The sequence below is a fragment of the Neomonachus schauinslandi genome, chromosome 14 (assembly GCF_002201575.2).
Source record: "Neomonachus schauinslandi chromosome 14, ASM220157v2, whole genome shotgun sequence".
Classification (NCBI taxonomy): domain Eukaryota; kingdom Metazoa; phylum Chordata; class Mammalia; order Carnivora; family Phocidae; genus Neomonachus; species Neomonachus schauinslandi.
Genome location: NC_058416.1, coordinates 85984557 through 86119941, shown reverse-complemented (window position 1 = coordinate 86119941; position 135385 = coordinate 85984557). Strand labels below are relative to the sequence as shown.

The 135385-nt window shown below is 55.5% G+C and overlaps 3 protein-coding genes across 7 annotated transcripts; 1 reads left to right on the top strand and 2 right to left on the bottom strand.

Moving 5' to 3' along the window:
- Positions 1–15448: 15448 nt before the first annotated feature.
- PITPNM2 (phosphatidylinositol transfer protein membrane associated 2) lies at positions 15449–118718 on the top strand. 3 transcript variants are annotated; one of them, XM_044921298.1, is made up of 26 exons: positions 15449–15555; positions 84544–84716; positions 92492–92706; positions 93778–93899; positions 96365–96592; positions 98758–99066; positions 100016–100111; positions 102895–102999; positions 103220–103290; positions 106059–106306; positions 106721–106910; positions 107034–107153; positions 107689–107906; positions 108391–108569; positions 109716–109886; positions 110339–110488; positions 111549–111713; positions 112389–112550; positions 113395–113543; positions 113884–114000; positions 114299–114415; positions 114532–114680; positions 114782–114931; positions 115319–115502; positions 115586–115714; positions 115796–118718. In XM_044921298.1, exons 2-26 carry the CDS (start codon positions 84639–84641, stop codon positions 116117–116119), a joined length of 4146 nt encoding a protein of 1381 aa, XP_044777233.1. In that variant the 5' UTR covers positions 15449–15555; positions 84544–84638; the 3' UTR covers positions 116120–118718. The 3 variants fall into 3 exon arrangements, with proteins under 3 accessions (XP_044777233.1, XP_021554157.1, XP_021554159.1); XM_021698482.2 differs by lacking the exon at positions 110339–110488 and having other exon boundaries at positions 15490–15555; XM_021698484.2 differs by lacking the exons at positions 110339–110488; positions 112389–112550 and having other exon boundaries at positions 15490–15555.
- A 644-nt stretch (positions 118719–119362) lies between these two features.
- Positions 119363–121754, bottom strand: ARL6IP4 (ADP ribosylation factor like GTPase 6 interacting protein 4). 3 transcript variants are annotated; one of them, XM_044921071.1, is made up of 6 exons: positions 121601–121754; positions 121083–121256; positions 120341–120631; positions 120140–120257; positions 119719–119788; positions 119363–119639 (listed from the first exon to the last, which is right to left on the bottom strand). In XM_044921071.1, exons 2-6 carry the CDS (start codon positions 121243–121245, stop codon positions 119583–119585), a joined length of 699 nt encoding a protein of 232 aa, XP_044777006.1. In that variant the 5' UTR covers positions 121246–121256; positions 121601–121754; the 3' UTR covers positions 119363–119582. The 3 variants fall into 3 exon arrangements, with proteins under 3 accessions (XP_044777006.1, XP_044777007.1, XP_021554285.1); XM_044921072.1 differs by having other exon boundaries at positions 121705–121729; XM_021698610.2 differs by having other exon boundaries at positions 121083–121263; positions 121601–121728.
- Positions 121755–122361: 607 nt separating this feature from the next.
- On the bottom strand, positions 122362–127710 carry OGFOD2 (2-oxoglutarate and iron dependent oxygenase domain containing 2). Its single transcript, XM_021698536.2, has 7 exons — positions 126984–127710; positions 126573–126629; positions 125731–125844; positions 125543–125642; positions 123950–124077; positions 123462–123719; positions 122362–123387 (listed from the first exon to the last, which is right to left on the bottom strand). Exons 1-7 carry the CDS (start codon positions 127113–127115, stop codon positions 123124–123126), a joined length of 1053 nt encoding a protein of 350 aa, XP_021554211.1. The 5' UTR covers positions 127116–127710; the 3' UTR covers positions 122362–123123.
- Between the last annotated feature and the right edge of the window lie 7675 nt (positions 127711–135385).

Here is a 135385-nt window from a genome sequence, read left to right as displayed (position 1 = left end):
ACCGAGCTCCTGTTGGCTCACCTGCCTTTGGCTGGTCGTGAGATTTCAAGGGGAGTGTGTGTGCCTCGCATGGTGCCTGGTGCCTCTCAGCGCTTGGCAAGCCTTTGATTCACCCTTGCTGTGGCCTGCAGAGGTGCCGGGATCCCGGGTCTCTACCAGGGAGAGGTCACAGGCTTCCAAGAGTTCTGGAGGTGCAGCAGAGGTGTGGCTGCCTGGGAGGGTGAGGCCTGTGCAGACTGGGGCAGGGAGGAAGGTGTGACGTGATTGGAGGGGTTCCAGGCCGCACCAAACCGCCCCCCTGGGTGCCTCATGGAGCCTCCTGCTCTGTAGGCAAACCCCGGGGGCTGCTTCTCTGTCTTTGTATTCGATTCCTGGGGCTGTGTAGCCAAGCACCGCACACTGCGGGCCTTAAAACACAGAAACGTATTCTCTCATGGTCCTGGAGGTCAGAAGTACGCACGCAGGATGTGGGCAGTGTTGGTTCCTTCGGGGGGCTCTGAGGGAGAATCTGGTCCAGGCCTCGCTCCTCGCTGCTCGTGGTGGCCGGCCGTCCTTGGTGTAGCTTGACTCGCAGACACACGCCTCCTGTCTCCACCTCTGTGTCTGTGTGGTTGTCCTCCCTCTGTGTGTGTGTGTGTGTGTGTGTGTGTCTGGGTCTCTTCTTGTGAGGACACCAGTCATACTGGATCAGGGCCCCCCTAGTCCAGTGTGACCTCACCTTAACTAAGGTATCTGTAAAGATCCTATTTCTAAATAAGGTCACATTTTGAGGTTCCAAGAAGGGCATGAGTTTTGGGGGGCACACCCTTCAGCCCAGTGTAGTCTCCATACTGGTCGAATGAATGAGTGAGTGAATGACTGTGAAAAGCCATTCCTGTGTGTCTGCTCACGTGTGTTGGTACACAAGGTACGGACATCCCTATTGACCTGGGTGTGTGAGAGGGAGGCTCCAGGGTCACCCCCTTCTCCCCGGCAGGCCCTCCGACCGCTGCCCTCTACACCCTGAGTCGAGCACGCTGGCCGCCTCCTGACTCAGGCCCCTTCTCAGGTAGCGACAAGAACGTTTATTACAGGGAAAGTCATACACACCCTCTGCCCTTCCTTTCTGCCCAAGATCTCAAAGCTCTCTTTGTTTCTCTCCCCTCCCCTTGGAGCCAAGAAAGACTGTAGGGGTGGCCTGTGGCCTTGGGCAAGTCAGCTCTCCTCTTTGAACCTGTCTCCATCTGCAGTTGTAGGAGGCTGAGCTGGGTGCCTCTGAAGGGCTCTTTTGCTCTATGATTACTTCTGTTTTACTGTGGAGAAAATTGTGGGCTAGGAAAGCATGCCTTTAGGCTCCACATGAGGCAGGACTCAAATCCAGATATTCCTCGGTCTTCTCTGCCACCTCCTGTAGGAAGCCCTCTATGATTCACCCGATTTGTATATGATTCCTCTAGTCCTCACTGTGCCCTGTGTGTGACCCATGAAATCACAAATATCAGCCTGCTGTTCAGATGGTGTGCAGTTGTGTGTGTGTGTGTGTGTATGCATATTATACTGGGTTGTGGACCAGTCTCAAAAACATAAGCAGATGATTATTTATGAACAGATGTACGAGAAGCAAAAAGAGGGGAAAACCCACTTAGATACTCTCAGTAGATTCCAGAAAAGCATTTGATAAAGTTTAAATCCATTACTCTTAATAACCTCGAGATTGAAGGATGGACACAAGATTGCAGTTGACAAAGAACGTCTCCAATCGGTAGCGACTTTCCCCTTAATAACGAAACACTGTGGCAGCATCTTGCAAAGGATGTTTGAGGGGCCCAGAGTGCTTTTGCAGATTGTGTCAAAACAGTGTCTAGAAACTCCTGCTGGGAGAGGCATCCCTTTGAGACACGCTTACCCCCTGCCATCAATATGAAACATCTTTGTAGATTGAAGCCAGGCCAGCGGGCTGGGAAAAGGAAGTGCAGAACTCCTGGAAAGGAGCTTGCAGAATTAATGTTTTGAAATGGATACAGTGTTCCTCTTAGGTTTTCGAAGTAGACACACTGAAAAGTAATTAGAAGTAGTGAGACAGTGTGGTGGCCAAGCCCCAAAATAGGTATGCAGCCACCATCACTCTCCTAGGTGTCAGAGGTCACAGGCAGGTAGATTGATGGGAAGAAGCATGTTCGGCATCGGGCTTGGGTGTCCACAAGCCGGTGGCCTTCTTTCCTGGTTAGAAATAAGAGTAACAGCCAGGAGGTCTTGGGCAGCTCCTGCACCTGCTTTGCCTCCCTGAAGCCCAGAATCCCGGGAAATGTAGGGACAGTGATGCAATGCAGAGCATTCCAGATCCCTCCTGGGGTCAGGTGGAGGCTGTTTCGTGGGGCTGAGCTTCCCGTCCACTGTTGGGATTATGGAGGTGTGGCCAGGGAGTCAGGAGCCCGGCACCCTGAATCTGGTGGTCCCATTTTGTGTCTGTGGGGTTTAGGCTGAGCTCCCTGAAGCAGAATTTCCTCTGTGATAAGAGGGCCCACAACGCCATCCTCACACACTTCTGGGGAATCTCTGAGAATGTCTTAAGCTCAGCACCAATCCCAGACTGGGGACACAACGTGTGGAAAGAGGACCTCAGTATGTTCTCCAAGATGGACCCTCAGGGTCGCCTGGTCACCCTGTCGCGTGTCCTGCCTGGGCATCCCCAGGGTGGCTGGTGAGGAGAGTCCGGGTATCGGAAGCCCTGGTAGAAGCCAGAGCACAGATGGGGCCACATGTGGTCATTTGGCTGAGGTCACCTCAGGAGCTTCGGGGCCGAGGAGGTCTTCCCATGGCCCCGGTAATGCTCCTGCTCTTTCTCGAAGGCACTTCTTGCCTCTCTTTGGTAAACGGTGGACATTAGGTATAATTCAGTCTCTTAGGGATTTCTGAATCACTCAGCAGGCCAGCCCCACGAGGATGCAGATGGAGCTTGGCCGTGGGAGCAGGGCTGTGCTCAGAGGGATGGGATGGGGCGTGGCTGCCAGACGGCCGTCGGGCTGAGCCCATGGGCTCCCACTAATTCCTTGTCAGGTAGCCTTCCCTTTTTCTCTCTCTTTTCCTTTTCTCTCCTCGGTGCGGTTTTGCTGCTGTTAATTTTTTGCCTTGGTTTAGCCACGGTCGTGGTACGACCCTCCCCCCCGACCCCCGGGGGGGGCCAGTGTAACTGAAGTTCTTGGGCTTTGTGACAGCTTTTTCCGGGCAGCCTGGTGACCTTGCTCTGCTAGTCAGCCCACTTCTAAAGGGTCAGGGTTGCTGGCCGCTGTCAGACGGGTTGTGGATGTTCATAGGGCAAGAGTTTCCAAGCTGGGTTCGCACCAATCCCTGGGGAGTTTTTTAAAAAGTATTATTGCCTCACTGGAAAAGTGATGGCTTTTTGATCTACTTTCTGATTCTTTAGGAATGTATGGTTATGCAATTAAAAGGTGACCTGGAATAGGGTCTTTAAAAATATTTTAAAATCATTTGGACCACTCGTTATTTTCTTTGCATTCTTCTGTATCAAAAGAAACATTAAATGTTGGCTTTTTAAAAAATACAGTTAACTGAAATTTAAATTTTAAAAACTCTCATTCAATAAACTTGCTTTTAAAAAAAATTAATTTATTTAAGTCACCTCTACACCCAGTGTCGGCTTGAACTCACAACCCTGGGGTCAAGAGTCATACACTCTTCCGACTGAGCCAGCCGGGGTGCCTTCTTGTCCAGTAAACTTCGAACAGCAACTTACCCATACTGTCCATGGTGTGTATCGTCCTTTAATGAGTCTGCTTTTTCTACCGAGATAATCAATTATCAACCAGTGCCTGTTTCCACTCTACTCTTCCTTCCCTAACAACTCAAGACTCACAGCTTTCTAGTCTTCAAAGAACATTTATAATTTTTCAAATGCTTTTCTCACTATCCATTCACTTAATCATCCACTTATTCTTTCATTTATTAAAAAAAATTACAAAACACACACATAAAATTGTACATGATGTTATGCCAGGCATTAGCCGGGTTTTAAAAATAAATTAGATATGTTCTTTGATTTATGGAGCTTGAAACTCATCGGTTATGATAAAATAATAAAATAGAGGATGGGGTGCCTGGTGGGCTCCGTTGGTGGAGCAGGTGACTCAGTCTCAAGGTTGTGAGTTCGAGCCCCACGTTGGGTGTAACGATTAGTTAAAATAAAATAAAATAGAGGATAAAGGCCATACTTGATATGAAAACCATTGTTTGGCTACGTAAAGACCTTACACTTGGTGCCAAGATGACTTGTTTGTACTCTTGTCCGTGGTTTCCCTATTTTTCTCCCCAGAGGCGACTACCATCGCTAAGTTTTGTGCATGTGTGTACTCTCTCAGGAAGATTCTCTGCATATATGAATATGTATTACTTAGGGAAAAAACACCTCACAAATGGCTGCCTACCGTTGTGCTCCTGCTATTTTGACTTAACAATTGGTAAATCCTGGCGGTGGCCCTATGTTGGTTCACTTAGATTGCCCAGGCTTTTTTGATGCTGGGCTTCGTGTTCGGTTGATGGATGTATCATCATTAGTTAAATCTGTTTCACAGCATTTTGTATTGTAATGGCAGAAGCCTGAAAGCAAAAAGTGCCACAGCGAGTCTCCATCCTGGTCTGGAGGTTTTCATGCACATTTCCTCTCCTATCTGTGGACTAAATTCCCAGAAGTAGAACTGCTAGGTTGAGGGGTGTTTTCCTTTTATTTTCCGTAGCTGTTGCTAAAGTGCTCTCCATAAAGGTAGTGCCAATTTACACTCCCACTTACAATGTGTGAGTGCGAGGCAGTGGTTTTTAACCTCAAAACCCCAGGCAAGGAAGAGCTTTTAAGTAAAATGAAAATCTGGAGAAAACCGTGTGAGAGCCTTTTCCCCCGCAAAGGGCAGCTCTAGCAGAGTTCCTGGCACAGCTGGTTAAGGACGCCGGCTCCCATTAGGGGCCCACTTGCACACGGCACGGGAGGGGGCCCTTAATTCCTCCTGGCGGGTGGTGCCTGGGATGGTGTCTTCCTGGTGGGGGCTGCCCCTCCTCTGTCAACTTGTCCATCACCAAGAATCCGAGAAGCACCAGATGCTTTAAAATTACAACGGGACCTGTACAATTACAAAATAATTTTGCTAAGGTAAGAATATTATTATTATTGTTTTTTTAAAGATTTTATTTATTAGAGAGAGACAGACAGAGCACAAGCAGGGGAAGCAGCAGAGGGAGAGAGAGAAGCAGGCTCCCACTGAGCAGGAAGCCCGATGTGGGGCTTGATTCCAGGACCCTGGGATCATGACCTGAGCCAAAGGCAGATGCTTCACCGACTGAGCCACCCAGGTGCCCCAGGACATTATCTTTAAAGAGCTATATGACTCACAGACGTTACCAGGGGCTGGAGGAGGGACAGTGGGAAGTATGTTTTAAGGGGTACAGAATTTCTGTTTGGGAGGATGGAACATACTGGAGAGGGATGGTGGTGATGGTTGTACAAATGCTTAAGATGGTAAATTTTGTGTCCTGTGTAATTAACCGAATACACAGAACAGCAGCCATTCCCTGTAGCCATCCTCTTGTGAGCAGAGGACACTAAAAAGTAGGAAAGATCTAATCTAAGAATGCCAAGAGAATGTATATGGAGCTTTTTGAACAGCTTGCTCCGTTAAGCATGTTCTCATGTCACTTTGAACTGGCAAGAGTTTGGTGGTGCCTGGTGCTGACCACCCACCTGGGTGTGAGAGCCACTCCGGAGACGTTGAGGGCAGGAGACAGAGACCTCCCTGGGGAAGGAGCTCGTCTGGGCCTGTAGGGGCTCTGTGGTCCCCGAAAAGATCCCGCTTCTGACATGAGGGCCTGAGGCTGGCCTCCCCCGTCCTGAGGTGCTGTCTCGGAAATGAGACAAGAAGCTTGTCCCTGGCTCGCTGCTGGGTGTTTTCTGAGCCTCCTATGAGTGAGCCTCCACAAGCAGTGACTGGGTGTGATCTTTGTCACCAGATTCCTGTGTCCCCAGTGGCTCAGATAACGTTTGCAAAAAAGAGCATTTGCCTTGTCCCACCTAGAAGCTGGGGAGTAGAGCGGACGTCTGTCTGAGACTGCTCGGAGGCTCAGAGTAGATGCTGGGGCTCCAGGGATCTGACCAGCACGGAAGAGTGTCCCAGAGTTGTCGCCTGGCCTTTTGCTCTGTCACCAGCCTCCTTGAGGTGCTGGGCATGTGACCAGTGGAGCCTCGGCTTTTAGAGGGCGTGTGCACGAGCTGTCTCTCACTCAGGCAACGCTGCTTCGGTGGAGAAAGGGCCTTGTGCCGTGTCTGGCCGTGGGTTATGACTTTTTTCAGGGTCCTCTGTCCATGCATGGGTCTCTGGTCCTCCCCCTACTTGCAGAGAGTGAAGCATGTGTCCCAGGAAAGAGCAGGACCCCGGGTTGGTTCCAAGGCCACGGAGAGCCCCCTGATGTGGACCAGTGTGTCCTGGCCACCCTGGGACTGGGCGACCCGCTTGTGATCACTCCGAGCCACACTGTCTCACCCTGTGCTGCATGGCTCAAACTCCGATTCCAGGAGGCGAGGTGGCCGCATGGCACCAGAGCCCAAACCGTGTGCTACCCGGTCCCTGAACACCCTGGCTGGGGCGTTTTATGTTTTAGAGTGTTTTGGTTGTGAAAGAGCCCCGAACGCTGTGGGTTCATGGTTGACGGAAACATAGCCCTACCTTCCCTATGGTGCGCCCATCTGAAAGCCTTTGTCAGAGCCTGAAGCCACCACGGGAGGCCACCCAGGCACCTGTGACGAGTTTCCATTTGACTCACGTTTGTCAAGAAGGTGACACGACCTACCGAATTCAGAGGCCACTGTGATTGCTGAGCTGACATAGCTCCTCATGTGGGTGGTGAGCGCATTCTTCCCATTAAGAAAATCGCTACTTTTGAACAGGCTCCGAATGGAACTTTTTTGCTTTTACTAATGAAACAGCCCACCCAACACCTCGAATTCCTTAAAAAAGGAAAACATTTAATGTCAACCCAGAAATTCAGCTTGGTATCACAATTCAGCAGAGCCACATGGGACAGAAGGAAGAAGTTCTCACACGGGCAAGGTGAAGGCTGCCATTCTCCGTCCTCCTGGAGCCGCGATACCGGATCCTTGTCCCTGCCCCCACCCCCGAGCATGACAAAACTTCAGTAGAAGCAGCTTCAAACACAAGCGAACGGCGCCGGATTTGCCTGAGAATCCACAGCAGCCCCACGGGATCGCTGGAGAAATCCCCCAGGTGGCTGCAGATTCGAGCTGTCTTGCCGAGTGAAGTCTTGTTTGGAGCACTCGAGGCCCGAGGGGGTCCTTGATAAATGGAAGTGAGACTGTTATTATCGGTGCTCAGCCCAGACAGAGCAAAAGGTGGGAGTTTGAGGGCTCTGCTCTCGGCCCGCAGGGGCGGAGGCCAATGGGGCACAGGCCGGCCGAGACTCGGGCTGCAGACCCCTCTCTCAGGTCCCCGTGTTTGGGAGCAAGCCAGGGCCGGGCCTCCATCAGCCTAGCCTCCATCAGTCCAAGGCGTAGCCTTTGTGGATTCGCGTGTGTCTGACCATAGATTCTGCATCGAGTAGCCAGATGGTCTAAACATCCCCTCAGTGGTACGGTATGTAACCCTTTTCCGTCATCGTCACGTGCTGCCGTGTTGACATTAACAAGGAGGAGGAATTACTCAGGAGCTCGCCACAGTCAAGAGCAGTTGGGCCACCAGCTGAGGGGACAGCTTTCAGGGCAAGCTCGGCCGCCTCTTGCTGCCTCCTGCCCGAACACCAAGTCCTTCACATGGAGACCCCAGGGAGCATTCCCTTAGAGCTCTTAGCAGGGAAAAGTTTGTTTCTCAGCATGAACCAGGATGTTTTTCACTGTTGGCAAGAGCTCTGTGGCCCAGCAGATTTCCCTCTTTGCTTTGCCTACCAGGAAGCACACAGCTAAAATTTTTACTCATTTGCTTATAGATTGTCCTCAGGAGTCTTAGGTTTTCTCCTTGTTTGGTTTCTTTCTTTCTTTATTCATCTAGTGTTTGGGGGATGCGAACCTAGGTTGTAAGGTTTTGGGAAGCAGGTAGTATGAGTGGGGCTTGGATCCGTTAAGAAGCTCTCATCGTGGGCTTAGCGTGTGCTTGCTTGGTGCAGAACCGGTCGATATCTGATCTCCCTGAACTGCTAATTAGGTTGGTGATTATTATAGTCTCAGTGGCTTATCCCAATAAAGAGGCTTGTTCTCACTTTTGCAGTTGACTTGGATGCTCTGGGGGTGGCCTCCATGCAGTGACTCGGGGATCCAGCATCCTTTCCTGTGGTGTTTCTGCCACCCCCTGGGGTTCCCTTGGGGTCCTTCCCTGGACCTGGGCAGTCAGCTGGCTGGTGAGTGAAGACAGAGGGCATTGAGGATCACGTGGGCATTTTAGGGGCCAGGCTTGGAAGGGGTGTACATTCCCCTACTCACAGAACTACTCTCCAGTCCCACCTTGAGTCTGGGGGCTACAGATGTCACTTAGGAAGAGGAAACTGGACCGTGCCAGACCGGCACAGGAAGCACTGTGGAAGGAACGGTCTGTTATGGGCACAGAGACGAGAGTGGGGTTCTCAGGAAGCAGAGCTGGAGGAGTGTGGGTGCCCGCCTGGTAAATCCTGGCACCGGTCATCTGGCCTGTGTTCAGTGTTCCGGATTACATTCCCGCACTCTCTTCTGCCGAAACTAGAAGGTTGCAGAATGTTGGGGCTGAATGGAGAGGCCCCGTAGAGGTCAGCCTCCTTACTGGACACCTGGAGAAATGGATCCCAGAGGAGGGAACTGACCCACCCAGAGCCAGCCCAGCGAGAACTCTGGTCTCAGCCCCATCCCTGGGGTCATCCCCTGCCCCCCCCCCCCCACACACACACAGGGAGCATCTGCGTGCTTAGCGTACACATCTCTGCCCTGGACAGGACGGTCGAGTCAGTGAGCAGAAGGCCTGGCTGCTGCGACGGATAGTTGGAGAGACCCCCGGCCTGCACAGCAGCTGTTGGATTTCAGCGCGTGTTCTGTTGGGATTCGGGAGTAGAAAAGGGGTCTCCTCCTGGGACTTACTCAGGCCTTGTCTTTGTGACTCACCTGTGAGCACGTGAAAGACCTGCATCGGTCTCACATTAGGAACAGACATTTCCCCCAAAGCCATTGGAGATCCTGACTGCTGTGTCAGTCATCCATCGCTGCAACAGAGTGCTCTCCAACTTAGTGGCTTAAAACATCAACCATTTTATTTGCTCACACCATGGCAATTTGGGCAGGGCTTGGTGGGGACAGCTCATCTCTGCTCCGCTGGTGTCAGCTGGGACAGCTTGCCTGGGGGCGGAAGATCCATTTCCAAGATGGCCCCACTCCCATGGCTTGTAAGTCGGGGTTGGCACTGGGCTCTATCAGCTGGAGCTCTTGGCTGGGACGGTGGTTCCCCTCTTCATCCCCTGTTCCCGGGGTTGGCTTGGGCTTCTCACAGCTCGGGGATCTCCCGAGAGTTGGGCTTCCTCCATGGTGGCTGCTTCCCCCCAGCACACAAACACAGAAGCATGCAGGCCTCCTCCTCCGCCTTCTTTTTTTAATCTAATTTTTTATTGTAGTAAAATACACACAGCATAAAACTTACCATGTTAGCCATTTCCAAGTGTCCAGTTCAGTGGCATAAGGTGTATTCACTCTGTTGTGCGGCCTTCACCACCCTCCCACCTCCAGAACTCTGTCATCTTGCAAGGCTGAGGCTCTGTCCCTGTTGCACAACAACTCTCCCTCCCTCCCCAGCCCCTGGCGCCTACCCTTCTACTTTCTGTCCCTGTGAACGAGACTCCTCGGGGTACCTCAGGTGGGTGGAACCACGCGGTATTTGTTCACTTGTGACTGGCTTGTGTCCTCCGGGCTCATCCACAATGGTCTTCCTTTTTAAGACTGAGCAATACTCCACTGTGTGGACGGACCACGTTTTGTTTATCCATTCATCCATGGATGGACACTTGAGTGCTGTCCACCTTTTCCTTTCGTGAACAGTTGCTGCTCTGAACAGAGGTGTGCAAATATCTGTTTGAGTCTCTCTGCCTTCAGTTCTTGGCCAGGCCTTCCTCAAGGCTGGGGCCCGAACCTGGCCCAGGGCTACTTCCAGCCCGTTCTGTCAGTTAGAACGGGGCTTGGGGCCAGACTAGATTCAGAGGGCCGGGACTGCGCGAGGCCGCGGCTCATTGGGTCCGCCACGGTAACCACCTGCCACAACCACTCTGGGAAAAGATCTCTGCAGAGAGGCCGGTGGGCCCGCTCGCACACACCCTCCAAGGCCTGGCTCCCCTCTCGGATGCCCCTGGATGCCCAGATGCCTGCGGCCCGGGCTTCCGGAGGCGAGGTTCTGCTGGAGAAGCTCAAGCCAGAGCAGGGCTGTCCCCTCCCTCCCAGAGGCTGCAGCGCTCACGGTCTATTTTGTATCGGTAGTGGCTGTGCCCCCTATTATATAATCTGTTATTCTGTGCCGCACCAGGCCCTGGTTACTTGTCAAAAGTTTCTAGAAGCCAGCTGTATCAGCTCCAGGCAACTGGGGGTGCTGCCTGTCCCTCATAGTATTAGTCACTCTGTACTTAGCTAAATTTAACTTTTTATCATCCAAATGATATTTTTGTGGGCTTGGAATTTTACATAATGCTACCAACTGCTGCGGGCTAAGAATTTCTCCTTTTTGTTGTGTGTGTGCGTGTGAGTGTGTGCATGTGTGTGCGTGTGCGCGCACGCGCTGGTTTTCTCCCCCGTGAACTTTTGCACACCCAAGGAAGTATTGTTCAGTTTCTCTTCCCTGGTCTGCCTTCCCAGGTCCGGGTTTCTTCCTCGGCCTCTGCTTTGCCTTTTGCCCCTGGGAGGAAAATTGCTCCTAACAGCTTTCTGATGGCGCTGTTAATGCTTCCTTCCTCACTTGAGGGCTCTCAACTTTGAAGGTCCTTGAGGGTTTCCCTGCTGCCTCCACAGTCTGGGATTCAGAGAAGGAAGCTCAGCTCCAGAGTACAGTGTCTGTCAAGAAAGCAGAGAGAAGGATCTGGAAGGAGGGTGTTGGGGGTGGGGCGGCAAGAAATAAGAAATCCAGAGACCCGTCCAAGGTGTGGGGTCCAAGATGCAGGCTCCTCCTTTGTGCATGTGGGAGGGCGCGTGTGGGGAGCTCAGCTGGGAGAAGTCAGAGCTGCAGGCGGGAGCAGGGAGATCTGGCATCTCCTTGGGGAGGGGCCTGGAGCGTGGAGCCTGACGCCGGGTGCGGGGACGCAGTGTAGCCGGTCTGACTTTCCTGAGCGCCGGCCACTCAGAAATGGTAGCACGCTGGGCCCAGGGGTCTTGTGTGTTCCACGCTGTAACTGTGCGTGGGAGGTGCCCGCCTCCATCTTCCAGATGGGGAAGCCGAGGACCGGGTCAGAGGGATGAGCAGCAGCCGAACCACAGCGCAGCAGACACTGAGCACTTACCGTGGGCCGGGCACGGTGCCTAGCGCTTGCTCTCCGGAGCTCCTCGGCTCTTGACAGCAGTTCTGTAATGTGGGTACCCATGTCAGCACTCTTTTATGGAGAAGGAAGCTGAGTCCCAGGGAGGTTAAGCACACAGGTTAAGTTGCTCGAGGCCACAGAGCTGAGAGATGGCAGAGCCCGCCACCCCCAGGCCTCCCCTCAGCCACCCAGCCGCCTCACCTCTTCTGTGCTCAGGTGCTTCAGATGGGACGTGCACTGGACCCTGGGCTGCTCTTTCTAAAGCATCTGAGGCTGACTCCAGCCTCCCTGGTTGCCGGGTTTCTCGTGTGTGCGTGCGTGTGTGTGCGTGTGTGTGTAGGCTGCCTCTGGGAGAATCAACCCAGAATTGGTATTGGCCTCTTGGCCTCTTGAGGCGAGGAGCTGGGACAAGACTGAAACTCATGCTCATCTTGCACCTTTTTTATCTTTTCAGAAATACAGATATATTGCTTGTTTTAAGTTATTTTATTAATACGTTAGGAACCCCTAGGTATAGATCCCAAAGAATTAAACACACCTGCACACAAAAGCTTGTCTGTGGGTGCTCATAGCAGCTCTGTTCACAATAGCCCCACAGTGGAAGCAACTCCAGTGGATGGATAAACAGAACATGGGATGTTCTTCCAGTAGACTATGACTTGGCCATAAGAAGGAAGGAAGCGCTGACCCCTGCTACAGCACAGATGACCCTGGAAAACACGATGCTCAGACACACAGAAGGCAACGTGTTGCACGCCCATTTGTATGGAACGCCCAGAACAGGCAAATCTATAGAGACAGAAACAGGTTGGCGTTGTCCAGGGTCTGGCGAGCGGGGACCTAGAGTGCGTGGTAAAAGGTATGGGTCTCTCTTCGGGGTTGAAAGAAGTGTTCTGGAACTAGAGAGCGCGGCTGGCCGTGCAGCTTTGTGAATGCGCTAAATGCGCCGAATTGTACACTTTAAAAGGGTGAACGTATGGCCTGCAGACTGTATCTCAATAACGAGGAGCCGTGCGTCAGGAAGGAAGGAAAGGCTGTGGCGGCCCGGCCTGGGCCAGCAGCCCGCGTGGTGGGCCGTGGTACCCCCCACCCTCCGCATCTGTCCGTCTGTGCATGCTCCTCTGCCTCCCGGTCTCCATGTCAACGGGGGATGGAAACCACGGTGTTTAACTTCAGTTACACCACCCACTCGTTTGGAACTTATGCCCGAGACATACAGACGTCTGGGCAAGCTAGTAGCTTGGCACCCCATCAAACCAGTATTCTTTAAGTGTTTGTTTGACATTTATTTAGTGGGGATGAGAAGAGACCGATATCCTATTAATAGAAGTTGTATAGAGAAACAGATTCACTTACTAATTCGTGTCCACTAACTGAAATCAGTGAGGGATCCGAGAAATTTTCAGGGAAGCCCTTCTGACTCCTCCAAAAGGTGGGTTTTATTCATTTATTTTTTCCCACACACACCCCCTCCCCCGGCCATTTTCCAAATCATTCAGGAGGCGTAATGAAGATTTAGCTTTTGAAACGTCAAGGAGAGGACCTAACGTGTAACAGGATGAGTATGGTTGATGATACTGTATTGTATAATTGAAATTCACTAAGAGGATAGAACTTAAGTGTTCTCCCCCTCCCCCCTCCCAAAAAAACGTAGCTCTATGAGGTGATGGATGTGCTAATTAACTCTATGGTGGGAACCCTCCCTGGTGTGTCAAATATCCTGTCTCATTCACTTTAAATACATCACTGGTTTGTCAATTATATCTCAATAAAACTGGGGAGAAAAACTTAAAGGCATAACATGTTTTCTTTCTGTTCCTGGTCATCAGCAACAAATACACCACCACATCTTATTTGGTTTCCGTACCCCGCCCCCCCCCAGACCACAACAACGACAGGTGTGCATGGAAGGTGCATGCAACAGCTCTCAGCAACGGCTTGTGTTTTATTGTGATTTCTCATCTTCCCTAAGGGATGGGCTGGTGGACTTTTTGCCTTTCGTGTGAGGGGTCATGGAGGAAACCTGGCAATATCTTCCGATTTCATTCCAGTGATGATTTGTGCCCCCCTCCCCTCCCACCTCCCCTAGAGGTTCCCCGAGGAGCCGACTCACTCCTTAAGCAGATCCTGCATTCACTTTTTGGACTTTAAATGCTTTTTTTGTCAGAAAAATGATTTCCCCACGGTGCACCTCTCTGTAAGGAGTGCGCGTTTTTCTCTCGCAGCCCCCGCAGATCTCATTCTGCCGGTTTGAGTCACAGTTGACCTTCTCACCCACCAGAGGTGTCCTGGTGGAGTGGAGGGGGGCCGACCTTCAGAATCCGGCTTGCCACTGACTGGTGTGTTACCATGGCAAAGGCCCTTCTCTCCCCGCAGGTTTCCTTACCTCTGAAAAGCGGGGGGGGGGGGGGTGGAGATGGGGGCGGTGGAGACTTACACTGACCTCACACTGAGTTTAGAGGTTTTGTGGTGGAAGCGAAGAAACAGAACGGAGAAACCACAGGGAGCCAGGGCGTGTGTGCATGCAGTGAGCTGTGGAATTCGGTGGAACGTAGAGGAGAGAAGCTGGAGCTCCCCCCTTCTCCCCCTCCCCTGCATGCCCAGCTGGGGGCGGGGGACCTGGGACCCCTGAGACATTTTGTGCGTTGCGGGTCCAAGCGTGTATATGGGGGTGTGGCTGTGGACAGGAGGGGCAGGTGCACGACCAAGACGGAGCCTCAACTCCTGCAGGCCCGGCCCGAAGAGGACTTTGCAGAATTGGCCGTGGCTCCTCTGGGAGTGTGGGCCTGCACTGCAGAGGGTGGGCGTGTGAAAAGCTGGTCTCCCCTGCTCGCAGCCACACCTCCCACTGCTGTGCCATCCCCAGTTAGATTCTCTCCCTCCTCTGAACTCTTACTGCCTGTGCCCTCATTTGGCACTTGATCACTTCTGCTGTCCCGAGCCTCCACGGAATGCCCCTCACTTTGCCTGTGCCTCTGTCCAGACCCTGCAGGCCTAGGTTGGTGTCCCTGGAGCCGCTGGGGCCTGGCCTCAGCTCTTGGCGGGGGTCTCTCTGGAGCTGAGGATTGGTTCCTAAAGAACCATGACTTCTACAGCCTGCAGTTGCAGCGGGTTGGTGGGGGGGCTGCCTTCTGGTCACGGTCAGGGGAAAGCCTCCCTGGCCGCTGCCCGCTACCTGGGCCCCGTATGAGGTCTGGCAAGTGCGTCAGACAAACAAGCATGTGTTGAGTTGCAAGTGTGGGCCATGGTGGGAGCCCCGGGTTGGGTGGCGGCTTTAGTGGTGCTTGTGAATTTTCTGATGTCTTGGAGGCTGATTGCACCCGGGACTCCCCAGAAATCCATTTCTCCACCTTTTCCATCATGTTGTGCGTGTTCATCTCTGGCCTCCGGATATCTGGCGGAGGTGGGTCTCCAGTTACACACCGCCCAACTGCCCGGACTTGATGGGAAGGAGAGAGTTGTCTGCATCACCCCGTGACGCTGCTCCTGACCCCGCCCCAGGCACCAGGATGCTCCCAGCTGGTGGCCAAGAGCTCTAGGCTGCCGTTCCCTACTTCTCTTCTGTTTGCCTTCCCTCTGCAGCCTGGGGTCCTGCAGTCCCATAGGTTGATAGGTGAAAAATCTCAGGGTTGAGGCCGAGCTGGGCTTCAGTGCTGAGAAAGCTCCTGTGTGCTGGGGGTGTGGGTCCTGGTTCTCTTCTGAAGCACAGGGAGCCCTGGGCAGTGTCGAGTGCATCAGCCTCTGGGACCGCATCCTGGACGGGTCCGTTTGTCGAGTGCAGACTCCTTCAGCCCAGCACCCCCTGTCCTCTCCCCTCGGCATAGCTAGGTTTCCTGTCTCTGGCGTTGCTCAGGATGAGGCCGGGCCCTGTCGATTTCCCAGCTGGGTGGCCCTGAGTGACCAGAGCAGCTGGTGTCTCACCTTCTTCCCCACTGGCTTCTCCCTGCAGGATGCTGACACGTGTGACCTGGTCCCCAACACCCTTCCGTGTGCCTAGCGAGTCGTCCCTCCTCCTGTGGCAGGACATCGAGGGAGCCTTCTCACACGGACCCACTGGTAAGGACCGCCCACTAGCTTTGGAGTTTGGGAGTGCAGGGGCTCTCTTGCTGTTTCCTCTTCCTTAAACATCTGACCTTATCTGATTAATGGGGTAGATTGTATTAATCGATCCTCCTTCTTGCAAATATTGATTGCTCTTCACTAAGTAGGTAGGACTGATGTTCTTTCCGTGGTTCTTTAAGATCCCAGATACGATACAACCCGTTTGGATGGCCCTTGTGAGTCTGTGCTGTACAGTATGCCCTGAGGGACCTCTCTTCTCTTCTCTTGGAGCCCTTGGCCCAGCCTGGGATCCCCACTCTCAGTAAACAGGGCAGGACAGGAGTTTCAGAGTTCCTAAGCCTTGGCAGTGGGCAGGGGCTTGGGTGCTGCCTCGCCACATTTCCCACAAGCCGTAGTCAGTGACACGGACCAAAACGTGCGTGTGTTTTCATGTAAGCATTTCCCTGGATGAGAAACTGAGTGGCTGGGCGGGGGGGGGGGGGGCATGGCATGTCTGAGGTCCTCCGGAGAGTTAGCGGTGGCCTAGGCGGGATCCCAGTGCTTAGCCTTTCTCTCCTGCCCTGGGTCCCCCTGGGCTTCTTGTCCATCTCATCCCATTTCCTGTCCCCAAGTCTCTGACACAGGCCTCGCCCTGTCCCCTTCTTGTCATGCCGAGGCCTTTGGTGGGTAGAGCAGGGAAAGTGGTGTTGCCTTCTCTTGTTCTAAACTCCAACACACCCCTCTCCCTGGACGCTCATCAGCCAGTCTGAACTTTGGGGACAAGGAGGATGGATGTTTGGGGTGAAGAGGCCGGGGGGTGACACTGGTGCTCCTCCCTGGACACAGTGTGAACACACTGGCTCTGTAAGCACACGGATCCATTAGGATCCCATTTTACACAAGGAAGCTGAGGCTCAGAGGTGGCAAGTGTCTGGCCCAAGGTCACACAGCTAGTCAGGGGTGGGCTTGGGATTGGACCCCAAGTCTAGACCCTGGAGCACATGGTATGGTTTTCCAAATATGGCCCTGGCTTCCCCAAAGGATGAGGCCCAGGCTCCGCCCTTCCTTGCTTGGGGCTCCAGGTAAGCCCCTTTCCGCCCCTGGGCCTCCCGTCCTTTCTGGGGAACAGGGCACAGCAGACGAGGCCTCCGCCGAGCGCCCCCCTCACTCCTGTGTTTCCATGTTGGCACCATGGGCTGTTTTCTCTGTAATTGCTCATTCTTTTCAGTTGCTGTAAAAAGGCCTCCAAGTGCTAAGAAGAGAGAGTGCTCTGTTGTATTTTTGTTTTGTTGTCTTGTTTTAATTCACTCTCCGGGAGTCTCAGAGCCTCAGTGCTGGGGTGGGTGTGGCGGAGGGCTGGCTGGGGACCGCAGGGCGCAGGAGGTCACCCTGGCCTTGGGGCCCTGGTGAGCACTCCTCTGTCCTGGAGGCCTGAGTTCTGACAACAGCAACTTTGCTTCCTGTTTCCTTTTCCACTGGAAGGCAGTTCTTTTCCTTCCGAACAACTGCATCCCCCAGTTACGGGGTTTTAGAGATGGTGGCCTTGTGTCCATCTTATCTGGGGGCCCCCACTTAGCCCCAAGTGTGCTCAGGAATTCCTCTGCTTTACTCATTTATCCCACGAACATTTACTGTGTCCCCAGGATAGACCAGGTGCCATGTTGGGGTTCCAGGCACGAAGCTGGGAACAGAAGAGGCAGGAGTCCCGCCCACGTGACGTTATACCCTGGTGTTGCCAGAAACTCACCCACGGTCTCACCTCTGCGTTGGCAGAGGGGAAGATCATGGTTGCCCCTACACGCCTCTGAGCTCCCCGTGGGAGTTTGTGGCCGTGACAGGCCTCCGGACCACTGGGCCCCGGCTGGCATGCGTTGGGAGGGTTGGGGAGAGGCAGGCCTTCCCCGCGGCTGAGAATGTGAAGTCTCTTCCTCATCTCCGAAAGGGCTTAAGGAGCAGGATCTATTTTTAGAGGAGCTCCTTGCTCCAAAGGAACAGGAGCCCTTCCTTCCAGGAGGTGGGGGTGGGGTGGGCGCAGGGCAGGGGTCAACTGGAGTGCCTCAGCTCAGTCTGGCTGTGTTCTGCATCTGCTCGGCCTGGACGCAGGGCCGTCCGCAGAGAGGGTCTGCCTGAAAGAGGGGGTCCCCGCCGGGGAGAGCATCTGCCCTCAGGCACCCACCCAACCCGGGTGGAAGGTGAAGATGTTTGCCGTTCTGAGCCGGGGCTCAGAGCTTCTAGCATTTGACGGCCCCCTCTGTGGGGAGGGTCTGCAGGCCCCGGCTCTGGGTCATCACTTCCTCCCTGACTCCCCCAGCTCTCGCAGGGAGGGGTGCTTCCTGCCATTGTCTCTGTGAGGTCTCAGCAAGGTCACTATCTCCTCCTGCGGAGGAAGAGAGCCGATGCCTCCGACAGGACCTCAGCCCACAGCAGCACTGACACACTTCCGTCCCCACCGCGCAGGCTGGCCTCCCAGCCTCCCCTCGGCCCAGGCTGGAGGCCCATGGCAGGGCGGGGGCTTCTCTCCTTCACCTGCAGAAGCTTAACCCTGCCTGCAGGCACCCCAGCTGCAGATGGGAGAGTTAGCGGCTCGGGGTTCCGGCCTGCGATGATTGGCATTTTGGATGGCTTAGCCAGAGTGGGAGGCTGCACCCATGAGCACGGAGGGGCAGGAGCTCACGGTCAGGAGGCAGGACTCCCAGACACTGAGTCATGTCCTACAGCAAAGATGCTGCCCGCTTCCTGCCTTCCTTTGCTGTTCCCCTGCCGTGTCTGGGAGAGAGCTGGGCGGGATCTGAGTCCCCCACCTGTCTCCCCACGACTTCCCGCAGCCATGTTTCTTTTTCTCGTGCGGCGCCTTGACACACAGCCCACGCTGCCCAGGACCTGGGCCAGCCACCCCCCCACCCCCCCGCCTGCGTGCAGAATGCCCTGCCGGCCTCTGGCTGTCCCGCCTCTCTGTTCTGCCGCATCTCAGGGGCCTCTCGGTGCCCAGTCCCTGGCTTTGCCTGTTGACTTAGGTGCTGCACTTCCTGAGAGTGTACTTTATTCTCAGCCAGGTGGAACAGTGCATTCCTCCAGCTTTGTTTCTGGTCCCTGCTCCCTGTCACCTGTTGAGGTTCGCACAGGATACCAGGGCTCTCAGAGAGCCGGGCTTGAGTGCGCTCCACTCACGCACTCCGGGATCGGCAGGGCCAGGGCGAGAAGCCGCCTCCGCCTCCTTGAGGCCGCGTGAGGCCAATGGCTCCGTCTTACCCACCCTGTCCCGGCTGGGGCTCCCCTGGAGCTCTGCCCACAGGCCCTCGGCACTGGCAGCCCCCCTTCCGGCTGCATCCTGCTCCCCGTTTCCCCATCTCGGCCTTCCCTCTGTTCTGAGGACGAGCCCACTGCTGGAGTCTCTTGTACTTCCCCATGGACGGTGTCCAGTGCCCTCACCGAGGCCATGTTTGTAACCTCATCTTGCCCTACAAGGAGGCACCTGGAAGCATTTGCTTATGAGCTGACCCTCAGACTTCCTGGGACCAGGTCCGGTCAGTGTTCTCTGGGTCATTTCCTTGCTTTGTTCCTCCACACATGTCCTGAGCTGCAAACCTGCCTAGAGAAATCACTTTGATTCCTGGAGACAGTGTCCAGAGCTTGGGATTCTCAGAAGGACTCCTGAGATGATGCCATTCAATCAAGCTGGAGGTTGTATGGCCCCAGACTGTTCGCTTTAGCAGCATGGTCCAACCTGCAGATGATCAAAATGTATCCATTCAATATATTGTAGTCAATGTATTCATTCAGTATTTAGCCAGTACCCACTATTCTGGGAGCTGGGTATAAAGGAATGATACAACATATAAAATCCGGGCCCTCCTGGGCATACACTCTAGTGCGGGAAGACACACAATAAACAAAGACTGTCAGATGGGGATTAATGCTACATAAATAAATAAGAAGGCCTCTCAAGTTGGGACAGTTAAGCAAAGGCCTGAAGGATGCAAAGGAGAGAGCCAGGAGCTTATCTCGAGGAGGAGCATCCAGGCGGGAGACAGCCTGTGCAAAGGCCCTGTGGCAGGAGCTTGTCCAGGATGTCCTAGAAACTGGAGGGAAGGAGGGAGGGGACAGGTAGCACAAGAAAGGGGTTGGAGAAGTAATGAAAGCCCACATCCCGCAGGGCCGTGCAAGTCTTATTGAGACTTTGACTCTGACCCCGAGCAGGATGCGGTGGTACCGAGGAGTTCGAGCATAGGAGAGCCAGGATCCCACTGAGCTTTAGAAGGAGGATTTCTGGCTAGGGTGCTGAGAATGGACTGGGTGGGGTGGAGGGAGGAAGCGGAGAGACCAACGGGGAGACCGTTGTCAGGGCCTGAGGTGGTGGACGCTGGGCCAGCCTGGCGGCGGTGGACGTGGTAAGGGAGGTGGTTTCCAGGCATGTCTTAAAGGTAGAGCCTAAAGGGATCGCTGAGGAATCAGGCGATCCCTGTTGTGTGGGCTTGTAGAGAACAGGCTCTCACTGACTTGGAAGGACTCAGGAGGTCAGCCTTTTCACTTAACCTGTGAGGAAACTGAGCCCCAGTAAAGGGAGTTATTGCCCAAAGTCACACAGCAATCTGGTTAGCGGCAGAGCCAAGACTCGGGCTTCCAGCCCCACGACCAGTGGTTTTGTAGCTGATCTGCCGGACGGCTCTGGGCGGGGGATGTGCAGGGATTTGAGGGCTCAGGGAAGAAGGACTGGCCCCAGACACTGCAGCTGAGCATGGGGTCATGGCAGACTCCACTGGCGAGCAGAAATTCGGGACTTTGTAAGCGGACAGTTCTGGGCACACTGGGCCTTCCACTGCGTTCTCTGGGCTGGTGTTTTGACCTCAGTCGGGCAGGGGTCTTGATGGGCACATCTGAGCTCTGGGGTAGATCAGCCAACGCTCCCATGCATTTTATTGAAGCCTTTTTTGAGCTTCTACCAAGTGCCAGGCCAGAGCTGAGATGTGCTTGCTCTCGAGGAGCTCACAGTTCAGGGGAGACAGACAAGTGAACCCAGATGCCCCTGTGACAGTGGGGAGCTGTCCACATGCAGGAGATCCAAGGTCAGGCACTGAGCAGCCTCTGCACCCTCCAAGATACCCCAGTGAACCCAAGCCAGACTCCATCCGCACACCGCGGGGGTCTGGTTAAGTCCCTGATCCATCTTATAAGAAAGGGGATCAGGAGGGTGGGCGGGGGCTGGGATCCCACTGCCCTACAGCTGTCACCTAAAGCAGGTTTCGCTTAAACAGTGAGGACCCAGCCGCACCCTGACCTTGATTATACTCACTGAGGGGCAACCTTGCACTTCACCGCTGGGACTGCTGTGTGCTTCTTTGTGAGCAGCTAACAGGCTGCTGACATTTTTTTTAGTTTGCAAGCCTCCTCTAATGGCCAGCTCTAAGTCACTTGCGGCCTTCGCGATACAGAGCAAGGCCTGTCAAGTTCCCAGCTCTGCATGGGATGATCTGGGTATCGTCTTTTTTTTTTTTTTTTTTAAGATTTTATTTATTTATTTGACAGAGGGTGAGCACAAGCAGGGGGAGCAGCAGAGGGAGAGAGAAAAGCTGGCTCTCCGCTGAGCAAGGAGCCCGATGCAGGGCTCGATCCCAGGACCCTGGGATCATGACCTGAGCTTATGGCAGACACGTAACCTAATTGAGCCACCCAAGCGCCCCGGGTGTCGTCTTTAGACTCCTTAGCGCGAAGGTTGCCTGGGGAAGGTAAAGAGATTTTGCTTTGGCTCCCTTTGGAGAAGCTGAATCTATTAAGGCCAAAGGGGGGAGATTCAGTTTGAATTTTCCTCCCGCCTTTTCACTTGCCCTGTCCCCATCACAACGAATGTACCAGTGAGGAATGACAACTTGGAAATTGCTTCCCCTGATTGATTTACGGGCCGTCTGCAGAAACAGTTCTCATTGCCCCGGGCTCTGGTCAGTGCCCTGGGACCCCAGGTGACCGTGGGGCAGGGCTAACAAGAACGTGGTGCCCGGAGGTGGGAGATCCGGCTGGACGCTGAAGAGAGGCGCGAGGCCCTGTGGGCTGGGTGTCTGGCCAGCTTCTGTCCTTTGGTTGGCGTCTTCCTCGGAGGCCAGAGGAGGGGGGAGGACGGCAATGAAACCCAGGCACATGCTCCCGAGTTCCGTCCTTCCCTACTGTGCGCTGCAGCCTGACATGGTATGCCAGGGATCTCCCCGCAGTCCTGCCGTGCTTCTCACGGTCAGACCCTCCTCTAGCGCAAGTGGGGTTCGGTGCAGTTCCCACACATAGCTGGTGAGGCTCAGGATTCACGCCTCCCCTCTGGGCTCCGTCTTCCCGAAGAAAGGGGGTTTGTTGGTCTGTTCTCAGCCAGCAGCTTTCTAGGAGGTGGGTTCCCAGACGGGAGGCACGGCCTGAGGTTGGGCCATCATTTAACCAACATGTATTAAGCACCTTCTGTATGCCTGAGCTGTGCTGTGTGTCAGAGGTAAACATAAATCCAAGTTGTGCTTTGAGGGGCTTGGAAGGAGAGCCTTGCCTCCCCTCTTCCCTCTAGCGGAGCTGAGCCTCCTTCACGTTCCAAATACTCTTGGGAAACACCGCGCACTCACTCCCCAGTGCTTTACCGTGAATAAGCTTATGAAAATGGAACCGAGCAGGTGAGGATGAGAGGAGAGGGCATCTCAGCAGGAGGGACAGCTCTTACATGACGGGTTGCCCCAGAGCCAGCCCGTCCCATGCTCCACTCCTGCCTCAAGGGGACATCTGAGGTCAGGGCCAGGTTTTCTTCAACCACTAAAGCATCTCGCAGAGATGGCCTAGATTTGGAGACTGACCAGAGGAAAGAGAGCAAATGAGAAAACCAGAGTAGAGCACCTCACACGGCACCTGGCACTTAGTAGGTGCTCATTAAATGAACATCCCTTGCCTGACACAAGCAATCAGAGTTGGCCACGGATCCCAGGGGTTGTGGCTGCCTGGGGACCGTGGCTGAGCCCCTCGTTGGCAGAGCCCTCTGATCCACATCTGTGTGGGGCTTGGGGCTTGCAAGTGAATGGTTCCTTCTGTCTCTGAGGCCAGGAAAGGCTTCTGGAACTGGGGACTCTGGAGCTACGGAGGCAGAGTTTGAAGGGGGTGTTTGAGGACACACTTGCCCCAGGTGAGGCAGCCCGAGTCCTCTCTCCTACCAAAGAATGGCCCATGCTGTGCTGGCCCCTAAGTCCTGTGTCTGACACAGGAAGCTGGGGACAGGCCTGGCTTGGAGAAGTGGCAAGCTGGCAGAATGCCACCGGGTGGTGACCAGGGCTGCCCAGCCTGCCCCTCCCACAGGCAGATGGGACTCCCCCTACTCTGTCTCCCCAAGTGCCCTGGGCTTATACTCCTCTGCTTTTGCCTAGCGTGGTGATTTTTTAGCAACTTGCCTGGGATATAATTTATATGGCATACAGCTCACCCATTTAAAATGTACAATTCAATGATATTTCATATCTTCCCAGACATATGCAACCGTAAGAAAATTTTAGAACATTTTTGTCACTCTGAAAAGAAACCCGTACCCCTTTGCTGTCACTCCCTTCCCACACCCCTGGCAGCCATTGGTGTGGTTTCTGTCCCTATGGATTTGCCTGCTCTGGACATTTCGTGTCATGAGATCAGACACTGTGTGGCCTTTAGTGACCGGATTCTCTCACGCTGTATCATGACTGCAGGGCTCATGCAGGTTGGGGCAGGTGTCCATGCCTCACTGTTCTTTTGGCCGAGTAATAGCCATTGTATGGATAGGTTTTGTTTATCCACTCATCCGTTGATGGACATTTACCTTTTTTCCCACCACAATCATTTTTTTTTTTTGCAATCACGAATAATCCCACTGTGAACATTCATGTACAGGTTTTTGTGTGGACTTCTGTTTCATTCCTCCTGAGTATGTACCTAGGAGTGGAGTCACTGGGTCCTAGGGTAACTCTGTCTTTCTCTAACATTTTGAGGAACTGCTAGACTTTTCCAAAGTGGCTGTCCCATTTTACAGAGCATTTTTTAAAAAAAAATAATGATAGACATAGAGAGTCGGGTAGTGTGGTGGTTAATGCAGACTCCAGAGCTAAAGTGCTGGGTTCAGATCCCGGCTGGGAGATGGGGCAGGTCCCTTCACCTCTCTGAGACTCAGTTTCCCCATCTATAAGATGGGGACGGTATTAGGACCTACTGCATGTTGCCATGGGAAGTAGACCAGTGACTTCTGTACAGTGCTCAGGAAGGGCTGTGTCTGTGTTAGCTGTTATCATTATTTTTCCCTAGACTGTGGGTGCTGGGCACATAGTAGGTGCTGGGCACACAGTAGGTGCTCTGTCAGGGATGTTTTGAAGGATATGGAATTTGCATTCAGGGTGCCCCCTTTTGTCTTCTTTTTTTTTTTTTTTTTTAAGATTTTATTTATTTGACAGAGAGAGACACAGCGAGAGAGGGAACACAAGCAGGGGGAGTGGGAGAGGGAGAAGCAGGCTTCCCGCGGAGCAGGGATCCTGATGCAGGGCTCGATCCCAGGACCCTGGGATCATGACCTGAGCCGAAGGCAGACGCTTAACGACTGAGCCACCCAGGTGCCCCCCCTTTTGTCTTCTGATCACCCCTGGGGAAAGCTCCCGTCAGCTCTCAGTGCCTTGTACCCTGCTAATCTCTTTCTTCACCCGGAGGGGCTGGCATAGGGCAGGGTGGGCCCTGAAGCAGCTCCAGCTCCAAGAGGCATGAAGCCCAGGCACACAGGGAGTCCTTGGAGTCAGGACTCGAGAGTCAGGAGTGGTTTGAGCAATTCAGAAGCTGCCGCGCTTGGGAGGCAAGACCCAACCCCATGGTGGTGCACCCTGCTCCTCTCTGCACCCTGGCTCCTGCCCTGCGACCAGCCATGAGGAAGGAGCCCAGATCCCCACCAGAAGCCCCACAGAGGACCAGCCCTGTGCTTGGAGGCATCCTCGGAAGCTTCCCCAGGCCCACCCGCACCGGGCCCCAGGCAGAGAGACAGGCCTGCTCCCTCCCCTGGCTGGAGCCCCTGCAGAGTGGAAGCTCCCCAGCCTGGCAGCACCAGCCCAGCACCTGCCCAGACAGAGAGGCAGAGTTAGAGAGCACCCAGGCCTGTCGTTTGCCCTGATTGCTGAAGGGAGTCCACAGGGTATGGGGTTCCATTCTTTAAAAGGTTTTTTTGGGTGGGCAAAAGGGAGTTAGGCCGTATAAAAGTCCACCAACACAGAGTTGAGACAAACCTTGGATTTCAAGTCCGACTCCATCACCAACTGCGGTGTTGTCTTGAGCAGGGGGTTCAGCTGCCTGGAGCCTTCATGTCTTCATCTGTGGAAGGGACAGGTTGTGACGTCTATCTTGTCTGCTGACTGCAGTTAAACAGTCCTGTGTAGGGTGCTCCGAGGGGAGCACCTGGCTCTCTGGTCACTCCACAAATGGGGATTCTTTCCCTTCTTGTGGGGAGGTGCTCCTGGGGAAACAGGGCCCTGGGCTCCCCTGGGGAGGCCCAGAATGGGCCAGGGCTCCTGGGAAGGAGGGAAGGGTAGTCAGACAAAAGTCAGGCCAGGAGCAAATAAATAAAATCTTTAAAAAAAAAAGGGGAGGGGGCGCCTGGGTGGCTCAGTTGGTTAAGTGACTGCTTTCGGCTCAGGTCATGATCCTGGAGTCCCTGGATCGAGTCCCGCATCAGGCTCCCTGCTCGGCAGGGTGCCTGCTTCTCCCTCTGACCCTCCCCCCTCTCATGTGCTCTCTCTCTCTCATTCTCTCTGTCTCAAATAAATAAATAAAATCTTTAAAAAAAAAAGAGTCAGGCCAGGGGCTAAAGATCTAGGCAGGGAGGAGGTGTCAGGGACCAGCCCGGAGTCCCTGTCAGAGGACACCCCGCTCAGGCCACAGATACAGCCGGTGAGTCTCCTCAATCTCATGTGCTCAAAGGCCCTGCTCCTGAGATCTGTGATAGGGCCCAGTGCCTTCTTAGCCTGACTCGATCTCACCACCCCTGACCCTGCACTCCTGCCCCTGGGACTTCTTGCCATTCCCCAGACATACCATGCACTGTGAGTACTAAAGCCACTGGCTCATGCTGGTCCATGTGCCCTTCCCCCTTCTCTCCTGGTAAATTCCTATGCATCCTTCAAAGCTCAACCAAAATGCCCCCTCTCCTATGAAATCAGGCAGTCAGCTGGTGCCTTTGCCTTCTCTCTGCTCCAGCCTCACTCTGTGCCCTTCCTCTGTTAATACACCAGGTGCTCCAATGAGTGCCTGTCCTTCATCCCAGAGGGCGAGTCCTTCTTCCAGGACACTGAAGCTGAGGAGCACCAGCAGCCCACCGGTTCCCCTAAGGTGCCTGCTTCTTCTTCCCCAATCAGCCAGGTTGTCTCTGAGTCGTCCTCCCTTCCAGGAGGGGGGAAGTGGCCAGGGAAGTGGGAGACCGTGTACGCGCTTCCACTATGAGCCGTGCTCTCGTGTCCAGGTGCGGGGTGGGGTGGGGAGGACGGGAGGGCGTGTCCCTGCGACCTTGGTGTGTGGGTGACCTGCTTTTTGTGAGCGTGTGTCCGGGAACCACAGAGCCCGCGTGCCCGCTCCCTTTGAGTCTCCCTTCTGTCTCTGAGCTGATTAACGTGCTGACGTCCGTCAGGAGCTCGCGTCACTTTTGGTCTCCCTGCAGCCCGGCAGCTGCGATGCGTTGCTTTGGACTTGTCCCCTGCATCGCAACGGAGGGCTGAGGCCTGCCGGGAGTGAGGGATTATGTGGTTCCCTTCTGGCTTCAGCTGCCTCGCCGGCCCGACCAGCTGTTCCTTGTTGCCCACTGCCAAGCGGCAGATGTGGGGGGCGAGGTCAGCCCGGGAGCTGGGGACCTGCCCATCATCTTCACGTGAATGTCTCCAAGGCTATTTCTGGCCTCGCCATTATCCCAACGGCTTTGGGGGATAAATATAGCCACGGATTGAAAAGCCCCAGTGGCAGGCAGGCAGGCGGTACATACTGGAGAGTGTGCGGACGGGGTGCTTGGCTATAAATAAGGCTGCTAGAACACCTCCACCAGCCGTGCGTGGAAAGACAGATTTCCTTGCCGACTCCCTCCCAAAGCCCACGTGTGCCTGGGGGCCCAGGCGGTGGAGGAGGGAGGAAGGGGGGCGCAGGTCTGTCGGGATGTTGCACAGAAGGGCTGGCTGCTGGAAGTAGCTAGCTCCCCTGTACCGCTCCCTAGAGTAGCTTATAAAGGGGGATGGCCAGTAGCCCCAGAGGGAATCCCAGGGATAACCGCATGGTGGGAGGGACGGTGTGTTGTGCTGAGAACCGTGGCCCAGTTCAGCATCCTCAGCCTGCTCCATCTCCCTCCCTGAGGCCCGGCTCCTGTTGCAGAGAGGCCCGCGGACAAGGGCTGGGCCCAGGTGGTCCTGGGGCGCAGGTGGCAACGTGGCTTTCTCGAGCTTCATGCCTGTCTTCCCCTCTGCTTCCTCCCTGCCTGGATCCAGCCTCCTGTCAAGGGCACAGCTTTGTTTATCTTCTGCTCCCCTGGTCCTCACCGCTCAGCCAAGAGAGTGACCCTCATCCAGGCTGGAGTTGCGGGGGAAGGGGTCCAGCTGCTCCCTGTCCCTTTTCCCTCCTCACTCCTGCCTTCCTGCGCAGGAGCAGGTACCTGGGGCTGGCGTTGAGCGAGGAACAGGACGCGTGCCCAAGAGATACTTCTCATGGACAAGGATAGAAGTCGGGAAACTGGCAAGAATCCTGTGAGCGCGCCGTGAATACAATATTGTTCCTGTGCCATCGCCAAGCCCGGGAAGTGGCTTCCTGTGAGCCCACTCCCGTCTGCGGCCTCGGTGAACAAAGGCCGAGAGCTGGGGCAGGCAGAGCCAGCGCAGGGAGAAGTCACACGTAGTGATACCGTCATCCAGCGTGCTTGCTGGCTGCAGATGGGGAGGGGGCAGCTGTCGCGAGGGTGCCCTGCCAGTCCTGCAGAGGAGGGGTCTGGGCCTCTGCCCCACAGCTATTCTGGAGCGGGCACTTGTGTGCAGATCCATCCTGAACCCCGAGTGTGGGCTGGGAGCTGAGACGAATCGGGTCTGGCCCCCACTCTCAGGAGCTCATCGGCCACTGGAGGGGACAGAGTCTGTACGTGCCTGTGGTGCCTGTGATACCCGCCTGTGGGGACAGGGCGGGGAGCCCAGGGAGGAAGCTCTCAGGGGCGCCAGCCAGTACTTGAGTTCACCCTGCACAATGCCCAGTTCACCCGCCAGCCGGGGTAGGGTTGGCGTAAGCGGGGAGGGCCTTCCCTGCAGAGGGAACAGCCTGCCCAAAGGCGTGGAGGCAGGAGGCACCGTGGGTCCCACTGTGAGTGTGGTGAGCAGGGCGTGCCGGGAGGCCAGGCTGAGCGGAGGGAAGGAGCAGGGTTCCAGGGGGGCGGGGGTTCGGGGGTCATGCGCTGGCTGACGAGTGTGGATGTCCTCTTGAGAGCCGAGGGGGAGCGTGGAGCGGAGCGGCTTTCATCCCAGGAATGTCACGCTCTGATGTGGGGATTAGAAAAGGCTTCCTCTGGCTTCGTGTGGATGACAGGTCGGAGGCGGGGGGAGGAGGGGGCAGGCTGATGGCAACATCACGACGTCTTGCTTTGTTGAGTGCATACCTGAAAGATGTGTGTGTGTGTGTGTTTTTAACCGAGCCTGGAAAACCAGGACGTACGTGTGGGTGCATGCCCGAGAAAGTAGGATTTCTCAAGATGGCAGTGCTGAGCTGCTGTCAGCAGGTGCGGACACCATGCCACCATCAGCTCCCCTTGTCACCAGAGGGGTGACTTTGTCCAGCAAGCTTGGCCGCTGCCAGTAGCCTGGGTCTGGAGCCAAGATAATTGACTCCCACAGGGGTCAGCCCCTGACCTGGGAGTTCTCTCTGACCCCGAGGTTGGTGTGTGGCTCTCAGCATCTCCCTGGGCAACCCCCTGCCCGCTACTTTTCCCTCCTCACCCGAGTGCCGAGTGAGTCCCAGCACCCCAAAAAAGAGATTACTCTAAGAGTGTTGTTTGACAGAAAGATAAACATGTTTGCTTGAGCCAACCGCAGGACCCAGGAGTTAATCTGGTCATGTAAATATTTTCATGTATTTATGATTCTGCGGGTGTATATTGATAGAAGAAAGGAGAGATGGCGTGGCCCTGATCTCGCCTTTAGGGAGAGGGTGTGATGTTTGCTACCATGTGCGTGAGTCAGAGGCCCCACGCTGCTCTGGAGCCCCAGTGTCTGCAGGGCCTGAGATCAGAGCCAGGAGCCTCCTGAAGGCCACGCAAGGCCCGTCCTTCAGTTTTCCAACAAGGCACGGAAGGAAACTGTTTCTCTACTCAGCGACCGTTTCTTTCTTTTTTTTTTTTAAGATTTATTTATTTGAGAGAGAGAAAGAACGAGTGGGGGGAGGGGCAGAAGGAGAGAGAGGATCTCAAGCAGACTCTGAGCTGAGCGCAGAGCCCGACGTAGGGCTCGATCCCACGACCTCAAGATCACGACCTGAGCCGAAACCAAGAGTCGGATGCCCAACCGACTGAGCCGCCAGGCGCCCCCTCAGTGACACTTCTGATACCACATGTGTGGGTTTTCCACACCAAGCCATTCTCCGGTTATCTGTGGACACTAGCTGGGTGTCCTGTATGTCGTTCAGTTCTGACGCTAGCTGCCTGGAGCTGGCCCAGACCCTACAGGGGAAGGGCTCAGCCCCGCAACCGCCTTCCATTTCAGATGCCAATCGCGAGGGGTGGGTCTGGGTTACCCAGCCTTCTGTCCAACATAGCTGCAACGTTGGGGTTCCCACACACCCCTCCCTCTGCCTCAGGTTGGATTAATTTGCTAGAATGGTTCGCAGAACTCAGGAAGCATTTGCTGATGTTTGTTGGTTTATTATAAAGGGTGTGATAAAGAATACAAATGAACAGCCAGATGCAGAGGTGTGGGAGGTGAGGTCAGGAAGGACCCCAAGTCCTGCCCTTTTGTCCCTGTGGATTTTGGAGAGTTCCACCCTCCCAGATACGTATGTCAACCTGGAGGCTCTCTGAACCCTGCTGTTTAGGGTTTTTATGCACAAATGATTAAATCATCGCCACTGTGATTAGTTCAGCCTCCAGCCCCTTCTCCCCTCCTGGGGCTGGGGAGCTTAGCCTCTAGCTCGTTAGCACAAAAACACTCTTATCACTCAGGAAATCACAAGAGTTTTAGGAGCTCTGTGCCTGGAAAAGGAAGCAAAGACCAAATATGTATTTTTTAGTATATCACAAGATCATAGGGAAACTGATCCCCAAGGAGGCTGGGTGAGGGGACATGTGTTCAGAGGCACACAGGGGACTCAGGGGCAGAGCCTGGTCTTTCCAAGGGCCACACCCAGATCCACTGGGCCCCCACTGGGGTCTGTCCTGGCACCTGTGGAAGGTGCTTCTGGAAAGTTGAGGGCAGTCGCTTGGCCCTCGGGGACACCCAGGGGTGTTCTTGTACCCTCTCTGTCCTGCCTTGTCCCCTGCCCTGCGGATGTCCAACCCTTGCTGGTGGACCTGGCTCAGCCTCTGCTCCTTCACCTACCTGCTTCCCCTTGGGCCTCTTGAGCCCAGCAGGACAGGCGGTCTGTGCCCAGCTCGTGTGGTCTGCAAAGCAGGTCGGTGCCGGCTGGAGGTCCCGAGCCCTAGAGGCAATGGACTTGGGTTCTGCCCAGTGCTGTCGTCATCTGAGCCTTGTCAGACTCTGCAAAATGGGAATCGTAAAATGTCACCTCCCAGGGTCGAGGGAGGATGAAATAAAACGAGTTGAGGCAGGCCAGCTTACGCACGTTGGTGGCCTCACTTGCCCATTTCACTGCCCATTGAAGGAGATGCTAGGGATCCCTCTGTGCTGATGCAGCAGCCAGGCTCAGGGGGGCCGTCGGAGAGGCCTGACCAGCTCCTCTGTGCTCCTGGCCCCCACGAGCCCCTTCAGCTCCATTCCCCCGGCTGGTCACCTGAGCTGAGGTTGCCCCCTTGAAATGTATGGTCAGCCTGGGGTGGCGAGGCTGACATAAGACAAGGACTTCTAAAATACCTGGCTGGGTAGAAAGCCTGTGACCCTGTAACATGGGCAGAGGCAGCTGCTGGTGAAATCTGGCCTGTTTGACAGTTTCTGCGGTCCACTTGCCCCCGATCCGGCCTTCACATTGTCCCCCTGTCCGCACTGGCCCCACTGCAGCCTCAGACCCCAGCCTGCAGTGGCCTCCCGCTCAGGTCCCAGGCTTTGTCCTTGACATGACCGGGGGTGCTGCTGGGGTCCGGCTCACCAACTGGAGGTTGATGCGTTGTTGCCTTTGGCCTCAGGGTTGGGGGGATTGAAGATGTGGAGTAGCGGTTTCTGCCCAGGGCCACCACCTGTCCTCTGGGTCCTGCGGGGCTAGGGAGAGCCGTGTCCCCTTGTTTTCCCTCCCAGCGCTGGTCCGGGTGGTACGACACCCTTGAGTGATGGTTGCCCATCAAGGGGGCTGCGGAGTAGTGGGCGGGGGACAGGGCTCGGGGGGTAGAGGGAGCCTCCCTTTCAGAGCCTCTTCCAGCAGCCTTACTCGGTTGTTTACAAATAGTCTTATTTTGGGGGTGTCAGGGTGGCTCAGTCTGTTGAGCGTCTGACTCTTGATTTCAGCTCAGGTCATGATCTTGGGGTGTGGGATCGAGCCCCAGGTCGGGCTCCGTGCTCAGCAGGGAGTCTGCTTGAGATTTTCTCTCTCCCTTTGCCCCTCCTCCCACTTGCATTCTCTCTCTCTCAAATAAATAAATCTTTTTAAAAACCCAACAAATAGTTGTATTTTTGCATGACAGCTTTATTGGGATTTAATTCACATCCCATACAATTCATCCAATTAAAGTGTACAATTCAGTGATTTTCAGTGCAGTTGACCCTTGAACAACAGAGGTTTGAACTGTCCACTTATATGTGGATTTTTTTCTTCAATAAATACAGGACAAGACAGACTGTCAATGTATTTTTTCTCTTCCTTCTGATTTCTTAATAATTTGTCTTTTCTCTGGCTTCCTTTATTGTAGGAATGCAGTATTTAATACACTGAACATACCAAATACCTGTTAATTGACTGTTTATGGTATCGGTCAGGCTTCTGGTCAACAGTAGGCTGTTAGTAGTTAAATTTCTAGAGAGTCAAAAGTTATGTATGGATTTTCCACTACTCGGTGGGGGCGGCCCCCCTACCCCGTGTTGGTCAAGGGTCAACTGTATATTCACAGCTGTCTGTGACCATTTCCCCCATGAGTTTAAGAACATTTTCATCACTCCTAGACGTCACTCCGCGTTGCTCCCTGAACCCCAGCCCCCGGCAATCACTAATCTGTTTTCTGCCTCTGTGGGTTTGCCTGTTCTGGGTAACTCATTGAGATGAAATCATACACTGTGTGGCCTTTTGTGACCAGCTTCTTTCACTTAGCGTCATGTTTCCAAGTTTATTCATGTGGTGGCGCGTGTTAGAACTTCATTCATTTTTACGGCTGAATAATACCCATTGTGTGGATGGACCTCATTTTGTTTTTCCGTGTATCCGTTGATGACGAGTGCATATTTGTTTACGTTGGCTCCACACCCAGCACGGAGTCCATCGCGGGGCTTGAACTCACGACCCTGAGATCAAGACCTGCGCTGAGATCAAGAGTTGGACGCTCAACCGACTGAGCCACACAGGCGCCCCTGATGAGTGCATTTTTTTTAAAAAAAGTGATTTTCCATCTCAAGCACAGTTCTGGGCCGCTGAGGGGGTCAGGGGACAAGTGAGTAGAGAATGTGAACAGCATAAACCGTGGCTTCCGAGAGGGGCTTTGGAGGGTGGAGGGTGTTCTTTCTCTGAGCAGCCGCTTCGGAAGGAGAAGAGTTAGGAGACCAGGACAGGGAGGGTCCGTTTCAGGTGTCCTGGCAATTTTTCTTTCCTCTTTCCGTGAGACAGGGAGGTTCTAAGCCCGCCGTTGAGGAAGGCGCCAAGCCTTAGCCACGGAAGTGGTCTCTCTGAAGGAGGCCTGGGTCCCAGGTGGGAACTCTGGAGCGTGTATGTCCTGAGGCCCTGCTTTGAGGTGACATCTAAGGACTCAAGAAGCCTTACGGGCAGATCCAGAAGGAGCCCAGATTAGAGGCTGCCGGATTGATCACAACCCAGGGATTAGGGGAGGGCTGTTAAGCATTTGTTTAATCTTGCTCTGATTGTCTCCCCTTTTCAAACAGAGTGAGGAGTAATCCCGTTGAAGGCTGAGGTGTGGCAGTGCTTTCTGGAGAATAGAGTATTTCAATTGTATTCAATTGTATTGAAAGGCACCACACCTCTCAGCCCTCTGCAGGCCACACCTGAGCCATGGCTGGTCCTCAGGTCCAGAGCTTGCAACGGGGGGTCACGGGGAAGATGCTGTAGCAGGTGGGGCCCGCCTCACCCACCCCAAAGTGTGCGTGCAGAACACCAGCTGGGGGATTTCTCCACTGAATCACTTCCCTGCAGGGACCCCTCAGGTTCCAAAATTAAGCAAGAGGGCAAGAAGGCAAGGAGAAACAGCTCCATCCTGTCTCCTAGAGGCAGGCGCCCCGCTGGAGGCTTGCACACTTTATTGAATTTCACTCCCGCGTCAGCCCTGCCCGACAGGGATGATGGATGAGGTGCAGGCAGGTCTCAGAGCTTGTGGGTGGGATGGGCGCAGGAGCCTTCCGCACACAATGGGGCAGCGCCGGAGAGGAGGACTGATCCTCGTGGCAAGTTCAGGCTGGTGGAGATGGGGTCTCCAGGGCGGTGTGGGGCGAGGCTATCTGGGTTTGACAGCCAGGCTCCCATAGGCTCTGGGTGATGGCCTGGCAGTGTAATGTCACTGTCTTCGAAAATACGTCAGCAGAGCTGACCCTTGTCTGGTTTCGCAGTGGGTCTTGGACAGACGGTGGCCCTGGCTTCTGTGTCCCCCCCGCCCCCAGCTCACCCCCAGCCAGGCCTGTGCAGGGGAAGGGGGACCCAGCATTGAGAACCATCAACCCGACATGGAGAAGTTCAACTTACGGACTTAATAACGTTCCCCCCTGTCGGTGGTGGTGAGAACGGAATGGGCAGAACTGAGAATCCTCCATCGGGTTTTATGGACAGACAGAAGGCGGCTCTCGCGCCATGTTTTTCACCTGTGTCCTCCCACCTCTGAGCGGCTGCTCCTGGGGTCACACATCACTAGGGTGCTTCTGGAAGCCTGCCTCCTCATGAAGCGGCTGCAGCAGGCGATCCTGCCGTGAAGTCAGGCTCCTCCGAGCAGGCGAGGCGGCAGGACCAAGTGAGGAAATGCTCCTTGCTGTTTCTGCAAGGCAACTGGTGGCTGGTGGCCTGGCCCCGTCAGCGGGGGGGCGACCATGGGAGCAGCCCGGCCCTGTGTTGCTTCTCACGAGCCGCCTCCGTCCTGGGTGAGCACAGCCACGTCCTTACCAGCTAGCTGCCAACCTGTCCTCCCGGCTCCAAGGAAGCAGGGCGCGTGTGCCTGCGGGAACGTCGGGTCTGACTTGAGTTTCGTGACATGTTAGAGCAACTCATATAGACTGAGTGTGGTGGCCCTGCCCTGGGGCCTACGCTAGATGCTTCTCTCACATTATCTTATTTCATCTTTGCCACCCTCCCATGAAGTCCACGCCGTTACTGACCTTATTTCATAGATGCGAAAACACTGGGAAGTTAGGTCACGTGGCCAGGCATCACCACCCCAGCTTTGGACTCCTTTTGTAGGCCATGCTGCCCAGGGAGGGCAGAGGGCCACTGGGGTCCCCCGGCAGGACAGAAGGCCTGCCCGAGCTTCAGTTTCTACATCTTGGAATGAAGAGGGACGTGCTGGCCTCCCAGGTCTGTCAATGAGGATAGAAGGAGGTGGGCTGGGACTAGGGTTAGGAGATTCCGAGGTGGCCCCCGTGCCCCTACCTCCTGCAGTCATGGCCCCATGCCGCTCCCCCAACACACACACGTCCTGGCAGGGCTGACCTGTGCGGCCCGTGGATGTTGGAGAAAGGACGGGGTGTGACGGCCAAGGCGCCACGTGGTTTATGCCGCCCTGTCTTGTGGGTCCCTCACTCTGGGAAGCCAGCGCTATGTCATGAGGAGCGAGTTCCCTCAGTTGACCTGGAGCCAGAGCCCCCCAGCTGAGCCACTCTTAGATTCTCGATGCACAGACGCAGGACGATACTAGACATGTTTATTGTTTTAAACCGCGAAGTTTGGGGTAATTTGTTACACAGCCGTAGACAACTAATAGCGAGTGCCATAAATGCTATTTCCCTTCTGTTGTTCCTCTGAGTCATCTTTGTTCATGGGGCAGATCTTGTCTTTCCACCAGCTGCAGAGATACCTGTTTGTCGGCTCTCTGTCATAATTGCCGGTCTCGATGGCTGGCAGCAAGGTGTTTACCCAGAGCATGGTGGGTTGTCACATCCAGGACCCAAAGGTCACGTCTGCTTTGCCGGTACGTGGAACCTGCTGTCTTTGGTCCTGAGCTTGAGGACGGGGAGGGAGGCGATGGGGGATGGGGAGGCAGAGGAAGACGCAGCCTGTCCCATGGAGCAGTAGCTGATCCAGGGGTTTCTCTGGTTTTGTTTGCATCATTATTTTCAATGAGGGTGAGGCAGGGATGTTCCAGAACTTCTCTGTCTGAGGACGGGAAGAAAATTTGTGTTCTCTCTTTCTCCTCAATGTTCTTTGTCTTTCTCTTCCTTTGGCTCAGCTTTACAGACCACCTGAGCCTAGAGTGATTCCCTTTTTCCTAGGTTGGTCTGCAGAGAGCAAGTGCTGGGCCCATCGGAGAAATGAGGGCAGCCGCTGGTCTTCACAGGACAGGGCTTTGGACTGGCAGCAAGGGTGGCGAGGGCTCCCTTTGGAAGCAGGAGGATGAAGGCAGGGAAGGTGTAGGCCAGGCCCAGGTGCAGTTGGTCCTTCATGAGAGCCAGACTGGCTGGCTGGTCAGAAGAACTGCCCTCACTTGGTGGCAGCGTGCACTTACAGCCTCTGTCCGTGATGCCCCTGCTGTGGGCACAGAACACACAAACACACCGACCTTGCTGGCCAGTTTCAACACAGTACATTTCAGACCCATGACCTAGGGGGGTGGTGGTGGAGACAGTTTTACAACCTCGAGCCTGTCCAAGTTTGCACAGAGGGGCCCTAGCTGTTCCCGGTAAGATGGCTCACTGAAGTCCCGGTGGTTGCCACGTCCTGAAGGACCTGTCCCTTACCTTCTCAGTCTCCAGACTTTAGGTGGGACGAGGAGACAGACTGCTGTGTTCAGCTTGGTTTGGACGAGGAGAGAGACTGCTGTGTTCAGCTTGGTTTGGTCTGCTCTGTCCTGTTGAGTCCGTATATGCCTTTACAAAGCTTTGTTGTTCATCTTCCATTGTCTAGTTGTCCCTGATCCATTCATTCAACAGAGCTTATTTAAAAAAATGTAAAACTTTTTATTGAGGTACAACGAACATGCAGGAAATGTAAAAATACGAAGTATTCTGCTGATGACTGTACAGACTGACTCCAGATCAACTAACAGGACAGCCTCAGTCCCCAGAAGCTTCCCACCACCCGTCCACCAACCACCTTCCCTTCTAAAGTCATCAGCAGGGGCGCCTGGGTGGCTCAGTCGTTAAGCGTCTGCCTTCAGCTCAGGTCATGATCCCGGGGTCCTGGGATCGAGCCCCGCATTGGGCTCCCTGCTCAGCAGGAAGCCTGCTTCTCCCTCTCCCACTCCCCCTGCTTGTGTCCCCTCTCTCACTGTGTCTCTCTCTGTCAAATAAATAAATAAAATCTTAAAAAAAAAAATAATAAAGTCAACAACAGTGTTTGAACACTGCTCACATGCCAGGCATTGTTCTAAATACTGGTGATTCAGCGGTGAACCCAATGAAATCCCTTCTTAAGATACACTGTTACATAGTGCTCAATGCCAGGAAGGGAAATAAGGGAATAGAATAGAGAGAGAGGCTGGGATGGTAGGGGGTTTTAGACAGCATGGTCAGAGAGGACCTCTAAACTTAGGAAACAAATCATATAATATCTGGGGAAGAGGGAATGACAGGTACAAAGGCCCTGAGGTAGAAGTGTGCCTGGCAAGTATGAGGAACACTGAGGAAGCCAGGGGGGCTGGAACTGAAGGAAAGAGGGGAGGTGCTAGGGCTTGAAAGGTCAGGGGCCCGGTCTTGGGGGACTTGGAGGTCATGGCAGAGACTCTGGTCTTGGTTCTAAGTGTGAAAGGAGTTGCTGGAGGGCTTGAGGTGAAGAGTGACATATTCTATTTACATTTTTCAGTGTTCACTTTGGCTGCCCTGTGGAGCCTGGAGCGGCAGCAGGGAGACAAGATAGAAATTCAGTACTGCAGTAGCCTGGCCCAGTGGTTACTTAAGAGGTTTGCAGATATCCTTTAGAAAGTGGTGTAGGGAAGGGGGGCGCACATGGGTGGCTCAGTCGGTTAAGTATCTGACTCTTGATCTCAGCTTAGGTCTTGATCTTAGGGTCGTGAGTTCAAGCCCCACATTGGGTTCCAGGCTGGGCGTGGAGCCTCCTTAAAAAAAAAAAGAAAGAAAGTGGTGTAGACAGGAGTGAATCTCCTTTGAGAAGGAGTTGAAAACACTTCACCCTTTAACTGTGCGCAGGGAATCCGCCACCAGGGTGCAGGCCCCCCCCCAAAGGGTGAGGGCCTTCAGATGTCCCCTGGGTCTCTGAGCTGCCGGCAAGGCGTGGAGATATTCCTTCCCTCCTGCACTCCAGCCTGGGTTCTGAGGGAGTTAATTGCATCCTCGGTGCCGACCAACACAGCTGGCTGAGCAGAACTAAGTATGCAGATCTCGGGCTTGACATTGAAGACCTTCCAGAGAAACCAGGCCGGTACAACCCTGCTGTGGGCTTCCCCAAGGGACCTGCCCTGAGAACTTTACCACCAGCTTCCAGGGACTCATGTAGTCCAATCCGGATGTCAGAGCTGCAGAAGCTTGTGGGGGGGCGGGTGTCTACCACTGTTAGCTTGAGGCTCCTCTCTGTGCCTCCTCTTCCCTCCTTCCCTCCTCCCTCCCTCCCCCATCCCTCCCCTGTCCCTCCCTCCTCCCTTCCCCTCCATCTCCAGAAATCTTTTCTTTCCCCAAACAGAAATTCTGTCCTTATTAAGCACTAACTCCCCATTCCCCCTCCTCCATCCCCACCATTCCACTTTCTGTCTCCACGAATCTGCCAGTTCTAGGCGTCTCCTATAAGCGGAATCATAAAGAGTTTGTCTTTTTGTGTCTGCCTACTTTCACTTAGCATAATGCTTTCAAGGTTCGCCCATGCTGTTGGGGTGGACTTTTTAGAAACAAGTGGGGTGTTAGCTCTGCATGCCTGCCCCTGTCCCAGGAGCCACAGAGGAACAAAAGGGGGAAGAGCATTGCGGGTCCCAGATACAGTAACTCACGTTGTCCCTGTGCCCGAAGGCTGGGGCTCCTCAACTTATGGCTTCACCTGTCTGCACCTTCCAGGTGGGCGCCCCTTGAAGCCAAGGCCTCATCCCACCTCTGGTCCTCCGTGGCGCATGTGACAACTTGAGGTTCATCTTGGGTCCTGGGCTGTGTGCTCAGGTGCATCCCATCTCAGGCTCGTTTTTCTCCCGCAGGTGGTGGGTCTTGTGCCTTGACTCTCAGGTCACCTTTGGCCTGATTCAGCTGGCTTCCCACAGCCCAGCCTGGACCTGACCCTGGCGGGCTGGGCCGCCTGGGGGCAGAAGCAGGAGGAGTGCTTCTTAGACTATGGCTTTTTTATTTATTAAAAATTAATTAAGGGACTTTGATGTATCAGGACTTAAGAGGGGTTGACAGGTCACATGGTCTCTGAAAGCACAGGGCTGGTAATCCATTTAAAAAAACATTTTCTTCTTCTTCTTTTTAATTTAATGGAGGAAATCATTAGCTGGGAAATTGGTAGAACTGATTTATTCCTGTTTTGGGGAGGGGGAGTGGAAGAGAAAATCTGCTCTAATTGCCGCTTGTTCTAGAAATATGTCAGCAAAATATTCCCATTAGCTGGGCCTGGCATGGGTGAAGGCAGAGCCCTGAGCTTTCTTCCCTTCCTTCAGATCCTACTCTGAGCAGGGGGCAGCGGGCTGCGTGGACCCAGGTGGGTGGCCGTGATGTCCGCAGTGACACATCTTAAAAGTCCCAGCAGACCTGCCTTGGCCCCTGGGGCACATCCTGCTGGGGGCCCTGTTGCCTGTGAGCCCCAGGGATCTCATCCTCAAGCCCTCATTCCCAGGGACACAGGACCAGGACCCCCGTCTGGGAAAAAGGACTACGTGCCTCTTGGGCTCCATCCGGTTCCAAGGGGAGGCAACTGGGTTCACCCTAAAAATAACCAAACATGCACACAGCTTCAACATGCAAATGTTTTTCATATCTGTGGGCCAAATAATTTAAAGGTACAGCTGTTTTTCCACTGTCCCAATCTGTTTGTTTTCCCTGAGCCGGGAGGAGCTCTGACGTGGTCTGGGGCTCTTCTGGGGTCACTGTCTTCCAGCACAGTGACCTGGCTCGACCTGGCTGAGGTCTAGCGGGTGCTGAGCTGGCTGTGGGCTCTTGGCAGCTGCCCTCTCCCAGCCACCTCCTGCCCCGGGGCAGCCCGAGCCTGGCAAGGGAGAGCACCCCCCGGCGCCGTCCGTCCCCCTTTCAGGCTTGTTGCGTGTGTGCAGGACATGGGTAAATGAGTTCTCAGAGGCTAGGAGGCCATAAATAGCCAGGCAGGAGGTGGAGAAGGTGAAAGGCAAGGGACCGCCAAGGTGGTGAGCCCCAGATGGACCCCAGGTCTTCCAGATCCCCACCAGAGAGAGCTGCCCTGCTGGGTGCCGGCCTCCCTAGTCCAGGAGCAGAACGGGACGCTCCAGGCCCTTGCTCACCTCTTTCTCCCCATCTCTGGGCACCGCGCTAGCTGCTGTGAGGTTTCAGAGCAAATTGTCACGCCCATGGCAGGGCACTCATTCTGTCCCTGTAATAATCCTCCCATAGACCAGCCGGGTCTGCGGAGAAAGCCCATGGGGCGGGGGAGTCTTGTGGTGCTGGGTGTGGTCACCCCTAGGAATGGCAGGCATGAGACTGCAGAGCAGGAGTGGGGAGCAGCATGGGGAGCGGCCGCCATCCTTGGGAGTTGGTCCACAGTGGTGGGAGGGGCAGGCCCAGACCTGTGAGTGACTGACCTCTGCCAAGTTTCCATGCATGCATGCATTCGTTCGTTCATTCATTCAAAAGATTCATTCAGTGCCTGCTCAGTGCCAGGTGCTCTTGGAGAGCTGGGAGTGCAGCAGTGAGGACAGCCAACCCCAGTACCTGTCCTCATGCAGCCTCCACGGCAGTGGGAGAGATGGTTGTTGTCTTCGTAAAAGCATGTGCTGTACCATGCATGGGCCCGGAGGACATGCTGAGTGAACGAAGCCAGACACGGGAGGACAAATACCGTGTGCATCCATGTATCTGAGATGCCCAGAGGAGTCAGATTGGGGCGGGGGGGAGGCGGGGGGTGGGTGCCTGGGGCTGGGGAGGGGGAGTGCGGAGTTAGTGTTAAAAGGGGACAGAGCCTCGGTCTTGCCAGACGAAAGAGTTCTGGAAGTGGACGGTGGTGAAGGCTGCGCGAGAGTGTGAGTGTGCTTCATGCCACGGAACCGGACACTTAAACATGGTTAAGATGGTAAATTTGATGTGATGTATTTCACGACAATTTAAAAAATAAAAATAAAAGAAGAAGAAAGAAAAGTAGGTAGTGTCTTCCATAAGGATCAAAGCTGTGAAGTAAGTAGAAAGGTTGGGGGGGTGGCGGTGCCCGGTTGGGGTGAAGGCGGAGGATGGCCTTAGTGAGGATGGGAGGCGGCTGTGGGCAGAGGGAAGGCCGCTACTGATGCTGGACAGCATGGGGCATCGGTTTGAAGGGGATCCCTCTGGCCATTCTGTTGGGGGAGGCAGGGGCTCTTGGGAAGTAAGAGGCTTTGCTGGGGTGGGGGGCGGGGAGTGGGGACAGGCTGGGGCTCCCTGTCCTCAGTAGTATCTCCCAGCTCTGGGTGACCACACCTGTTCATGTGTTCACACCAGGAGCTGTGGTTCTTTGCGGCAGATTTTTCTGGAGTCCTCCCTTTCAGTCCCCAGATGTCACTTCTCCCTCCCCATCGTGGGCGGGTTGGGGTAGGTCAGGGACAGGAGTGGGCTGGCTTGGCTAGGTTTCAGTTCCTGCTGTTCAGGCTTTGAAGCTGCATAGCTCCTTGGAAGCACGCAGCCATCTCTGGGCCCTGGACCTGCCCTGACGTGGGGCCCCTCCTACTCAGGAGGTTCCAGAGTGGCTTCTAAGGAGGCCCATGCAGACTGGGCAGAGCTGGGGGCTTGGCTTGAGCCCCCAACTCTTCCTGCCTTGCCTGTGCTTCTCCAGCTGAGTCTGGGTTTCTGCTTCTGCAAAGTGAGCAGGTCGGATGGGATTCTGGTCTGGATTCTGGCAGATGGAATCTTCGAAAGCTTCTGTACGCATTTGGGATGGTCTCCCTGGGGGCCCAGCCCAGCAGCCCAGCCTGGGACCAAGGACCTGCTGCACATTCCCACAGGGGTCCCGGCTGCCACTTTAGGAATGGGGGAGGGTCTGTTCCAATCCTATAGCTCTGGCCCAGACATTCCAGGGATGACCTCAGGAGTTGCTGGGGGAAACGGCAGGAGATGGGGTTCTAGAATAGGGGTCTGGGGCCAGTAGGGACAGGAGGAGAGGTCAGTGGTTCAAGGATCCACGTCATTATGGAGTCCTCCGAGCCCACTCCCCAGCTGGGGCCTGCTTTGTTCCCTGAGAGCCCGACCACCTGCCCTCTGTCCTTTTAGAGGGGGCCTCGGGGGCCAGGCTGCAGACAGAAGCCTGCTCTACCACCCAGACAGTGTGGGGTAAGTAGGGAGAGGGAGGAATGAAGGAGCAGGGCTGCGAGCTGGGTGCTGAGCCTGGGCATGTGTCCCACCGTCCCATCTCAACAAGTCCTTGGGGCTGTCCGGGGCGATCACCACAAGCTCCCTGCGACTACTCGATTTTCATTTTAAATTGAAGTGAGATAAAATTTAAAATTTCATTTCCCAGCCACAAGAGCCCCACTACAGGTGCTCAGGAGCTGTGTGGGGCTGGTGGTGGCCATACAGGATGGTACCGACATGGAACACGTCCATCATCAAGGAAAGTTCTATGGGGCGGTGCCTGTCCATTTCTAGCACAACCCCACGATGGAGACTGTTGCCCCCATTTCACAGATGTAAAAGCTGAGGCTCAGAGCAGGGACTGACTTGCTGGTTGTGTAGCCCGTGGACACCGGAGAGTACTAGAGCCCGGGTCTGTTGGGTCTCGGAGCACGGATGTGGGGTTGGCATGCTCCTGTGTCCTGCTGCCCAGCGAGCTGGGGACTGAGGAGGTCAAGGCTCATCTGCTGGCCACACACGGGCTCTGGGACCCCTGCCTCCTGTGCTCTGTTACCGGTGGGGAGCAATCTTTAATGAGAAGGCAAATCAGGGCTTAATATTCAGTTTGGAGCCTCTTCAGCCTGTCCCCTCGAGACCAAATCCCTGAGGAGGGATTTCAGGATGTGTCGCCAAGAAACTCGTTTTAAAAGTGAGAGAGCACTAGCCAAAACCCACCTGTCCCTCCAAGGATGAATGCATCTGGCACATCCATCCAGTGGGACTATGGTGCAGCCGCCAGGAGGAAGGAAGCGCGGACACCTGCTACAACCCGGGTGAGCCTTGCAAACATGATGCCAAGCGAAAGAAGCCAGACACAAAAGGCCACATAGTGCATGGTTCCACTGATAGAAGATGTCCAGAAGAGGTCAATCCGTAGAGATGGAGAGTAGACTGGTGGTTGCCAGGGGCTGGGGAGAGGAGGAAGGGAAAGTGAGAGGCTATCTGGTTTTGGGGGCGATGAGAATGTTCTGGAACTGAAGAAGATGGTTGCACAGCACTGTGAATGTACCACAGGCCCCTGAATCGAATACTTTAAAATGGTGAAAATGGTCAGTTTGGGGTTATATCCGTTTTGCCACCCTAAAGAAGTGAGACAGAATGGCACGATTCTGGTGGCGCGTGGAGGGATGTGCTTTATAAAATGTTTTCGACTTGGCCGTATGTTTGAGCATCTTCATAATAAAGGGTCGAGGGGAAAAGGTGACAACAAGACTGTGAAGGGAGGGGCGCCTGGCTGGCTAGGGTCATGAGTTCAAGCCCCGCGTTGGGCCTAGAGCTCACTCACTTACTTACTTACATACGTACATAAAAACTTATAAAAATAAACGAATGAAAAGACCATGAAGGGAGAATGTTTGTAAGGCTGCGGCCTTCAGGCTGGACTCCCGCGTGGGCCACCCTTTGGTCTGTCTGCGTCAGAGCAGCGAGCCAAGGCCTCTGTGCTGGCTTCAAGCTGTGTAGAGCCTTCATCCAGTCCATCTCGGGGAGCGAGGAGAGGTGGGGTGTGGGGTGGGTTCCCTGAGGTGGTGTGTTTCCCGGTGCCCGGCCATTCGGGTGTCCCAGGGCCTGGGGGTGCAGGCTGGGAGAGGGGGGTGGTGGGCTTATCCTCCCTTGTCATGAGGAACTGAGGCCCAGAGACATGGCTGGACTTGCCCCCTTGCGTGATCTCCATGAGGAGATACGGAGACCCCCAAGCCAGGCCTCCTGGCTCTCTCCCCAGCCCCATTTCTGCTGCTCGGAGTGCGACCGAGCCAGTGGTAAAGGCCGGCCCTGGAGTTGGGTTCTGTATGGAAGCAGCCAGGCTGCCCCGCTGGCAGGTGGGAGCAGGTGTCCTGGAGAGTCCACCCCCCATCCCCTGCCCACTCCCCCATCCTGCCCCTCCGCATAGGCAGCTCTGGGCAAAGGAGCCCTCTGCGGGGGGGACACACTTATTCCTGAGGGTGGGAGACGTGGCTGACGCTCATGGGGCCTGTGACTCAGGGTCCGGCCCCTCTGATTTTTAGACATGGGGAGGCGGGTGGAGGTCTGCAGTGCCTCCCCGGACGCCAGGGCCCCAGGCGTTGCCCAGGCGGTCGGAGGGGCTCTGGTCCCAGCCCCCGTGGTCCGCCGGCAGCGCGACGTGAGATGGGGGCACGGCTCTCCGCCGGGCAGGGCGTGACGGAGCGAGGAGCCGGGTGAGGAAGCCCGAGGCTCCCGCCGCGCCGAGCGGCTCCTTGCGCCCCTGGGCCGCCATGGGCCCGAGGCTTGGGTTGGGGGAGGCTGCGCGGCCGGGAGAAGGTGCGGATTGGCTCTCGGCTGACGCCTTCCCTCCGGCATATGGCTCCTCCGCCCGCCTCAGGCTCTGCCAGCGGCCCCCCCTTCTCCATGGCAACTTAGCTCAGTGGTCCCAGCGGAGGAGAGAGAAGCAGTTCTCCCTCTTCCCTCCCTCCCTCCCCTCTCCCCACCTCTTCCTCCCGACCTCCCTGCCTCCTGCGTCCCCGCCAGCCCGGGGCTCCTGCGTGCCGGCCGGCTGGCCGGCCGTCTGTCCGTCCGGGAACCTCCGCGCTCCGGGCGAGGGTTGCCTGCGGAGCTGCGAGCCGGGGGCGGCTCCCTGAGGCCGGCAGCATGCGGAGCCGGGCGGACCTCCGCAGACATGGGGGGCTGCCGCGCGCCGCTCCGGCTCTCCCACTCAGTCCCCCCTCTGCCCCTTCCTTACATTTTCTTCCTGAAAGGTAATTTTCCGCGAAAACTGTCACAGCCTCAGGACGGGTTTATTAGCAAGGAAGGCTCGGTCTGGTCACGTGGGCTGCTTGTTTTCTCTGAGTAGCGGGGCTGGAGGGAGCTGCGGAGGGAGAGGCATGGCCTGCCTCGCAGGCTGGGAGGGGGCTCAGCACTGCTGGGGAGCGTGGGGTCTCCGGACGGCTGTGAGCAGACTGGCTCCTGGCCCCAGGCGCTTGGGCCCGCTGCTGTCTGTTGCACTCCTGTTTTCCCATATACTTGCTACATAGCACGGCAGCCTGCTTTCCCGGACCTGATCTGGGGGGGAGGGGATATGGCGAGGCCCGCACCTGCAGCCCAGATGGGGCAGAGCTCCCCAGCGGTCCCCTCCCCCCCCCCCCGCGCCACGCGCTGCGCATCTCTGCCTAGTTCACGCTCACCTGGAAATGGAGTTCAGTGGGGGAATGTGTTGTCCCCGTGACAAAGAATCTCCGAGAGGATAGTGGAAGCGAGAAGCATCTGCTGGCTAGTTCCTGGCAGCTCGGCCATCTGTTTGGGACAGTCCCTCGGCAGACTTTGGTGCAGACGGGATTAAAGACCGCTGCCCAGTGGGTCGGCATTCTGTCTCGTCTTCCCCATTTCCAGCCATGGTGCTTAGGATGGGTTTCCTGGAGGGAGTGGCTGAGGTGTTGGGGCGGTCCCCCGCTCGGCCCCCCGCGGGGGGGGGGGGGGGGGTTGGGGGCAGGGAGCCCCCTCCCTGTTACCTCTGCCTCCTGCACAGCAGCGGAGGCGCGAATCTCCCATGGTCAACTAGAACATCTAGGTTAATGGAAAGTGAGGCCCAAAGGGAACAGATTTAGTACCCAGTCCTTAGAAGCCACGGGCTGAATGGTGTCTGAGAAGCCCTCTGTGATCTTTAAATAGAAGGCGAGCGCCAAGTGGCCCGTCTGACTCACAGGGAAGCTTCAAAGTTTGGTGCAGGTATGAGGGGAAACAGCTCGAGACTCTGAAGGTGGCGCCCTACGCGGGGGGGGGGGGGGGGGGGGGGCTGAAATGGCAGCTATGTGTCTCAGAGTCAGGCTCCCAGGCATCTGGTGGGATTATATATTCTGTTTCAGTGTCTTCTCTGACAGATTGCTTTAATAACAAATCCGCCTCGAGGGCGGCCCGAGACAGGGCTCCCTGTCTGGTTCTGCGGTCGGGCCTCTTCCAACTACATTTGCACATCCCACAAAGCCCTGTTTCTCCCAAGCTGCCCTCCACCCTGCATTCTGGTTGCTTCCCCTTCATAATCAGGCTGGTTCCTGTTGGGCTGGTTGAGGAGAATGCTTCTGTGTCTGCAGATGTCTGCGCTGTCTTGCTTTCCCTTCGCTTTGAGCCTGGAGTCTGTCACGGAGACCCTCCTGGCATCTGGGCGCTGTGCAGGCTTCTTAATGACATTACCCGCGTCTGGACTCTCGTTGGTTTGCTGTAAATTCCGATAAGTTTACGAGTTGAGTGGTGCGTGAGGGGGCAGTGTGCTGGTTTTGTTTGGTTTGCTTTTGGTTTGCTGGCGCAAGGAATTATCCAATGTGACACAAAAGAGGTCTGCCCCACATGGGGCGGCGATCAGCTCCCGTCTTTGCTCTCAGCCACCGCGGGGGCGTGCTGCAGCTGGGGGGACTCTGTCCCCCGGGGGCCTCTCATGTGCATCCAGGGTTAGGGGGGTTGCTTGGGTGACATATGTGTGTGTTCAGTGATCCCAGCAAGCCCGAAAGTCAGAAGGACAGCAGAGCGGGGCTGCCCCACCAACCCGCCTGCTTTCATCTGAAGTGAATTCTGAGTGCTCCGTGGCAGCCCCCCTCCTCGGGACCCCCAGCACAAGGAGCCGGCCTCCTCTCTTAGTGTCATTTCACGTAGCAGTGACTTACTTGAAAGCTTTTGTAAAGAGCTGCAGAGGGTGTGAGAGCAGGTCGGAGAGGTGGGAGCCCTGGCTGCCGATGGCTCCAGCCAGAGAAAGTGTGGAAAGCTCATTCCAGGAAAAGTGGAATAATCACCCGTTGGCTGGCTTTCAGGCGGTGAGTGACTCTCTCTTCTTTAATTCCACGGGAGCCCTGGGATCCAGGGAAGGGCTCGGTGGGAAGCCCGGTGGTTCAACAGATCTCACGAGAGGAAAATCTGTTTTATTTTTCCCCTGAACGCTGGCGTCCACCACCCAGGCTGTGCCAGGCAGGACGGCGGCGCTGGTTCGGCATCCGGGATTCTAGGACTCAGGACCGCGTCCGCCTGGAAAGCTGAGCTGGTGCCCCGGCCCAGCCCCATGCCCAGCCTGGAGAAGGTCCATTGGTGGTGGCTGCTGATCTTCATGACACACATGGTTTCAGGAAGTGAGCAGGAGAAAAGCAGCTCATGAACATCAACAATCCCAACCTGTGTTGTGATGTCCCTGACACACACACGTTCACACACATGCATGCGTGTGACTGCATGCAGTCACACGTGTGCACTCACAACCACACTCACATATACACCCCTACCATCTGCACACACAGGCAGTCACACATACGCACACACACACCCGTACACACAGGCACACTCACACCCTCATGCACACACGCAAACAGTCGCACGTGTGCAAACTCACACAGACAGATCCGTCTTCCCCTTCTGCCACCAGGGCTCCTTATGGCTTATTGGCATTCTGCTTATGGCAACGTGATCTCCTATAAACGGCCCCTGGTGCTGATAGGATTGTACAACTTCCCTCTTCTGCATTGCTTTTCGGCTGTGTCTTACCTGCGTGAGGCAGACAGCTCCTACCCACTTCTCCCGGCGCCCCTCTTTCCCATGCCCCCGGGGCTGTGTTGTCAGACCTACCACAGAGACCAGCGCATTTGTGTTTGCAGGGAAAGCCCCTGGCTGCCAGCTTTGCATCCTGGGCCTCTGAGCGTCTCAAGCCAAAAGGAAGGGGAGTTGTCAGAGAGACTGCAAAGCGGTAGATATGCTGAGCAAGGCCGGGTGTGCGCACGCGTATCCACGCTCTGGAGTGTTCATATTTAGGCTTCCTTGGCTTTGCTTCCCATTTTCTCCCCATTTCTGGTTCGTTTCTCAGAGCACAGTCTCAGCAGACTCACCCCCCCACTGCCTTGTGGCACAAATCTCATCTAAATTAACGGTCTGCAGCTGCATTCGAAGTGCTTGGTGTGGTCCCATTTTACCTACGAGCACACTGAGTCTCAGAGGGGTTGAGAAGCCCGCCCGGGGAAGTCAGCATGAACTCAGATCTCAGATTCAAATTCATTCATTCATTCATTCATTCATTCATTCATTCATTCATTCATTCATTCGGCCCTGTGCCACAGGGCTCTGGGATGAAGAGGAGTGCATCCATCCCAGTTGTCTGAGGAAAGAAAAGGAAAAAGAAAGAAGCAGAGAGCAGGCTCTGGAGGCCGCAGCCCAGGGCCTGAGTGGGGAGCCCCTCACTACCCGCCCCCAGCCCCGCTCCTGCCTGGAACTTGGGAGTCAACACTGCACCGTAGAGAATCTCCATCACCGGGTCTGGACCCGCTCTTTATTCTGGTTTCTTTTAAAAATGTTTCCGGCATCATCATGTCGGGAAGACAGTCCACAGAGAGGGGTCTGTCTGCTCTATGCTGAGAATTAGGTGTGCGTGGCTCCGTGTAGTAGGAAGGGCACCGTACATCAGCAGACTGGGCCTCAGTTTCCTCCTGCTTCACACGCCTCAGCACAAAGGAGGGGGGTGTGAGGGTGTCTGGCAGTGAACCCCATGAATTGGCCTGAGGGGACAGGACTGGGATTGTGATCATGCCTGTGAACTTTGTAGCACCTTACGCTCTGACGGTTCTGAGCAGATTGTATGTGTGCAGATCGAATGCAGAGAGACGTGCAGAGAGAGAGCACTCACATGGTAAAGCAAGTGATTTAAACAGTTGTGCTGGGGAGAGGGTATATGAAAATTCTCACGTTATATTTGCAACTTTTCTGTAAGTTAGAAATTATGTGAAAGAAAAAAAAAAGACTTAAGCAATGTGAGGGCTTTTCCCCAAAGGTGGACAGAATAGTGACATAACAGATGAGGGTTTGTACCTCAGAGACCCCCACAAGAAGCCACGTGGAAAAGGCTGATGGCTAGGGGGAGAGGGAGCCACGGGGGTGAGACTTTCAGGCCACGGCAGTCTCTCGAGAGGCAGTGGTCCTGGGCACAAGGGCCTCTGAGGTCAGGCTCCTCCCCAGCTCCCTCCCTGGGCTCTCTGATGGGGCACCAGGCTGGGATGTCTTCCCCAGGGCCCCTGCCTGGTGGCCTGAGTCTCTTCTTCCATCAGACACAGCCTACCGCCTGTCCCAGGCCCAGAGAAAATTGATTGTGACTCTTGATGGTTTCTGGATGGGGTGCTGGTTTATCCTGTGGTTGCAAATGCACCCATTATGTCAGCTTGTGGCCTCTGCCGCCTGGGCTCCTGCAAGCCCCTTGCAGTAAATGGCCACCCTCCCATCCTTGAGGCAGTTGAGGGGAGGGAGCCCTAGACCTCCAGTCCCATCCCTGTTCCTTGCAAACTCCCATGCCTCCATTATCTCCCCGACAAAGCCCAGCTTGGTGGGAGTGAATGAACCAGACACCTGACGTGCTTTGTTCAGTCTAGCCTAGCAGCAGCTGCCCAGCGTGTGCCTCAGTTTCCCCACCTTGTTGCCATAGCGAGAGGCACTTTCCTCCCCAGGTCCCATCACCTCTGTGAAGGCAGCTCAGAGGGTAGCAGGGCGGACAGGAGTTAGCACCCCAGAGCAGCTCGGGGGTGTCTCCCACCCTTAGGTGCCCAGCTGGCGCTGGGGAAGAACAGAGGGTGGGAGTAAGTCAGAAGACCTTGTCCTGATCCCCACGCTGCCATCAGCCTGGGTGCGAGACCTTGGACAATTCCCTTGGCCTCTCTGAGCTTCAGTCTCCCGTGCAGCAGGGTTAATGGCAGGTGCCCTCTGGAGACCGGGAAGGACAAAAGGGACAGCCTGAGCGGAGCACTCTCTTCCACGCCGGCGCCCTCCCTTGGCCTGTCACCCCGTGCCCTTGTGAAGCACTTCACAGCTTTCTAGGCATGGGCACACATTATCGCGGCCTGTGGCTGTGATGGGGCTCAGACAGGGCTGTGGACGGTTCACTTTAAAGCGCTCTAGCTGCCTGGCTTCATCCGCCCGCTGGGCCCCTGCTCACCTGCATGGCTGAAGGCCTTCCCAAGACTCTGGGCTCCCGGGATGGGGAGACTGGGAGGTAGGGGCAAACCTGGGGTGGCAGGAAGAGCAGGACTTGTTAGCCACAGGCTGGAAGGTGAGTCCCGGCTCTGTGACCTCCAGAAGTTGCTAATCCTGGGAACCTTAGCTTCCCTCCATGCAGAACAGGGCTGTTGGGAAAGAACGTGAGACTGTGCTTGCCCAGCTCGCAGGAGTAAGGTGACAGGGTGACCGTTTTATAGGGCTCTCTTCCAGCGCAGGACTTAAAAATGGATTGCTTTCAAACGGCCGCTCTGTATCAAAGCCCGTCCTCCTAGGATCAGGGCCAGGCCAGCTGCAGCTTTTCGTGCTCCCAAATGTTTGGAAGGCTGGGGCCGTTCGCAGCCAGGGGGACCTTCTGTCAGGAGGCGTGGTCACTGAGCTGCCCGGGGCCTGGAAGATGAAGCCTGGGCTCTGCCAACCCCCTGAGCGCACATGGCCCAGCAGGGTAACTGAGGCACGGGGGTGTGTCCAGGCTGGAGCTGCTTGCGGCCATAGTGCCAAGGAGGGGCCTCCCCTGGACCCACAAAGAGAGCCAGGGCCAGAATCGTTGCTTGGATCACCACCTAGCCCTCTGCCTTCCCAGGCAGGAGTTGGCTCACTGGGGTTCCGGGTCAGGCCTGGCCAATGGGGAGACCGACAGAGACCCAGAGGAGCTTTCCTGAGTGACCCAGAGCCATGCTGGGCTGGGCAGCTCTTGGAAGCAGGATGGAGCCCACCTCCCCCCCACACACTGGCCCCTACCCCACTGCTCCCCGTTTACAGCTGTGGGGGGCTTGTGCTGGGGATTTGGTGATGTCCCTTCTGAGCAGTGCTGGCCTGAGTCCTGGCCTTCTCGGGCCCAGCTCTCACCCCACAGTCGACCCGAGTTGGGCTGACGCATGAAGCGGCATGTGGGTGCTGGGCCCTTAGGAGGGCCCCCCCACCGCAACTAGCCCAGGCCAGGCTGAAGAACTGGTCGGTCCATGTGAGGTCATTTAGAAGGCAGGGCTCCAAGCGGCAGCCTTGCATAGAGCTTGAGGTGCCTTGGAGGAGAGCCTTCCATCTGCCGGGCAGCCCTGCTCTCTGACCGCTTGGGAGTCGGGCGAGCCGAGCATGGCAGCCAGTGGGAGGGGCTCCTGCCTCAGCCTGGCAAGGGTCACGTTCCTCTGGGCACTCCGGGAACCTGTCTGTGAAGAGAGGGCTCTAGGGGAACACCAGCGAGCACCTGCCTGTGCGGGGGTCCCTGAGGGCATAGAGCCACTGTCACCATGGTCCTCAGGCCCTTGGAAATTGTCTAGCTCAAACCTTTGCTGCCCCTGGGAAACAGGCCCGCAAAGGGTCAGGGTCCTGCCACAGCCACACAGGGTATGAGACCAGGGTAGGGCTTATGCCCCCAAGAGCAGTGGACTGTGCTGGGTGGGCAGGAGGCTGGCCAAGCCTCTGGAATCTGCCTGCCTGTCTCACTATGGGAGCCGGCCTGCCCCTGGGCCCTCTCCCGCCGCCCTGTCCACCTGTAGCATCTCCTGGCTGACCTTGCTGCCCTGGGCTTCCCGCTCATCTCCAGTCAATGAGAACTTGATGGCTGCATTACAGCTGGTGTGCAGAGCTCATGCTTGGACGTGGCTTTGCAGTTTCCAAAGCATGTTGCGTCCAGGTTTATTGGTTGAATCTCACCGTGGCCTTGTGAAATGGTCAAGGCAGAGGACCAGAATCTTTTCTACAGAGAGGCAGAGAGGTGGAGGGAACTGCCCAAGGTCAGACAGCTGCTCTGGGGCAGAATTTGGACTGCACATCATTTACCTAACCAATATTTGCCGGGCACCTGCCTTTGTCAAGCAACTGCTCTGGCCAGGCCCTGGGAAGGCAGCGGTGAGCAAGCCGCAGGACCTGAGCCTGAAGGCAGAGCATGCAATGCCATTGAAGTCTAGGAAGGGCCAAGAGGAGAGTCTGGGGAGCTGACCGGCTTTCAGGGGCCAAGAGGAGAGTCAGTGCCACATGCCTGGGGAGCTGACCAGCCTTCAGGGAAGCCTTACCTGGGAGAAGGATTCTTTGAGCACAGGGGGCTCAGTCTTCTGATTCCAGACCCAGAGGGACACCTGGAACCCAGGCCACTTGTTCTCACCTCCAGTAGACTTCCTGATATCATTGTGGGAACGTGTGTTAAATGCAGGGTCCTGGCCTTCTCATACAGAGGTTCTGATTCAGTTCTGATTCTGGGCAGGAGGGCCGGGCATCTGCCTTTTGAACAAGCTCACTAAATGTTTCTAAAGCAGCTCGTCCCTGTCCATGAGTTTGAGAAATGCTGGACTGGGCTTCTCAGAGCCCTGTAAGCTGGGATGGTCCTCACCTGGTCCCTAGGCATGGTAGCATCCACAGAGCTAGGAAGGTGGAGTGCCGGGGGTTTCTAGATGCTGAATTGTCGGGGAAGCGTTGGCCAGCTTCTTACCCCCAGTGAGAGGTTCCCCCAAAATAGAGACGGGTAGGAGATGCTGAGCCAAAGCTCAGGGTGGCGGTGGAGCGCTTCTCGTCAGAGAAAGCTGCAGTCCCTGGGTTAGGACCTCACCCAGAGAGGGCTTCTGGCTGCTTGCTTAGGGCTGGTGCACCTGGGGGCCTAGAAAAGGCTGTCCAGGTGCCAGTGTGGGAAAGCAGGGAAAATGAGGAGGCCGGGTGGTTGCACATCCAGTAGTCACTTCCCCTGAGTGTCTTCACCGTGGATGCAGAAGGGCGTCTCACTGGCTCCCCAGTGCCCTGAGCTGTTTGGCTGCAGGCCTGGTCACAGGCTTGCTCAGGCCTGCTCGGGTGCTGGTGTGGCCTCCCCGCCAGGACACCATGGGTTTTTCTCCCACAGACCCCCGAGCAGGGGGACACTGGCTAACGTCTGTGCAGCCAGCTTGGGCAGTGTCCTGCTTCCCAATGCCACAGAGCCTGCGTCCTGTCTCCTGGGGCTGCCATCACACCGGCCTGAAGGCTGGGCTTGGAGCAACCGAACTGTATTGTCTCATACTTCCAGAGGTCCGAAATCTGAACTCAAGGGATCTGCAGGCCCGTGTTCCCTCCGAAGGCTCTAAGGGTGAATCTTCCCTTGCTTCTTCCGGCTTCTGGTGGCCCCAGGTGCACCTTGGCTTGTGGCTGCATCACTCTTTTTCTGCATTTGTGTGCCCATGACCAGCCCCTCTGTCTCTCTTCCTCTTCTCCAAGGACCCCTGTCATTGGATTGGGGGCTCACCCTAAATCTGAGATGATCTCATCTCGAGATCCTTAACTAATCACACCTGCAAAGACCCTGCTTCCATTTCAGGTCACAGTCCGAGATTCCAGGTGGACAGGAATTTCCACTCAGCAGGCGGAATGTCACCAGGTAAAGGGCAGGTCTGCTGCACTGGCCAGGGGGGCAGTGGGCTGGCAGCTGGTCCCAGAAGCCAGATCTGGGGCTTCTAGCAGCCTCCGGCTCTGTTGTCAGCTAGGGCAGCTTTGCCTATGTTAATAAAAGGAGAGAGCCCAGAGCAGAAGAGGTAGTGACCGAGGGGGCAGCTACCCCGGAGAGGGTGTGCCATGTGGACACCTATTTTAAGGTGTCCTAGAGAAGAAAACCAGAATGTGTCTCTGAAGAGCCAACCGGGACCCTAGGTTGAGTCCCCAGGAGGCCAACTGCACAGCTTAAGGACTTCCTGGCAGGACCTTGTAGGCGATGAGCATCCCGTCCTGGGAGGTGGTCTAGCAGCCCTCCAGGGTAGGCATTGCCGAGAGCATCCCCATCCCCAAGAGCTCTGAGCCTGTGCTTGTCTTCGGGTGGATGGCCCCATCCAAAAGCTCAGGGACCCCCCCCCAAGGGCAGCCAAGGTGATTTGGTAGAGTCAGCCCCATACCCCTAGACCCTCCCTCTGGCTGGCTGGTGGGTTTGCAGGGTGGGGGCAGGGGGTACCCCCCAGTACCCAAGGCCATCAGCCCCCTCCTGCTGATGCTCCCACAGAGCCCTCCACCTCCACAGCTGGGTCTCCCCTCCCCTTGCTCTGTCCTCTGGCTCAGCATCCTGCCTGCCCTCACCCAGGAGCCTCTCCCAGGGTGCCTGTCCACAGGAGCTGCCTGGCTCACACCCAGGGGCTTTAAAGTTTTGTTTTGGTTTTGGTTTTTTTGGTAAGATTCATATAACATAAAATTAACTCTTTTAAAGTGAGCAATTCAGTAGCATTTAGTACATTCACGACGGTGTGCAAATAGCCCTTCTGTCTAGTTCCAGAACATTTGTATCACCCTGACAGGAGACCCTGTACCCAACTCTGGAGCTTTTTTTTTTTTCAATTGGGGTAAAATACGTGTAACAGAGTTTACCACTGTAACCATCTGTAAGTATCTAGTTATGTGGCGTCGAGCATATTCCCATTGTGCAGCCGTCCCCCGCATCATCTTCAGATCTCGTTGCTGTCTCCGCACTGACGCTCTGTCCCCACACAACACTCACCTCTCCCTCCCCCAGCCCCTGGCACCCCATCCTGCTTTCTGTCCCTGGAAATTTGACTCTTCTGGGTGCCTTGTATATGTACGTGGAATCCTGCAGCACCTGTCCTTTCTGACTGGCTAGTATCACTCAGCTCAAGGTCCTCCAGGACCATCCACGACGTAGCACATGTCAGAGTCTCCTTCCCTGTGAATGATGAGTAACATTCCAGTGTGTGGATAGACCACACTGGTTTATCAGTTCATCCATCAATGAATGCTTGGGTTGCTTCCATTTTTGGCTATTTTGACTCCAACCCTGGGGCTTTTTGAGAGTCGAGTGAGAACAAGTACAGAGCCAGGGTTCCGACTGGGCTCGTCACATCTCCAGTACACGCACCCATCCCCCTTAATCTGTAATTAGCTCAGGTCCCTGAGCCCAAGCCCCAGGGGAAGGATGATCATTCCAGAATGCCCCCCCCCACACACACACCTGTACCTTCCTCTCTGAGCCACACTACCTTTGCTGCCCATCAGCCCACGTTTTTATTCCTCCAGAAAGACCAGGACACAGCATGCTGAGGACCTCAGCCCTTGCGGGAGGCTGCTGGCCTGAAATTCTGACTTGCTAGGTGACCTTGGGCATGTCTCTCCTCTGAGCCCTTGCCTCTCATCTGAAGGGCAGTGATCTGAGCCAAGGAACTCACATGGGGACTTGTGTCAACTACTCACGAGGGGCTGGGCTCCTCGGAAATGCGCCCAGATGACTGTGCCCATCCTTGGTCCTGCTGTCTCTACGGCTAGCCCCATCCCCTGGTGTATTCCGTCCACAGGTATTTGCTGAGCACCTGTTTGGGGCAGGATGGGGGCCGTAGGGGGCTGCCAGCAGAGGTGGCTTTAAGCAACCCAGAGGGATGACCAGACACGTCAGGAGGGAGGGCAGGTGTCACCCTTCATATCCATGCCTAGGGCCCCAGTGTTATCTCATTTAATCCCACCCACCCCTGTCAGGTGGGCGATCGGGTAAACTGAGGCCTGAAGTGGTTGAATGACTTCCTTGAAGACGAAGCTTGAATCTGAACTTAGATCTGTCTGGTTCCAAAACTAGTCTTTCCCACTGCGTCTTTTTCCTTCCAGCTAGCCTTGTTTGTTTGTTTCCTGCCACCTTTTTTTTTTTGCAGGGTGGGAGGATTGTGCTTGCCCCCGCCGCCCCCCCCTTCCCCCGTTCCTGCTGTTCAGTTCAGGGCTGTTCAGCACCTCCTCACTTCCCACCCTGTTGACATGGGGCTGTTGCTGGGTTGGTTTTGTTTTTGACCTAGTCAGCCTGGCAGGGAAGTGGCGGGCTGTGTGCAGAGCTTCCCAAAATAGCCCCAGGCTCCCTGCCAAAGATAGAAGAGCCAGACTGTGTGCGATGGTCTTGGGCCAGTAGAGGATGACTCTGTTTCCTGCACCCAGGCCCCCTTCTTCTTCTTGTTCTCCTCTTGGCCTCCCCTGCCCTATGCCTCCCCCAGCCCAAGTCACCGAATGCCACTTCCCACACCTGTGCCCCCTTAGGAGGTTCTTCCCCCCAGAGTGCCGTGAGGCCGGATGGCTTTGTTATAGCCTGGGGCCTAGAATCAGGGATTCTCATTTCCTCCCTATGACTGACTTGTGCCATGACCTTGACCAAGTCCCCGCCGCTCCCTTGGCTTCAGTCCTCCTGTTGGAGGTGGGGGAGGCACATCTGCACCCCGCCTGGCGTTATCGTGGGGGTGGGTGAGAGAGTGGGGGCAGGGGACCCAAACGGGCAGTGGGAGGGTTGGTAATAATGATCTCAGTGAGTCGTCTCTTCTAACCCTAACTGTTTGGAGCATGAGGATGCAGTTCAAAGGGAGGCGCTCCGTTAGCAGGGCGGTTCCAATACCGTGTCACTTCATAGCAATCATGGCAGCCGTGGTCATTGCTTGGGTGTTGTGTGCTGGGCATTTTATGTCCCACTGTCCCTTCATCTATTCCCCCTCAACTGCCCTCTGAGGGTACATGGCACTGGACCTAGTTTTATAAGCATAAGAACTAAGGGTCAGAGAGGCGCCTGGGTGGTGCAGTCGGTTGAGCATCCAGCTCTTGGTTTCGGCTCAGGTCGTGATCTCAGGGTCGTGAGATCGAGCCCCGTGTCAGGCTCTGTGCTCAGTAGGGAGTCGGCTTGAGATTCTCTCTCTCCCTCTTCCTCTGCCCCCACCTCTAAAAATAAATAAATAAGTCTTAAAAAAAAAAAAAAAGAACTGAGGGTCAGAGATTTCGAGTAACTTGCCAAGCCCAAGTGAAAGGGGAAGCCATGAGGGGAACCCTGTTCTAGCTTCAAAGCCCGTGCTCTGTCTTTGATGTCTTACCCCCTCCTCCAGGCTAAGCCTGTTGCTGCTCTAGGCTTTTCTCTCCAGACCCTGAGCCCAGCCAGATCAGCCAGAAGGTTCTGTGTATATTCATATGGAAAACCTGATATAGGACAGAAACCCAGGAGGGCCTTACCTCAAAAGAGAGCCCTGGGGACGTGGGGGCATCTCTGGGACTGAAAAGCTGCCCCGCTAAAGTGGCTCTTTTTATTTTGGACATTGAAGCAACGTCAAAGAATGGTCAGCAAGCATTTCGCAAGGACCACCGTGTGTCAGGCCCTTGGGGGCATATGCATGTACCCCCCAAAACCTGGAGAGGCCCCATTATTTAGACTTGGCAGGTGAAGAAATGCAGCTCAGTGAGGAAGTCAGGCCACCCCGCCAAGGCCTCCAGCTCCTATGTGGCAGGGCCAGAGCTAGACCCCAGTCTGTCTGGTGCTCTCACTGCCCCTCCAGAATCCAGAGACTAGGAAGCCTATGGCCGCCACGCCCCAGCCCTATTCCTCCTCCTCGCCCCTTCCTCCTCTCGTCCAAGTTCAGGTGTCTATGGCCGCTGGGGCTACACAGGGCTGGGTTCCATCCCCAGAGCAAGGCTCCCATCATTGTTTGCTGATGCGATTATATTTACACACATTTCTCTGTGTGTTTATGTGTGCGCGCAAAGCTGTCTTTGGTTTGTGACTTGCACTGTGTGCCCGGGGTCGGGGCCTGGCGAGTTTTGGGGGCCGGGTGTGTGTGATGCTCATCATCTGGCCTGCATCTGCTGTGGGATGAACCAGGGCTGACGCACAGTTGTTTCCTGGGGAAGAAACGCTGAAATGCAGAGCCATAATTCCTTAACCTCGATTCCAGAATCCAGCAAGCTCAGAAAACCAAACGTTTTTTTCATAACTCATTTGGCAACAAAATCCCGCCTGAACTGAGGTGAGGCTATTTATAGTCCAAGTGAGGCTATTTATAACCTTTATGCAGTCTATGTTCCCATATTTTGCTGCAGAAATGTCAATATATTTGGTTATTGGATGCTGCTGAACGATGCAGTGTTACCCGTCTAAATGCAGGGAGCTCTGAATTCTTAAATACATCTGGCCCTGAGGGTAAGACCTCTCCTTTTAGCCTTCTGCAAATAGCTTCTGCTTCCAGGCACCCACAGTGTCCCTCCCCTGGGATTCCTGGAGCTGAGGGAGGATGCCGCCCCAAGTGCCTGCAGGAACACCCCCCCCAGCCCCACAGCGCACGCCACCAGCAGCGCCCAGCAGTTAGATGTTTCTGATATTACCGTGGGGAATGGGGTACATCTTTATTGACAGGCACGGCGTCTCCACGCTTATGTCTGATCCCCCTGCTGGATGTATCACCACCTCTCTTTACAGATGAGTAAACGGAGGCTCAGTTTTAAGTATCATATCTAGGGACAGAGGTGAGAAGGGCAAGTGCTGGGGCTCCAACTTGCCCTTCCATCCCGCTGCCTCTCTGGGAGGGAGTCTAGGGACACAGCAACGTGTCTCCCTGGATTTGCAGCCAAAGCACGTTGAAATGGGAGGGAGGAAGCATATGGAGACCCAGGTGCACATGCAGGGGAGTAGGCAGATGCGAGTCAGGCCCCTCCCTTGGCAGGGAGGAGGGAGGGGGAGAAGCAGGAGCCCCTCTGCTGCTGCAGGGCCTCCCTTGGGACCCACCGCCCACCTCCCACTGTAATCCCTGCTGCTCAGGCCCTGCTCTAAGAGCACCTGCGCCGCCTCCCACCTTGTCTGTTCCCAGCAGCTGACAGCCTGCCCTGGATCTGCTCCCGCCCTTGGGGCTTCTCTGCAGTACTCACGGAAGCCCAGGTGCTCAGAGAGAGGGCGCAACTTTGCCTAAATCCCATCTGCACACTGTTCTTGGGACCGCCTCCCCCACAACCTTCAGGGGCTCCCTTGTATCTGGGCTTTGGTGGGCTCTGAAGCCCCCAAGGGTCCAGGCTCCCCAGCGTGCAAGCTCTTTCCCACTCCCATCAGTCATCCTGCGACAACCCAAGGACCCCTCGCCACCTGCCACAGAGTCCTGCCTCAGAGCCTTTGCTCAGCCTCTTGGCCACTGGAAGGCCTCCCCAGCCCCCACCCGAGGCACACCTGCCCTGCAGCGCCTCGCCGCGCAGTGAGAGAGTGCGCTGACGGTCAGAGGGACCCTATGATGGCTGCAGTTCCCACCTCGACAGAGCTGTCAGTGAACCGGCCTCAGAGCAGATCCCTGGGGTAGTCCATACCCATGAGCCCCACCAGTAGGGTTTGTTGCGTCAGAAAGTTTCTCAAAGCTGCCATGGGCTTAAAGAAGGCAACTGTGACACATTGTAGAGAGCTCTGGGTTGAGAGGACAGGACTCTGGGCTCCAGGTCCTGCTCTGCCCTCAGTCCCTAGAGGGAGGGGAGGGATGGATGGATGCAGATGTGAGGCATGATGGATGGATCCATGGGTATGTAGATGGATACATGGATGCATGTGCGGATGGGTGGATGCATGGTCTCATGCATGCATGCCAGATGCATGAGTGGATGGATGGATAGATACATTGATGGATAAATGCATGGATGGATGGATGAACAGATCAACTCCCAGCCCTTCTCTGGACCTCAGTTTCTCATCCATACAATGATAGTGTTGGGTTACAAGTTCTTCTTCAGTTTCTGAGCTCTGTGATTCTGTCTGTGTCAACCTAGCACCCTTAAGAACCCCTGCCCCACCCCGGGCACCTATAAAGCACCCACACCTATTCCCGGGGACTCTGGAACGCTTTCTTGGCTCTGCTTTCCACTTGCCGTGGGCGTTCCCTGGGCCTCGTGACCCTGGCCTTCATCCTCTGCCCACGCGTGTGCTGCTGGCCTCTGTATCCACACATCTCTCCAACTGGAGGTGTAGCTGTGCTTTCTTCTGACCTTTGTTTTTGACAGAGCCATTTGTTTATCTGTGGGAGGGCTGTATGTCTGTTCGGGAGGAGCCGCTGAGGGATCTGTGGGTGGAAGTGTTGTGTGGAAGGGAAGAGCGCACCCTGAAGTTGGACAGCCCTCTGGCAGCAGGCCCTGGGGTCCACAGCAGATGACACACGGCCCCCGTCCCTCTAAGAACTCAGAGCATTATGGTAGCATTATGCACAGTGACACCCCGTCCTTGCGCCGAGGGCTTGGCGGACGGAAGGGCAGCTGTGGGCCAGGGACGGCTTTATCAGCGAGGCAGATGATGTTAGGGCTCGGCTCCCTAGGCAGGGTGTCCCTGGGGAGGTGGGGACCCAGATGATGGCAGCAAGTGAAGACACCGAGATTGGCCCGGGACCTCGACGCACGGGGTTGTCCGGTCTTCAGCTCCTGCAGGAGCTCGAGCACCAGGATAAGGAGCCTGGGTGTTCTCTGGTGAATAAAGGTGAATTCTTGAAGGTCTTTAAGCAGAAGAGGGACCCAGTCAGTTCTCCTTTCTTACAGTCTGTAAAGAAACAAGGGCTGAGTTGGAAAACTCACCCCTGACTGGTGCGCTGAGCCCTCAAGGCCTCATGGTTGGGATAAGGAGCTGGGACACTGGCTCCCTGAGAAAGGGGCGGCTGCCAGTACTCGGACAAAGAAGGGAAACTGATTAACTGGAGTTTCGCCTGACTTTTTTTTTTTTTTTTTTCCTGAAAAAAAATTTTTTTTGGAGATATAATTCATATGATATAAAACTATGTTAACAATTCTGTGGCATTTAGTACATGCACAATATATTAGATTGTGGTCGTGTGACCACCACCTCCATCTATTCCAGAACACTCTACCCCAAAAGGAAACCCCGAAGCTATTAGCAGTCACTCGCCATCTCCCCACGCCCAGCCCCTTGCAGCCACTGATCTGATTTCCTTCTCCATGGATTTGCCAGCTCAACATCATCACGTCACCAGAATCACACATACATCGAATGCCAAGGGACTTTTGGCCTGACTTCCGTTCTGCTTTGCGCCCCCCCCATCCCTAAGCTCAGCTGTACTTCGTGCTCTGTGGCCCCCAGGCCAGCCTGGTGTCTGACCAGACTGTAGCTCCTAGCCTTGCACCGGTCCAAGAGGGAAGTTGAGGCAGATTCCATGAATAAGCTAGTCAGCAGTAAGCTGGACCTGCTGGAGAAACAGTTCTTCCGCCCTCATGGGGCATGGATTCTGTGGAGGACTGTGAGGCTGGGATAGTACCTCCCCCGCCCCAGCAGAGAGCACAGACCCAGCTCCAGAAACCACAGTGCTGCAGGTCACGTCTGGGGCCCAGCTTCCCTCCTGACCTGATCTGTGTCCACCACTCCGTCTTGTAGACCCTCTACCAGGACTCAGGCTAAGTGGCTCAATGGCCACCTTGTAATGAACCACAGGGGAGGTGGCTCATCGACTCACTGCCCCCCCCGCCAAGACTGCTCCTTGGAAGATCCCCAGAAATGACCCAAAGCACCCCCCCAAACTCTCTGACCATTTGGAAACACCCGGGTTCTTTGTGCCCTGCCATGCGCCTTGGCCGGTCTTCTCCCTGCCCGGAATCCCTGACCCCCGCTTGCCAAGGATTTCTAGACGTCTGCAGGGCGCCTTGTGGCATGCCCAGCACTGAGTGAAATGGATGTGGGCACTGCCCTTGGGCCTTGCAGTTTGGGCCCAGACAGTGTAATGGTGTGGGAACAGAAGATGAGGTGCTTGTCAGGGGGGACCCTAGGCGCCCAGCTTCTCCTGGAGTGGTCAGGGAGGGCTCATAGAGCGGGAGCTGGTTAGGCGAAGTCTACGGGACCCTTTGGGGATTTGCCACGTAGACCAGGTGGGGAAGGGCTTTTTCGACAGAAGGAGCAGTAAGTGTGAATCGCAGCAAATGCTTGAGGCAACAGTGAGGCATGTCCCGCCGTGTGCCAGACGCTGGGGACCGGGTAGAAGCTGTGAGCACTGCCCTGAGGACTTCAGCCGGGGTGCTGGGTGGGGGGGAAGGGGGAAGGCTGCCTGCGGCGGGGCTTCAGGGAACAGCGAGGAGAGTGGCTGGAGCTGGAGAATCGGGCGGCCAGGTGGGAAGACCAGAGAGGTCATGGGCAAAGCACGAGGACCTTGAGGGATGTTCTGGGAGCAGGGCCTCTGACCCTGAGGGAGCTGTCAGATGTGATCAGATGCACTCTGACAGCTTCTAGGAAGATTTGGGGGGGACCCAAACTGGAAGCGTGGGGAGCAGCTGGGCAGCTGTTCCTCCGCCAAGGTAGAACAGGGACAGTAGGCGGGGCAGATAGAGTCCCTGGTTCTGCGTGGTGATGTGAGACCCACGGGGAGGGACCCCAGGTGGTGCTTGGGGACCTGGTCTGCATGCTGGCCTGGTCCTTAGCCCTGTGAGACGTTGGCTGAACTGCCTGACCCAGAAGGCCCAGGCTTCTGTTCACTCTTCTGCAAAATGCTCAAGAGGAGGGACGAGGAGCGTTGGTTCATAACTACTTGAAAGAGTGCAAGCCAGGGAACGAGGCTAGATTGGGTTGTGCTTTCCCTACGGGAGGACCCTGGGGCTCATGGCCCAGCTCCTGCGAACTCTAGCTCCCCCAGGTCTGTGCAGCTGAAGGGTCCCAGTCCCCCTTCCCAACGCCCAGTTCCCCCCTGGGCCCACCGCCTTGCCCACCCCTCCTCCCCCAGTTAATAATTCAGGACAAGCAGATGACTCTGTTTCATTTCCCTCCTGCTCTTGACTAGCCTCCCTGGGGCTTGTTCCTCAGCTTGGGGTGGGCATGGGGTGGTGGGAGCCCAGGGGTCTCTCACTGCCAGTGCCCACGGCCTCGATGGGCCCCAATGGGCCGCAATGGGCCCCAGGGCGCCCCAGCTTCAGAGCTGTCAGCCCACAGCCTATGGAGGTGGGGAGGATCCTTAGACACCACTGGTCCTGCCTTCCGCCCACCCCTGATTTCACGTGGGGCCCGTTTAGGGCACGTGGCTCCTGTCTAGGGCACGTGGGACCCGTCTAGGGCACGTGGCGAACAGTTACAGGATGAAGAGGCCAGCAGTGCCACTTTTGCTCTTAGGAACGTCCTTTCCTTTGCTCTTCTTGATGTTCCTATGAGGAAGGGATTCACACCCATTCTTCCCACTTTGGGGATCTGAGGCTTCAGAGAGCCTCAACTTACCCAAGGCCAGCATGCCTTCAGGCCGCCCCTACCCAGTCTCCCCTCAAGGCCGAGGGCTAGAGCTCAGTGAACAGTGAACTCCCAGATGACAAAGCCCTGCGGGGGAAGCTTTAACGCATGCTCCACTCTCTGGTTGTTGGCCTCGTTCTTCATGAAATCCTGGGGGAGCAGCCAAGTGCATGTGACCCCCTAATTGGGCTGAACGTGGAGAGAGCCAGATCTCGAGGCCTACTCTTGGTTACTACCAAGGAGGCCTGGGACATGGTCCAGGGCCCCACAGGATTGGGAGAGGGAAGAAAGACTTCCAGCCTTTGTCTGCTAACCCAGGAGGACTTGCTGGAAGAGGGGGGCAGGTCAGTTCAATTATTTTGTGCTTGGCGTGTGGCAGAAGGAGGCAGCAACACAGAAGCCAGCCAGGCCCGTGAGGGCACCCTCCAGGGCTAGGGGCTGCTGTGGCATGGTCCCTACGTCTGTCCACTCAGGTGAAGCCTTCCCAGTGAGCAGCTGGCACAGAATGCTCTGGAGCGGCTCTAAATCGGGAGTTGGTCTCCCAGGCAACGTGAATGGGAGCTATCAGCCTGCACTCCTCCACCTGGGTACCCAGCATTGCCCAAGAGCTCTGGCAAAGTTCAGCTGTTAGCTCTCCTTCCCAGACGAGTCAACTCAGGCCAGACTTCTGTGACACATATGAGTGGCCGAGCTCAGCCTGATAGTCTTTCCTTTGATGCTCGACAACCACCCTGACCTGAGGGGCAGGGTCTGGGACTCAGTCCTCAGGGCGCCTCAGAGCTGACTCAAGGAAACTTGACGGGGCTTGGGACTGGGCGATGATGTTCCAGGAGCCAGATGGACCTGGGGGCAGAGGTGGTGTGAGCTTAACACCACAGGGCAGAGCCCCCGGGAGAGGCAGGGGCTGCGCGATGGCTAGCGGGGGCATGGACGTATCATAAAAGGTGCCCCTCCCTGACCAACTTCTCTCCATTTCTTTCCTTCCTGCTCTCGTACTGCTCCCACTGACACCTCACAAGCGTGTATGTTCAGATCTGTCTTAAGATCGTCTTATTAGCGTACGAGGACACTTCTGTAGACAGAGCTTGTGGGGAGCCCCCGGCACTAGTTCCCCCTGCCCTGTGTGCTCCTACAGGGGCAGGGAGCAAGCTGAGAGTGGCTCAGGGGTCGGGCAAGAAGGAGATTTTCCATCTAGGATCTTGAAAGGAGGGGTCTGGTTTTGAGGTTGATCAGAAGATCCCGTAGCCTGATCTCCCTTCCAAGTGGTCCAGAAACACGTGACTCTAAGCAAAGTCTACTGATGTGTGATTAATTTACAAACAGGCGTGCAGAGCGGGACATTGTGTACACAGGAGCCCGCTGTTCCTGCAAAGCTGTGTCAAGATGTCACCAAGCTCAGCTTTATTTTAGTACCAAGTTATCCTATCTGTTTAGCACCAAACCTGCTCACGCGCCAGGTGGCCGAGCTGGTGGCATTATCAACTTTGGGAGGGGACAAACCTTTAAGGTCGTTCCAGGCCCCATGCAGGGCGGGGGGCGGGGGGGGGGGCGGCCCAGAGCAACTTCCCAGTTTCACAGAGAGTGTCCATGTTTCGTGGATAAAGTCTCCACACGATGAAAGGTCGGTGCGCGTCCAGAACACTGGACTCCCCATCTGCCTATGTTCTCCCACGTCTGCCCTCCACCCCAATCAGCTGCGGCCTTCCCCTAACTAGATGACCTCCCCACAACTCACGTGGACTCAGAAGGCAGATTGTGAGATTGCAGATGACTATACAAAGAAAAACACCTTAGCCGATTTGAAATTTTTAATCATTCTTGACCTTGGGGTGGAGTGAAATTTATTGTAATGCCCTTCTGGAGGAGAAGGTTTACTCAGCACGTGAAGAACCATGCAGAAGGTGAAAAGATGATGCATCACCCTACGATTAGTCAGGACTTTTCTGGTGGTGAATAACAGAAGTCCAGTTTGGGCTAGCTCCAGCGAAAGGGGGCCCTGCTGGGAATGCTCACATCACCATAGAGGGAGGACAGGGCAGCCAGCCCCAGTGGCTGGGGTTACAGATCAGATGCCGCCAGGACTTGCACTCATGCTCAGCTCCATTGAGGCCCGTGTGCCTGGGTCCACAGAGAGGACGTAGCGGCTGACACCTTCCTTCCTTTGTCACCGGGGAAAGGACCAGCTCATGTTCTCTTTGACGCCAGGCTTAAAAAAAGGTCCCTGGCATTTTAAGCAGAGGCAAGATCACAGTCTGCAGGTTGAGGGCACACTGCAGCCTTCTCTTCTTGCTCCAAATCCCTCGATGTGATAGAACAAATATTATTAATTTTCCATGCAGGCAAAGAGATGCCTTTGGTGCATAAGAAACCACGAGGAGTTAGCAAAAGATGGGGTGAAAACAGAATGAAACTGAGGAAGGAAACAATGTTCAAATCGTACCCAGGAGGGAGAGAGAGAGGATTCTAGGTGTGTTCCAAGCCTGGATGTAACATATGAGGACCCGGAAGGGGTTCTTGGGTGATCTACACAGTTGGTAGGTAAATGAGGAAGTAGAATGAACACAGCTATCGAGTTTCTTCTCTTGTTGGGGAAGGAGAGGTGGACCCTAATTAAATCTGGGCACTCCAGAGAATTATATGTTTAAGTATGTGTGTTTAAATATTTAAAGAGGACCCCTGGAACAGGAGTCAGCAGACTATGGCCTGCAGGTCAGATCTGGCCCACATTCTGTTTGTGTAAATAAAGTTTTATTGGAACACAACCACACCCATTTGTTAGTGTATTTTCTGTGGCAGCTTTCCTGCTATAGTGGCAGAGCTGAGTAGTTGCAACAGAGACTGCATGGCCCACAAAGCCTAAAATAAATACTATGTAGCCCTTAATGGTAAAACTTTGCTGATCCTATTCTAGAAAAATGAAAATAACACAAAACGTCCAATGCAGTATAGGAAAAAAAAAGATATATCTAACAAAACAAAATGAATCCAATAAAGAGCAAAGAAGAAGAAAGGAAATACATATAGTAAACAAAAAATGGCAAGAATTAGACTAAACATCAGTAAGCACAATGATTGAGAAAAGAGACAGTCTCTCAAAATAAGCTAAAAAAATTTTTTTAATGAAACTGAAAAAGAAAAAAAAGAAACTTAAGAAATTTGAAAATAAAAGGATGAGGAAAGAAATCCCTCACAAACAGCAAAGAAAGCAAATGAGCAATGTTAATATCATGAAAGAGAAGTAAAATGAACATATTTTAGGGATCGAGGAATTGCTTAAAGTGGTAAAAGGAATATTCCACTAGGAAGTTGAAGTTAAAAGATGTGGACTTTCTGTACTTAACGTTGTAGCTTCAAATATGGTAAATAAAAATTGATGATATTATGAGGAGGGAAAAATGACAAATACAGAGTAACAATATTGAGCTTTGAAAGTCTCCAAGATGTCTACATAGATGTACACAGATGATAAAATTGCATGGAACGAAATACACACACATAGCACACATGCAAATAAGTACAAGGAAAACTGGGGAAACGTGATTAAGATCTGTAGATTTTATCAGTGTCAGTATCCAGCTTGTGATATTATAGTTTTGTAAAATGTTACTATTGCGGGAGACTGGATAGTGTGCAAGCGATCTCCCTGTATTATTTCTTAAAACTGCACGCGAATTGATAAGAAAAGTCCTTCAAGAAGAACACATCAGGTACAAAAAACTGAATAACTCTTAGGTTAGATGAGGGAGTCAAAGTGAAAATTTTAAACTACAGTATTTTATTTTTATTTTTTTTTAAAGATTTTATTTATTTGAGATAGAGTGAGAGAGAGAGCACGAGTAGGGGGAGAAACAGGCAGAGGGAGAGGTGGAGAGCAGACTCCCCACCAAGCAGGGAGCTCGATGCGGGGCTCAATCTCAGGACCCCGGGATCATGACATGAGCCAAAGGTAGACGCTTAACCGACTGAGCCACCCAGGCGCCCCTAAACTACAGGATTTTAAATGAAGAGCAGTAAGAGCACTGAATATAAAAACCTATGGAGTAAAGCCAAGTCAGTACTCAAAGGACAATTTGTAGCCCTAAATTCATTTATTAAGAAGCAGGTAAGATTAAAATTTTAAAAAGTATTGAAGTCTGCTTTCAATTCAGGAAGCTAGAAAAAGAGACTCAGAGAAGGTAAAAAGATATTGTTACAAGTGAAGTCAGAAAACGGAGTAGCATTCATCAATAATTCTAAAAGCTTGTTCTTTGAAGACTAATTGAAGAGACCCAACTTTGGCAAGTCTGATTTAAAAAAAAAAAAAGCAGAAGGCACAAACAAACAAAAAAAAGAGAATATAACTACAGAGGAGATTTTAAAAAGAAAAGACTATTATATGCACCTTTATGCCAATTAGAAAATATAAGTGAAATGTAGGACTTCCTAAGAAAATAAAAACTTCCAAAATTGGCTTCTCAAGAAAATAAATTTGCCCCTAAAATGGGGATAAAATTTCCTAAACCTTCAAGAAATAGATAGTCCTCATGTTACGGAAGCTGTTTTGGAGAACAGGAAAGGTGTTCTGAGTCCTTTTCCAAGTATCCCTGATGTCAGAATCAGAGGATAACTCAGCCAAACTACTGGCTGGTCTCACTTCTGAATAGAAACCTACAATCTTTCTGGAAAAAAAAAAAAAAAAGCAAATTTAATTCAGCCAGATATGAAAAGAATAATGCAAGCATGACCTGGTATGACCTAGTAGGATTTATCCCAAGAATAGAAGGAAGATTTAATATTTAAAAAAAAAAAACTTTTCATCTAATTTACTATATTGACTGTTGGCTTTTTTTTTTTTTTTTTTTAAGTAGTTCAGTTTTTCAAAATTAGGACCATTCTCCTCATAGAACAGACAAACGCATGCCCTTGGCTTGCTACTGAGGGAGTCCTGGGAGAACTCTGTCACACTGTTCTTTCCTGTGTCCTGTCCCTGGGGGCACAGGTGAGGCTGCAGGGGACCAGGTCCCCTTTATTGGGGTGACAGAAGGAAGGCAGTGTGCTGTAGTGAATAGAGCAAAAATTCTAAAGCCAGGCCAGGCTGAGAAGAAAATGTAGAGATTATAAGGTTCAGGCTGCTCAGAGAGGTTGCATACACCCAACGGAAAGAGTGTGGTTTGAATTGTGTCCACACACACACACACCCGCCGCTACCGGTGGATCTGTGACCTTAATTGGTAATAGGGTCTTTGCAGATGTAATCAAGGACCAAGGTAAGGTCCTACTGGAGTAGGGTAGGCGTCCTTATAAGAAGGCCATGTGAAGACACAGGGGCCTAGAGACACACACAGAATGCCACATGGGCATGGATGCTGCCACAAGCCAAAGAATGCCAAGGATTGCCGGCAACTTCCAGAAGCTAAGAGAAAGGCATGGAGGAAGGGACCAACCTGACACCTTAATTTCAGACTTCCAGCCTCCAGAACCGTGAGCAAATCAACGTATTACTTAAAGCCACCCAGTTTGGGGTTCTTTGTGACAGCAACCCCAGGAAATGAATACACTGATTATCTAGCCAAGGAGGAACAGAGTCGAATTGTGACCAGGCTGCGCCCAAACCACTGGGTCATGCAGACGGACTGCTAGCTGGCAGTGGAGGGTGCTCTCACGTGGGCAGTAATGCAGACGTTTGCTGAAGCAAACCTATATCCTCCCTGAAAGCACAGACCCTCGTCCTGAGTCTCAGAGGATTTCTACACATAACTTTCACAGAGAATGAGCAGTTCGGAGTCAAAAATAACCAAGCCTAAGAAGAGAGAAGGCAACCTGAGCCAGAGCCAGAGCCAGAGCCAGCAGGAACGATTTACAGCAGAAACAGACCCTCAGAACCTCAGATCCTGCAGTATTTGGGCAGAGACAGGAAAATAACCACGTCCGGTGCGTTTAAATAAATAGAAGGCATGGCTGAAAAACCGTGCAGGGAATAAAAAGCCATAAAAAATGATGAAGCAGGTTTGGAAAAGAACCAAATAGAACTTTAATAGGAGAGTAGTCATAACCAAAGAAAGGGTTCATAACTGGAAGCTAGACGTGAAGAAACCACCCAGAATACGACACTAGGAAGAGGAAGGTGGGGAGCCTGGGTGGCTCAGTTGGTTAAGCCACTGCCTTCGGCTCAGGTCATGATCCTGGAGTCCCAGGATCGAGTCCCGCATCGGGCTCCCTGCTCGGCAGGGAGTCTGCTTCTCCCTCTGACCCTCCTCCCTCTCATGCTCTCTGTCTCTCATTCTCTCTCTCTCAAATAAATAAATAAAATCTTAAAAAAAAAAAAAGAAAGAAAGAAAGAGGAAGGTGTAGAGAAGATAAGACATGTGGGGAGAACACCTGACTTTCATCCAATTAGAGTTCCACAGAGAGAAGAGAAAAATAAGCTACAGGCCATGTTTGGAGAGCTAATTGCTGAGAATTTTCCAGAACTGGTGAAAGACAGAGGTAGGAATGGGGAGTGCTTTGGAGAAAGGAAGGAGAATGTGGAGAAGTAAGTGAGATTCAGCTCATAAAAGATGGCTAATTCTCTCAGGTCCTGGGCTCAGAGCTAGATTCCAGCCCAGCCCCCAGAATGACTCAGGAGATGCCAAACCCTTCACCCTGCCTCCTCTCCAATCTGGGTCAGTTCTTCCTACCCACTGGTTACCAATGGGCTGCTCCTGAGAACTGAAAGTTCCTTGTGCTAGGACAAGGTGTCAGTGAGGAGTGAACCTTGAGACTCTTGAAAACATTGCCCCAAATCAAGCAGGGTCCTTTCCCTGTACTGCCCAACTCAGGGGACTGCCAATCCTGTAGTCCATGAGAATGTCACTTCTTAGAGTTGGGCAGTGCACAGCCTGTGCAGCTGAACTAGGCAACCCAACTATCTCTGATGCCTTCTTTTCCCAAGTAATGTGTCTGGGGTTTTCCAAGTTTAACTAGAGGTTTCTTTGGTTGTTGTTTTTTTTCCTTTGTATTTTCTTTCCTCCCTCCCTCCCATGATGTGATGGCATCCATCATCACCGGGAAGATTTTATGGGGCGATGAAGGGAAGCTAATAGCTCTGCAAAGGAGAGCTGGGAAATTTTCCAGGCATATAGTGTTCCCTGGCAGCCCTGGGAGGCTGGCTGTAAAGGCCACACTACTCACTCAGTGAGACAGAGCAGGGCCTGGGCAGAGTTGTACAGACGTGAATTTGCGTATGCACACATGCACACTTCCCCCTGGGGACACTGGCTGGGCCTTCTGGCCCAGGATCCAACCAGGCCTGCTTGCTCCCTACTGAGTTGAGCATTTGGACCCAGTTGTTGGTGGCCTCAGCTGCCTGGACCCTTGCTTACCCAAGGGCAGTGTAGATCAAGCCCTGGATCACAGGCCAGGAGATACGGATTCTCGAATTGTTCTGTCCGGCCCTTGACTCACTGTGTGGCCCCATCAAATGACTCAGCCCCTCTGGGCTTTCCTCTACCCACCTTTCCCCGGCTACTTGCAAGCATTGACTTTCTGATGAGGACGTGGCAGCCTGGTGTGATAAACTGTAATGTGCTGTGCACATCTGAGAGCAAAGGTGATTGGAGCCACCCGGCATTGTAGGATCTCACTCAGGGCCAAGCTTGTCTCTTCCAAACACCCGCCTCCCCCACAGGAAAGGGGCTGGGATGGCCCCAGATGCCCCCCATGCTCTCTGTGGAGATCAGCATTCAGCCCTCTGTCTGTCTGAGGCTTATGCCCCTGCACACAATACACTCTGGCGGGGAGGCAAGTCTGGCTCTGTGAACAGTCTGAGTCACAGACACTGTCAAGAAACTGGGTTTGTTATTCCAGGGATGTAGCGCAAGGATCGTGCGCTATTCTTGGAGAATCTTTTAGTTGCTCTGAGGAGCAGCTAACAGAGCAGTTTGTAATTAGCACTTTGGCTGCTTAGTGACATTATCTGCCTGAGGGGGGGCTTGGGGAACATTTACCAAGCGAACCTTCTTGAGTACCTACTAAGTGTCAGGCCCCTGTTGCCCAGGATCAGAGAATGTGAAAGGGCTGAATGGGAAGGATGTGCTGTAATTTCTTCCGGCCGTGAAGGAGGCAGGCGAGGTCCGCGGGGTGGGGTTGCCCGCGCTGTCAAGGAGCGAATCCGATCACTCAGGAGTGTGGTGAGCTGTGGGGGTCCTCCAGAGAGGGGCGTGGCATCTGGCCCGAGGCCCAGATCACCACAAGGAGCCAGCTGTGTTGAGGCTGGGGTACCAGCATTTAACAGGCACGGCCGAGGCCAGACTCAGGAGCTCGCCTGGCTTACTCCAAGAGAAGGAAACATGCTGGGTGCCCAGAGCAGGAATCTCCTTCCTTTTTAAGGATGAGTACTATTCCCCGACAGGTCTTTGATGACTCAGGCGATGTCCGTCTTCCTGTGTGGCCGAGAGGCTCCCTGGGGCTCTGTCTTGGTCCCCTGGGCCCCTAGGTCCTGGTATAAGATTTCTTGCTGGGAGAGGAGGTTGGAGGAGTTTGTTAGACTAGAATTTAAGGACCTTATCTGCCAGGTTATGAAGTTGAGATTTTAACCTCAACAAATCATCCAAATGGCCCCCCCTTGGCAATGCAGTAGATTTGGGCTGGAACCAAGGAGTCTGTATTTTGAAAGAAATAGCAACCTTTATTTCCAAGATCAGTCAGGAACATTAAATTAAAACCAAGTAAATACTCTTGGATGGAGTTTACGTGGGTTTTCCCTTGGCTCCAAGGTTTGCATTCACTACAAAGTAATCCGAAAGAGGGGAAAAAAAAAGTATTTTTCTAAATCATGCATCTTTGAGGGGCGCGTGGGTGGCTCAGTCAGTGAAGCATCTGACTCTTGATTTCGGCTCAGGTCATGATCTCAGTGTCCTGGGATGGAGCCCTGCGTCGGGAGTCTGCTTGGGCTTCTCTCTCTCCTCCTCCTTCTGCCCTTCCCCCTGCTCATGCTCTCTCTCTGTCTCTAAATAAGTAAATAAAATCTAAAGAAAATAAATAAATCATGGCATCTTTGTAAAAAAGTATTAAAGCTATCCTGTTTGCTCATATTGTACCCGGATTCTGATGCAGCCACCACGAATCCATCAATAGATATCTCTGGCCTTGAACACACCACTTACGTGTTTTGTTCTTCCAAAAATGGGATGCACTTGTCTTTTCCACCTTGGAAGATTAATCTGAAAAAGCAAGAGCATGAAGCAAAACGCTTTTGTAAACCATAAAATGCTATTATTCATGCCAAGGGTATATATTTATATAAATTGCTGTCCATTTAGATGATGATTATTCAGTTCTTAAGCTGTTTCCATCTTGGCTGCATGGAAAGACAGACTTGACTCCAACACTTACTGAGTCACGGGGGGACAAGATACCTTGATGACATGGAGTCCTGGCTTCCTCAGCTATGAAAATGAACATAATAGCCATGAAGTAGAATATTATTCTGGCATAAAAAGGAAGGGGATACTGATCCATGCCACAGCGTGGGTAAACCTCAAAAACATGATGCGAAGTGAAAGAAAGCCAGACAAAAGGCCACACACGGTGCACAAGTCCATTTGTGTGAGGCGTCCAGAAGAGGCAAGTCCGTGGAAACAGAAAGCAGACTAATGAGAGCCAGGGAGTTGGTGGGAGAGAGCAGAGAGCGAGGGCTAACGGGACCCGGGCTTCCTTTTGGGGTGAGGAAACGTTCTGGAGCTAGGTAGTGGTGATGGTTGCCCAGTCTGTAAATATACTAAAACCCACCGAATCAGACACTTTAAAAGGGTGAGTTGTATGGTATGTGAATTATATCTCAATAAAACAGATGAATGGGGGCAATCTATCTGACGCAAGGCATTTGTGAGGGTTAAGTGACTCCTAATTTATTCGGGTAGCCTGACGGTGTAACATGGTTGAAGGGGTTTATAAGCCAAGAGACCAAGCAGAAGGTCTGGTTTGCCATGCGCTGGAGTGTGGGGTATGACGAGACCCTGGTAGGGCCTCCAGGAGCGTCAGCGTTGGGTGGACTGGACATTTCCTCCTGCATCCTCCTCACGCTATGCATGAGGGCCTGCTGTGCAGGGAGGGGCTGCTGCTAAGGCTCTGACCGCTCAGTTGCTCTACAATGTGTATCTCTAAAGCACACTCCAGCTGGTTACTGGGATCCAGCAAGTTTGGGAGCCGTGGTTTCAGGCACTACGGGGAGCTGTGGGGAGTTTCTCCGAGCTAAAGGACTTTCATGCTCCACTGCACCTGCACCCCACTGGGCTGTCGCAGCTGCAGAAGGAATCGTGGGGCATTAGGCATGCGGTAGGCTTAAGGGGGCAGGACTAGGGACACCGGCTCCTAAACTCCAGCATGGGGTTTGTGCCCCTCCAGATTTGAGGTCAGCCCCACAGGGCTACTTGCAGGCTGCACAACACCAGCTGTGTTTTTTTTTGGAAGAAAAAACAGATCATAATTTGCAGCTGATGGCTGATCAGCTTGGAGCGAACTTGGAATCTCGCACACAGTCGGCTCGGAGCTTTGTCGGTGGGTGGCTGGGCAAAGAGAACCTCGTCCAGGCAGAAATCTATCGAAGGGCAGTGCTACCTGCCTGTCTCCTGCACGCACTCCATCAGTGGGTATCAAATGCAGGAATTAACGGAGGTCTAGAGGTAATGAGGACTGAGAATTGGCTTAGCCACTCGGGCTCCAGATGAATGAGGAGTGCGATGGTGAGCCTGACCAGTGTAGTTGCTGTGGGGTGGTCGGTCGAAAAGAGAGTGGGAAAATGGGAGCCGCAAGTATAGGTAAGTCTTAAGAAGATTTTTGCTAGAAAGGGGGAGTAGAGAGAGGGGGTGGTACCGAGAGAAGAGAGTGGAGCTCAGAGGGCCGTGGGATTTTGCTTGGTTTTTGTAAACTTGGGAGCGAGCGGTTCCTTGCACGTTTGCGTGCTGAGGGGGCGGGGGTCCAGGAGAGAGGCACAGACCGATGGCAGGCCCGCCCCCCATGGCAGCCACCAGGAGCAGCAGGTGCAGGTGGGCTGGTGGATTCGATGGAGAGACAGAAGGGGACCCTAGAGAGGGTGTACGATAGCCACTGGGAGGCGCAGGGGCTGGATCAGCGTAGCAGGCTTGCCGGGCGCTGGGCCCACCCAAGCTGTGCGGTCAAAACCGAGCCCAGGCTGGCCCGGGAAGTAAGCCCTCAGCCCCGTTAGCTGCCATTGTCACTGACGTTTACTATGTTATCATGTTATCATCACACCATCGTCATAACAAGTGGTCGTCACCAGTGGTGGTGAAATCCCAGCTCTGCCTCTCAGCGCGCTGGGCGCCCTAAAGCTTCTGTTCCCCCGGCGGGTTGATGAGCGGAGGCGCTCCGGGGCAGTGTCCGCAGGGCAGCCCCGTGCCAGGCACCAAAGTCACCGGAACCCCACCCGCTGGGAGGTGCTTCCCGCCCTCAGACATCTGGGGGTTCCCCCTTCTTCCACCCCAGGAGCTGGGGGGATTCTCCCTAGAGGGGTGCTCTTCTCCACGGCCAACGTGCTCTAGACGCAGGTCCTTAGGTGAGTGACGTGTGCTCTGCTGACAGAGAATGATCTGGATGTTGCTGCAGCTATGGTAGCACCTGGGCAAGGCGAGCAGGGGGCGGGAGGCCCCTGAGCACACCCCCGCCGACCGGGCCAGCCCGCAACCGGGCTGTCGGGCAGGGTCCCTCTGGGGTTGTGTTTCCCTTGTCACATCTCAGCGGTGTGGCAAGGGCAATGACACTTGGCTCGTTTGAGCTGGACTCCGTGCCCGCGGAGGGGAGCACCCCCGGAGGCCAGCGTGGTGATGGTCACAGTAGGAGGGACCAGCAGGGCCCCTGAGGGGCAACGAGTAGAGAGCAGGAGGGGAGTTCTGGCCGGAGCATCTGGGTCTCAGTTTTAACTTCCTCACCTGCAAATCTCCTGTCCCCTTTTCCGGACAAGGAGGTCGGAGCTTGCAGGCCTGGCAAGGGAGTGCGAGTCAGGAATTTGGGGTGCCAATCGCACTTGGCTTGTGGCTGTCCTTGAGCAGGGCAACCTACCTTCTCTGGGCCTGCTTTGCTCTCAACCACAGCGATGAAAAGCTCTCCCACGGAGCCCCCTGGCTGCCGTTTGGGTTGAGGTGTTACAGAAGAAAAGCTACAAAACCCTCAAGCTTTTTCTGAGGATCCCGCCCCCCTGACAGGTCAGTGCATGCCCTGCCATGTCCCCTCTCCATCCCATGGCTTCTGATGGCCAAGTCCTGTGGTGGCTTGGCAGTCTTCCCCAGCCCAGCACTCCGGGCACACAACGATGAGATTTACGGCCTTCCCTGGGATGTTGGTGCCTACAGGGGGGCCCAGGGCTCTACCAAAGTCCCTCCATAAGTCTTTGTTTCATTGCTCAGGCCAGGCAGGGGGTGAGGCTGGGGCCTCCAGCTCTCAGGTCTCAGTCTCATTTATAGGGTGACCATTGGACTGGAGTTGCCTCCAGAAAATTTTGGTTGAAGTCCACCATCTACCAGCTAAAGATGGAACACTCTGGAGTCAGGGATTAGAACCCTCCCCCCACCCCAGCTCCTTCCAGCTCAGACTTTCCTGGGGGATGTGCCTGCCCCTGCTTTGACCCCCCCCATGGGACAGAGTGCTGACTTCATGCATACACTCCCCCATCCCTGGTGGGCCTGGTCCCTGGGGCACAAGGAACTGCTCCTTTCCTCTACGCCCTCCCCATTCGTCTGGAGTTAGCTGTCCCCTAGATATAGGGGGTGGGGGCAGAGCTGCCCACGTGGGGCCAGATGAAGTTCTGTTACCCACTTCGGCCTCTGATTAGGGAGGGGCCTGTAGACTTGGAAAGCCAAGAGCAGAGGAAGAGGGCTTTCCTGGAGGATGTGGAGGAGAGACCCAAGAGAACCAGAGGGGATGTTCCAGACGCACCGGAGGCTGCCTCGGCCCCTCTCTCCCCTGCCAGCCACCCTCCACGCTGTCACAGACGTCTAGGCAGGCTCCGATGGCCTGGCTTGGAGTCGCTTCCAGACCTAATGGCCAGAATTGCGTTTGGACAGTTTCCATCCTCTGCTGTCTCCGCACAGCCTCGCTCCTAAATTCCATCTGTGACGTCAAAGCCCAGCTAATCATGGAAAAACAGATTAAGTTCAGTAAACTCAATTTTCTTCTTCCCCTCCCAGTCCGGGTGTCTCGCCACGGCCTTCGCTCAAAGAGTGGTCTTGCCCACCTGCTCGGTTGCGCACACTTTTGGCTCTACCAAAGTCCCTCCAGCCTGGCTACCCCAGCCCCTTTCCCCCCATGATGCCTAGGGGTCCCTGAAGCCCAGGGAGGCCCCAAGACGTGTCCTGACCTTGACTCCTCAGGCAGAACCCCGTGTTTCTGGTCACCCGCAGGCTCCTTTTGTCTTCCTTATATGGGTCCTGATGGGACAGGCTGACTGAGGAGGAGGGGGGTGACACCCCTTCCGTCTGGGCCTTGTGCCTTTGTCCAGGGCTGGGCAGCCCTGATTCCTCCCTGATCACCATGCCAGGTGGCTCTCGCTCTGACATCATCTGGCCCTCCTGCTTCCTCTAACACACTGATGACCATGGGGGCTGGGGTCCGTCCTAAGGTCATGAACACAAGGCTTCCGGAAAGCCAGGTGCCATATCGGAGGCTCATGGGAAGGTCCATCCCTGCCCTCCCTGGAGAGGGCCTGGGGGGAGGTGCATATGGGTGTGTCTTGGGCACAGTGGTCACTCAGACTCCTCGCCCAGCTTCCCTCGCAGAAGGGCCTCGGGAGACGTGTGTTTTTCTTTCTTCCCTCTCACTGCGCCAGGCACCGAGAGCTGCCCCGTGGAAAGCAGTAAAATATAATTCTGTCTAGAACCCATCACAACTCCAGCGGGGACGGAGATGAAATGTGTGTCTCGCACGCACCCAGGCAGCCGGAGTGGGTGTAATGAGATTGTCTGCGGGTTCAGCCACTGGGTGAAGGCGGCTCGGGGGACAGGCAGACACACAAGTCATGCTGCCTTCTCTCATTAGGGGCCTGGGGTCCGCCTGCACCCTCTTGCTCAACCAGAGAGAAAGCAAGGGGACCCTGTCGTGCCTACCAGGTTCCTGTTCTGTCTGTGAAACCAAGCAGGCACCTGCCAAGGGGTCGTCTGTCCTGTGGACGCCGGTGCCCTGGGTGCTAGGCTGTCTTTCCCTGATGGTGGTGGGCTTAGTGGCTGTGCCCGAGGTAAGCAGCTCAGCCAGAAAGCTATCCGGGCTCAGGCACCAGCCTTCCCGACCCTGCTGAGCACAGGAGCACCACCTAACTGCTAGCTGAGTACTGGGTGGAAGTGGGCTAAGCATTTTATGTGCATTATGTCATTTAATCCACAAAACAGTCCAACAGGGCAGGTGCTATTCTCACCTACTATTTTGCTATTTTGTAGAAGATAAAATGAAAGATCAAAGAGTTTAAACAGTTTGCCCACGGTCACAGCTGGGAGGTGGCGGAAAGTCTGGCTGACTCAATGTGTGTGAATTTTAACAACTACATTGACTGTCCTTCTCTGGCTGGTACTCAGACTCCTGCTCAAACTCCACTGGCTGCTGCCTTGTAAAAAGTCGACTAATAAAGAAAAGTACAAGGAAAAGTTGCCCCAAATTCCATCAATCTGAGATAACCCTCACCAGCATCCAGTGAGCATTTTTTTCAGACTCTTTATACAAACAGACACATACAGAGTAGTAATAACTTAACAACAACAAAAAAATGGGTCTTAGCATGCAGTTTTAAAGTAAAAAACCAAATTTAATTTTCTTAAATTTAACTGAAGACATTCATTTGTGTGTATTTGAAATGAAATGGAAGGAAATTGCTAAACTTCAGAAATACATTTCTTCCTCTTTAAGTGATAATAGTTCCTAAAACTTTTAGTTCCTAAAAGTTCCTTAAAGTTAATGCAGAAAAGAGAAAAACTGTTTTTTAAGAGAAAAACTTTTTAAACAGCTTTATTGAGATACAATTCACATACCGTACAGTTAATTCATTTCAAGTGCACAACTCAGTGGGTTTTTGTATCCTACATTATTACTTTTAAAAAATTGTAGTAAATATATGACATAAAATTTGCTCCTATAAACATGTGAAGCATACAGTTCCGTGGCATAAATACATTTACGGTATTGTGCTGCCACCTCCCCTACTATTTCCAAAATGTTTTCATTCCCCAAATCCCATAAATAATGCCTCCTCAATTCCCCAGCTCTCCCCAACCTCTGGTAACCTCTAATCTACTTTCTGCAAGAAAAACTTTTAACAGGTTGGAATCATTTTTTTTTTTTTTTAAACGAACAAACTTAATTTTTTAAAGCAGTTTTAGGTTCACAGCAAAACTGAGAGGATAGTACAGAGAGTTCTCATATATCCCTCCGCCCCACACATACACAGCCTCTCCCCCATCAACATCCCGCACCAGAGTGGGACATTTATCACAATTGATAAACCTGTATTGGTACATCATTATCACCCAAAGCCCATGGTTTGCATTAGGGGTCACTTTTTGTGTTGTACATTCTCTCTGTGTTGATAAACACATAATGATGTGTATCCACCATTCTAGTATCATACAGAATAATTCTACTGCCCTAAAAATCCCTGTGCTCCTACTGTTCATCCCTCATTAATTTTTTAATCTGTATAATGAACCAGCTTTCATGCCATCCGCCTCTGTTTTTTCCACTTTCAATTTTAGTGGAAAATTTTAGTTATTTTATTATTTGTGTACATTGTCAGGGTTTTTATATTCTATTCAATAACAATAATTGCCCCAATTTCAAAATTATTAATTCAGTATTCACTGGAGTTCCTCCATTGATGAACTTATTTTTGATTGGTTGGATTTCAGCATCAAGTAATTTTTTTTAAGACTTTATGGATGTCTAAGCCTATGAGTTTATGTTACAGAATGTCCATTAACTTTATACTCAAAGGACAGTTTTGCTGGGTATAAAATTCGGAGTTACAGCTCTGTAGCTATTACTTCACTGTTTCCTGAAGTTGGGTTTCTGTGGAGGATTCTGATTCTCCTCAACTCACCTCCCTGCTCCCCTAGTTATATGGTTCTTTCTTTATCCTTTAAGATCAGTAACTTTTTAAAAAGGTGTATTATTTATTTGAGAGAGAGAGAGAAAAAGCGTGCACTGGCAGGGGGAGGGGCGGGGGGGGAGAGAGAGTGAGAATCTTAAGCAGACTCCAGGCTTAGTGTGGAGCTTTGCATGGGGCTCGATCTCATGACCCTGAGATCACGACCTGAGCCGAAACCAAGAGACGGACACTTAGCCGACTGCACCACCCAGGCACCCCAGGATCAGTAACCTTTTAAGGATGTCTTGGTGTTAATCACACCATCAAATTTTCCTGGACCATAGAATGGCAGTTTTGTAGAGTCAGTTTTTTTTTTTTTTAATTTCAGGGGATTTTTCTGTTATGTATTTGAATACTTCCCCTGTTCCATTATTGTATTTTCTTTACCAATTATGTATATGTTTGATTTCCTTTTGCCTCCCATATCTGTCACTTTGTCTTATTAGTCTTCTCCATTTAATCTTATGTGATTTCTTGCAGCCCACCCACCACATCTCTAGTTGTTCATGCTCTGCTTTGTCATTTAATCATTGCTTATAATATGGTTTTTAAAAAATATGTGAATGTATTTATCTTTCTCATTTCCCACTGAGCTCTGTTAACTCACCTTTCAGCCTTCATCTCTTTCTTTTGTCAAATAATTTCTTTTTTAAAATTTCAGCATCTCTTTTCTTACACCCATCTGCCCCTTACCAGTTCTTAAGAGATTATATCTGTAATTTCTCTGGGTCTATGACTTGTTTTTTCTGAAGTCTTTCTGATTTCTCTGGATGATTCCTCCTGTTGTGTGTTCTTCATTTGCCCACCTCACCCTTAATGCATAGGACCCATGTGAATTCCTTGTGATTATTATTCTTTAGCTACCTTCTAAATAGCAGCTTGTGAAAATGTGGGGAGTGGTCCAGAGCAGTCTGCAGCTGCATTATGGGCTTACTCACTGGAAGCCTCTCTCCCCGAGCTTTTATTTATTCTCTGCCTAGGGATTCTGTCTCTCTCAGGTTTCAGGGCTCATACATCATAATGGTTCTCGGCAAAGCTCTTTACATCACTGGCTGGCTGTGTTATGACCAACCCCCTTGCTGCCCCTTTTCTCTCCCCACCCTCACTTCACTCCCAGCACCTACCTCAGAGGGAAAATGAGTTTCTGTCATAGAAATGGCATGTGGGTGTGATTTCCCATCAGCTCCCACCCCATTTCCATTCCACAGTGTAAAATCGCATCTCTGCCTGTGCTCGGTTGTTTACAGCAGCACTATTCCCATCAGCCCCAAATTGGACATTACCCAAATGCCCATCAACAATGGAGTGGTTGAGCCGATTACAGTACATCTACCCAATGAAATACTAGGCAGCAATGAGAACAAACAGTCTACAACCACATGCAATAATTTGGATGAATCCCATGAACATGATGTTGGTCAAAACAAGCCAGAATCAAAAGAGCACATACAGTAGGCTTCCATATGAAATTGCTCAAAGACAGTTGGGTGTTGGCAATCCATCAGCTTCAATCTCATATAAAGAACAAAACAGGCAAATGGCAGGACAGTGGTTGTTCACAGTTGAGGAGATGTGACTAGAAGGGGACACACGGGGGGCTTCTGGGGTTGTTATTTTCCTGTTTCTTGATCCTTGCTGGTCCTACAAGTGTGTTCAGTTTGTGAAAATATATCTATATTTATGATACGTGCACTTTTTTGTATGTATGTAATACTTCAATTAAAAATTTTTCTTTGGAAAAACAAATGACAGGGGGATGCCTCTCCTTGCCTGGGGTGGCATCCACAGCCCTAGTTCCTGATTCTAGCAGGAGGATCATGGTCATGACTTTCAGGAAGTGCTATTTACTTGGGGGGGTCCAAGGAGGAGGCCCATGTAAGCTCTCAGCATGTAGCTTTCTTCCAGTTCAGACTTTGTGATGTCTGTGGTTTGGGGGCATAGCGATTTTGTTGTTTCATCAGCCGACGTGACTGCCCTATATCTGTAGTTGGTGTTTTCGAGGGAGGGCAGTAGAACGGAAATGCTCCTACTCCACCATCTTCAGTAGGAAGTCAGGATAGATTCCTGAACCCACTGGCATGGGTGTTGTTGTAAAGAAACGGGCCTGACTTTCTTAACTAAGTAAAATGCTGGTACTTGTTGAGACCCCTTTAGAGTGATCGCCTTGAAGGACAACATCCAGAGTGGCCAGTGCTCAGCGTCAATGGCCATCTCCTGAGTTCTGCTCCACTCGCCGGGAGCTTCCCTGTGGAAATGTTGGGTGTGACGTTTATGCTTTATGGTCACACCCTGTCTGAGGAGTGTGTCTCTTCTCCCCGCACTCCTGGAAGCAAGTGACAGTCTCTCGTCACCCTGCTCCTGCCCCACCCCCGGCACTGAACTTCGTGGGTGCTCAGCTGCAGGGAATGGCCGCATCTCAGCCTTGAGCACCATCCTCTCCTGAGGCCAGTGGCTGTAGGGTGGCCTCGGTGTGTTTACACCAGCCCCAAACACAGGATGTGGCACTACAGTGCAGGGGGCACACCGATGGGAGGTCACTTGAACGGTGTGGCACGTTGGTGCCTTGGGGCCTTTGCTCGGCTTGTACTGTTCCTTCTGGAGCACGTCCTCCTTGCATCTACTCATCCTGGGGTTCCAGGAAGCCCCGCTCACGTCACTTGGAAGCTCCACCTTCCCTCAAGCCTTTCCCTAGTCCCCTCCGTACTGACAAACGCCACCCCTGGCTGGTCCACTTTCTCATCTCGGTGACACTAACCCTGGAAAGCTGCTGGTGTCATCCCCATTTGCTGTATGGAGAGACCGAGGCTCACCAGGCACAGCCACATGTCCTGGGGCACACGTGGCTAACAAAGGCTTTGTTAGGTTTTGAAGTCCGATCCCGGAGTGGAGCTCCCCCCATGAGGTCCCGTCACATGGGGTCACTCATGGAGCTCTGATTCCTCCCTCCTGTTCTTAGTCACCATGCACTGAGCTCTAACTGTGCAGCACTCTGCTCTTTCCGTCTGTCTGTCTGGGTACCTGCCAGTGTAGCTCTCTGGCGACTCGTGGGCAGAAACACCGTCTCTCACCCCATGACAGATGGAGCTGCATCCTAAGCCTTGCAGGGTCTGCTGGTCTCTCGGCCGTGGTGGGGCGGGCGCCCTTGGCTTTGCCCCCCGCTTCGAATGGACACTTGGTCAGACTTGTGTGCAGGCAAGCGTGGAGCCGTTAAGACCGCCAAGGGCAGATTGCTTAGACTCCTAGAGTTTCCCAGGAACTTTTAGGGATTGCATCTGACTTCTTTGTCATTGAGTCATTGAGGTGATGATGAGACTTGCCCCAGGTCACAGCGTTTCTCCTGAGGCCCCACAGACATAGGTGTGCATGCCGCCCTGCAGGGCATGGTGCTTCTGTGACAGGCCTCTGGTACCTTCCGGGCAAGGTGGTTCTTGAGCTTAAACGAGGACCACGTGGAGAAGCTGCGGAGGCACATGACCCTCACGGAATCTCGTCCTTCCCTCTGCTGCCAGCTCTCACCTCACTCAGCTTCTCCCAAACCTGCGATTCTCTCTCCCCAAACCCGTGCCCGTCCCACCCTCTCGGCCAGTTGGAAGCTCATCCCCCTGGCAGCTCTCATGTCTTGCCGCCTGGCCGACCCCAGCCTCCTGTGGAGACTCCGGGCCATCTCCTCTGTCTCCACTTCCAGCCAGGCTTGAGCATAGGCCTGTGGGCCTCGGGGCAGGCGGGTCTCAGAGCCGAGAAGAGGCAGCCCACAGCCTCTGCTTTCTCCTCCTGGACATGTCAGCTTGGGCCCGAACCCACATGCCCTCTCATCTTGGGCTGGACCCACCAGCCTTGAGGGAAGTTTAGTGATGGTCTCTTGGCACCGGAGCGTGGCCTCTGGAGAGTTCACCCTTCCCCTTGTGGTGAGTTCAGGGGTTCGGGTTGATCAGGGGAGACACAGGACCAGGAGGGGCAGTAACAAGTGTTTGGCGGCATTTGGACAGCTCGCTTGAGAGGGAAAGTCCCTCCCGGCAAGGGGCCTTCCAAAGTGATGTGTGACCACCACCCAGAAGGGAGGGAGAGTCGGACAGGGGGCTCATGTGGGTAGTGACGTCACTCGGGAGCATGGTGGGGAGCCTCTGGGTCACAGAACTCTCTCGTTTGAGGTCTTTTATTTTTATTTTTTAAAGATTTTTTATTTGTTTATTTGACAGAGAGAGACACAGCGAGAGAGGGAACACAAGCAGGGGGGAGTGGGAGAGGGAGAGGCAGGCTTCCCGCGGAGGAGGGAGCCCGATGCGGAGCTCGATCCCAGGACCCCGGGATCACGACCTGAGCCGAAGGCCGACGCCCAACAATGGAGCCACCCGGGCGCCCCTCATTTGAGGCCCCAGGGTTTGTCTGATCTATGGCTAGCAAATGTGGGGTGCAGTTTCGTGGGTGATGTAAAGTCGATGAACTCTAATTAGCTAGAAAGATGTTTATTTAGGGGGTGCCTGGGTGGCTCAGTCGGTTAAGCATCCGACTTTTGATTTCGGCTTGGGTCATGATCTCAGCGTCGTGAGATTGAGCCCCGAGTTGGGTTCCACGCTCAGCAGGGAGTCTGCTCAAGATTCTCTCTGTCTCTCCTCCTGTCCCTTTCCCCACTCACGCCCGTGTATACTCTCTCTAAAATAAATAAGTAAATCTTTAAAAAAAATAAAAAGGTGTTTATCTGAACTGTATTTAAAGCAACCGGATGTGTGAGAGCTTGAGTTTGGTGCTGGGGGCTTCGGGCTAATAATCCTACCTGCTATGCAGATGTGAATAACACAGGGGCCATCTCTGGCTTATGTATATAATACTCCCGATCCCTCAGTCTCTCTCCCTAGGTGGCTTATTAAAGAATTTCTTTCAGCCCTATGTGCCCATTGTCCCAAGAGTTCTGGTACATTCTTTTCCCTCAATCTCATTAGATAGTAATGCCTTAGTGCCTGGGTGATGCTCAGGCCTCAGACAGATGGTGCCCCAGGGAGGCTGCCTGCCTGGCTGGACCCTCGCTCTTATCACTTAGCCAGTGTCACTGTGAATCTTCACTGACTGCTGTCCCCAGCGTGGTCCTTCTAAAATCAGAATCTAAAATCCTGATTCTGCCATTGCCTATCTTGGAAGACTTCACTCACCTTCCAGTTAGCAGTGTGTAACCTCTCTGGGGGTAACCGTGTATATTTACAGCAAAGCCCCCACCATCTAGGGGATGGATTATGATGGGTAATTCCATTTTCCAGATCACTGAGACTATGCCTCCTTCGAGCCTTGCTTGTTTGTTTTCAAATTTGATTGCTTTCGGTGCAACTCTTCATCAAATATATTCTTTGTCATCTTAAATAGAAGCTTCTATGAGTACATGGTTTATTTTTTCAAAAGCCTTATTGAGATATAGTTCACACGCTATGCAGCCCGCCCACTGATCTTACTTGTCTCTTCCACCTCCAAGACCGAGCCCGGTTTCGGCAATAGAGCAGGTGTCGTAAATCGTTGTTGGGCTGAGCTGGAACCACACTTCAGATCACCTCTCTTGGAGAAGTTGGGGTCTTCTGCCTGGAAGCAGTGGTGCCCCTCTGTGCCTGATGACATGCCCCAACACCGGAGGGTCCTGGGCTGCTGATGTTTAAATTCCTCACGTGGGTTTTTCGTACTTCTGTTGGTCCTCCCTTCCTTCCTGTGGCCAGCTGCAGTCACTGGGCCTGCCTCCAGCGACACCAGAGCCCCAGGCCGCTGCCGCTGCAGCTTGCTGGAACGGCGTATAAACGAGAGCGCCATGCTCTTTACGCTTAGGGGATGCGACACCCTCCCACCGCCCGGCCCTCACTCGTAGGATGACAATCCTTTATTTCCCTGTGGCTGATCAGGGAAGGGAGGAGCAGGACCCCATAAAGAAGGGGTATAAGAAGATATAGCTTCTACAAGATTGCTGAGCAAGCAAGGAAAATGAAGGCTGGAGAGGTGAGGGAATTTGTTCAAGGTCACGCCATGGGCTGCTGGCGGAGTCGAGACCAGGTCTTTCCTCTGTGCTGTTGTGCTCACCAGCCTTTCAGGAAGTGACTCTCCTGCCCCCTCTCTCTCCCTCTCAGGGGTCCTCGGTGAATTTTGTCATGGTCATTTAAGGAACCTCGCCTAGAAGTCCCAACACGCATTTCCCCATCGACGGGAAGGCTTGGACTCCAAGATGATTATAAAGGAATATCGGATTCCTCTGCCCATGACCGTGGAGGAGTACCGCATCGCCCAGCTGTACATGATACAGGTGGGTCTTGGGGCCAGGGCGTGCTCCTCATGCCCTTGGGGGGCAGGGAGGTGGCATCGCGGCCTTGACAGCCCAGTGTCTGCCCAGCAGGCTCCTGGTAAGTGTGTGAACTGCATGGCACTCTGGCTTCCCAGCACGACGCCAGGAACACAGGAGCGCAGTGGGTGTTTGTGGCACTGGATTGCCTTGTCAGTGCTGCATTTGGTCCTAACACTCTGCATTTAATACCGACCTCTCACGGATTCAGATACTATGTACGTGTTCGGTCAGCTTGAGCTGCTATAACAAATACCACAGACTGGGGGCTTAGACAACAGACATTTATTTCTCAGCGTTCTGAAGGCTAGAAGCCCAAGGTCAAGGTGCTGGCAGAGTGGTGTGTGGTGAGGGCCCTCCTCCTGGCTTTGCCTGGATGGCCACCTTCTCACTGAGTTCTTGATGGTAGAAGGGGCGCGGGGGCTCTCCGGGGTCTAATCCTACTGTGAGGGCTTCATCCTCATGACCTTATCATCTCCCAAAGCCTGACCTAGTACCATCACATTGGAGGTTGGGGGCTTCAACATACGAATCTGGAGGGGACACAAAAATTCAGTCCATTTGACAGACAGGAAGGTGTGAGCCAAAGAAGGTCAGTGACTTGCCTGGGAGCACCTGGCCTATTTTCTGGTTCCCTAGGCTGCCTGCAAGACAGCAGTATCCACCATGTGGCTGATTTATAGTCACAGATGGGTTTGAGGATGACCGATTCCTATGACAAGCCAGAGGATACCATGCGCCTCCCCTCCACCCCCCACCCAGACGTTGGGGGCCTCCCTACTCAGAGCCTGGCTGACCTGGGACACGGAGTGGGAAGACCCGGGATCGGGTTGCAAGTGGCCCAGATATGACCACGCTCCTACTCGCTGGGGTCCTGTTCCTCAGGGGAGGTCCCCCCCCCCAGCTGCCCTGCCAGCACTGTGCTCATCCTTTGTGCCCCCTTGGCCCAGCCGGGCAGCTTTCCTCCCAGTGGGGAGTCTGATTACGAACCTGCTCTCACCTGGCTCTGCTCTTCTGGGCATACGGATGCCTCGGTGCCACCCCTAGACCATGGTGTCACATGGGGCCCTTGGTGCAGGGAGAGCCCCGGCCGGCAGGGCTCCACCTCCACCCCTGGAACTGCTCGGTGGGTGCACACCCATCCACCTGGGTCTAGGGAGTTAGTAACGAGCTCCCTGCAGAGCCCAGACCCCTAGTCCCTTCTGGAAGGAGCCCCATGAAGCTACCAGAGTTTGAGCAGCAACCCCCCAGCGTGGGGAGCTTGAGTAGGAAGAGAATGGGAGGTGAGCCAGCCTCTCTGGGGGACTGTTGGCTCCCCCTGCTTCAGAAGTGCCACTCGGTTCCCTCTTGAACCGCTCACCCTGTAACTATTCCTAGAGAGTGGGGGGAGGAGAAGCGACTCACCTCGGCCCCCCAGCTCTGAGCTATCTGGAAATTGCTCAGCCTGTGCAAGGATGCTGTTCATCCTGCGGCTCCCCAGTTCCCACCCAAGCCAGGGGGGCCCAGACCGTGGCAGGCCTCCCCCCAGCTCCACTGTGCGTGCCAGCTGGCGGGGGTGGGCCTCAGGATCCAGGGGCTCACTTTTAGCTCCTAGGATATCCCACAGCTTTTTGGAGCATGTGAACACCTCTGACTGGGCTCCTCAGAAGCACCTGCCATCCTCAACCCCTTTTATTGAGGTATTTTGTTCTTTTCAAAACATCTATCCTTATGCTTCCAATTAATGTTCAATATCCTGTAGCCCCCCTACGTGATCCCTCCTATGGGCCCGGGGCTGCCTGTGTGTGTTCGCTCATCGGAGCCCCACTGACACCTGTCTGTCCCTCCAGGCGACCTTCCTCTGCTCCTGCTTTGGCACTGTCTTACCTACCACTGGCCCCTGAACTCCTGGGGGCGCCATCCACCATGGGGGGTGATGGACGAGCACATTATCTCCATTGTGTGACAGTTTCACGTGTGCAAACATGCATCCCAGCTCACCAGCTGCATCTTTACATATATGTGGTTGGCTGTGTGCCAATCATATCTCAGTAAAGCTGTTAAAACACTAAGTCAAATGCAGACTTTTCTGGGCCCAGCCTGGGCGGAGGGCTGGGTTACTGAGAAGAATGGAAAGAGCTTCCTGCTCTCCAGGAGTGCCATCGGGGAGGTGGATGTGCGTGCAGCTTACCGAATGTAGGCCAGGAGACAGGGCGCGGATGTTCACGGGGGCCTCGGGCCAGCGGCCCCGGGAGAGCCTCCACTGTGAGCTGGGCCTCACGCGGTGGATAGGCCCTCAAGGAAGACAGCTGTGTTTCTGTGGAAAGAAGAGGAAATTTAGTTTCTTTGCTCCTGCCCAGCTTACCGGCTGGGGTGGCCGCTAGCAACGGGTCTGCCTTCTGAACTCACCACCTCCTCCATGGGCTCGTGAGCGAGGTGGGATGAGCTCACGTGTCAAACTGCTTCATGCTGTGCCTGACCAGCGCTCAGTATACATGCTGTTCAAGGCAACAACAACAAAAAGAAGAAGAAGAAGAAGGAAAGAAGAGTTGTTCTGGCTGGGAGAGAGTCTTCCATCACCCGTGGAGGTGCTCAGCAGATGCTTGCCTTGGAGGGAGTGACTGGAGGTGGCTTAGCCAGGACCCTGGACAGCTCCAAGAGCGGCTCCTTGGGAGGGGGCCTTTGAGTCCTTCATCCCGTGCTTTTTCTGCCCAGGCCCATGGTGGCTCAGGTCCCTCCCATGCAGCCCCCAGATCCCACAGGATGGGGGAGGGGGGAGTTCCCCACTCAGCCTGTGTGGGCAGGGGTCATGAGTCTGGCCTCCCCCTGGGCACATGTGTGCCCCTGGGGAGCTGGGCATGTCTCTGCTGCCTTTCTGCAGTCTCCCTGGGAGGCTCCACAGCGCAGCTTGTGGGAATGGTTGGCAAGGGTGGGGCCAGTGGCTTCTGGTGTGGGCAGAGAAGGTCAGCACGATTCGAGAAGAGCTTACTCCTCGTGGCATGACTGAGAGCCTCAGCTGAGCAGGGGACTGGGCACCCCCGGATGCCATTGCCAGAGGGGAGCCAAGGGTCAGCCCTTTGGGATGTTAGCTCCAAAGTTGGAGGAGGTGCCCAGGCTCAGAGGGAACCAGTGATAGTTGAGACCAGGACCCATTTGTTCATCCAGCTGATCTTTACTGTGCAGGCAGGGAAGAAAGTGCTTTGTAGGGAGTACAGACGCACTCCTGGTCTGGGTCCCCGCGGCTCTGCCACTGCTCACTGTGGCCCGTGTGGCCCCAAATGGCCTGTGTTATCCATTTCCCATGAGTGACTTGTGTCCCCCCAAATTCACATCCACCCAGAACCTTAGACTGTGACCTTACTTCGAAGCAGGGTCTTTGCAGAGGTAATTAGTTAAGGACCTTGAGATGAGATCATCTTGGATTCAGAGTGGGCCCTAAATCTAATGACTGTTGTCCCTATAGGAAGAGGAGAAGACAGAGAAAAGGTGAAGGTCATGTGACGGTGGAGGCAGAGATCAGAGTGATGTGGCCACAAGCCTAAGAATGCCTGGGGCCCCTGGACTGGAGGAGGCAAGGCAGGGTCCTCCCCTAGAGCCTCCAGAGGGAGCTTCTGGGATGGACATGCTGGCTTTCTTGGGCAAGGAGTCTGAGGACAACTCAGGCTCAGGTCACCCGAATGGGCAGAGGCTTCTGTGCAGCCCTACGGAGGCCGATAGGACCCTCCCCACCCCTGCACCCTGTCCCCTGTCTCTTCTCCACCATTGGCTCCCCGGCAGGCTGGGCACCCCACTTCAGCCCTCGGACACTCCATGTAGCCCTAGCTCCTCTGACCTGCATGTCCCCTTCTCACCGAGCCACCCCGAATCCCAGATGTGTTTGTTTCCTGGGGCCGCCATAATAAAGCACCACAAACTGGGGGGCTTAAAGCCACAGAAATGTGTTCTCTCACAGTTTGGAAGCCAGAAGTCCAAAATCAAGGTGTCAGCAGGGTTTGCTCCCACTGAAGGCTCTAGGGGAGGATCCTGCCCTGCCTCTTCCAGCCTCTGAGGGCTGCCGGGGTTCCTTGGCTTACAGCTGCATCCCTCCCATCTGTGCTTCTGTCTTCACTTCTTATAAGGACATGGTAGGACATGGATTGGATGTAGGACCATAGATTGGATGTAGAATTTTGGAAACTGACACCAGAGAGAAGTGACTCGTCCAGGATGGGAGGGAGCTGGTCACAGAGTTGGGACTAGAATGCACGTCTTTGCTCAATAAAAAATCGGGTACCTGCCTTGTGCCAAGGTGTTTTCATGCTGTGGGCTGAGCAGGCCCCAGAGTCAAACAGATCTCGAGTTCTGGCCCGGCTCCACCACCTGGAAAATGTGTACCTCAAACAAGTCACTCCAGCTCTCTTAGCCCCTGCCTTCGCATCTGCAAACTGGGGACAGGAGCATACTGCACCTTTCTCAAGGGCTTGTTGCAATCACGAAAGGAGAAAGTACATGGAAAGAAAGCACTTGGCACAACCATAACAAATGAAGCTACCGCAAGAGGCAGGAGCTCACAGTGTCTGGGGCATGGTTGCTGCTTTCATTACAGAATCTGGGCCACATTCCAGGGGCTCCTTTAAAGAGTGAGGGATGGTGCGTCCCCGCGGACCCCATCTGTGCCCTCCACCGGGGTCTTTCCTATTTTTTTTCTGAAGGGGAGTCAGCTGCTCTGGGCCACGGAGATATAGCACATCTTTGTGCCCTAGGGGTGAGGCCGTGCTCTTGGGAGTGCCTGTGTGTGTGCAAGGGTGTGTACACTTAGGAGTGCCTGTGTGTGTGCATGGGTGTGTACACTTAGGAGTGTGTGTGTGTGCATGGGTGTGTACACTTAGGAGTGTGTGTGTGTGCATGGGTGTGTACACTTAGGAGTGTGTGTGTGTGTGCACATGTGCACACCTGCTGTTCAGGAAGCTGACCGAAGATGGCCTCGGCGATGGCGTCATGTCACCGTGGAAACAGATGCCGGGCTTAAAGTCACTGGGACCTTGACCACGAGGCTTTCTGCATAAGCAGAAACCTGAGCTTTTGGACACTGGGAAGAACATTTGTGGCAGAGAGACACTCAGAGGTGACCCAGGCATTGTCCCTCTCAGGCGGCGCCGCTGAGGCCCCTTCCCGCACCCCGTGTTCGAGCTCTCTGAAACCCTAGTGAGTACAGATGCAGCGTTGGTTTCTGTTTGTGTGTTTTATACCAGCTTGATTGAGATGGAAGTGGCATACCACATAATCCGCACATTTAAAGTGTACAGTTTAGGGGTTTTTAGCAAATTCATAGAGTTGTCAAACCGTCACCACGATTTTAGAGCATTGTCATCACCCCAAAGAAGAAGTCACTCTCCGTCCCCCCACCCCATCCCCAGGCAACCAGTAATCTGCTGTCTGTCTCTATGGATTTGCCTGTTCTAGAAATTCCTTATCAGTGGGTTTGGACGCTATGTGGCCTTTCGGGTCGGGCTTCTTACACGTTGTTTTCAAGGCTCATCTACGTTGTGGCAGGTGGCAGCACCTCCTTCCTTCTTATGGCTGAATCATAGTGCATTGTGTGGATATAACTTGTTTATCCATTCTTCAGATCACGGACATTTGGGTTGTTTCCACCGTTTGGCTCTCGTGAATAATGCCGCTGTGAACATTCGTGTACAAGTTTCTGTGTGGAAATATTTTCCTTTTCCTGGATGTATACCTAGCACTGGAATGGCTGGGTCATATGGCAATTCTATGCTGAGCTTTTTTGAAGAACTGCCAAACTATTTTCCACAGCAGCTGTACTGTTTTCCATTCCCATGAGCAGTGCGGGGGTTGGGGGATCCAGTTTCTCCACATCCTCACCAACACTTGCTATTGTCTGTCTTTTTAGCCATCCTACTGGGTCAGGATTGGCATCTCGTTGTAGTTTTGATTTGCATCTCCCTAATGATTAGTGATGTTGAGCATCTTTTCATGTGCTTGTTGACCATTTATATACTTCTTTGGAGAAATGTCTGTTCAAGTCCTTTGGCATTTTTAAATTGGGTTGCTTCTTTGTTGTTGAGTTGTAATAGTTCTTTAATATTTTAGATACATTATTATCAGATATTATCAGATATATTATTTACAAGAATTTTATCCCATTCTGTGGGTTGTCCTTTTACTCCCTCCGTAATGTCCTTTGATGCACAAAAGTTTAAAAATTTTTATAAAGTCCAATTTATCTGTTTTTGTTTGATTGCTTATACGTTGGGTACCATATTTTAAAAACCATTGTCACATCCAAGGTCATGAAGATTTACTCCTATGTTTTCTTCTAAGAGTTGTATAGCTTAAGCTCTTACATTTAGGTCTTTGATCCATTTTGAGTCCGTCTTTTTTTTTTTAAGATTTTATTTATTTATTTGACAGACACAGCGAGAGAGGGAACACAAGCAGGGGGAGTGGGAGAGGGAGAAACAGGCCTCCCGCTGAGCAGGGAGCCCGATGCGGGGCTTGATCCCAGGACCCTGGGATCATGACCTGAGCCGAAGGCAAACACTTAACAACTGAGCCATCCAGGTGGCCCTGAGTCAGTCCTTATATGTGATGTGAGGTAGGGATCCAACTTCATTGTTTTGCATGTGGATATGCAAATTGTCCCAGCAATATACTAGGATGTGTTGAAAGGACTTCTTTCCCTCACTGAAAGATCTCAGCACTCTGGTTGAAAATCAGTGCATTTAGTATATAGATAAATGGGTTTATTTCTAGACTCTCGACCCTTTTCTTTGGATCTATCCTATGCCAATGCTACATTGTTTTGGTTACTGTAGTTTTGTAGCAAGATCTTATGTAGGAAAGTGTAAATGCTCCAACTATGCTTTGTTTTGTTTTCAAGATTGTTTTGGCTCTTTGAGATCCTTCACTGATCCTTCCTGGTTTTAGGATCAGTTTTTCCATTTCTACCAAAAAGGCCACTGGGAATTTTGACAGGGATTGCATTGGATCTTTAGATTGCTTTGGGGAATATTGACATCTTAACAATGTTAAATCTCCCAATGCATGAACATGGCTGTCTTTCCATTTATTTAGATCTTTATTTTCTTTTGGCAGTGTTTTATAGTTTTAGCATGTAAGTGTTTCACCACCTTGTTAAATTTATCCAAGGTATTTTATTCTTTTGAGTGCTCTTGTCAATGGAAATGGTTTCTTAATTTCCTCTCTGCACTGCTTATTTTTGTGTGTGGATTTTGCATCCTGCAACTTTGCTGATTTCATTTATTATGTCTAACAGGTTTGGGGGATTCTTTAGGATTTTCTGTATTTGGGATTTTGTCATTGGCAGATTGAAATTGCTTTACTTGCTCTTTTCCAATTTGAGTGCCTCTGATCATTTCTTTTTCTTGACTAATTTCTTGGGCTAGACCCTGCAGTACAGTGTTGAATAGAAGGAAGAGAGCGGGCATCCTCGTCTGGTTTCTGATCTTGAGAACCCTGTCAGTTCTGGGACCGATGGGGGTCAAAGGGAGGACTGTGCACTTGCAGTGCTGGAGCTCGGAGGGAAATCAACACCTGCTCAGTCTCCTGTAGGAGTGCTGGGAGGGGGGGTGGAGTCTGGGTCTGGATTTGGGGGTCCAGAAGTGACACAGGAAAAGCCAGGCTGGTTGGCCAAAGCCCTTCCTCCTCTCAACGCCCCTTGGCCTGGTCTCCTCAGCCCCTTCCCTTCTGCAGAGTGCTCTGGCCCCAACCCATCACAAGCACTTTTGTCCCCGCAGAAGAAGAGCCGGAACGAGACATATGGCGAGGGCAGCGGTGTGGAAATCTTGGAGAACCGGCCATACACAGACGGCCCCGGCGGCTCTGGGCAGTACACACACAAGGTGTACCATGTGGGCATGCACATCCCCAGCTGGTTCCGCTCCATCCTGCCCAAGGCGGCCCTGAGGGTGGTTGAGGAGTCTTGGAACGCCTACCCCTACACCCGAACCAGGTGGGCCTTTCCCCACACCCCGAGCTGTTGGGCAGGGAAGGAACCCTAGGGGTGGCCCCCTAGGCAGGCTCACCCTCCACACTCCAAGGAGCCCAGGCTCCTGGGGAGCTGAGCCTCTGTTCCAGGAGCCTCTGTCCTCAGGGATCAGGCAAGAGAGGGGAGGGTCAACACCTAGATACCTCTCCACCTGCCCCAGGAAGGCCGGGAAGGCACGAGGCAAGCAAGGGTCACCTGAGACCCCTTTGCCCTCTGGGAAGGCTCAGGGAATACAAACCCCTGTTAATAATCACCTGACAATGGGGGATCATTAACCGACTATCTGGGAAGAAACATGAACCAAGGATAGACCAGATGGCCCAGAGATTCCCTCCAACCCTGAGACCTTCAGCACCTGTGACATTGTTTTATTATATTCCACTTTGAATGGGGCTTTCTTTGGATTCCCAAAGAAAGGAGGCTCTTCACTCCATGCCCCCACCCTCACCCGTCCAGGGTAGCTGAGTAGAACAGACGGGGGCTGCTCTCAGCTGGCCACCCACAGCTGTATAGGTGGGGGTCCCCGTGAGTCACCCCCCACTGGGTGAGGACCTGGGCTTGTCAGAGGATCTACTGAGGTTATTTCTCTTCCCAGAGGCACTTTCCTCCTGTGAGCTCATCTCCAGCCAAGAGAGAGGGGCTGTTGCCTTGTTGCCAGACCTGGTGGCTCGGGGGTGGGGGGTTTGGGACGTGACATGTCACAGAGTGCTAGTCTGGATTCTTGTGGCATGTCTGTGTGTGCCTGTGTCCCTACCGTGCCTTACACATGTGGACGATGGCCACAGGGTCTCTGGCAGCTTCCTATAATGTCTCCCTCTTTCCCCTAAACACATCCCCCCCTCCCCACAGCCTGGCCTCGGCAGTTCTCGGGACAAGGGGAGGGTTCCCGAGGTGGCCAGGACAGGCAAATCTCGGCCACCACTCCAGCCCTTTCTGCCTCTCGTGCCCAGTGGGGTCCAGCAGGCCCTGACCCAGCCATCCACAGCCAGCCCTGCAAGCCACCGGTCCTGACGTGTGCTTTCCTTCCATACACAGGTTCACTTGCCCCTTTGTGGAGAAATTCTCCATTGACATTGAAACCTTTTATAAAACGGATGCTGGAGAAAACCCGAATGTGTTCAGCTTGTCTCCTGTGGAGAAGAACCAGCTGACAATCGGTAACCACTACCACAGCCCTCCCACCCCGGGGAGGGCCAGAGCCCCATAGGGCCACTTCCTGGCTCTTCCTGCCTGCGTGACCTGGTCTCTGGGCCTGGCAGGCTCCAGGCTGGCTCCTGTCCTAGGCGGGGAGGTCAGAGTCCAAGCAAGCACTGGGCACTGGGGGAGGCAGGACCAGCCTCCTTGGCCCCATGTTCCTGAAGTGCACACCGACGCTGGGTGCCTTCCCCACTCAAGCCCCTTCCCTCCACCCCTTCAAGGCGTCCCCCTCCCCAGAGTGCAGACATGTGCTCAGGGGGGTGGGGGTGGGGGGACCTCAGGCTGACTGCCGAACCTGAGTGCAGTGGGCTTGGGGGGGCTGTGTCCCCTTGATGGTAGGTGGTCTTTGCTCCGCTGCCCTCCACCTCACTCTTTCATGAGGAGACAGCCCTGTGTGTTCAATCTTTTTTAAGAGAGGCCAGAAATCAGGATTTGCATGTGAAATCTTCCAGTTCCTAAATAAACGTATGCTGGCCACACAGACCACATCTGCGGGCCCCCTGCAGCCCAGCAGCCCCTGGTCTGCAACCTATGGGTTCCAGGCCCTATAGCGCGAGCCGCCATGGGGGCTCTGCCGGCAGGTGCGCGACCCGTGTTGGACAGGTGGCTGCCAGGGCCCCGGGATCACGCTCTCAGGCAGCCTCTGAGGGGCAGGAAGGGCTTTTCCCTGGGCGCCCTCACCCGGCCCCCTCCCTCCTGCTGGAGTTTTCAGGCCCCACCAGGGTTCTAGAGCTATGTTAGTCTGCCCAGGCTGCCGCAACCAAGGACCACAGACGGGGGACTTAAACACAGATGCGCATGGTCTCACGGTCTAGAGGCCAGAAGTGGGGCTGTCTCCTGGGGTCACTGAGGGAGAATCTGTTCCGGGCCCTGCCCCTAGCTTTTGGTGGCTGCTGGTGATCTCTGACATTCCTTGGCTTGGAAACACATCACCCCAGTCTCTCCCTCATCTTCACGTGGCATTCTCCCTATGTGCGCTTATCTGTGTCCAAATTTCCCCTTTTTATAAGCGCATTAGTCATTGTGGAGTAGGGCCTCCTACCCTAATGACCTCATTTTAATTTGATTACGTCTTTAAAGGCCTTATCTCCAAATAAGGTCACATTCTGAGGAACTGGGGGGTCAGGACTCCGACATATGAATGGGGGGCGGGGCAGGGGGTACACATTCTACCCACAACAGGAGGGACGGACCCAGCATGATACAGGCCCTCCACCAGCTCAGGTCCGGCCAGCCTCAGACATGGCCTGAGCTCCACGGGCTCCCTCCAGAGGCCACCTGCCGTGGCTCCTAAGTCTCTGTAATATGACTCATCCCCACCCCACCTCAGCCCGCCCCTTGCCCCTTGGCCTTTGCCTGCCCACACAGGCCGTGCATGTGGCCTGCTCCAGGAAGGATCTCTGTCCCCGCCGAAGGCCACGGCCCTTGGGCCGCTCCTGACCCCTTGCTGGTTTCAGTGGAGCCCACGTCTGTGTTTGCAAACCACGGCATGGTTCCATGCAGGCCGGCAAGCGGGGAGACGAGACAGCCAGAGCCTGGCCAGGGCCCAGCACCCCCGCCCCCCGTGCCATCATCCCCATACATCCGGGAAAGGGGCTCTCTGAGCCACAAACTCTGTCCTGGGATTTATGTACCCCAGGTGTGTGCCCAGCCCTGTGTAACACCCGCATGCCTCCGGGGGGGCACAGTGGGAAGAAGCGTGTGCCAAAGAGTAGTGCGGCCCAGGTCCTTCCCAGACTTGCTGCTATTTCTCTCAGCCCCCATCCCACACCCAGCCAGGTCCCACCAGCCCCCAGCCCTATGGCCTCCACTACCCACTCTCAGGACCGGCTCAGGTCCGACACCTCCTGCCAGTCTCCTCCCCTCTGATCGAAGACGGGCTCCTAGCAGCCAGCCTGCCTTAAAGCCACTGTGTAAATATAAGTAGAATATGGGGCCACTTCCCCCGCAGCCTGGTGAGAAAAGGTTGCATCACTGTCCCCTCCCCCATACAGACACTCTGGCGGCTCCCCAAACTCTCGCATCCCGTGCTGCGGGGCCTTCTTGGCTTCACTGCTCTGCTCCTGTAGCTGAAATGCCACTTTCTCTGGGAAGCTCTTCCTGGCCTTCTCTTCCGTTCGCCGCTGCCCGCCGCCACCGCCCTCCTATCCCACATCCCCTGTGGAAATTCATCTCCCCATGCCTCCTCAGCTCTTCACCTGATTAACTGCTTAGAGTCACAGGAGGACACAGGCCCTGAGGTCGGGAGAGCTCAAGGTCAGAGTGGCCCAGAGCAGCATCCCCAGTCCCATGTTCGGCCCTACGGCATATGAGGCCCAGAAGCCTGTGAGGCTTTGCGGGTGGCAGGGACACGGGGAGGGCACTGAAAAGGGAGGGGTGGGGTGGAGGTGGGGCAGAAGTGGCCACTGGCAGGCTCTCCCCACAGACTTCATCGACATTGTCAAGGACCCCGTGTCCCCCAATGAGTATAAGACGGAAGAGGACCCCAAGCTGTTCCGCTCGATCAAGACACAGAGGGGGCCCCTGTCTGACAACTGGATCGAGGAGTACAAACAGCAGGTTTTCCCCATCATGTGTGCCTACAAGCTCTGCAAGGTGGAGTTTCGCTACTGGGGCATGCAGTCCAAGATCGAGAGGTTCATCCATGACACCGGTGAGCTCGCCCGTGCCCGCTGCCTCCCTCTTCATCCAGCTGTGATTCGACATTTCCCTCTTATTCCTGAAAGATGAGCCAAAGCCCATGTGCAGCTTCCCGCAGGGTGTATCTTGACTACTTGCCGGGCGCCTAGAGGTGACAGGCAGTATATGTTGGTTGTCTGCTTAAGAAGCCCCAGAGCATGTCCCCAGACACTCTGGCTTGTGTTCATAGCTTATATATAGTGCCGGCCCCCTCAGGGGCAGTAGCCCCAGGAGACAGCCTCCCTGCTGCTTACCTGCACCAGGCCCTGACCGCAGCTCCGCCTCCCCCATGGGCTGGGTGTCGTGGGGGCAGAGGGTCTTGGACACCATGGGGTCCTCACACCAATGGGACCAATGGGCCCAACCTGGGGCTCCTCTCTCCCCTAGCACCTCAGCTCCCTACTTGCCCCCCAGGTCATGGCATGAGGTCAGTGCCAAGGGCCTGACCCAGCCCCAGGCTCATGATCCGGGAGTGGCATCTGGGCAGGTATCTTTTGACTCCAAGAATCAGGGTTTGGGTTTAGCTGTGAACAGAGCCACACTCTTGATAGTGTGCGTTGTGTGTGTCCTATCAGCTCACAGTGACTGATGAGGATAGCCATGTTACCCCCGCTTGCAGAGGAGGAAGCAGAGAGCCCAGGTCTCCCATCCCAGCTGCCCGAGACCTGAGCTGACATTCTTGCAGCAACGGGCAGGGGCATTGCAGCAGACGGTCTCCTCAGTGTGGGACCCAAGGGTGGCGTGCCTGAGGCCATGGCCCAGGACTTGGGGCGCAGAGACAGTCTTGGCTGAAGGAGGGCGCAGAAGGTCAAGGGATTTAGGAAGGATTGCAGGGGAGGCAGAGTGGCCTGAGCCAGGAGGAAGTGTCACCGGAGACCAGCCCGAGGACATGACATGGCCTGACCACTTGGAAAGCCACTCCACTTTCTCTAGGAAAGTGGAAGATGCATGCCCCGAGATCCAGTGACATCCCTCCCGGGTTTGCCCCCCCGAGAAACTCTTGTACACATTCCAGAATGTTCAGAGCAGCAGATTTGTAAAAGCTAAGTGGACAGACAATGAAAGTGAGCCAAAGACCCAATAGCAAAAGAAGGAATAAACAAAATGGCATTGCAAACAAATAAATACCAGACAGCAACAAACCTGAAACTCACCCAAAAAAAACCCACAAATGGCAGGAAAAGACATGCAGCATGACGCAGACATGTAAATGTCAGCAACATGCACACCAGCCTAACGTGTCAGGTAGGAAAACACATCTGTGGGCTGCAAAAGGAGAGGAAAGTAAATGAGCCTGGAGCGGGCAGGAGGAGAGGGTGTCCAGGACGGCCATCCCAGGGCTCCCTGCTTCTGGTCGCGTCTGCTCCCTCACTGGGTGGTGTGGATAGGGATGATGCTCTCTTTCTTCTTAATGTTTTCTTAGTGAGCTTTATCGAGGCCTAATTTTGCATACCATACACTTCCCCCCCTTGTAAGAGGACAGTTCTATAAGTGGCAGTATATTCAGAGTCGTGCACACGGTTCTAGAACATTCCATCACCCCAGTCTTTTGTTCATGTTCACAGTCACCCCCACGCCCACCCCCAGCCCAAGGCAACCCCCTCTGCCTTCTGTCTCTAAAGTTCTTTTATTATCCTTTATACCTTGAAAGCGATCTCATTTTCATCATTTGACTTGCATGATATATTCTTCTACGTCTTATTTTGTCTTATTTTGCATCTTATTTTATATGTATATATGTTCTATTTGTGAAAAAGGACCAACCCACTTTGAACGGGAACTTGATTTCCATGTGGAAATTCGACAGCAAAAGTGTACCTGACACTGAGGCAGGAGACGGTGGGGGAGTCCTCCTCTAGCTCCCCCTGGGGCAGGAATCCCCCCAAAATTCAGCGTGGGCTTCTGAGCAGCCACGATCCCTCAGGAGGCCACTCTGCTCCAATTATAGAACCTCGTGAGGCCATCTGTGAGCCAGACCCCTCATTTACAGATGGGGAAACTGAGGCACGGGGAGGCAGTGATTTGCCCACAACCACACAATGGGTATAACCTCGGGGTGCCTTCCAGCCCCACGCCCAGCCCTGGGGGCTAACGTCTCTCCTGTCTCCCCCTCCCGCCCCCGCCACCGCCTGGGGGCAGGCCTGCGGAAGGTGATGGTGAGGGCCCACCGGCAGGCCTGGTGCTGGCAGGATGAGTGGTATGGGCTGAACATGGAGAACATCCGGGAGCTGGAGAAGGAGGCGCAGCTCATGCTGTCCCGCAAGATGGCCCAGTTCAACGAAGATGACGAGGAGGCTGCAGAGCTGGCCAAGGACGAAGCCAGCCAGGCCCAGGTCCCTGGGGAGACCCCCCAGCCCAGCAGCAGCAGCGGGGAACCCTTGGCAGGCCGGGGACTCAAGAAACAGTGGTCCACGTCCTCCAAATCCTCGCGGTCCTCCAAGCGGGGAGGTGAGCCCCGGGGCACATAGCACCCCCTTTCTCCAGGTGGAGGGGGGCTCTACCTTCCACGAGTCTACCCCAGGACAGCCCTCACCCCCATCCACAGCAGCCAGCCCCCTGCCACGGCCAGATAATTCTGACTCCAGACATGGACTCTTGCTTCCCAACCTTGTGGGCCACACCTGTGGGGAGTCAGAACCATTCTGCTGGTAGCCCCCCAGCTCAGAGCGAGCCCACGGTGCCTCCCCCGGTAGCAGGTGACCCTGGACTCACCTACAAAGGCCAGGTAAGACAGGCCGGCCATGGGGGAACCCAGCTCCCAGCCTCTCCTGGGGCCCCGAAGCTACAGCTCTGAGGAACCAGGGTTCCCAGGAGGGGAGGGAGTCTGGGTGGGTACCCCCAGCACGCCCAGGAGGGGTCTCTGCTCCTGTGGCAGGAGCCAGGCTGAAGGAGCCTGAAAAACCTTTAGATCCTGAGAAAGGCCTTTTTCGGGAGAACTTTGGCAAAAGTGCTGTGGCTGGTTGGAAAAACCAGGGTATCCCGTGTATGGCCAGGAGTCTCCTCTGCAAATCCAGCTTCCCCATGCCAGGCTGGCCTGTCTCTGTGCTGAAGGGCTCTGTGGATGTATATATGTCGATAACCTTTTATGTCACTCACCTCCTGAGTACCGCACAGTCCTATCTGCTCTGCTGCAGGAGAATTTCTGGGGCTCCCCCCCACCGGGCAGACCCCGGGCAAGAGCACAGGAGTGGACCCTGGCCTGCGTGACTGCACGCCCTGGCCTGATACCAAATACCCTCCCAGTCCCTTGTCCTCCCTGGGACACATGCATGTGGGACCTTCTTGAAAGTTCCAGGAGCTTCCACCCCTCCCTTCTCCCTTCTCCCCCGAGCCCTCCTGGCCCTGCTCTGGCCTAGCCCAGCTGGCTGGTCAGTCAGCTTGAGGTTTTGCCTTCCAGCCAGCCCTTCCCGCCACAGCATCTCCGAGTGGAGGATGCAGAGTATCGCCCGGGACTCAGACGAGAGCTCAGACGACGAGTATTTCGACGCTCATGGTAAGTGGCTCTTCCCGGGGGCGGGAGGGAGGATCTGAGAGGGTCAGGGCAGAGGATGAGATGAAATCCCCAGGAGTCGGGGGCCTCAGGCTCACCCCGGCCATGGATGTAGGATGGATTCATACTCAGACGGGGCCTTTGTGCCACATTGGGTTTATTTCCATAAGAAGCTTGACATAAGCATGGCATCTTACAATTTTCTAAATCTTTGTAATGACCTTGTTTTGTTCTTGGTTCAATGGTTGTCCATCTCACGTAGGAACCTTAGCAAATGCAAACAAGCAGGAAATATGGGAAATGCCCATTTTCCCACCAATCCCAAAATAAGCACAGTGAACATACAGCCTCCTGAATCACCCACCTTTGCTGGGAAGATGCGGGAACAGTTGACCCTCGAGCAACACGGTTGGAACGGCACAGATCCACGTACATGTGGATTTTTTCTGATAAGTACCGTACCATCAGTGTGTTTTCTCTTCTTTATGATTTTCTTTTCTCTCTTTTTAAGATTTTATTAATTTATTTGACAGAGAGAGACACAGCGAGAGAGGGAACACAAGCAGGGGGAGGGGGAGAGGGAGAAGCAGGCTTCCCGCCAAGCAGGGAGCCCGACGTGGGGCTCGATCCCAGGACCCTGGGATCATGACCTGAGCCGAAGGCAGATGCTTAACGCTTGAGCCACCCAGGCGCCCCAACTGAATTTAAATTTTAAAAAAACTTCAAAAAAAAAATCTCAAAGCAGTGTTTTTCAAATTGCCTGAGGCATTAATGGGTCGCAAAATCTATTTTTTTCTTAAATGACATAGGTCAGAATAGTTTGTAATAAGTACTTTTTTTTTAAAGATTTATTTATTTATTTGACAGAGAGAAAGAACACATTACAAGCAGGGGGAGCGGCAGGCAGAGGGAGAGGGAGCAGGGAGCCCGGCGCGGGGCTCCATCCCAGGACTCCGAGATCATGACCCGAGCCGAAGGCAGATGCTTAACGACTGAGCCACCCAGGCGCCCCTCTTTATGATTTTCTTTTTTTTTTTTTTTAAAGATTTTATTTATTTATTTGAGAGAGAGAAAGAGCACAAGAGGGGGGAGCGGGAGAGGGAGAAGCAGACTCCCTGCTGAGCAGGGAGCCCGATGCGGGACTCGATCCCGGGACTCCAGGATCATGACCTGAGCCGAAGGCAGTCGCTTAACCAACTGAGCCACCCAGGCGCCCCCCTTTATGATTTTCTTAATGACGTGTTTTCTCTAGCTTATTTTATTGTAAGACTATGGAATATCATATATATGACATACAAAATCCGTGTTAATTGACTCTGTTACCGGTAAGGCTTCTGGTCAACAGAGGCTATTAGTAGTTAAGTTTCTGGGGAATCAAAAGTTTGAAGTGGATTTTCGACTGTGTTGGGGGGTCAGCACCCCAGCTCCTGTGTTGTTCAAGGGTCAACTTCACTAAAACACTCACATGCTTCCTACCTTGGCTCTTCCTCTCCACCGGCAGACAGGTCTGTGGAGACTGGTTTCCAGCTTGTGGTTGACGAGGCAGGACACAGGCTCGGAGGGGGACAGGGGCTTGCCCACAGACACTGAGCAGGGCCAGGGCAGGCCAGAGCCCCCCACGGGGCAGCCGTAGCCTGGAGCAGGCAGAGGGGCCACCTGATTATGGTATTTTCATTAACTGGCCGGTCCTTGAGGGAGAACTTGGGGAACCAGTGTCCAGGCAAAAGGGATCTGAGCTGGAATGGGTGGTAGGTGGTTCCTGAGCTTCCTTCTGCACCCGGGCCCTCCCCAGGGGGGGAGGAAAGGTATTTTGGGCCTCCCACCCATGCCCACCTCTTTGGGCAAGAGGTGCACCCTCTCCTGGCTGTGAGTCCCTGACAGGGGGGAAATGCACATCTAACAGAGAAACTTTAGAAAAAGCTGGAAGAGAGAAGAGTTAGCAAAGCAGGAGATGCCAGCGTGAAAGTGGCCGGGGAAGTGCCCTTCAGTGGGATGCGGGGCTGGAGGAGGGACCTGTGCCCGCCAGTGCCCAGACAGCCGCCTCCAACCCAGCAGTACCCCAGGCTGCTGTTCTCAGCAAAGCAGAAACAAGAGTAATGGATGGAAGCGCCCACAGCGAGGCTGTCCATTTGTGGACGTTGAGAACGGTCAGGGACGTTAGCTGATGGGTGGAGAGACAAAACGTAGTCCATCCATACAGTGAAATAGGATTCAGCCGTAGAAAGGAGGGAACCATGGACACCTGCCATACCGTGCATGGAGCTTGGCGATATGGTGCTCGGTGAAAGAAGCCAGACACAAAAGACCACACGTTGTAGGATTCCATTCAGTGAAATGTCCAGAACAGGCAAATCCATAGAGACAGGAAGTGGATCGGTGGCCTCCAGCGGCTGGGGGAGGGGACGGGGATCAACTGCTAAGGGGTACAAGGTGTCCATTCGGGGAGATGGAAATGCTCTGGAACCAGACAGAGGTGGTGGTTGTACAGCGTCGGGAACGTACGAAAGGTCACCTTAAAGGGGTTTAAATGGTGAATTTTATGTTACGTGAAAATTATCACAGTTTTTAGAAAAGGTCAAGCAGAAGCCCCCTGGATGTCGGTCATGGGTTCATCCTGCTCAGGAAGGGAGGGGTGGAAGCAAGCACGGAGGTGGACACAGGCCAGAGAGGGGCGGGGAGCCCCCAGAGTGGCCACAGCGAGGCCCTGCACCTCCCAGCCGGGCCTCCCCGCACTCCTCGGTCCCTGCCCTCCAGGGAAGGGCTGAAGCCCTGCTGTCTCCCCGCAGAGGACCTGTCCGACTCAGAGGAAATATTCCCCAAGGACATCACCAAGTGGAACTCCAATGACCTCATGGACAAAATTGAAAGCCCTGAGCCGGAGGATACACAGGGTACCTGAGTTTGGCGGGGGGCTGCTGCAGGGCCTGGGGAGGGGGGCTGCAGGGGCCAGGCCCCTCCTCTCTGACCCAGCTTCTGTGCAGCGCTGGGCATCGGGGAGGAGGGGTGGGAGTACCCACGGCCCCACTAGTCACGGTCACTGCCTCTGTCCTGTGGGCCTGGGGCTGCCCGGCTGCCCCTCTGCTCACAGCACCCCCTGCTTATGTGTTGCAGACGGTCTCTATCGCCAGAGCGCCCCTGAATTCAGAGTGGCCTCCAGTGTGGAGCAGCTGAACATCATCGAGGTGGGTGCCCAGGGGAGCAGAGGGCCAGGGGCTGTGCTGCCGGGGGCCCTCCGGGGCTGCAGGGGGAGGCGGCTGAGCTCAAAGGACGGGTCCCGTGGGGCTGCAGAGGCAGAACTCGGCCACCCACCACCTCACGTCCCCACTGGCCTAGGCGCCATCAGAGAGAGGCCTGGGGGCTCCTTTACTCCCTGCCCCGACGTCCCTGAGAACCAAGAAGGACTGCAGGCAGCCCCCAAAGAAGGCCTTGACCCATCTCCGCCAGTGGAAAGTGAAAGGAGAAACTTGTAAATTCCAGACCAAAAAACAGATGTTCACCTTGTACCCAGCCTTTCCTCATTTGCTGAAGAAAATAAGATGGGAGGGGAGGAAGCGAAAGTCGTCTAGGCAGAAGTGAGCGGCCGCCACCCCGCTGGGGCCCCACAGGGCTCCCGGTGTCCAATAAAGCTGTCTTGGTAGAGCGCCTGTGTCCGCTTCGGGGGTTCTTTGCACGGGGCTCACGCCCCTTCTCCTCCTCCAGCTGTGGGCGGTCAGAGCTGTTTGCACTGGGGGTGGGAGTCAGGGCCGAGCAGGGCTGTCACACACTGCGGTCACCGCACTGCTCGCGGTCACCATGCCGCTCTCACCTCAAGCTGCCCAAGGTGGGGACAGCACCTCTGGGAACTCAGGACGCCTGGGGAGCTTGGGCCAGGTGCCACGGAGGAGGAGCAGCATCCACACCGCCCTCCCCGACTTGGGGTTTTCTACTCTGCGGTCCGGGGTCAACGTGGGCTTTTCTAGAAGGCAAACCGGGACAAGGGGAGTTGATTTCCAATTGCCAGTTAATGGCAAGATAAAGCACGTGGAGCCCCCTCCCCACCTAGGGCGCACACAGCTCTGACGGCCCCCTCGGGAGGGGCAGAAGGGGCCTCAGGCTCTAGATCTGCCTCAGGATGTGCGTTGGAACCAAGCACAGTTCTGGGCACCGCCATCCAGAGTCAGGTCCCTTGGGTTGCAACAGCCCCCAAACCGGAGCCTCCCCTCCCTGCCTTGTGGAGGGGGTCCGGCTTCATGGAGACGCTGACGGGGCCCCCGGCTCCCGAGCCCCCTGCCACATTGCACCTCCCCCGGGGTCTGTTCCTCCAGGGGCTGAGTCTCGGGTGGGTGTGCCCTGGCATTAGGCACCAACGGGAGGAGAGCCATGTCTCCAGTTGGCCTCTGGGAGCCCCTGAACAGTCCCAGCCTGCAGTGCTGGGTCCCAGGAGACAGGCCCAGGCCTCTCGCTGCCCACCCTTGCCCGTCCTGGGTCTCTGAGGACCGCTGGACTCCACCTCCCTAACTGGGTGATGGTGAGGCGGCCCTGAGACAGGCCTTCCCTGAGCGCCTGGCCTGGCTGTGTTGATAAGCCCTTGGGGCGGTGTGGTAGCTCCTTCTGGCGGCTGGGCTGGGCGGCTGGTGGCCCTGCCCTGCGCTGCCTGGGCCGTGAATTCATTCCTGCCCAGGCCGGCCAGTGGCGGGCAATCTCATGTGGGGGCAGGAATCATTCCCACGCTCTGTCGGGCATGTGTTCCTGCCCAGGCCCCGTGGCCCACACCTGGCCAGTGACCGGTCTCCTCTTGGGGATGAGGCAGCCCAGTATTGCCTCGGCTGCAGACCCCATACCGCCCACCAGCCTGCCTTCCTCGTTCACTGCTCGGTGGCTCCTGGGCCGGCCCAGTCCCTGTGTTTCCTGGCAGCCTCACCAGCCCCTGGGTCCAGGGCCTGTCCTGCCCACTCCCCGCCTGGGCTCTTTGTTGATACTTGGGTCCCACTGCTGCCCCCCACCCCCGACACCCTCTAGTGGCCCAGTTCAGGGCCGGTTGTCCCCCACACGCCTGGACATAATATAGGCAAGGCGAGTACTCACCAGTGGCTTCTCTTGGGCCCTGGTTCTAGCTCCCACAGTCACACACCAGACGTTAAGGTGGAGAAAGGCCCCTGAGGATGCGGCCACAGCCAGGGTTGGCAGGAGAACACTGAACCGGTGGCAGAAGCTCTGGGTTCCGGGCCAGCTTGGCACCGATGTGCTGTGTGACATTAGATAAGTCTCTCGGCCTCTCTGGGCCACTACCACCTTGGCTGTAAATAGAACAGTCCCATACCCCGTGCAAATGTGTACAAGTCTCAGGTCTCACTTTGACCTCACACGCAGGCCTGACCAGCAGGAGGGGATCCTTAACCCCTCCCAAATTAGGGGGCTTCAGACAGGCACACCTGCATTCCCTCTCTGCTCTAAGATGCTTGGAGACCTTGGTCTTTGAGAGAGTCTGGGAATGGCAGCACAGGGGACAGAAGGGAAGCCCCGTGTAGATGGGGGAGAGCTCAGAGCTGCAGGCCCAGTGCCCAGGGTCACCGCCCGCCCAGGCTGAGGCTGCCCTGGGTGCAGACGCATGGAGGGCAGGCAGGCTCCAGAGGCCCACATAGGAGGGGCCAGTGCCTCCTCGCCAAGGCTGGAAGCTGCTGCCTGGGCCCCCTGATGGAAAGTGGAATCTGTGTTTCGGAGGCTCATCCTCAGCCCCTGGTCAGGCTGGCTGATGGGAGGGAGTCAGGGCTGCTCGTGGGGAGGAGGAGAGGGACCATCTCAGCCTCCCCAGGGGAAGGGGCTGGGGTGGCCCACACCAGGCCCTGTAGCTGAGGAACTGAAATGGGGCTTCGGAGAGGGAGCAATGGGCCAGACGGGCCTCCCCTGGGGTGACAGGGGCCCAGCAAGGAGCTGAGTCCCCGGGGAGTTGACACCCCACCAACCCATGCAGGACGAGGTCAGCCCACCCCTGGCCGCGCCGGCCTCCAAGATCCACGTGCTGCTGCTGGTGCTGCACGGAGGCACCATCCTGGACACGGGCGCTGGGGACCCCAGCTCCAAGCAGGGTGACACCAACACCATCGCCACCGTGTTCGACACCGTCATGCGTGTGCACTACCCCAGCGCCCTGGGCCGCCTTGCCATCCGCCTGGTGCCCTGCCCACCCATCTGCTCTGATGCCTTTGCCCTAGTCTCCAAGTGAGTGCATAGGACCCAGACCACCTGCCCCAAAGCACCTGGCCCCAGGGGTCAGGCTGCTTCCCTAGAGTCAGGAACCCCGTCTCGATGTCCAGACTTATCATCCAGCCCCTTCTGTCCGGAGGTGACCAAAACTTATGCAGATGGCTGGGCTTACAGAGGAGGGGCCCCGGGCCTAAGGCTGAGCCTCAGTTGCCCTATCTGCGATATGGGGATGTAGACCTGCCCCTGAGACACAAGGCCTTACCCGCCCCCCCACCCCCGCCTTGTTACCCAGCCTTCCAGGGCCGGGCCCAGAAGCGACCCCGTGAGGTTGGCCAAGTCACAGCTGAGGCTCTCGGGTGGCAGGCCTGCTGCTGTGGTCAGGGGGAGGGGCCCCTGCCTGCTCTCTCCTGATCGGGCCCCCTCCCCCAGCCTTAGCCCCTACAGCCACGATGAAGGCTGTCTGTCCAGCAGCCAGGACCACATCCCCCTGGCTGCCCTGCCCCTGCTGGCCACGTCCTCACCCCAGTACCAGGAGGCGATCGCCACGGTGATTCAGCGGACCAACCTTGCCTATGGGGACTTCATCAAGTCCCAGGAGGGCATGACCTTCAACGGGCAGGTGAGTCGTGGGGCGGGAGAAGGGCAGACAAGCCCCGCAGGGCAGGGTGGCGACGGCCCTCCCCGGCTGCCGCCCCAGCAAGCAGGAAGGGCACCCGGGCCTCTGGCGCCTCTCCGTCTCTAGGTCTGCCTGATCGGGGACTGCGTCGGGGGCATCCTGGCGTTCGATGCCTTATGCCAGAGCAACCAGCCAGTGTCTGAGAGCCAGAGCAGCAGCCGCCGGGGCAGCGTGGCCAGCGTGCAGGTACCAGCTTCCCGCGGCCCCCAGAGCAGGGGACCTCAGGGGGCCCAGGTTGCAGCACAGGGGCCCAGAGCCGCCAGGGTGGGCGCTCGGGGCGGGTGAGCAGCTGCAGCGGGACGGAGCCTGGAGCACATGAGGCTTCGGCGGGCGGTGAAGCAGGGTCTGCACTGTAGGGAGCTGGGCTCTGGTCCCAAGAGGTGGAGCGGCAGCCCCTCTGAGCTTCCCGGCAGGAGGGGGTCCGGGATCCCTCCGCTGCAGGGGGTTGGGGGGCAAGGCCGGGCAAGGCAGCGAGGTCAGCGAGAGGTCCCAAACACCCGGGTGGCCAGGTCGGGCAGGAACGGAAGCTGTTGGGACTCGGCCAGCGGGCGGGGGATGGGGGGGACAGTGGGGCCGCGGGGGGACAGGGCTTTCCCCTCTCTGCTGTGGGTGAGAGGCTGGCTGGGCAGTGGCCAGTGGGCCTGGAGTCGGGAGGGAGGACACTGAAGCTGGGCCCAGGCCAGTGGCCACTGGGCAGTGAGCCTGCACGGGGCTGTTCCAGGACACTGACCTGCTGTCCCCCGGCACCCTGGTCAATGCGGCACATGGAGGCAGTGGCAGCGGTGGCCTGGAGAGCAGCCGGCACCTGAGCCGCAGCAACATTGATATCCCCCGAAGCAATGGTGTCGAAGACCCCAAAAGGCAGTTGCCCCGAAAGAGGAGTGACTCATCCACCTACGAGCTGGATACCATCCAGCAGCACCAGGCCTTCCTGTCCAGGTGGGTGGGGCCGGCGGGGCCCCGAGGGTCTGACCATGAGGCCTGTGGCCAGGTGAGGAGGGGGACTCCCAAGAGGGGGGGATGCCTCGGAATTGAGGACGTGAACCAGGTCGTGCCAATGGCCGACACGAGGGGACTGGGATGCCCGGGCTGGGCCCGTGGCTCTTTGGCCAGGAGGAAGTGGCTTGTTGGGTGCGTCTGGGGTCTTGTACACACCGAGGGCCATCTTGGGCCCAAGGGAACAGCTTGTCCAGGGGTGGGGGAGAGTTGGGGGGCAGAAGCGATCAGGGGTGGCTGTTCTAAAGGCAGTGGCACCCCGAGAGAGGTGTCCCAGTGGGCACTGGGCAGCCACATCTGCAGGAGCGCTCAGGGGCCAAGCCTCGTTTGGGCCTGACGACCCCCGGGGGTCTTCCTTTGGGAGGCTGAGGGCAAGCCAGAGCTGAGAAGGGGTGTGGTGTGACCTCACGAGGCCCTCCATCTGCAGCCTCCATGCCAGCGTGCTGAGGAATGAGCCCAGCTCCCGCCGTTCGAGCAGCTCCACCATGCTGGATGGCACAGGGGCTGTGGGGAAGTTCGACTTTGAGATCGCAGACCTTTTCCTCTTCGGGTGCCCGCTGGGGCTCGTCCTGGCCTTGAGGAAGACTGTCATCCCTGCCCTGGATGGTGAGAGGTCTGCAGGGACAGGGCGGGGCAGGGGGTATATGAACTGGGTAGAGGGTCTCAGTGGACCCCTGTCACAAGGCCATGGCCACATCCCAGGCCCCTTCCTGCATCAGCCTCATTTCTGCCCTCCCCAGCACAGACTCGCTGCTCTCCTTTGCTCCTACTCCAGCAGCTCAGTCTCTGGCCCCCATCTCTTGGCCCCTGCTGTTCCATTTCATCTTCAAGGCACCTCTGGGAGCTGAGGTCCAGAAGGGAAGGGGCTGCCCTGGTATCAGATGGACACAGACAGACCCAATCTCCTGGGCCCAAAGTCTTCCCATAAGGAAGAGATCGGAAGCCAGGCACCCCCAAATCCTCCTAGGTGCCTGGCTTCCCGGTCCCAGAAGGGCCGCGGCCACACTGCTCCAGAGACCCTCCTCAAGGCCACAGGGGCAAGGGGTGTGACATGCCGGCTGAGCAGCCTGTCAGCAGCAGTCCCTGCAAGGTGCCCCCGGGAGCAGCCAGTGTGGCCCAGGGAGCCCTGGCATCCTTACAGGGGCTGTGCGGGGCCCGCATTACATCCGCAGGTTACAGAGGGGCAAACTGAGGCTCAGAGAGGTGTGGACACTCGCCCAAGAGCAAGCCAGAGGTGGCTTATATATAAGCGGACAAAGACGTAGGGACAGTGACGTATGGCAACATCATCTGTAGTCGTGAAACAAGAGAACCGCTGTAAATGTTGGTCCACGGAGGGGGGCTGGTGACTAAACCCTGGCGCGGCGCCCACGATGGAGGATGCCCGCGGGGGAAGACGGGTTGATGGAACTGGCAGGGCTGACATGAAGGACGCCCACGTTTTGGTGTTACATGGGGCTGGAGGGGTTCAAAAGGAAAGCACCTGTTCCTCCGTGTGTGTTTAAAAAGTGAGACGTCTACTACTGCTCTTTATACTTACGCTCAGCCTGTCTCCCCAACAACCATGACGTGCTCGGAGAAGCAGCCCCATCTCACAGCCTAGGGCTCCACTGGGCTCAGTTTAAAACAAATTTGGTTAATAAGCGGACAGATGCCAAATCCTAGAGACAGGCTTAAGTATGCCCCGCCCCCTCTGCTGTAGACCCCGCCTCCTCAGGGCTCTGCCATCCCCCGCCCCCCCGCTGCCCCCAGTTTTCCAGCTGCGGCCGGCCTGCCAGCAAGTCTACAACCTCTTCCACCCCGCGGACCCATCCGCCTCCCGCCTGGAGCCGCTGCTGGAGCGGAGATTCCACGCCCTGCCGCCGTTCAGCATCCCCCGCTACCAGCGCTACCCGCTGGGGGACGGTTGCTCCGCGCTGCTGGGTGAGCGGCGCCGGGAGGCCCTGGGGGGGGGGGGGGGGGCCGCCCGCCCCGGCCCCCCCCGGGAGCTGGGCCCCCGGGGGGCCTGGGGGGGGGGGGCCGCGGGGGGGGGCGGGCCCCCCCCCGGGGGGGGGGGGGGGGGGGGGGGGGGGGGCAGACTGGGACTAGGATCCCCTCCCCGCCGCCTGAGGCAGAGCTGTGTGGGGGCCCCTCGTGGCAGCAGGCGGCCAGGGGGTTCAGAGCAGGGTGCTTGTGTGAGGACTGCTGCCCATCGGCCACTCTTGGCCCTTCCCGGGAGGCCCCCAACCCCCCACCCCCACCCTCGAGTGTGTCCTGGCGTCCTGTCCGGTCCTGGTCTTCAAGGAGCCCCACGTGTCCGTGTCGGAGGAGCGCGTCTGGACTGCCCTCGCGAGTGTCTGTTCTTGTCCTCTCTGTTCTCTCCCGTCTGCCTCCAGTCGAGACAGTGCAGAGAAACCCCGAGCTGGTCCTGGAGGGTGGGCCCCTGGCCCCTCTCCCCCCAGGGGACGGCTTCCTGGAAACCAGTATCCCCGTTCCCGCGCTCACCTGGCAAGACGGGCCCCGCCCGAGCCCGGGCTGTGCTGAGTGTGTGTAACACCCCCGTTCACGGTGGCATCTGCTTCGCTGGCTGACTGCTGGTCCTCAGGGACTTCCCACGCCCTCCTTGGCCACTTGGAGTCTGTGGGACCGTGGTGTCCCACGGAGACCAGACAGGACAAGTCCTAGGGACCGGGCCCTGGCGCCTCCTCTCTGCACACCGAGAGCCTAGGAGCCCAGAGGGAGGAGCGGCTGTCCCGGGGTCACCTAGCATGGGTGTCAGTCCAAAGGCTCCGGCTCTCATTTGTGAGGCTGGGGGGGCAGCCAGCAGACGGGGTGAGGCCTCGAGCCTCAGCCCACCTGCTCCCCAGGAGAAGCTTCCGGTCCCGGTGAGGGGTTGATTCCAGAGTCCCACTCCTTCCCTGCCTGAGGGGGTCCAGGCACCTCATGCACCCCATCTGCACGTGGGTCCTCCAGCCGAGCCCCCACTCTCCCTGCTCTGCCCTGGCCCAGTTGAACCCTCGGCACCTGCCTTTGTCCCCAGACACCCATTCGGGGCTGGCTCCATGTGGCCCACGTGAGGGACACGCGGGGGTGTTGCCTCATGCTCAGTGCCCAGCACTGGGCATCCCCCAGAGACCGCTTCAGGCCCTCCTGTTAGTGCCCCTCAAACCCAGCGACAGTGCGCTGCGGGTCAGGCCCCGCTCGGCTGAGCCCGGGAGGCTGGGAGGGCTAGCCAAGATCAGGAGCCGTGTGTTGGGTCAGACGGGTGGCCAGGGGGGGCGGGAACCTGGCCGCCTTGCCTCCCTGCCTACCGTGTCTGTGTCGGTCTGTCTGTCCGTCCCTGCCCCAGCCCTGCCTCCTCGCCCGCCTCGACTCAGTGCCCTGCCCTCTCGGCCCTGAGCAGGCAGGCCCTGGCACGCTTGGTCCCATCCTCACTGCCCTGTGCTCAGATGCCACTGCTCACCTGCGGCTGGAGGTGTCGGCCGCGGCTCCAGCCCCCCCAGCCCAGGGCATGCTGGGCCCTACCTCCCGCTGCTCAGGGGGCCGGGGGGCCGGGCTGGGGGGCCCTCTCTTACCCACTGGTCTCTGGTCCCTGTCTACCTGCAGCGGACGCGCTCCAGACCCACAACACAGTCTTTCAAGAGCACGCGGCCCCCTCCTCGCCCGGGGCAGCCCCCACCACCCGAGGCTTCCGCCGAGCCAGTGAGATCAGCATTGCCAGCCAGGTGTCGGGCATGGCCGAGAGCTACACAGTGTCCAGCATCGCCCAGAGTGAGTGCGGCAGTGTCCTGGGCCTGCCCTCCCTGCACCCTCCCCTCCGTCCCAGCAGGGGGTCTGCACCAGCCCCACCCCGGGACAGTCGGCTGTGTCTGGAGACAGCTGGGGAGAGCACTACCAGCATGAGGTGGACGGTGACCGGGTGCTGCTCAACACCTACGGTGGCCCCAAACGTCCAGAGAGGACTCTGGAGGGAGGGAGCCTTCGAAGGGGCTGCCCAGTGGGGCCAAGTCCAGGTGGCAGGCGATGGGCCTGGGAGGAGGGGTCCTAGCCCCAGGGGGGCCGGTGCTCCCTGAGGAGGAAGCCCGCAGAACCAGACAAGCCAGAGGGGCAGCCAAGGGGAGACTGGGAGGCGGGATCTCATTGTGGCCGCCCCTCTGTGGCCTCCTTCGTGGCTTGGCTCCTCAGAAGCTTCTCAGCAGCTAGAAACGGAGCCCAGGTCACCCCCACTCATTCCCCCAGGGCCAGCTGCCCCCTCCATCCTCCCTGACCATGTGACTGGCTGCCTGTCTGGCTGAGCAGGGCTGCCTGAGCTGCGGCTGGCATGAGCATCCTCCCATGAGGGGCGCTGGGGCGCCCGGCACTCTTCCCCGCATCCTTCCTGGCCTGTGGTGGCAGCCTGGGGGCCCCAGCATGGCTGACCCTGTCCCCGTTGTTCTTGCTTCTCAGAGGCCCCGGCGTCGCTCAGCCATACCCCCAGCGTGAGGCGCCTGTCTCTGCTCGCCCTGCCCCCCCCACCCCCCACTACCCCGGGCCCCCACCCGCAGGCCGGGCAGGCGAGCCCCAGCCTGGAGCGGGCCCCCCGCCTCCCTGACTTGGACACCAGAGAAGGTACCGGGCATCACACGGCCTCCATCCACACACGCTCTCCTCCCCTAACTGGGGTCTCACCGCTGCCAGGCCCATCTCACCGTCAGGCCCTGCCCGGGGAGGCCTGACCAGGGAGGCCGGAGGCTTGGGCTGGGGAGGAGGCAGAGGGGTTGGAGTTGGCTGGGGGGTCAGGACCAAGGGCCTGTGTGTGCGGCGAGCAGGCTGCGGGCGGAACACAGGGGAGTCCTGACCCCCACCAGGGGCTACGTACAGAGTAGCTGCTGCATGCAGCCATCAAGAAGGCACTTTCTAACCCTTATCTGGAGCTAGGGCGGTTTCCCAGCCCCGAGTGGGAGCCAGGATTTGCACCCAGGCCTTGACACTTGGCCTGCAGGCTCCCAGGTGCTGAGGGGACATCAGGCCTTGCCTTGGGGTTCACCCCGGCAAAGCCTGTCACGGGCCTGAGGACTGCAGGGCAGATGGGGGGGACAAGAGAGGCCTGAAGAGGACAGTGACGGGGCCCAGGGCAGGGGGGCGGCAGGATCCGCGACAGGACCAGGGATAGTCCAGCCTCCTAGCCGGGATTGTCCCCTCCCGCTAACTCCACGTGCCCCTTCCTCACGGACTGCATGCTCTCCACGGAGCCTCCCTGCCCTCATCCCCAGGCCTTCGGGCTGCTCGCACGCTATCCCAGAGTCCTGTGCCTTCCCCACTCCCTTCGGTCACCCGGCCAGGGAGGAGGAGGCTCGCTTTGGCTGCAGCCCTGGTTCCCCCGTCAGAGGAGGGTCTGGTCTTTGGGCTGAGCCAAGCCTGAGGGGCCTGGCATCCCCCGAGGGCAGCCCGGTCAAGGCCCTCCCCCTGGCAGTTGCAGCAAGGTGGTGGGGCCAGAAGCGGATCGACTACGCCTTGTACTGCCCCGACGCTCTGACGGCCTTCCCCACCGTGGCCCTGCCCCACCTCTTCCACGCCAGCTACTGGGAGTCAACGGATGTGGTCTCCTTCCTGCTGAGACAGGTACCCGGGGGCCCACCGCCAGGAACCCCCGGGCCTCACATGTGGACCAAGTAATAGCACCACTGACATGGCCCCAGTTCATAGACAAGGGCAGTGGGGGCTCCCCTGAGACCACAGAGCAAGCAGGATGGAGGAACGCTTGCCGACGTTGGGATGGGGTGAATGTATGCACACGTTCATGAGACATGTGACTTGGGGGACCAGAGAATGGACTGTAGTGGGTTGAAGAGTGTCCCCCAACCCTTCACGGTCTCCCATTTCTGGCTCCGAGGGCCACTGGCCTCCCCCTCCTAGAAGAGGCAGTCTTGAGATGGCCCCGTGGCCTGCTGCTTCCCCTCAGGTCATGAGGCATGACAATTCGAGCATCTTGGAGCTGGACGGCAAGGAGGTTTCGGTGTTCACCCCCTCAAAGCCAAGAGAGAAGTGGCAGCGCAAGAGGACTCATGTGAAGCTTCGGGTGAGGGGGCCCCCCACATCCGCTGTCCTGCTGAATCCTCACAAGACACCCTATTACAGACGAGGAGACCGAGTCACAGAGTCACACGCTGTCTTACTTAGTCCTCGGTCTGTGAGGTTGGAGCTGTTACCCGTTAATAGGCAGGGAGGTGCACGAAGGCCACGTAGGTCAAGTGGCTGAGACGGACTTGAATCTGGGCCATCTGGTGTTAAGCCCCGTGCTCACCCACCAGGCCCAGGAGATCCTAGCCATCCTTCCCTCCCCTACCCTGACCCAGCCTCGCTCCTCCTGTCCCCAGAACGTGACCGCCAACCACCGGATCAACGATGCCGTCGCCAACGAGGATGGCCCGCAAGTTCTGACGGGCCGGTTCATGTATGGGCCCCTGGACATGGTCACTCTGACTGGGGAGAAGGTGAGGACCTGGGGAGGCTGCAGGAGCTCCTGCCTGGCCTCCCGCTGGCTGGGGAGTGGAGGCTGGGGAGGCCAGCAGCCCCGGCCTCTTCCTGACCAGCTCGCCTGGCCCCCCAGGTGGACGTGCACATCATGATGCAGCCGCCCTCGGGCGAGTGGCTGTACCTGGACACGCTGGTGACCAACAGCAGCGGGCGGGTCTCCTACACCATCCCCGAGACCCACCGCCTGGGTGTGGGCGTCTACCCCATCAAGATGGTGGTCAGGTGAGCCCGCCGCTGGGGAGTGAGCAGGCCAGGCCGGCCACCTCTGGGACAGGAAGGAGGAGGTCTGGCGGGTTCTGATGAGCTCCCCCACCCCGCCGCAGGGGAGACCACACGTTTGCGGACAGCTACATCACCGTGCTGCCCAAGGGCACAGAGTTTGTGGTCTTCAGTATCGACGGCTCCTTTGCTGCCAGTGTGTCCATCATGGGCAGCGACCCCAAAGTGCGGGCCGGGGCCGTGGACGTGGTGCGGTGAGTGACGCCAAAGGGCACTTCGGGCTCGGGGGCGGGAAGCTCCTGGAGGCCAAGCTGGGGAGGGCTTTGGGACACCTGGCAGAGGCTCACGGAGTCAGCACCGCCACCGTCTAGCTGTGTGACCTCTTGATGTGGATGCCTCAGTTCCTCAACCTAAGCAGTGGGGCTCCTGACGAGACCAGTTACACCTGCTGCCGAGGACATCCATGGGGACTGGGCGACCTGGTGGACTGTCCTCGCCGCGGCTACTGTTTCTGCTGAGCCCGATCAGAGACGCGCTCTCCAGCGGCCCAAGGAGAGGCTGGCGGGGCAAGGAGACGGGGTGGCCCAGGAGGGAGGCCGGGGCGACCGTGGGACACCCAGGCCTCCCCGCATCGCCCCCAGGCACTGGCAGGACCTGGGCTACCTCATCATCTATGTGACGGGCCGGCCTGACATGCAGAAGCAGCGGGTGGTGGCATGGCTGGCCCAGCACAACTTCCCCCACGGCGTGGTGTCCTTCTGTGACGGCCTGGTGCATGACCCGCTGCGGCACAAGGCCAACTTCCTGAAGCTGCTCATCTCCGAGGTGGGTCCCAGGCGGAAGGGCTCGGCGGGGGCGGGGCGGGGGCGGGAGGGCTGTGCCCGTGCCCACGCCAGTCTCACCCGCAGCTGCACCTGCGCGTGCACGCGGCCTACGGCTCCACCAAGGACGTGGCGGTCTACAGCTCCATCAGCCTGTCCCCCATGCAGATCTACATCGTGGGCCGGCCCACCAAGAAGCTGCAGCAGCAGTGCCAGGTGAGCGGGCGAGCCGTGCTGGGCGGCGCGGGCAGGCGGCCCCGAGAGCCCGGCCCGTGACAGCCCCCCCCTCCCCTGCAGTTCATCACGGACGGCTACGCGGCTCACCTGGCCCAGCTCAAGTACAACCACCGGGCGCGGCCGGCCCGCAATGCAGCTACCCGCATGGCGCTGCGGAAAGGCAGCTTCGGCCTGCCGGGCCAGGGCGACTTCCTGCGCTCCCGGAACCACCTGCTCCGCACCATCTCGGCCCAGCCCAGCGGGCCCGGCCACCGGCACGATCGGACGCAGAGCCAGGCGGACGGCGAGCAGCGGGGACAGCGCAGCATGAGCGTAGCCGCGGGCTGCTGGGGCCGCACCATGACCGGCCGGCCTGAGCCTGGGGCAGCCGCGGGCCCCAAGTAGGACACCGTGAGCGAGGCGCTGTGGTCTCCATGGTGCTAGGCCAGGGCGGCCAGCCCCGCCAGGAGGCCTGGCCTGGGCACACAATGTCGGCTGGAGACAAGCTTGTCCCAGGGCCTGGCGGAGGATGTAGGCCGTGCCACACAGCCCTCCCGGCCCTGCCTCGTGTCCTAGGGTCTGAGGGGTTCCAGCTTGCAGGAAGACCTGTCCCAGGATGACAGAGGAACCAGGACTCCCCATGCGGACTGGCCCGGAAGGCTCTCCTAGACATTTGCCCTGCATTGACCTCCCAGCGTCCCGACGACAGGCCTGGGCCCGGGCGCAGCCCGCCACTTCCCATCCACTAGCTCACCCTGACCCCCAGGTCCCCTCCCACTTGGTAGCAGCTCCAACGGGGGACAGCCTGCTTCTTGTTAACTCGAGTTACTCAACTGTTCAACCTCACTGGTTTTGCACTGACTTTTGAGAGTGGAGATCCATTACCATCTCCTGTGGCGACGGACATGCATGAAAAGCCAACATTCGCTGATCTGGGACCTCTTGCCACACGGAAGGCTCCAGGGCGGCAAATCCTTGTACAAGCAGGAGAGAGAGGCCGTATCTTAATTTCTGCAGCTCCGCCTGGCCCGCCAGCGCTGTGGCAGCCCCGGACCCCTGCCTACCTGTCCACTTGCCCCACCTGGAACCCAGTCCAGCGGCGAGGCTGGTGAGGCCCAGAGCCGGCTCCCGAGAAGCCACGCCTCGGGCTCCTGGGCCTGGCCGGGCCGGCCTCCTCTTCCACTCCTCGCCTGCCGTCAGTCAAGGCCACGTGCCTCGGCTCTCCCGTTTCTACACCTTTCTACTTCTCCAATCTGATTTCTATGAGGTTTTTTTAAATGAGCAATCCTTGGCTGCTTCCTTTTCTTAACTCTTTCAGTACCAAGCGCAGCCCCTCCACATGAAAACACCCAGCACTGTGACGGAGTCCAGCCTGGTTCTGGGTCCCGGGGCCCTGCTGCCCCCACCCATGCAGTGGGGCGTGGGGTCCCCGCCTCACCTGACCCCCGTTAATTCCACTGAATTTCTACTCTGGGGTGAGTGGGGCACACACTTAGGTTTTTTTAATGCCAATTCCGTTTTGATGCCGAATCTAAGAAGCCACAACTTGCTTCATTAGCTTAAGGGCAGGCAGCCATGACACCATTCCCCTCCTGGTAAGGACCGCGCTGTCCTGCACGAGAGCATCAGCCCTCCCTCCCCAGAAATGACCACGATCTCAGCTGTGGCGCTCGGCTCCGGGCGGCCCTTCTGCTGCTTCTCCACCTTCTACGTAAGGCGGGGGAGGCTGCCTGGCCAGGCTCCGACTCAGAAGCTGCTGCCAACCTGGATACGGCCTCAGGGCCTCATGGGCTGGGACGGGGAGGCACACCGATTGATGTTAACACTCTCCCGTGTGTAGATATGTACAGCCAAAGGGTCATGTAAATGTTCCACGAAAGTGGGTCTATACAGAGTGAGAGCTATTTATTTTGTGCAGAGAAAAATTTCTGGAGGGAGAGGACCTTCAGGGTTTGTTCATATTTAAGATGTAGCTTTTTGGTTTTGTTTCAGGCGTTATGTATAAAGCAACGATTATTTTATGGACCAAGTTTTAATGTAAGTGTTGCAATGGAAGTGCAATACCTGACCCCCCTCTGCTCCCCGCGGGGGAAACTGCTTGGCCTGACAATCACAGCCCGGCGGGGGGCCCCTGTGGCCAGTGCCTCCTCCTCTGTCGGTCCCACCTCACCCCATCTTGCCTACCGCCTCGGTGACCAGCCATCCGGAGAAGCACCTGGAAGAGTCTCGGGCCCGCCTGCAATAAAGGCTGGGCGGCCTGCTGGCCCGGGGAGGCCGTGTGGGCAGTGGGTCCGGCCGCTCCCAGCGGGCAGCTCTCCCAAGCTCCCCACTCCCCGCCCGCCTGCCCAGCTGCCAGCCATGCCAAGGACAACAGCAATAGTCCCCTGGGCCTCTCCCAGCGGCCCTTAGCCATAGATGGTGAGATGGGCAGCCCACCCTCCCCGTTGACGTCTCTCTTCTATATCCAGGTCTGCTTCCTGCCTCCCTAAAGATTCCTTTTGGCACATTCTCTTCTTAAAGAAGCACCAGTTTTTCAGAAACTAAGAGGGAGGGCAGAGTCCTTTAAAAATACCAAAAATGTTTACAGTGTTGGGTGCTGAGCTGCAGGGCTCAGGCCCGACCAGTCGTAACCAAAGGGTGAGGCAGGCCTTGCTGACTGCCACCCCCACCCCAGGCCTGTTAGAGTAGAAGCCTTAGTCCCACTCCCAACCCCGACCCCAGGACTGAGCCTCAGCCCACCACCCCAGATCCAACCACCTGCCTTCTCTTTGATTTCTAAAGAGGGATTCAGCAGAGACCCCACCCCCAACTTTCCCAGCTCGGTCTGAGCTGCCCGCCCACCCGCCCGTTGCAGTCTTCGAGCCTCGGCCCCTCCTGTCTCTCTGTCTGGGCCATGTGTGAGCAGTGTCCTGACTCGCCCCATCCGCCCTTGCTACCCCTGCACCTTCGGGCCTGAGTGTGCTCTGTATACAGTGTCATTGTCTGTTACACCAATTAAAGAAGCAGGAAGGCTTCCCTCTGGGTCTCTTTACTGCACCAGCAACCACAGAACACCGGCTGGGGATGGGGGCCTAGGACCGGGGCCCCGCCTGTCCTGGAGCTAAAGCTGTGGCGGCGAGAGGGCGTGCTTCCCAGTAAACAACGCCCACTACACTCGCCGTAATAGCGATACAATTACACAAGCCTTACCCTGCCCTGGGCCTCCTTCCAGCCCCTTCCTAGACACGAACCCCGTTCGTCCTCACAGCAACCCAGTGAGGTGGATGCTGAAAGCCTCTCTGCTTTACAGAGCACGTAGCTAGGAATCTGGGCCAGGACTCCCACTCTGGCCGCCTGGCCCCAGCACCAGCACTCTGAACAGATGTCATCTGCAGGAAAGAGCACAGGAAGCAGTCTGCCCCCAAGTCTGAGGGGATCGGGCTTGAGAGCCAAGTCTGGGTTTGGGATGCAGCTGGGGATGAGGGTCAGGGTCTGGTCTAGGCAGGCTGATCTGGGGGGATGAGCAGGGTAAAGGTGGCTGGTGTGGCCTGTGCTCATGACCACCAGGGCACACCCCACCTTTCCCCAAAAACTCCTGGAGCCCTTGTTTTAACTCTGGAAGTTGGACAGCAACCTTCCCCCCCCCATCAGCACAAAATAACAACAAAGTTTCCAACCATGGAACATTTAATATTTGGAAAGTTATGCTCTTTCAGGAGATGGGAGAGCTGATTAGGCCAGTGACCCTGTCCTGCACCCCCTGCATGTGAAAGGAGACTGGGCCAGAGGCCAGTGCACAGGAGGAAAGGCAAACACCCACTGGGCTTCCTGCTGCCCACCCCGAAGCCAGCCTCCAGGCCAAGCCACCAACACTTAGCCAGCAGGGCCCTCAGGGTAGCAGCCCAGCTCGCATCTGGAAGGCCAGGCCATCCCCTCGGGTGGCTTGCTAGAGAAGAAAGCGCACAGAAGGGGACACATCAGAAACAGAGCTGGGCGTGGACCCCGGGGAAAGGGGTGACACCAACCTTGTTGATCTCTCTGTGTCGTTCCTTAGTCACGATTTCCTCTAAGACCTCGCCATCTCCCTTAATGAGCCTGGGGGAGGAGGGGAGAGGAGGCTGAGCCTCTGATGCCAGAACAACAGAACCAGAGATGCCAGGCCTCAGGCCCCCACTCCCGTGAGCAGGCGGAATCTAGGCGCTCCCCCCACCCACTCCTGCCCTTGGGACAGTGATAAAGGCAGCTGGGTAGGCTCTGCCATCAGAGCTCTTTGAAGACACTCCTCAAGGCCCTTCCAACCCCTGCAACTGCTTGCTCTGGGCGATAAGGAAGAACAGCCTAAGAAGTCCCATAAATGAGTAACTACTTTTCTCTGGTCTCTGGCTTTTTAGCCCTCCTCCTGAGCATGCAGAGCATGTGGGGCTGAGCTTTGCCAAGACTCCCCACCTGGTGCGTCCTGTCTCTGGGTCCACCACCTTGCGGATGATGCTCTGCCGAGCATCCCACTCCTCCTTGGTCATGGGCTTCATGGCCTGGATGCGGGACTTCTGTTCATCCGTCAGGACTGCAAGGGGAGGTGGCAGGGAGTTGGCGGCTGGGTCTCAGGGAGGGGACCCTTCCCCTCCTGCACCCCAGGCAGCAGAGTACCTGGGCCGCCATCTTCATCCTCAGCCGATCTGTGCCACTGGTCCAGTGAGGGTCCCGGCAGAGCCTCACCCTGCTGCAGCTTTGCCTTCTCCTTGCCTTTCTTCTTCAGCTTCTTCTTCCTTTTCCTCTTCTTCTTCTTCTTCCTCTTCTTGTCCCTGTGCTTCCCCCGCTTCTTCCGGCTGTCACTGGAGGAAGAGGAGGAGGACGAGGAGGAAGAAGAGCTAGAAGAACTGGAAGAAGAGGAGGAGGAGCTGCTTCGTGGTCTCCTCCGGGCCTTGGGCTTGCTTCTCTCTGTGATGCAGGGAGAAGGTGAGGCTGGCCAGGAGGGTAAGAAGTAGACCTTTATCCCCTTGCTCTGGCCTGTGGCAGGCTTAGAGGGACTACAGAGGGGTGAGGCCCTCCGGGCAGGGCCTTCCGGAGCAGGGATCAGTTCTCTCCGGAGAGGCACTTTCTGGGCTTCACCCAGTCAACTGTCTGACCAGGAGCAGGGCAGCCAGCCCCCAGATCTCAGCTCCAGCTGCACAAAAAGCATCATTACGTGCTCCCTTCAGTCCACACACAATGCGCTGGCCCAGCCTCTGGAATCTGAGTGTCTTTCAATCTAGACCTCCAGGTCCCGCGCTCTGCACTCCTCTACTGCTCCCCGCGATCTCTCCACAGCCACCCCGGGAGGCCCACTCAGCTGCCTGCAGCTTCCTCCGTAAAGTTCCCACACCCCTTTCCCATTCCCTCCGGTCCTCACCCTCCGCCCCACAGGTGGTGTTGCTGGCCTTGTGGTCTTGGGATCTAGAAGCCAAGCAGCTTCTCGGAGCGTCCTTACTGCTCTTCTTCCTTCTCTTTTCCGACCCTCGGCCCCGGGACCGGCTTCGGCTCTTGGAGCGCTTGCGAGAGCTGACGTGAGCCATAGCGCCGCGGGCTGGAGACTGGGAGACACGCTCAAACTGGGGCTCACACAGCCGGCCCCCAGACTGGGCTCCGAGGGCGGCTCTTCTCGGGGCCTGGCTCTCGGGGGCCCAGTGCCCATCACCACCCGGGACAGGGACTGAGGGGGTCCGCGGCCACCTCACGATCCTCCCCCACCCCCGGGGACCCCAGGCCCCGCGCCGACTCCCGGAGCCTCGGCCCCTTTAAGGGCCCGCCCCCGCCCGGCCGCTCCACGCCTGCGCACGGCCCCTCCACGCCTGGACGCTCCGGCGCCCGTAGGAGCCGCCGCGGGCCTCCGCTGCCAGGTGCGTCCCGAAATCCTTCCCGCGCTCCTACCCTCCACCCTCGCGCCCTCCGCGGCCTCGCCGCCCTAGGGAAGGTCCCCGCAGCTGCTCCGTCCCCTCCTAACCGCCCATCTGGCGGGACCGTCGGACCCGCACCACGCCTTCGCGTGAGGAAGCGGCGGCGAGGTGACTTCCGGCCGGGGCAGTGCTCCGAGAGGCCGTCCGGCTGGGAAGCGAGGCGCTGCCGCCTTTAGTCCTGAAGCCCCGGGTTCCGTTTCCAGGGCCGCCCCAGAAACGGAGCCTGGCTCTCCGACCTCCCGAAGAGGGAAGCTGGAGATCCAGGCTTCCGCCCCAGGCGGTTGCGAGGCCGTGCGTGCTCCCCGGCTTCTGCCGCAGCCCTGCCCTCGTCTCCGACCGCTCCTCCGAGCTCCAGCCTCCCTGAGTTGCCTGCCGACCTGTCCACCCCAGCCCGCTGTGAGACCCGTGGTCCTTGCAGCGTCCCCACTTAGCGACAGAGCCAGGGCGGGAGCCCTGTGAGGGAGTGCCCCAAAGGCCTGTGTCCGGAGTGGGCAACTGAGGTTCTGCTGCTGATTCCTCCAGTGTGGAGCGAGGCCTGGTGTTCCAGATCCTCCCACCCTCCCAGGGAAGCCAGAACTCAAGATTTCAATACGGAAACCCTTGGTTTGCAGATGTACAACCCAAGCCGGGCACAGCCGCACTCCACCCATTCTGGGAGCTGCCCAGTTGCGAGTTTTTCAATAATAATGACAGCAAACACAGAGGGCTGCTGTAAAGCACTTTATGAACGTTAACTCATTTGACTCTCACAACAGCTTTAGGAGATAGGTTCTTTCCAGAAGAGGAAACCGAGGCACAAAGAGGTCCCGTGGCTGCCCCACAGTCACACCACTGGAAGCCGCAGAATCAGAATTTGAACCCAGGCAGTCTGGCTCCAGAGTCCCTGCTCTTAAACCCCGCTGTGCTAAGCCCTCATCACCAACTAGAAGTTGCTATTGGTGGCTCACCCCAATCCCCTTTATAGACAGATGCTCTCCATCCCTGCTGTGGTGTGTGTTCCTGACTCACCTGTACTCTTCTCTGGAAGGTTCCCTCGGTCACTGGGAGCCAACTGCCCTGGAGATGGTTATCTGGGAAGTTACTGCCACCTCCCCACTCACCCGCCCAGCACAGCCCGGACACACCCTATAGCCTCTCTGACGCAGGGGGCAGACTGCTAGATTCATGCTCCAGAGAGTTCTGCGGGATTGGGCTGAGGCTGGATGCCCTTTGAAATCACATCTTGGCCCAGCTCCTTCCCGCCCTGTCCTTCCCTCACGCCCTTCTCCTGAAGGTTTTCCTTCAACAAACCACCTGCCCAGGAATCCCCATCTCAGGCTCTGGCTCTAACAAACCTGACCCAAGCCAGCCTGTCTGGGAAAAGAATGACGCAGAAGCTGGTGTGTCCTTTTGAACCAAGAAGTACCTGAGGGCTGCAGGGAGTTTATTCCTGTCCCACCCAACCCAAGGAGGCAGAGCCCTGGGCTGCCATGCTACGCCCACACGGCCCGGCCTGGCTCAAGTCAGAGCGCACACATCCACCGTGGGGGGCTCCTCGCGGGTGAAGCCGTCGCCGAAGCCCTCGTCGTCCACCAGGTCAGGTTTGCGGCAGCACATGGGGCACAAACGGTTACGCACCGCAGAGGCCCGGAGCCAGACGACAAGGTTCCAGCGCTCGCCCGTGCCCAGGGGCCGAGCCCCGTGCAGCTGGCCGCCCCGGTGCAGGATGCCCTGGCCCACCACGTGCTCCACCTCCAGGGGCCTGGCCAGGGCTGAAGGCGCCTGCAGAAAGCGGGGCTCAGGCCTGGGCACTCCCGACTGCCCCAGGCCCTGCGCCGTGGGTCACACACACTCACCTGGAAGAGGCCCCCGAAGTACAGGGCGCCCCCCGTGAAGGCCTTGCCAAGGGCCACGTTGAGGGTGAGCTCAGCGTTATCATAGTGGCAGCCGAGCTCGCGGTCCTGGCCTGGCGCGTATTTGACCACGAAGGCCCGGTGGCTGTCGAGCCAGCCCCCACCACAGTCCGGGTACAGCAGCGCGGTCAGTGGCTGCAGGAAGCGCTCCCGCAGCGGCGTCACCAGCTGCTCATCCAGGCCTAGCTCGTGCAGCAGCACCTGGGAGGGGGACCCCGGGGGGTCAGCAGGGAAACTGACGGCGCCTCACCCTGGCTCCCTGCGGGACTCTCTTACCAAGGACACTGTTACTTGCAGATACCAGCTTCGTAATAATCCTACCATGACCTCGTTTTACAAATGGGGAGACCAAGCCCCCAACAGGCCCCAACAGCTCTTCTCCAGCACCGCAGATACGTCCCCCCAGCCCCCGACGTCCCTGCCTCACCCACCCCGTAATTGTTCATGGTGTTGGGTCTTCCCTTGGGCATGTCTGACTGCTCGAAGTGCTCCAGCTCCTGCAGCAGGGCCTGGCAGAACGGTGCCGTGAGCACTGGCAGCCGATAGATACGCTTCGCCCCTGCAAAGGGAGGGACAGTGTGGGCCTGTGTCCTCGTGGGCTCTGTGAGCCTGAGCATGCCGTGTCACTTCCCTCGGCCTCAGTTTCCTCACCTGTACGATGGGGACAACGTGGGTACTCACCTCTCAGGGCTGTTGTGACCACTAATGACATACTGTGTGGGCAGCAGGAAGGCCTATTCCTGGGCCCCCTCATTTGTCCCTGGAGCCTCTCATCCTGCTTCCACAGGCGCCCACACGTCTAGCCTCTAGACTGCGATGTGAGTTTTGATGAGGCCCAGAGATGGGAAGGGATTAGCCCAATGACACCCAGCAGGCCAGTGATGGAGCCAAGTGGGGATCACAGAGCCAGCCTCAGGCTTTCTCTGCACGGCCCCCCATGAGCCAGCAACATTTGCACCCCAACTGAAGTGCCCCTTGGAGCCTCTGTTCCTCACACAGGAAGGTTGAGAAGGGCTGCTCCTTCTTGCTGGGCCCTGTTAGGTAGAAGCCAGGCTCAGATCAGAAATGCACACATTTCTTGGCAGATGCACCAACGCCCTGGGGTGCGGGGTTCGTGTGGTCCCCACCCTTTCCACCGACACACAGCCCAGCCCCACCCAGACAACCTTCACACAATCTCCACTGATGGGGAGTGGGTGGCAATGAGGAGGAGTCCCTCCAGGCTAGGAGGGACAGTCTCATTCACATTCCATCCTGTGCCTCACAAGAGAGCACAAGCTTCATAAAGGGAGGAACACTGTACACCTGTGTCCCCACGGGACCCCCGCCCAGACCGAGGAATAACAGTAACGGTAAGATAAGGAAACCTTTCCTGAGCGCTGTGTGCCCAGCCCATTAGGCACATTACCTCACTTCATCACACTTCAGGAGATGGGTATTACTAGTTCTCTTCTTTCACAGATGGTGACACTGAGGCAGAGGGATTAAGGAACTTGGAAGGACTGGCACTTCCTGCTGGGTGTAGCCAGCGGGAGATCCCAGCAGGAGATCCAAAGGCAGGAGAGATGGGGCATTTCTGGGCTTGGCTTTGTGCCTCTGCTCAGGGCCACAGCAGTTACCTGGCAGCCCCTCTCCCACAACTCCAGTCATGGCAGGTTCAAGAAACTTCACTCTTGCCCACTTCTCCAGGTCAAGGGATAGGAACTGTCTCTCCCCAGCCTGCTGTTAGTCCTGAGCTGGGGGATTTGGGGTGGGTCCTTCACCATCATGCACACCTGTCTTAGTTGTCCCTTTGTTAAGTTCTTCAGTCCCCCCCATTTGGGTATGCCAGCTGGTTCACACCTGATACATGCATTGAGTGAGTATGTGTTGGGCAAGTGAGTAAGTGAATGCAGATGCCCTGCTCCTGGCAGGTCAGTCCCACCAGCCCTTCTAGCTGGATCTTGGAGGCAGACATGGTGGAGGGACCCCAGTCTCCCACCCCCTAGTCCTAGTCCTACTAGGTGATGGGGCCAAGACCTCACCAGACACCGTCTCCAGCCGCTGGAGAAGGCCTTCAAGGTCTGCACCCGGTGATGTGCTGTACTCAGCTGCAGCCAAAAACTCGGGGGCCAGAGCCTCATCCTGGGGGCAGAACACACTAGCTGTGAGGCAGACAGGCCCCAAGCCTGGATGCCTCCAGCTTCTTCCAGTAACCTGCCCTGCCAGGTACCTGCAGCGTGTTGTAGACATCAGGCCGCGCTGGGTGGTAGGAGCTTGAGATGAGGGCTTTCCTGGCAGCCGACTCCTGCCCCAGCCGCTGCCGTCGCTCCACCTCCTGCTCAAGCTGGGTGGCACAGGGCCTAGTTACCAAGATGGGGCCTCATATCCGCCCCCCCCCTCACCCAAGGTCACTGTACAGAGGAGGAAACAGGCTCAGGAAGGGAGCAGGGCCTGGGTTGAGAGCCAAGTCTCCCTACACACCTGATTCTATCAGGGTAAATGCAGGTGCCAAGCTATTAGCTGAAGGCAACTCCATCCCACTCTGGGTTGCACCATTCAGAGTCTGGCTGGGATGGGAACCCCTGGACATGCCCAACTAGCTGGGCCGCTGAGGGAGGGGAATGGAATCCCAGCCAAGTCTTGTGTTCCAGAGGCTGCAGACGGCTCGCCTAGGAAGCTTCCCCTTACTCACCCCCAGGTGGGGAAGGAGACAGAAGATGCCAGCAGCCCTGGCACCAGCCAAAGGGCAGTGGGTGAAGACATGAAGAGGCCGGAGCCCAGCTGCCCTGGGTGGGATCTCAACTCCACCTGCTGTGAAGCCTTAGGCAAGTGTCTTAAGAGGGTGTAAGGCAGACAACTTGGCATTTTCCACTTTCTCTTTTTCTGGTGCCAGGCCCCAGGTGCTGCAGTGAGGGGGCACAGGAAGAGGGCAAGGGGAGGTCTAAGGAGCCGTTCAGGGAGCTGGGACTGGCAGGCCTACGGCTGGGAAGCCCCCTCAAACTGCTGGCACCAATCTAAAGAGGAAGGGCTAGGCTGGGTGTGGAGGGGGCAGTGGAGGGTGGGGAGTGTTACCTCTCCTAACAGCTGCTGGAAGTCCTTGGGGCTGACACACCCTCGGCTGCGCAGGATCTGAGAGCAGAAAATCCAGTGAGCAAGTCACTTAACGTCTCTGGGCCTCAGTTTCCCCTCGTTGAGATGGAGATGAGAGCCCCGACCTGACGGGGTCATTGTGAGGATGAAATTCGGTAAGTACGCTAAGCAGAGAGCATCCCCGCGCCGGGCCCTGCCCGAAGCACTTTACATGGACGTTTACTCACTCATTCCTTACGACCGCCTCACTAAGGAGATACTACTATCCCCACTTAAGGTGAAAAAACCGAGGCACCCAGAAATCATGTCCTCCTTGCTGTCAGATCGGAGCACCCGGGCAAAGCGAACGGCCTGCACGCCCATTTCTCCGCAGAGCCAGTGTTGGCCACTCACCGGGCCGTAGTCCCGGCGCAGCTGCTGCTCGCCCCGGAAGCGCACGTGGAGCCCGTAGCGCGCCACGTACAAGTTCTCGGAGCAGAAGCAGGCGCAGCGGCAGAAGCGCCGCGGGGCCCCAGCCGTCGCCATGGTGAAGGGGCGCGCGCCGCCCCGCCGGCTTCCGCAGGAGCACTTCCGGCGCGCCCCCCGCCGAGCCGGGGCCCGGTGTGGAACCAGCGGCAAGGGTCCGTCCCAAGTTCCCGAGTGCAGAAGAGAACGAAGACTCCGCCCCAGACAACGGTCCGCGGTGGCCAGAGATGCTCCCGGGCCGGGGGTGGGGCGGACGGCCTCGGCTGAGAGCGTGTAGTCTTCTCGGCCGCCTCACAGTTTCCCCACCCACGAGGCGGGGACTAATCGCCCCTTTACAGATAGGCAAACTGAGCCACACCCTCACAGGCCGGGGACAAGTTGGACTTGGAACCCCCAAGGCCTTTTGCTAAAATGCCACCTCCCTTTTCTGCTCGGAGCTTCTTGAAGAGGCAGCCAACGGCAGGAGGACAGAGGAGCTCTGGGGTCCGATCTCTCTCTCCAACTAGCAACTAGCCGGTTCTGTGCGTCTGAGCTTGGGCTTAGCCTTCTTCCCGGGTCCCTGTCCGGCACTCTTCGAGCCTCCGCCGCGGGCTCGGGATTCGCTGCTGAGTGCCCCGGGGCAGTGTCCACACGAAAACGCTCCGTCCGGCGTGACTTCCGGTGGCTGGGCCGAAGGATTCGGGTGTGGGCGGGGAACGGGGTGTGGTCTGTTGACGGCCACACCCCGCACGGCGCGGTCCATGTTCTGCACAGCCGCAGTGTGAGCTGAGTAGGTTTCTTTCAGAGCGTGCTCCGGTACGTCGGGGAGACCCCTCGTAGCTCCTAGGTCCCTTGCCGCGGGGCCCCCCGCCTTGGTCCGCCATGCACCCCGCAGGTCCAGGTCTGCAAAGCCCCGGGAGGAAGCTTGGACCTCGTGCTGAGATGGGGAAAACTAAGGCTGGGAGTAGGGGGTGAAGTCCTGTTCCCTGCCCCCAGAATTCCGTCCCTGGCTCAGCGTGGTGCGAGGATGGGGGTGGGGAGGAAGGCTGGGGCCTCAAGACTCCAGCTCTTAGCCCGGATACACAGTGACAACGAATGGTAACTCCTGTTGGCCGACTTTCACCTTCTGTCCCTTCATCCATACAGCAAAGCTTTGAGCGAGGTAGTATGTCACTCATGTTACAGATGGAGAAACAGGCTCAGAGAGGGGCGGCGACCTGCCTGCCCCAGGGTTCACCGCAACAGGGGTTCTCTGAGGGGTTGGATTATGAGGGATTTCGGATTTTCTCTTTGTGGTTGTTAGCATTTATTTTCTTGATGCTTTCCTCCCTCCCCTCCCCCGTGTATGCACGGGTTTACACGCGTTCACATTTGCAGTGAAACACGTACACACTCAAACACACCCTTCTGTGCTCACACACATGCACACCCCATCACAAGTATGCTCATACCATTGACACACTCACACCCACTCATACACACTTCACATACAGACACAGCCACACATTCATCCTCACACACCTATCACCCACACTCACACATCCAACACAGTCCCTGGTTCCTCCCAGTTCTGTGGGAAATTAGGCCACAAGGCCTGCCTGTGGCTCCTACCGAAGCCCCAGGGCCCCAGAAGGAGGTGGGAGACCCTCACATCCTGTGCGACCATGCCAGGCAGCCCTCTCCAGCTTTCTCCACCAGCATGTCTGAGGGTCCAAGGCTCCTGCCAGCACCTTGAGGGGCTGGGAAAAGGCTTCTGCTCTCAGGAAAAAACCTACACCAACAGCCTGATTGGTTTTCACACTGGCTGGCCAGGGGCAGCAAGACCATCCTGAGTGTGGGAGGTTTGCATGTGAGCATGTGGAAGTGTGTTTTGAGTGACAGATAAGCTCCCTGCCCTTCTGAAGCTCAGTCAAGGTGGGGAAACAGGAGTAAGCAAGGAAATAAATACAAGATCAAGTTATTTTCATTCAGTCGTAAGTGCTGGGAAGACAAGCCAGGTGATGGGATGGTGAGTGCCTTGGAGGTGGTCGCTTTAGACCGAATGACCGGAGAAACCCTCCCAAAGTGACATTTCAGCCGAGCTCCAATGGCTGCAGCAAGATCTGGCAGGAAAGAGTTCTAGGCAGGGGAATTAAAAGTGCAGAGCCCCTGCAGTGGGATGAGCCTGCCATGCTTGAAGAGCAGCAAGGCATACAAGAGGGCAAATCCTAGGGGATGAGGACAGAGTGGTCCTCGGGCCAAATCACTGGGCTTAGGAGACCACTGTTGACATTTTGGATTTTACTCTACATGTGAAGGGAAGCTGCCAAATCCTCACAACAAACCGTATGAGGTAGGAGTTGTCCCCGTTTTACAGAGGTGGAAAACGAAGGTCAGAGAGGTTGAATGGCCCACCCAAGGCCACACAGCTCTCAGGTAGTGGAGTCTGGAATGGAACAGGCGTCTGTTTTCTGTCTCCTTCGGTGCCCTTTCCCCTCTTCAGGCAATAAATCTAGGTTACTGGGCCACGGATCCTGGGACCCAGCCCAAGCCTCCTGAAGGTACCAGGCTTCCCCAAGGGGGAGAATGACCCTCAGGGCCGCTTCCCCCTCAAGGACCCAGCTCCCCAGCCGAGAGCTGTGTGGTCTGAGAAAGTGTCGAAACTTTCATGGGTGTCTTGATTGCCCAGCGATAGTGAAGGGCCCTGCTCTCCAGGAAGGATCCATTTCCCCAGTTCTGTGTGCATTACCCCTGTCTTCCTCCCCCAGAGGCCCAAGGCAGGCCTGGCACATGCATCCTCCCCCAGTGCACACGGTTAGATTTCTCCCTTTGCAGCAGTTTGCAAGATGAGCATGTTCTGCTTATCAGTTTAGACTGGCTCTCCCAGTGTCCCCCTTCTCCTTGGAAGCAGTGTCTCCACCCCTACCCCGCCCCAGCCTGGGCTCAGTCACCAAAGGGAACAAGAGCAAGAATATTAATAGTACTGGATCGATGTGCTCTCAACCAGCACTGATGTGTTTTTGTTGTCTGTGTGAGGTATTATATATTTTTTAAGATTTTTTTTTAAGTAATCTCTACACCCAGTGTGGGGCTCGAACTCATAACCTCGGGATTCAAGAGTCGCACGCTCTGCCAAATGAGCCAGCTAGGGGGTGCTCCTGTTTGAGACACTATTAAACCTGTTTTACAGATGAGGCTCAGTGAAGTACAGGGGCCTGTCTAGGGCCATAAACCTAGTAATTGACAGGACCAGAATTACAGTACCCATCCTTCTATCTGATTCCAGAGTGTACTTGTGGGGGTGTGTATGTACGCGTATGTACGTGTATATATGCATGTTTGCACTTACGTATAATTCTATGTATCTATACACATTCTTTTGAATTCATACAGAGCACACTACAAAAAAGGGCACATCTCAGGGGTACAGCTGGTGAATTTTTATAAACTAGACACGCCCATGTAACCAGCATCCGGATCCCAAAACAGAACATTCCAGCCCCCACCGTGTCCCTGCTCAGCCACTACCCACCTCCCAAGGCTAATCACTACCCTGACTCCTAAGAGCCAAGATTAGTCTGGCCTGCTGTTGAATTTGGTACAAATAAAATCATATACCATGTATTATTTTGTATACTGCTTCTTTGACTCAGCATTCTGTGGGTGAGATTCATGGCTATTGCCTGGCGTAGCGGCCACTCGTGCTTCTTCGTGGCTGCCTGGTATTCCACTGGGGGCCCACTCCACCCACTGAGCCATTCTGCAGCTGAAGGACGCTTGTATTGTTTCCAGTTTGGAGACGTCACGAATGAAGCTGCTAGGAACACCTGTAATTTATCTATTGCAGTAAAATATACATAATGTAGAACTTACCATTTTAACCTTTTTTATAGAAGTCTTTACTTTTTTTAAGATTTTATTTATTTGATAGAGAGAGAGAGAGCGTGCACACAAGCAGGGGGAGCGGCAGGGAGAGGGAGAAGCAGGCTCCCCGCCGAGCAAGGAGCCCGATGCGGGGCTCGATCCCAGGACCCTGGGATCATGACCTGAGCCGAAGGCAGACGCTTAACTGACTGAGCCACCCAGGTGCCCCTGGACTTTACTGTTTAGAGCAGTTTTAGGTTCACAGCAAAACTGAGTGGCAAGTACAGATTGACCATATGCCCCACTCCCCCTGCACTATCAACATCCCTCACCAGAGTGGTACATTTGTTACACATTATTACCCAAAGTCCATAGTTTACACTAGGGTTCACTATTGGAGTTGTCTATTCTGTGGTTTTTGACAATGTAGAATGACACATATCTACCATTGTGGTCTCCGACAGAATAGTTTCACTGCCCTCAAAGTCCTCTTCGCTCTGCCTGTTCATCCCTCCCTCCTCCCCGACCCCTGGCAACCACTGATCCTTTTACCGCCTTCATGGTTCTGTCTTTTCCGGATGTCATATAATTGGTATCAGCATATAGTCTTTTCAGATTGTCTTCTTTCCCTTAGTAATAGGCATTTATGTTTCCTTCATGTCTTCTAGTGGCTTGATAACTGAATAATACTATATTGTCTGGATGGACCACAGTTGATCCATCCCCCTACTGAAGGACATCTTGCTTGCTTCCAAGTTTCAGCAATTATGAATAAAGCTGCTATAAACATCCACTTGCAGGCTTTTATGTGGACATCAGTTTTCAGCTCATTTGGGGAAATACCTAGGGGCATGATTGCTGAATCATACAGTAATAGTATGTTTAGTTTTATAAGAAACCACCAAACCCGTCAAAAGTAACTACTATTTGCATTCCTACCAGCAGTGAATGAGAGTTCCTGTTGCTCACATCTTCACCAGCATTTGGTGTTGTCGTGTTTTGGATCTTAGCAATTCTATTAGGTAGGTAGTGGTATCATGTTGTTTTAATTCGCAATTTCTTAATGACATGACATTGAGCATCATTTCATATGTTTATTTGCCATCTGTATATCTTGTTTGGTGAGATGTCTGTTCAGGTCTTTTGCCTCTTTTTTAAATTGGGTTGTTTGGGTTTTTTTATTGTCAAGTTTTAAGTGTTTTTGTATATTTTGGCTAACAGACCTTCGTCAGATATATTTTTTGCAAATATTTTCTCCCAGTCTGTGGTTTGTCTTCTCATTCTCTCGACTGCATCTTTGCAGAGCAGAAGTTTTTAATTGTCATGAAGTTCAGCCTATCAATTCTTTCATGAATTGTGCCTTTGATGCTGCACCTAAAAATCATCTTCATAGCCAAGAAAAATTCAGATTTTTTCCTATCTTCTAAGAGTTTTATAGTTTTGCATTTTACATTAGGTTTGTGATCCATTTTGAGTTAATTTTTGTGAAAGGTGTGAGGTCTGAGTCTAGATTTTTTTTTTTTTCGCATGTGGCTATCCAGTTGTTCCAATACCATTTGTGGGAAAGATTGTGTTTGTTCCGTTGTACTACCTTTGCTCCTTTGTCAAAGATCAGCTGACTATATTTATAGGGGTCTATTTCTGGATGCTCTGTACTGTTCCATTGATCTCTGTGTCTGTTCTTTCATCAAAACCACGCTGTCTTGATTACTGTAGCTTTAGAGTAAGTCTTGAAGTCAGGCAGTGTCAGTCCTCCAACGTTGTTTTTCTCCTTCAATGCCATGTCGGCTGTTTTCACACAGCAAAAATGACGGAGCCTGGATCTGGACCCAGCTCTGAGTCACTCTGACTTTTGGATAGCCTATCCAGGATACTTTCTTCACGTACAATCATATATTTGCTTTTGTTTTTGCACGAACATTAACCGACTCCAACTTTATTCTGTCCCTTGTTTTTACTCAATCCATTTAGGAGGTCATTCCATACCTTTACATAACTTCTGTGTACAGACACATACATACATTCATTGTTTTTTCCCCTGCCACAGGGTGGTCTGTTGAGCCCTGCTCTGTAATGATTTGGCCAGTTCCTTATGGAAGGGTATTTAGGATATTTTCAGAGTTTTGCTACTGCAGTAACTATCTGCAAACTAGGATCTTTGCTCCCCTCTACCAGTCTTATCTATAGAAGAAATTCCTACTGGGTCAAAAAAAAAAAGCTTTTTAAAATCTGAACTTTGCCAAATTCTCCTTGAAGAAGGCTGTCCCATGTGAGTGGCAGAGGCTGTTTTAAATTCAGAGTGCTTTAAGCCTTTGACTGAAGGATGGAGAGGTGAGGCTGTATGTTGCCCCACTTGCCACCCCCTCTGACCTTGACCTATTTTCCCAGGCTCTTGGTTCAGGCCACACCCTTCGCCTAGAAGCCTGCTCACCTTGCACCTTTCCCAGAGAGCCCTGCACAGCTCGGGTAGCCCTGCGTCACTTTCCATGCCCCCACCCAATTTTATTCCTTTATGGCACTTACCACTAAATGAAATTATTTTATGTATATACCTGTTGATTTCCTGTCTCCCCTATTCTGCAAAGGATGGGGGTTTTCCTTTTTTCACACTCAGCCATATTCCTAGCACCCTAGCAATCACTCGGTGTATATTGCTGTTTCCCCTATCCCAATCCCTACTATCCTGCTCTATTTTTCTCTATAAAATGTATTCCCTTCCAACAGATATAGTTGACTTATTTATCATATGTATTCCCTGACTCCCTCACTAGAGTGTCAGCTCCAGCAGGGCAGGGATTCTGTTTGTTCACTGTTGCATCTCAACAGCTTAGAATGGCACAAGTCACATAGTAGATGCTGCACAAATACTTGTTGGAAGAAAGAAAGAGAGAGAAAGACAAAGAGGGAGAAAGGAAGGAAGGAGGAAGGGAGGAAATGAAGGAAGGAAGGAAGGAAAGATCATAGCCCCGACCCTCATGGGCTGGCAGGTTGTTCCTCCAGAGGAAAAGACCCATTAAAGAGCTGGCGCCCCCCAGGTTGGGCCTGGGCCCTCCAGACCTGGAGCACAGAGGGGATAGGGCTAGCTCTGGCCCCGCCCCCAGAGGCCCCGCCCCGCCCCGGAGGCCCCGCCCCACCCGTCAGCTGGCCTGGGCGCCCGCCCCGCTCTGCTCCGACCTTGCCGCGGCGCAGCGGGGGTGGGAGGCGGGGAGGAGCGGCGGGAGGAGCGGAGCGAGTGCGGCGCGGGGCGCAGTCGCCAATGAGCTGCGCGGAACCTGCGCCCCTGACGACCCGAGCCCTCTGCGCCCCCTCCCCACGACTCACCTGGTGCCAGGTAAGGTAACAGGTAAGAGCGCGGCGCCCGGGAACCCCGGACGGGTCGTTCTGTAGCCGGGGTGCCAAGCCGGACACGGGCTGGGGGCGTCTGGGTCCCCCTGCCTCAGAGGTGGAGTAGGCATCACTGTTGAAGGTGGCACCCTTCTGGGAGCCTTCTCGCCTCCGCCCCTGTCCCCAGGCGCCCTCGGCCGCAGGTCCCAGCCCCCCATCCCTGCAGCAGCATCCTTTCCACGCCCGCAGGGCGAATGTTGCTTTTTTTTTTTTTTAACTCCTCACGCGCCACTGCCTCTTGGAAAATGGTGTGGGCGCCTTTTGGGGAGGATGCTGGGATGGCTGTTCTCCCCCTAGGAACGGATTGGTGCGACTTCCCAGGGCTCCCCATGTTCTACAGCGGCGCCTGCCCACGGATCCTGAGCACCCTGGCTGTGGCAGAAGCCTGGGGGTTCCGACCTGGGCCTGCGGATCTTGGCAGACGTTTCCCCTCGGTCTGCCCCGCTGGTCAGTGGGCTGACGTTCCACACGCATCCCCTTGGCAGTAGGCCTGTGGGTTCCCAGGGGCTCCTCCCTTATTTCTGGGTCTGTGTTAAAACAGGATGCCCCCGTCCCCCACCTGATGTCATTTAAGATAGCTAAGCTGGTCTGACAGGATTTAGTGTCTTCTGCCCTCTGCCCCACCCCCTGGAGATAGGCTGGCCTCCATCCCTGCTTCAGAGGGCAGGTGGCAGGTGACCCGAGGAGGGTAGTAGGAAGGCCACCATAGTTCCCCAGTTTGCCTTCGCCTAGAACCACGAGTTACCTGAAACAACTTTCCCAAGTCTCTGAGAGAGGGCCAGTCCCAGTGTAAGATGTGGTGGGCTGAGCAAGGCTGGAGTCAGGATGGAACAAAGTGGACCCAGCCCAGTCCTGGCGCTATGTCCCGGAACCCCCCAGTGACACCACCCTCCATTGGCCAGTGTTTGCTGAGCAGTGAATGGGCCTTTCCACTGCTGGGCAAATGACAATTTGGGGTGAAAAGTTCACCACGTTAGGAGTGGACCGAACTGCTTGGACCACCTAGGTCCTTGAGGGCCCTTTTGTCGTGGTCCCTGAGTAGCCTGGGCACGTCCCACCCAGAGAGTCAAGTGTTGGGTTTCAGTCCTGCCTTTGCCTATTGTCTGCATGCCACCTAACTTCCC

What these genes read in the sequence shown, in the direction of transcription:
- ARL6IP4 (XM_044921071.1), bottom strand. Translation starts at nt 121,245, where the DNA reads ATGGCTCACGTCAGCTCTCGCAAGCGCTCCAAGAGCCGAAGCCGGTCC. An exon ending in CACCACCTGTGGGGCGGAGG is followed by an intron (nt 120,632 to 121,082) that starts GTGAGGACCGGA and finishes CCTGCATCACAG; the next exon opens with AGAGAAGCAAGCCCAAGGCC. An exon ending in GACACAGAGAGATCAACAAG is followed by an intron (nt 119,640 to 119,718) that starts GTTGGTGTCACC and finishes TTTCTTCTCTAG; the next exon opens with CAAGCCACCCGAGGGGATGG.
- OGFOD2 (XM_021698536.2), bottom strand. Translation starts at nt 127,115, where the DNA reads ATGGCGACGGCTGGGGCCCCGCGGCGCTTCTGCCGCTGCGCCTGCTTC. An exon ending in TCCAGCAGCTGTTAGGAGAG is followed by an intron (nt 125,845 to 126,572) that starts GTAACACTCCCC and finishes TGTGCCACCCAG; the next exon opens with CTTGAGCAGGAGGTGGAGCG. An exon ending in ACTTCGGGGGCCTCTTCCAG is followed by an intron (nt 123,388 to 123,461) that starts GTGAGTGTGTGT and finishes CGCTTTCTGCAG; the next exon opens with GCGCCTTCAGCCCTGGCCAG.
- PITPNM2 (XM_044921298.1), top strand. Translation starts at nt 84,639, where the DNA reads ATGATTATAAAGGAATATCGGATTCCTCTGCCCATGACCGTGGAGGAG. An exon ending in CGGTTGCTCCGCGCTGCTGG is followed by an intron (nt 109,887 to 110,338) that starts GTGAGCGGCGCC and finishes GTCTGCCTCCAG; the next exon opens with TCGAGACAGTGCAGAGAAAC. An exon ending in TGAAGCTGCTCATCTCCGAG is followed by an intron (nt 115,503 to 115,585) that starts GTGGGTCCCAGG and finishes TCTCACCCGCAG; the next exon opens with CTGCACCTGCGCGTGCACGC.